This window comes from Pelophylax lessonae (genome assembly GCF_965119305.1).
Source record: "Pelophylax lessonae genome assembly, chromosome: 6".
NCBI lineage: Eukaryota > Metazoa > Chordata > Amphibia > Anura > Ranidae > Pelophylax > Pelophylax lessonae.
This window is the reverse complement of record NC_138773.1, coordinates 147,859,672-148,003,850: the sequence shown is the minus strand read 5'-3', so window position 1 is coordinate 148,003,850 and position 144,179 is coordinate 147,859,672.

Here is a 144,179-nt window from a genome sequence, read left to right as displayed (position 1 = left end):
AGCGACCCTCCACTGTATTAATTATCGGTCAATTTATCTAGGATTGATCCAAATCAATTTATAATTTTTCACTACCACTCAGCACTTTAGATCACCTAGATTTTTAATATACCATTTTTTTACAATTATATTATTTATTTTTACCACTTGTTGTATATTTGCACCTATTGCCCATTATATATTCTACGCATATGTGATATATGTTGAGAGTCCCTCGAATATATGACCACCTTACTTGCACTAGTGATATTTATATGAAAGCAGTGTAGTTTTTTCCTTAATTTAGGGTCATTTTATTTACACCTGGAACTTTATCTTTATGCCTATGATAAATAGGAAAGGACACCACATCTTTATTATACCGGTTTATTAGATACCATCCTGGGCAGCGCCATCACTTCTCCCCCCCCTTTGTTCACATACTCCATATCCCTTTTAGGGTTATATTTTGAAGTGGGCTGCAGCCAATTTCTCCATTTACATACATTTTTGCTTTTTCCCTGCTGTCCCCATTCCTTAACGCGGATACCCTTTCTTTTTCTTATTAATTCTTTTTATCTTGGGATTTTAAGCTGATTCTGGCTTTCAGTAAAATGGTTCAGTTGTGATGTATTCTTTATAGTAGATTAACTAAATAGAAACAAATTTTAATCAAAACAATCTGGACTTTTAAGGCATGGTCAACAATGTTGATCCATGCAACTGTATTTAAAACAGATATAGAAATTGAATATCTGTTGTCTGAGAGAAGTCACATGTCAAATCGGTCATATTGGTTGCCATCTTTTATGTAGACTGTCAATCATTTTAAAAGTCTTTGGTTATGATCATTTTATTATTCTGAGATAATGATTTTATTCTCATATTACCTTTGACAGGATTTGTGTTGGGGAGGGGTATTTAGGGGGTGGAAAAAGAATTGTGCTGGGTAGGGGGATTTGGGGGAGAGAATTTTTGCTATAAATGGGGAAAAGATTTACTCTGGGAGATCTGCGCTAGAAGAGTGATTGGGTTTGGGGATTTTTTGCTGGGAGAAGAAATTTAGGGGGGAGTGGTTGTGCTGGGAAGGGGGATTGGTGGGAAAGAGGATTTGTGCTGGGGGTATCTGGAGAGGGGGTATTAGGTGGGAGAGGATTTGTACTTTAAATGGGGGATTGTGCTGGGGAGGGAGGATTTATTCTGAGAGGGGGATTCTTTTTTTTGGAAGGGAGGGAGTGGGGATTTTTGCTAAAAGGGTCAAGTTGGGGGGGGAATTATTTTGTACTCTCCTTACCGCTACACTCCCGTCCCCTGCATTCTGTACAATACATACACCTGTCCCCTGCATTCTGTACATAACATTCTCCTTGACCCTGTTCTCTGTGTGTCATGTATTCCTAAACCTAGCACTGACTACAGCTTTCTGTGTGTTACATATTGTATTAGACACCCTGGACCCCTGCAGTCGGCGTTATGCATCCTTAACCAAACACTAACTGCAGCACCCTGTGCATTGCACATCGCCAACCCCTTGCCTTACACACTCCTGCACTATATACACAATACGGTACATTATATACTTCTCACCAAAGTCTTCATTATCTCAACAGTTACTGGTTGCTATGCAGTCCCTGACTATTTTAAAGAAGGTCTTCTTTAAAGGTAGGCTCAGATAAGTGTAAGCTCTTATTGTCTGCAAAACCATATGCAATGGAAGCTTTGCATTCTTTTTTTTGTGATGATTGTGCTGGGGTTTATAAGTATTCGTGAGATTCTTGCTTGTAGCATAGCAGTAGAAGCATTTTATGGGTACAAGGAAACCCGGCTTTTGTTTAACCACACTCTTAAAGCGGAGTTCCACCCAAAAGTGGAACTTACGCTGATCTTTTTTTTGACAGGTACCCCTCCCCACTTCCGGGAGACAGCGCTGCGGCGCCATCCCTTGGAAGTTTAGCCCCCCTCCTCCTTCCTCTGCCGCCGGGGCAATTACAAAGCGCGGCGCGCTTTACGCATGTGCAGTAGGGAACTGGCAGTGAAGCTGAAAGGCTTCACTTCCGGTTTCCCTCATGACAAATAGCGGTGGCAGCACCTGACAGCCATTCCCAAAAATCATCTGGGGTGCCGACATCGCGGGTTTCCTGGACAGGTAAGTGTCTATATATTAAAAGTCAGCAGCTACAGTATTTGTAGCTGCTGATTTTCATTTTTTTCCCCCTAAACAGAACTCTACTTAACTAGGTGCACCACAGGTCACTTGCACAGGCCCACAAAAATCCTTGCACAGGCCCTCCCTGCTTGTAAGCCTATAATATGCATGAATATTTGAAATAAAGGAAATTCAACAAAGACTGAAATTGCATATCCCATTTTTTTTTTTATTTAAGTCGGGGTGAAAATGAAGTAGTACCACATCGGATGTAATCCTGTGAAAGGAACATTTAGAGCCGATTCACACTGGGGCGACTCAAAGCCTCCCTGACTTTGAGCCCCCCGTGCAGCACGACTTCATCGTGGCTTGCAAACAACTTCTATAATAGAAGTCAATGCAAGCCGCTCTGATGTCGCCCCGAAGTAGTGCAGGAACCTTTTTCCAAGTCAGAGCGACTTGAGTCGCTCTGATTAGAACAGTTCCATTGCACAGAATTGAGCACGACTTGTCAGGCGACCAAGTCGCCTGACAAGTCATGGCAGTGTGAACCGACTCTAATTGCATGTCAGAGGTATCCCACCTGACACACACAAGTCAAAAAAATTAAAAGGAACAGATAAGATCTCAATGGGGAAAAACATCATGCTGGATATCTATACAGATATGGATATCTATACGGATATAGACTGGGTAATGTGTTAGGAATGAAAGGATGCCACATCTTTTGATTTCGGGGTGTCTGATGAAAATCGTCAACTTGCAGAAGGCTGAATTCAAAGTGAAAAAATGATGCAGTAGACTAGTCCATTTTGCTGAAATTTCATTGCAGCAACTCAATGGTACACAGTAGTTTGTATGGCCCCCACGTGCTTGTATGCAAGCCTTACAAGGTCGAGGCATGCTCCTTTTGAGATGACATATGGGGTGCCTAGGGTATTTCCTCCCAGATCTGGACCAGGGCCTCACTGAGCTCCTGAACGGACTGAGGTGCGACCTGGCGGCGTGGGATGGACCGAAACCTAATGTCCCAGAAGTGTTCTATTGGATTTAGGTCAGGCGAGTGTGGGGGCCATTCAATGGTATCAATTCCTTCATTCTCCTGCAAGAACTGGGTGCAGGGGGAAATAGCTACTACCCATACAGTGCCTCTCTGATGCAGGCAGAATCCCCCCTAGGGCCCCACAACACCTACAGGGAAGGGCGCCCTTAGCCTAATGGCAGCTACAGTTGCCGACGACCCAGATCATACCCACAGCGTCACCTCTCTAGAAGTAGGGGCCTGGCTTGGCCGCATGGCCTAGTAAGCCACGGCCCATATTTATGGGCGCACGGCTGAGAGTGCGTGGACCGAGGAGACCTGGACCGATCACGGGAGCGCTTTCAACAGCAACACCCTCAATGGGGTGAGGGCAGATGTTTGCCACGGAGAGCGACGCCTTCAGCCGTCCCTTAATAGGGCTGCCTCAGAGCGTCCAGCCAGTAGGCCGCAAAGCCGCGGCCTCAATGCGGGTCTGACCGTGTGGAGCGCGGACCCATGGAAGTCTGTTAACCAGCCCCCTAGGCATAACATCAGAAAAAAGGTGAGCCCAAGGGAGACCCCCCCAGCACAAACAACCTTGAGGGTGAAGGGGGACAGTGCGCCCGCTAGATACCCAGGTCAGAGGGACACAGTGCATGTGGAAAAACCAGCCCACAACCCCATCGGGCGGGATGGGGGGTAGGTTTTGTAGGTCAACCCCTGAGGGAGCGACCACCACAGGGAATACCCAGAGCTGTGGTCCCAGCAGGGCACTAGGTCCTAACTGACTAGGCACTAAACTGAGAAGCTATAGCAGAGAGGAGGAGGGGGGGCGCCGAGTATACCTCCTGGGACTGTCTACAGGTATAATACAGTTCTTTTTCTGCCTAGCGTCCTACTCCTGTTGGGGGCAGTGTAACCCAACGGTCAAGAATCCAAAGGAGCTGTGGCCATCAATGAATGAAAGAGAAAATGGCACAAAAGTCCATCTAGTTAAACCAATGTAAAAAAATGAAAAATTTATACTTTTTTTTGGGGGGGGGGGGGGGTTACAATCATTTATACACAATCCCCTGCTACAGTTGATCCAGAGGAAGACAAAAAAAAAACAGCAAAGCATGATCCAATTTGCTCCAGCAGGGGAAAAATATTCCTTCCTGATCCTTAACCCTCAAAGAGGAAATCCGATGATCCCTAGATCAATTTTACCAACAGTACGTCACAAAAGTGAGTACACCACTCACATTTTTGTAAATATTTTATTATATCTTTTTATGTGACAACACTGAAGAAATGAAACTTTGCTACAAAGCTATGGATGAGGTAGAATCCCTATGGGTAGAACTTCAAAGGGAAGGCACTATGGGAAAAGCAATATTGGGCATATGCTATAGACCCCCCAACCAGAGGGAGGAAGGGGAGGCGGACCTCCTTTCACAGGTTGGATTGGCAGCAAGGTTGGGAAATGTCATTATAATGGGGGACTAATTATCCAGATATAGACTGGGCAGAAGGAACCACACATTCATCCAAGGCTCAGCAGTTCCTAAAGGTTTTGCAGGACAAATTTCATGGGTCAGATGGTGAATGCACTGACAAGAAAATGCAGTACTAGACCTACTGATTACCAACAATACAGACCTGCTCACGGATATAGAAATACGGGCAACTTAGGAAATAGTGACCATAGGTCAATTAGTTTTAGTATTAAACATGGTAATAGGAAACACAAGGGTAATATAAAGGACACTGAATTTCAAAAAAGCCAATTTCCCAAAACTGCTCTCTGCTAGAAAATATCAAATGGGATAGAACCCTGGGAACAAAGAACATGGAGGAAAAATTGGATTGCTTCAAGAGCATACTAAACAAAACGGATTGGCCAGTGCATTCCAAAGGGGAATAAATTTAAAAGAGCAAAAGTAAACCCTGGGTGGCTAAACTCCAACATAAAAATGCATATTAATACTAAAGAAAAGGCCTTTGGCAGCATTCAAGCATTACAAATAGTGCAATAAGAAATGTAAAGGCGAAATCAAGGCGGCAAAAATAGAACACGAGAGAGACACAGCGGAAGAGAGTAAAAAAAAAAAAACCCCAAGAAATTCTTTAAGTATATAAACAGTAAGAAAGCGAGGCCAGAACACATTGGCCCCATAAAAGAGGATGAAGGGAAGCTGGCCATAGAGAAGGCGAAAGTGTTAAATAATTTCTGCTCTTCAGTCTTCACAAAATAAATCGGGGGGGCTACACTAACCCAGCTTGTAATGATACACCTCAGGAAGTACCGCCATGGCTAACAGAGGATAGACTTAGAACTAAACTAGAGAAAATTAACAAATAAAATAAATCTCCGGGACCAGATGGATTGCACCCGAGGGTACTTAAGGAACTCAGCCAGGTGATAGCCAGACCATTATTCTTGATCTTTAAGGATAGTAAGCCAGGTGATAGCCAGACCATTATTCTTGATCTTTAAGGATAGTCTATAGATGGGTATGGTGCCAGCTAATTGGAAAAAAGCCAACGTGGTACCAATATTTAAAAAAGGGCCGAGATATATCCCGGGTAACTATAGGCCGGTCAGCCTAACATCAGTAGTCTGCAAGATTTTGGAGGGAATGTTAAGGGACTATATACAAGACTTTAGTAATGAAAACTATTAGTAGTAATCAGCATGGAGGGTCTAGAGGAGGGGATATCCAGCACAATCTCGGTATTTGCGGATGATACTAAACTAAGCATGCCAATATCTTCTATGCAGGATGTGGAAACCTTACAAGCAGACCTGAACAAAATAATGGGGTGGGCAACTACATGGCAGATGAGGTTTAATGTTGAAAAATGTAAAGTAATGCACTTGGGTGTCAGAAACACGAAAGCAAGCTACTCACTAGGGGGGAACCTCTGGGTGAATCCAAGATGGAAAAGGACCTGGGGGTACTAGTGGACAACTGGCTTGGCAATGGCATGCAATGCCAAGCCGCTGCAAGCAAAGTCAACAAAATACTGGCATGTATAAAAAAGGGGATTCACTCCAGAAATAGATTATTCTCCCACTCTACAAGACTAGCCCGGCCACATCTGGAGTATTTCGTCCAGTTCTGGGCACCGGTCCTCAGAAAGGATGTGCTGGAACTGGAGAGAGCCCAGAGAAGGGTAACAATAATTAGGGGAATGGAGGACACCAGCTATGAGGAAAGACTACAAGCACTGAACTTATTCTCTCTGGAGAAGAGACGCTTGAGAGGGGATAGGATATCAATGTACAAATACTGTACTGGTGATGACCCCAGCATAAGGAACAAACTTTTCAGAGAAAAGTGAATACAATAAGACGCATGGCCACTCACTAAAACTAGAGGAAAAACGGTTTAACCTTAAAATACGCAAGGGGTTCTTTACTGTCAGAGCAGTAAGGATGTGGAATTCTCTTCCACAAGCAGTGGTATCAGCAGGGAGCATCCATAGTTTCAAAAAAATTTAGATGGGCACCTTAAAGACCACAACATAAAGGGGCATAAAATGTACGGTTAACAGCAAACACACACACACATCATAGGTTGAACTGGATGGACTGAGGTCTTTTTTAGCCTCACAAACTATGTAAAGTAGCGAGTGTACAGCTTGTATAACAGTGTAAATTTGCTGTCCCCTCAAAATACTGAAAACAGCCATTATTGTCTAAACTACAGGCAACAAAAGTGAGTATACCCCTAAGTGAAAATGTCCAAATTGGGCCCAATTAGCCATTTTCCCTCCCCGATTTCATGGGACTCGTTACTGTTACAAGGTCTCAGGTTTGAATGGGAGGCAGGTGTGTTAAATTTGGTATTATCGCTCACTCTCTCATACTGGTCACAGGAAGTTCAACATGGCACCTCAAGTCAAAGAACTGAGGATCTGAATAAAAAAATTGTTGCTCTACATAAAGATGGCCTAGGCTATAAAGAAGATTGCCAGGACCCTGAAACTGAGCTGCAGCACAGTGGTCAAGACCATACAGCGGTTTAACAGGACAGGTTCTACTCAGAATAGTGCACGTGCTCAGCGTCATATGCAGAGGTTGTCTTTGGGAAATAAGACATAGGAGTGCTGCCAGCATTGCTGCAGAGGTTGAAGGGGTGGGGTGTCAGCCTGTCAGTGCTCAGACCATATGCCACACACTGCATCAAAATTGGTCTGCATGGCTGTCGTCCTAGAAGGAAGCCTCTTCTAAAGATGATGCACAAGAAAACAGTTTGATGAAGACAAGCATACTTAGAACATGGATGGCTGGAGCCATGTCCTGTAGTCTGATGAGCCCAAGATAACCTTATTTGGTTCAGGTGTCATGTGTGTGTGTGTGGCGGCAACTAGGTGAGGAGTACAAAGACAAGTGTCTTGCCTACAGTCAAGCATGGTGGTGGGAGTGTCATGGTCTGGGGCTGCATGAGTGCTGCCGGTGTTCTATCAAATAATGGCGGCACTGGGGAGCTACAGTTCATTAAGGTAACCATGAATGCCAACATGTACTGTGACATACTGAAGCTGAGCATGATCCCCCTCCCTTCAGAGACTGGGCCGAAGGGCAGTATTCCAACAAAGACTTAAAACACACCTCCAAGACGACCACTGCCTGAGGGTAAAGGTGATGGACTGACCAAGGATGTCTACAGATATAAACCCTATTGAGCCTCTGTGGGGCATCCTGAAATGGAAGGTAGAGAAGCGCAAGGTCTCCAACATCCACCAGCTCCATGATGTCATGGAGGACTCCAGTGGCAACCTGTAAAGCTCTGGTGAACTTCCATGCCAAAAAGGGTTAAGGTAGTGCTTAAAAAAAATGGTAACCATCCAAAATATTGACAGTTTGTGCCAAATTTGGGCATTTTTACTTAGGTGTACTCACTTCCAGCGGTTTAGACATTAATGGCTGTGTGTTGAGTTATTCTGAAGGGGACGAAAAATTTACACCGTTATACAAGCTGTGAACCCACTACTTTACATTGTAGCAAAAGTGTAATTTCTTCAGTGTTGTCACATGAAGAGATAGAAAGATAGATAGATGGGGGGGGGGGGGGGAGAGAGAGGGTGAGAGGGGGGGGGGAGGAGGAGAGAGAGGGTGAGAGGGGGGGGGGGGAGGAGGAGAGAGAGGGTGAGGGGGGGGGGGAGGAGGAGAGAGAGGGTGAGAGGGGGGGGGGAGGAGGAGAGAGAGGGTGAGAGGGGGGGGGGAGGAGGAGAGAGAGGGTGAGAGGGGGGGGAGGAGGAGAGAGAGGGTGAGAGTGATGGGGGGGAGAGAGAGGGTGAGAGTGATGGGGGGGAGAGAGGGTGAGAGTGATGGGGGGGAGAGAGGGTGAGAGTGATGGGGGGGAGAGAGGGTGAGAGTGATGGGGGGGAGAGAGGGTGAGAGTGATGGGGGGGAGAGAGGGTGAGAGTGATGGGGGGGAGAGAGGGTGAGAGTGATGGGGGGGAGAGAGGGTGAGAGTGATGGGGGGGGAGAGAGGGTGAGAGTGATGGGGGGGGAGAGAGGGTGAGAGTGATGGGGGGGGTGAGAGTGATGGGGGGGGAGAGAGTGATGGGGGGGAGAGAGTGATGGGGGGGTGAGAGTGAGGGGGGGGGAGAGGGTGGGAGAGAGAGGGTGAGGGGTGGGAGAGAGAAGGTGAGGGGTGGGAGAGAGAAGGTGAGGGGTGGGAGAGAGAAGGTGAGGGGTGGGAGAGAGAAGGTGAGGGGTGGGAGAGAGAAGGTGAGGGGTGGGAGAGAGAAGGTGAGGGGTGGGAGAGAGAAGGTGAGGGGTGGGAGAGAGAAGGTGAGGGGTGGGAGAGGGAGAGAGAGGGTGAGGAAAGAGGGTGAGAGGAAAGAGGGCGAGGGGGGGGGGGAGAAAGAGGGCGAGGGGGGGGGGAGAAAGAGGGCGAGGGGGGGGGGAGAAAGAGGGCGAGGGGGGGGGAGAAAGAGGGCGAGGGGGGGAGAAAGAGGGCGAGGGGGGGGGGGGGAGAAAGAGGGCGAGGGGGGGGGGGAGAAAGAGGGCGAGGGGGGGGGAGAAAGAGGGCGAGGGGGGGGGAGAAAGAGGGCGAGGGGGGGGGAGAAAGAGGGCGAGGGGGGGGGAGAAAGAGGGCAAAGGGGGGGGGAGAAAGAGGGCAAAGGGGGGGGGGAGAAAGAGGGCAAAGGGGGGGGGAGAAAGAGGGCGAGGGGGGGGGGAGAAAGAGGGCGAGGGGGGGGGGAAGAGGGCGAGGGGGGGGGAAAGAGGGCGAGGGGGGGGGGGGAAAGAGGGCGAGGGGGGGGGGAAAGAGGGCGAGGGGGGGGGGGAAAGAGGGCGAGGGGGGGGGAAAGAGGGTGAGAATACACACACACACACACACACGGACACACGGACAGAATCCAGACCTTTTTTTTTAAAGCAATCTACTGAGCTGGACAGAACTAGCTCTTACTGTGAAGAAGCCTTTCCGTATTTGAAGATTAAAACTCCTTTCCTCCAGTCGTAGAGTGCCCCCTTGTCCTCTGTGATGACCTTATAGTGAACATCAAGTTCACTATATAGATTATGTATTAAGACAAGGAAATAATTTCAGAACTTTTTCTTAAACTATAGCCATTACCTCTACAACTCAATTGAAAAACAAACTGAATGTTTATTTTTCTTTGGGGGGGGGGGGGGTTTATTAAACCGAAACCAAAAACAAAATGTGGTTGCATAAGTGTACACACCCTCTTACAACTGGGGGAAGAAGCAATATTCTGAATTAGGAAATCGCATTCAAACTCATGTTAAATAGGAGTCAGTACACACCTCTGTCATGTATATTACTAGGGGCTAGCCATTACTGGTTGACCCAAACGTTGCCACATGAGGAGGTCAAATGCTCCCCTTGCAAAGTTTCATCCAGCCAGTAACAGCACTTTCTGTAGCAGGCCAACACTACTAAGCTCCGTTGAGCTGGCTATAAAGTCTCAGATCTCAACTATCAACTTAAAGCACATACACACTAGGGATCGACCGATTATCGGCAACACCGATATATTGGGGGCCGATATGCACTCTGATATATCGGAATCGGCCTCTGAAGCGGTCGATATTTTCGCGGCATCATGGCGCTGCACAAGTTCTGCCTTCTAAGACCGCCTCCCATGCCTTGGACACAGCAAACCAGCTACCCACCCCACAAGAGGGTTCTAGCCAGCCACCCACACTGCCAGGCGTCAGCCACCGACCCACACCAGGGTGCCAGCCAGCCACCCACACTGCCAGGCATCAGCCACCGACACACCAGGGTGCCAGCCAGCCACCCACACTGCCAGGCATCAGCCACCGACACACACCAGGGTGCCAGCCAGCCACCCACACTGCCAGGCATCAGCCACCGACACACACCAGGGTGCCAGCCAGCCACCAACACTGCCAGGCTTCAGCCACCGACCCACACCAGGGTGCCGGCCAGCCACCCACACTGCCAGGCGTCAGCCACCGACCCACACCAGGGTGCCAGCCACCCACAATGCCAGGTGTCAGCACCGATCCACACCAGGGTGCCAGCCAGCCACCCACACTGGCAGGCCTCAGTCACCTACCCAAAACAGGGTGCCAGCCAGCCTCCCACACTGCCAGGCGTCAGCCACCGACCCACAACAGGGTGCCAGCAAGCCACCCACAGAAGGGCAGGGTGCCAGGCCAGCAGCCAGCCATTGTTTTTACTTTTTTGTCTCTTACATATTGCAATGGAGATGGATGAGGACAGAAAAAGTAAAAGTGTGGTCTGGGACTATTTCTTGTCTCAACCATCTCCAGAAAAAGCATCAGTGTGCAACACATGCACAAGCAATATAAGCATGGGATCAGTAACTGCAAAAAACAAAAATATGTCAAATCTTTGGGCCCATCTAAGTGTTCATCATAATCAATTCTATCATGCAGCACAGAAAAAACAAAATGAATATCAATGCAATTTTGAAATACCTCATTCACTATCCCAGGCAACAATAACAGATATGTTTGTGAAAAAACAGAGGTCACTGTCTAGATTCAGATGGAAGATCCCAACTGCTGGACAGAGTAATCACAGATGATTGTCACTGACAACCAGCCATTTACAATGGTGTCTGACTCAGGATTTAAGTGGTTGATGTCCATACTTAAGCCACGCTACACACTGAAGAGTGAAAAGTATTATCGAACCGAAATGCTGCGAAAGATTCACCAAAAGGTCGTTGACAAAGTAAAGGCTATGCTGCAACCAGAGAATGCTGGCAACTAGCTCTCATTCATGACTGACTGCTGGTCGTCAGGACAAACAAAGTTACTAATGATTCTTACATGCCACTTCATTGACAGCGGATGGAAAAAAGGCAATTGGCGTTGAATACAAAAGTGATGCAAGGATCCCACACTGAGTACAGTAGAGAAATGTTTGTAGGCATGCTTGAAGACTGGAGAATCAACAAAGACAGAGTGATGCTTGTGCTACTTCGAGACAGTGGAGCAAACATACGGAAAGCAATGAGGCTTGCTGATATGTCAGACATCCATGTCATGGCACACAAAACACCCTCTAACTTTCAAATGATAGTCTGTCAAACCAAAGAGCTTTGATATATGTTTTGAGAAGCATGAAGAGATTAAAAAATGTTGTGCTTGCAAGTCTTTTGAATCCTCAATACAAGAACCATGCTTTCTCTTCTGATGATGTATTGGCTAAAGAAAACAATGGCTGACAGAAGATATTCAACAGGAGGTTCCTGCCAAAAAGACAAGTCCAGAACACCATTTTTATAATCTGAAAGAGCAGCATGCTGCAAAAACAGAAAAATGTCCAAAAATACAACGAACAGAAGAGAATCATCTTCATTGTTGTCAAATTGATCAGGACATTTTCAGTGTTTTATTGGAGCCTCATGCGGAGGATTCAATTTCTTCTGAATCTGCAATAATGAGCTTGGATGATGAAATTCATCTCTATTTGAAGGAACCAGTAATTGACAGAAGAAGTGATCCTCTTCAGTGGTGGAAAGGAAATGAGGCACGCTACAACAGACTTGCTTCACATGCTAGAAGATACCTTTCTCTCTGCTCTTCTGTCGTCCTCTCCTCCTAAACATGTTAATAAAGTGGCAGCATTATATGAACAAAACAGAAGCCGTTTAACAGGTGACCATGGACATGATGTTCCGCTTTCTGCAGTATAATATTGTTCTACTTAACTGGGAGTATTGAAAAGTGTAGTAGTAGCATCCACTCCAATCTACTGTCTAGCGGTTTCCTAGCTTTTTTTCTAGCAGTTTTGCACTGACTGCACTGCAGTAGCGATTTTAAATTATTGCAGTGAGTGCACTACTGCAGCAGTTTATTATGCATTAATGCACAAATGTGAAACTGATGTCCCTGCAAGTGCTCTTTTCCCTATCAGTTTTAATGCAGTTAAGGTGTAAAGAACAAGCCCTTAATGTTTAAAATGTTACTAAATAAAGATTAACATGTTCAGTAACAGATTTGTGTTGAAATTTGTGTGCATTTTGCAAAATTTTAAATGTATACAAATATCAGCAGATACCGATATGCGATCGCCAAAATATCGGTATCGGTAACGGAAAACAGTTATCGGTCGATCACTAATACACACCTTTTGAAACCACATGTGTATCATTAAACCGTCATTTTTCTTTTTTTTTTTTTCTTAAAAACAACAATGCAACGGCTTTGTGCAATGCTTTTGCACAGAGCAGCTCCGATCCTCCTCTGGGGTCCCCCGCCAGCACTCCAGGCCCCTCCTCTTCTGTGGGTGTCCCCACAGAAAGCCGCTTTCTATGGGGGCACCTGTGCATACTCGCTCTAGAGCCCTGCTGCTGCGTCCATTGACACAGACAGCAGGACTTGGCCCCCGCCTCCTGAGTCACAGCATTTAATTGACAGCACCAGGAGCCAATGGATCCAATCTGGCTCAGGTAAGAAAAAGAGAAGGGGGCAAGGGGCTAGCTGCAGCACAGAAGGTTTTTACCTTAAAAGTGTTACTAAACCCACAACAGTAAAATCAGTCTGTATATGTAGTAAAGCATGTTTGTTATACTCACTGTGGAACCTATTTACTAAGATAAATGCATTTCCATGTACTGAGGGATACGAGATATAGTGAATTCAGGGTCCTGGGTTTAGGAACACTTTAATGACAAATCATGGCTATAGTTATAGGAACATACCTATGCAAAATGTAAACTTTTGCTCCTGAAAGGTTTCCCCATTGTTCGGCCCCTTTCACACAGGCGCTGCGCCCGGACTCGGTTTTGCTCAGCGGGGATCGATCCTCCGATCCCCACTGAGCAGGCGGATGACAGCTCTGTGTCCGCTTACTTTGCGGAGATGGAGCTGTCAGAGCACCGCTCTCCTCTATGGGAGATTGGATGATAACAGACCGCCTGTCCATTTACATCCGATCCTCCAGAGTAATGGAAAATAGGGTTTTTATCCGTCCAGATGTTACGGACAGGATTGGATAACAGCGGAGAGGTCTCCGATGACATCCACTGCTCCATAGGGCTGCATGGAGCATCCGAATGCAGGTCAGCCTGAAAAACTGACAGGCAGGCCAGATCAGAAAGCCCATGTAAAAAGGGGCCTTAGCCCCTTCCATGCATACAAAAGAAATACATTGCAACATTGGTGCCAGCAATAGTTTTTACAATCCAATATAAGCTTTTAATGAAAAAACTGAATTTTTGTAAAATCGTACCTGTAAAATTCCAGGGTCCATCATGGCACTGCCGCACTGAGAACTTCGCGGCCAAAAGAAGAATCAGCTGATGCCAGAACGTCTACTTTGTAGAACTTGGAAAAAGTGTGCACCGACGACCAAGTCGCCGCCTTGCACACCTGGGCCACCGAGGCCCGATGCCAATAGGCCCAGGATGCACTCAAAGACCTGGTAGAGTGCGCCTTAACAGGGAAGGGCAGAACCCCTTCCTTCGAGTAAGCCTGCTCAATGGTCTGTCTGATCCATTTGGCAATAGTTGCTGCGGACGCAGCCATGCCCTTCCGAGATCCCTCAGGAAGGACAAAGAGGGAATCCGTCTTTCGAAAGGATTCCGTAGACAACAGTTAAACCCTGATCGCCCTGACAACGTCCAAGGAATGCAACGCAATCTCCTTTGGATGTTTTGGCTTCGTACAAAGCGAAGGCAGGACAATGTCCTCATTAAGGTGAAATTCAGAGATCACCTTGGGAAGGAAGGATGGGGGTGGTCTCAAAACCACCTTATCCTTGTGAATGATCAAGTAAGGGGAGCGGCAAGACAACGCCGCCAGCTCCGACACCCTGCGAGCCGAAGTGATCGCCACTAGAAAAGCAACCTTTTTTTCGACAGCAGAGGCAGCGATATCTCCCTGAGGTTTTCAAAGGAAGCACGCTGCAACGCGGACAGAACCAAGTTCAAGTCCCATGGAGGTAAAGGCTCCTTCCTGGGAGGAGCCAGATGTTGCACACCTTGAATGAAGGTGCGCACCAAGGAATGAGACGCCACAGGGCGTTGGAAAAGAACAGCCAGTGCAGACACCTGGCCCTTTATCGTGGCCAGCGCCAGGCGCTGATCCACTCCAGACTGGAGGAAAGCCAAAATTCGACACCGAGTAAGAATGAGGGGAGAACCCCCTGGACTCACACCAGGTGAAATAGGCTTTCCAGGTACGGTAATAGATCTTACCAGAGGAGGATTTCCTAGCCTTGATCAGGGTAGGGATAACCTCAGGGGATAGACCCTTGTCCTTCAAGACCTGGGTCTCAACAGCCAGGCCGTTAAAGCCAGCGACTGTGAAGCAGGATGGAAGATCGGACCTTGAGACAGGAGATCTTCCCGCAGAGGCAGACGCCACGGAGGCGCCACTGCCAGGTGAACAACGTCGGCGTACCAGGACCGGCGAGGCCAGTCAGGCGCCACCAGAATCACCATGTGTGGTACCGAGACCAATCTGCGGAGGAACCTGGATAGTAACTGAATCGGAGGAAAGGCGTACATCAGACGATACTGATGCCAAGGGGCCACCAACGCATCCGAGGCGTCCGCCAACGGATCGCGCGTACTCGCCACGAACCTTCCCACCTTTCGATTTAGCCGGGATGCGAACAGATCCACGTCTGGGGATCCCCACCTCGCACACAGCATCTGAAAGACCTCCGGGTGTAGGGACCATTCCCCCTGGTCCAGGGTCTGGCGGCTCAGATAGTCGGCCTGCCAATTTTCCACACCCGGAATGTGAACTGCCGAGATCGCCGGGACATGAGTCTCGGCCCAAGACAGAATATCGGTCACCTCCCGGGCCGCTCGAGCACTCCTGGTGCCCCCCTGGTGGTTGATGTAAGCCACCGCGGTAGCATTGTCCGTCTGTACGCGAACAGGCAGGCCCTGGAGACGGTCCGACCACTGGAAGAGACAGTTTTATCGCTCGTAGTTCCAGCACCTTTATCGGGAGGGAGGATTCCTCCTCCGACCAAGTGCCCTGGGCAGACAGGTTGCCCAGGACTCCACCCCAGCCCGACAGGCTGGCGTCCGTGGTAACCACTGTCCACACCAACGGGCGGAAGGACTTGCCCTCCGCCACCGACGGGGACAGGATCCACCACAGAAGAGCCAATCTGGTCTGGCGACTCAAGGAGACATCCAGATCCAAGGACTGAGGAAGTCTGTCCCACCTGGCCAGGATCTCCGTCTGGAGAGCCAGCGTGTGGAACTGGGCAAAGGGAATCGCCTCGAAGGCCGACACCATCAACCCCAGGCCCCGCATGCAGGTCCTGAGTGACGAGGACGGATTGTCCTTGAGGGACCCGAGTTCGTCCCGCAAAGTCCGGAGCTTGTCCTCCGGCAAGAATACCTTTGCCTGAGCAGAATCCAGAACCATTCCCAGATAGGGAAGGCGAAGTGACGGAGACAAAGCTGATTTTTGAACGTTGATGGTCCATCCGAACTCCTGGAGCGTCTGTACCGTAATGGACAGATCGCGCACAAGGTCCTGACTGGCACGCGATCTCAGAAGCAGATCGTCCAGGTACCCGAGGACCGCAATGCCCTGGGCCCGCAGCAGGCCCAGGACCGGTGCCAACACCTTTGTAAACACCTTGGGTGCCGAAGCGAGACCGAACGGTAACGCCACAAACTGGTAGTGGTCCTCTGCGATAGCGAACCGAAGGTACCGCTGATGACCCTCGAAAATGGGGATGTGCAGGTACGCATCCTTCAGATCTATCGAAGCCAGGAATTCTCCTGGACTCAAGGAGGCCACTACCGAACGGAGAGACTCCATTCGAAACTTCCGAACACGCACAAAGCGGTTCAGCGCTTTCAGGTCCAGAATAGGACGCACTTTGCCCTCCTTCCTGGGCACAGTGAACAGATTTGAATAAAACCCCCGAAACCTGTCCCGATGCGGCACCGGGACAATCACCCCCTGAGCAAGCAGGTCCTGCACCGCTTGATGCAAGTCCTGCAGACGCCCCCGAAGCAGATGGAGATTGGAGGGAAAGAATCTGTCCGCCGGCCTGGAAAGGAATTCGATCTTGTAACCTGATCGAATGATTTCCTGGACCCACCTGTCCGAAATCCGGAGCAGCCAAGGCTGGAGGAAACCGCGCAAACGTCCCCCCACCCCTGAAATGGGTGAGGGCGCCCCTTCAGGCAGAGGCCGAACCGGCATTGCTTCTGCTTACCCGCCCAGGGTTTCTTCTGGTTGCCCTGGGCCTTGCCCTTGGGTTGGTTCCAAAAGGCACGAAAGGACCCCTGATTGGATCTAGGCGCAGAACCCCGCTTGCCTCGGAAAGACTTGTTCTTCGGGTTCTGGGGCAGCATAGTGCTCTTGCCCCCCCCTGACACCAGCTCTTCAGCCATATCAGTCGCCGGTTAAGTACCGCGACACTCGAGAGGCGAGCCACAAAGGGGGCCTCATTTAAGGCTGCATCACACAAATACATGACTCCTTGGTGGATCTGATCCACCATTTCCAGTCGGGCAGGCGGCACATCAGACACGAGATTGCTTCTAAGCATCTTAGTCCAATCAGCCACTGCCTGAGCCACCAGAACGGACGCGAAAACTGTTTGGAGCAACGAACCCGCCACCGTATAGGAATGGCGGGCTAGAGACTCCAACCGCCGGTCCGTGGGATCCGGGAAAACCGGGGTATCCTCAGTAGGAACCAAGGTAGCCTTGTTCAGCACGGCCACAGTGTGATCTACCTGTGGAGGCACACACCATCGCGATTCCGTAGCCGGCGCAAAAGGATAAAGCAATTTGAACCGACTAGGTACCAGGAATGGACGTTTTAACGTGCGCCACATTTCATTAACAGTGTAATGAAATTGAGCTGGGCAGGGAAAAACCTGCGCAGACTTGCGGGTCCTGTGCGTCCCAAACGAGGACAACGCCCGGAGGACAGGGCTCATCCTCTAAATGCAAGGTTTCCTTAACAGAAACAATTAACTCATCCATGGTCGCCCGTTCTTCAGGTGACCCTGGGGAGGATGTATCAACACCCTCCATTTCAGCCTACCCCTCAGACCCCGGGGGGTCTAAGGATGAGCGGGACCCTGAAAAAGGGCATGCTCGCAGCAGCAGCAGCCATATCCCCATCTGAATCAGAAGAGAGAGACAACATGGGCCTCTTTCTCGCAGCCCGTTCAGACATCAGCATTTCCATATTTGCCACCAAAGTCGCAACTACAGCAGCCAGATCAGGTCGCAGCGGGGCCACAGGAGAACTGGGGCCCCCCACTAAAGCTGGAGGAAACTTGCTTTCCTGAGAATCCATTGCTCAAGTTATCAAAAAAACAAACTACAGTGCAAAAAACAGTGTACTGTCCCCTTAATAGCGCTGTGGAGTGCGCAGCCCACCGCTACTGTCACAGCTATGAAAGACCCCCAAAGGAGAAAAGAAACTGAGCCAGAAGCAATATACAGAGGGAGATTGAGAGAGATAACCTGCAGAGCCCGCAGAGCATTGCTACCAGTGTCCTTGCTGCTGGAGAGGGCTGGACTATAAGCCAGACCCCAGGGAAAATGGCTGCCCCATAGGGATGCATTGGAGGCTACACCAAAATGGCCGCCGACATGCGGCCGAACCGATCGTTCCACCGCCCACAAAATGGCGGCGGATGGCGCCAAAATGACAAGCATGATCGCCCCAGAGGAGCTATACATGTGTGCCCACAGTAAAGATGGCGGACCACGCAAAAATGCACCGCTGCGGTCGCCGCACAAACGTCTGCACCCCCAACATGCACCTAAGGTGACACAGGGACAGGGACCGCCAAGGCAACATACAGGTCTGCACAAACGAACCCCGCAGGGATCGCACAGGGAGTCACACAGGCACAGGCACAGGGAACATACAGCAACACAGACTGTCACCCCAAACAGAAGCCCCACACAGAAAAGTACTTACCTGTACCAGATGGCGTGGGGAGAACGGAAAACCTCTGTCCTCATCTGACAGGGACATGACACTGCAGCACCGCAGACGAGGCCTGTGAGGTAGCCACCTCACGGCTGCATCCCTGCAGCGAACAGGGATGGGTCGTACGTAAAGCCAGGGCGAACCATAGCTGAACGCTCGATGGAGGGCTGGGGGTCCATCTGACCCTTGTGCTCTGGAGAACCAGGGCGGCCAGTCCGAATCCCAGCACCGCATGATCCATCTTCATCCGAAGAGAAGACTAACACTAGAAGCTGACAAAATAAGCAGCTAGTAAAGTAAGCGAAAAACTGACATTTTCAAAAGAAAATCAAATAAAAGATTAGGAAGGCTGAGACTGAAGCCCCAGCACAAGGGAAGCCTGACTATTCCTGACGCTAGGCAAATTAAAACTGAGTTGGAAGTGGTGATGCAGGGGGGGTATTGACCGGATGGGACAGCCCCCCATGGGTGTGTATATGCTAATGCTTTTTGTCTTTGGACTAAGTCTATATGCCTAGCTATTCCTACGGATAGGAAGACAATACCCAACAGTGAGGACTTAGAGGAGGCAGCGACTGTCGGAGGACGTAAGAGAAATATCGTTTTAAAGTTCTGACTTCTGCTTGTCTGCTAGCCACCTCTTTCCAGAACTTTCTGGATTCAATGCATGTTTTGCAGCTTCTCCTTTGTTTACTTTCAACTTGTAAGGACTGCATACCCTATGGTACCCTGCTGCCTACAAGCAAGGATTCCTGTAACGACTCTGCCTCCTAAAACTCCTTCCCTCAGCATCTGGGTAGTTCAATAGAACATGGCAGAATAATGAACCCACATAACTTCCTGTAAAACCTGACATCAGCACACTGAGGAATTTCCTCGACCGACAGAACCGTGCATGCGCATCGCAAAATAAGACGAACACTTACGAAATTTACGTTTAACCACTTGTGGACCGGAAGTGCTTGCCCCCTTAATGACAAAGCCATTTTTGCAATTTGGCACTGCGTTATTTTAACAGGCAATCGCGCGGTCGTGCGACGCTGTACCTAAATAAAATTGATGTCCTTTTTTCCCCACAAGTACCGTATATACTCGAATATAAGCCGACTTTTTACAGCACTTTTTTTGCTGAAAAAGCACCCCCCTTGGCTTATACTCGAGTGAGAAAAAAAAAATTGAAAATGGGGGCAATGTCTGGAATGACCGGAATGAGTAAGAATCTCCCCCTGCCCCCCCGCATCCGCCGCCGTTTTGGAATAATATGCCCGAATAACATGCCCTTAGCTCGGCTCCTCTGTGGCAGAAGAACGGAGGAGATTGAGTCAGTGGATGAGCTTAGCCGGTCTGCACGGTGCACGTCCCATGGGGGGAGGAGCCAGTGCTGGCGGCCGTGCTGCTGAAGTGAGCTGCCCAGGCTGCAGTAGACACTGAAGGAACCCAAACCCCTGCATGACAAGCATGACCACTCCAGCATTTCAAGGTTTTTGAACTTTTAATATATTTTGTAATTTATTTTATATATTTTTATTAATTTAATATCTTTATGGGTGACCTGGGTTGGGGGGGGGGGGGGGGGAGTTTGGAGATGAAGGCCTAATGTGGGTTGAAGGCCTAATGTGGGTTGAGGGGGGGAGGGGGGTATGGAGGTGAAGGCCTAATGTGAGTTGAGGGTCGGTTGAGGGGGTTTGAGGGGGAGGGGGGGGGAGGTGAAGGCCTAATGTACTGTGTAATGTACTGTAATGTGCTGTAAACATTTAACCTACTGATGCTTCAGTGTAATTTTATTGGTATCCATTTTTATTTTCAAAATTTACCAGTAGCTTCTGTATTTCCCACCCTAGGCTTATACTCGAGTCAATACGTTTTACCACATTTTGTGGTAAAATTAGGGGCCTCGGCTTATATTCGGGTCGACTTATACTCGAGTATATACGGTAGCTTTCCTTTGGCGGTATTTGATCACCTGTATGAATTTTAATTTTTTTTTTTTTCGCGAAAAAAAGGGGCGACAATTCTGAAAATAAATACTAAATGGATACTCCAACTTAATAGAACTATGCACAATAGGCAGGAATAAATGCTGGTTAACGCTGAGTAACGCTAAATAAATTGAGTTGAGCTAGTCCCGGCTAGGCCGCTGGTTTCAGTTTGTCACAAGCTGTGACGCAGAACTGAAGGAATTTTCTGAGGTAACCTGTACTCTACTGCTGAACAACTTCAGGGCCCTCCCTGGCACCCCTTTTGTTCCTAATCTTCGGGGTTCACTACACGGCACCCCCTTTACTATACAGGGTTCATACACATTTTTACCAATAAAATTCCATGACTTTTCCATGACTTCACGTAAATATTCATGACCTAAAGTTTCATGAAGTGTCTATGTATACATGTTAAATAAGAAGAAAATCCATGTCACACCGAGCATATTTTTACTAAAATAAATGACAATCTTTGTAGTGTACAGTACCTCTACAGTTAGGGTTTCGTTTCTGGATACAGCGCGACTCAAAATGGTCCCTTGTTTTACAGTGGATGAGATGGAAGCACCACTGCCGCAGCTGGAAAGGGGGTCACTTCAGGCGCATACTCTGATGTATGGGGGACTCTGGTGACCAGAGACCACTTTCCACAGAGTGAATGCACTAAGGAAGGGAGGGGGGGTCCTGATATAAGGAGGAACCTTTATAACAGTGCCCCCTTACATCAGTGACCCCCCCCTCAGACTGGCTGGGCAGCACCGTCACTGACCTCCTCTTAGGTGCACAATGCTCTGGTTTTATCCTGTAGTCTCCTCTCCCCAGTCCACACATGTCTGACTTCTCCTGTGATCCCCATCCCGACAGCACTCCCACTTTTGACTCCTCTCCAGACCCCCTCAGAGACTGCAGACATGATAGAAGAGATGGTTAGAGGCTGTGGACATGGTACAGGAGGTGGCCAGAGGCTGTGGACATGGTACAGGAGATTTTCAAAGGCTGTGGACATGGTACAGGAGGTGGTTAGAGGCTACGGACATGATACAGGAGGTGGTCAAAGGCTGTGGACATGGTACAGGAGGTGGTCAAAGGCTGTGGACATGGTACAGGAGGTGGTCAAAGGCTGTGGACATGGTACAGGAGGTGGTCAAAGGCTGTGGACATGGTACAGGAGGTGGTTAGATGCTGCGGACATGGTACAGGAGGTGGTCAAAGGCTGCAGACATTGTACAGGAGATGGTCAAAGGCTGCGGACATGGTAGAAGAGATGGTCAGACACTGCGGACATGGTTGAGGGGATGGTCAGAGACTGCGGACATGGTGGAAGAGATGGTCAGAGACTGCGGACATGATAGAAGATAGAAGAGCACTAGGGGGGGCCAGAGAGCACAGGGGAAGCAGAGAGCACTGGAGGAGCTGAAGGGCATGGGGGGGGGGAATAGAGAGAATTAAGGGGGGGTTGGAAAGCATTGCAGGGGAGTTAGAAGGCGCAGGGGAGTGGAGAGCACTGGGGGGGGGCAGGCAGGGAAAACCAGGGGGATGGAGAGGACAGAGGGAAAGGGGAAACTGGAGAGCACTGGGGGGGAACAGGAAATCACTGAGGGGGGAACCAGGGAGCACAGGGGGATGGAGAGCACTGGGGGAGCCAGAATAAGAGCACGGAGGGGGCTAAAAGAGCACCGAAACCGAAAATGACTTTTTTCCCCCAAAATATTTTTAAAATAGTAGGCAAGGTTAATTACCCATGGTATTTGTATTATGCAGCATGAGGGGGGTTAATGTATTGCCACTGGTCACTGATGCATTAGTGACCGACCAGTGGCAGTTAATTAACCCCTTTCTGCTGCATTAGTGGCACCAGTGTCAGTGTTAATTAACACTGGTTGCACTGACACTGATACTGGTTGCACTAATGCAGCTCACTGATATTGAATTAATAGATACTGAATTAATAATTATAATTAATAATGAAAAGATACTGAATTAATAAAAGTTTGTAATCAACAGCATAAACAACCTGTCATCCCTGCACATTAACCATTGGAGCCAATAGCTCACCAATCCAATTATTACAGCACTGGATGGGTTAATTAATCTGGGATGTGTGTGTGTCTATGTGTGTGGGGGGAGGCTTAATTATTTCTGCAATCGTATTTTTCTTTTTAAGGGGAAAAAGATGGAGGGGTAATATTGATTTGGAGGTAACTTTTAATATGTCTATTAGGCTGCTGCTTGATAATAAAAGAGAGAGAATGAGAGAGAGAGAGAGAGAGAGAGAGAGAGAATACCTTCTGCAGCACGGGAGAGAAGCAGTCAGCTTCCACATTCCACAGCACAATCCACAGCACGGGAAAGAAGCAGTCAGCTTCCACATTCCACAGCACGGGAGAGAAGCAGTCAGCTTCCACATTCTACAGCACATTCCACAGCACGGGAGAGAAGCAGTCAGCTTCCACATTCCACAGCACATTCCACAGCACGGGAGAGAAGCAGTCAGCTTCCACATTCCACAGCACATTTCACAGCACATTCCACAGCACGGGAGAGAAGCAGTCAGCTTCTACATTCCACAGCACATTTCACAGCACATTCCACACCACGGGAATGAAGCAGTCAGCTTCTACATTCCACAGCACGGGAGAGAAGCAGTCAGCTTCTACATTCCACAGCATGGGAGAGAAGCAGTCAGCTTCTACATTCCACAGCACATCCCGGTGCACCACTAGTCCAATCCCATCCCCCTCCTATCCAGCACAGGAGACTCCTCAGGCACTCTCACTGACCTTCTTCCTGCCGCTGCCTTCTTTACACGGAGATGCGGGCGGGCGGCCTGACACCCCCCAGTGTCCCTGAGAGCGGGACAGTAAATGCATGATTTCTCAGTTTCAGGTTTCAGCGGATCAATCCGCCGCAGAGTTCCCAGCCTGTCACGGTCTATTCATTTTGAAGAGGCCAGTGATCAGGCTTCAGCTGTGCGCTGCGGCAGATTAATCCACCTAAACCCGAAACAGAGAAAATAGTCCACTTACTGTCCCCGCTCCCACAGAATACAGGGGGCTCAGAGACAAAATTAAATAGTTGCACAACACTTTTCCATGACTTTTCCAAAACTTAGCAAGTTTACTCATTTTCCAGGACTTTTCCAGGCCTGGAAAGTGTCATGTCAAAATCCCATGACTTTTCCAGGATTTTCATGACCGTATGAACCCTGACTATAACACTGAGTGAGCTGGCTCCTTGATCCCCTGACTTCTCTGGAGTGGTCCCCTCTTACTTAGGCAGATCCTTTAGTACACACGATACCGCTTTTCCCAAAGTCCTCTGCCCAACAGCTCCACTGGTAAGCACACTGGATCCTCTGCAGCCCAGCTCCACTCCTGGTCCCTAGGATGACTGCCCGGACCACCTTCCTCACTCTGCAGGAGGAGAGACAGCCGCCCACCGCCTCCTGGGACTTTGCTCCCACCAAAAGCCACCCTGCCTCATGCACTCCCCACTTTTATCACCAATCCCATCATGCACCTCTCCAGGTTTCAACCCACTGGGACAGTGGGTTGACATGCTTGTGCATCATTGGACCGGTTTCTTCCACTGTCCAACAGGCCTCTCCATTGGACACAGTGGGGACACTCCCTCAGACCAGATGAATACACACTGAGCACAGAGCAGGCCTAACTAAAGATCAGGCTCCCTTGATAAGCAGCAGAAGCATTAGATGCCTTTACCTAGCACCTGTCTAGGAGGGTGCTACAAAAAAAAAATTAGTGTTTCTCTCATTGACTAATCTACCACGTTGTCATTATTGGATTTTAAAAATTGTAAATTTGATGTGCAATAAACTTGTATCTTTTTTACAATTTGGCATGTGTCTCTTTAAAAGTCCCATGTGCCATTCCCTCGCCGTTTTTGTGTACACAAATTTGGGACCGAGACACCTACATCAGCGTTTTCTTCTTGGATCTGTCTCTGTGTGTAATTATATATATATATATATATATATATATATATATATATATATATATATATATATATATATATACACACATACATACACACACACATACATATATATATATATATATATATACACACATACACATACGTAGAATAGAATTATGGGGGGGGGCGTGGCTTGCGTCAGCATGGCTGGACATGTTTGAGAGGAGCTCAGTCGGCCGCTCACAGAATCAGCCATCATACTGCATATAAGCCGCTCTCTCTCACCAAAGTAACCCGCTGTGACACCCGCTCATTCTGGGAGCGTGTCCAGTCATCAGCCAAGCCGGATGCATAGCGGGAGAGCCCCCGGAGCCATCAACCTCAATCCTCTACCATGCACCGTATTGGAGCCCGACTAAGGCCTTTTCAGACCTCCACTAGCTACAGAGGGCCCTGCTGCTGCTATATTGGGCCATCGTTTTGGTGCACAAGTCCGGATCAAGGCGCCTGGGAGACCGCGGCCTACTCGGGCCTCCGCCGCTATTGGACCCTTCCGGCCTACTGCATCTGCCGCCTGGAGCCAGGTAGGAGACAGCCAGACCCCCACAGAGACGTCCCGTCCCGAGCACCTACCTGCCATCTGTCCGCAGCTCTGTCTTTGGGAGTCCTCTGGCTGCCTGGGCTTTTTCTCCACCCGCGGCCGGCTGCCATTTTGCCCGCACTAATGCCCACGCGGACGCAGATCGCCCTCTCCAGTATCCATCCAGGGAGAGACCACCGGCCCTGCCTTGTCTCCAGCCTGCCCGGGACTTAGTAAAGGTGATCCAGGTTAGAGGCAGAGTTGCAGGGAATGAACTAACACCGTGGCCTGTGTGTCCCCCAGGTGTCATTCTAGGCAGGACCTGTGACCCCATATGCAACTCCTCTACACTATACCCTTATAAGCGAGATACATGCAACTTCAGCAGAACCCACCTTTGCTTTGTGAACTGCCTGGTTTTCCACACAGACTGTCTCAATCACTTCTGCATTTACTGTGCTGCCTGCAGATCGTTGCACCTGCCCACAAACACTGCAGCCCACTGTTGGTGCTCCAATTTTCAATAAGTGCACACTCTGCTCATACTAACACTCTTTGCCTGGTGAACAACTATCTACTCTGTGTGCTTTGCTATTCCTGTTTAATTTTCCATATACCTGGACTATGTGCATTATGCTATGATGTGACATCCTTTCAGATAAACCCACCGGATTTCTTGTAACGTAATATGCATGGGGAGAATATAGACAAATGGACTTTATTGGCACTAACACTCGGACACTAATGTCATAAAATGGAATATTTTAATTTTGAAATAATTAAAAAACATGTATATACAATGTATGTGTCACCACAAGTGTAGAACATAGAGACAAACAAAAATCAAGTATAAAACACGCAATTCAAAAGGCACATATATTCCAAATTGCCGAAGCCTCTATCACCGCCTTGTGGACAAAGATTACCATACTTTAACTTGTATAGATTAAAGATGCTAGAATGACCCTCTGGCTATTTCTAATGTAGAAAATTAAAGCTCTTTAAGCGAATCCAGCGGCGGTGAGAATGAAGAGGCTCGGTATTGAATACTGTATTCCAGTCACGGACAAACTCTACATGTTTCGCGCTGTTGGCGCTTCTTCAGGAGTTTAAATAGGGGCTGAAACAGTTCTACAACGATATATAAAAAAGAAGCATTTAGGATTTATACATATCAGGGTATATATATATATGTACATGCGTGTATACCTTCCTGAGACACATGGAAGGAGAACAGAACATAAAAAATATCAATATCACATCAACATTATCAATAGCATAACCCATCTAATTGAGTTTAGCCACGTTTTTTTGTTATCTTACCAAAGTAGCAGTGTTAATAACACAGTGTATAGAGACACTGTTCTCTATTGCAAGGATGCCGATGCCTATGGTCATGGAGCAGACACGAGGGCGAAGATCCAAAATTACGTGCCAGAAGACCATAGGCGTCGGCATCCTTGCAATAGAGAACAGTGTCTCTATACACTGTGTTATTAACACTGCTACTTTGGTAAGATAACAAAAAAACGTGGCTAAACTCAATTAGATGGGTTATGCTATTGATAATGTTGATGTGATATTGATATTTTTTATGTTCTGTTCTCCTTCCATGTGTCTCAGGAAGGTATACACGCATGTACATATATATATACCCTGATATGTATAAATCCTAAATGCTTCTTTTTTATATATCTATGTAGAACTGTTTCAGCCCCTATTTAAACTCCTGAAGACGCGCCAACAGCGCGAAACATGTAGAGTTTGTCCGTGACTGGAATACAGTATTCAATACCGAGCCTCTTCATTCTCACCGCCGATGGATTCGCTTAAAGAGCTTTAATTTTCTACATTAGAAATAGCCAGAGGGTCATTCTAGCATCTTTAATCTATACAAGTTAAAGTATGGTAATCTTTGTCCACAAGGCGGTGATAGAGGCTTCGGCAATTTGGAATATATGTGCCTTTTGAATTGCGTGTTTTATACTTGATTTTTGTTTATGTCTCTAGGTTCTACACTTGTGGTGACACATACATTGTATATACATGTTTTTTAATTATTTCAAAATAAAATATTCCGTTTTATGACATTAGTGTCCGAGTGTTAGTGCCAATAAAGTCCATTTGTCTATATTCTCCCCATGCATATTTTGATTAGGACGTGGCACATGCTATTTCTAAGTGTCCACAGTGTCATCCTGTGCTGACATCTTTTCTCTCTCTTTTGACAATATTCTTGTAACGTAAACAGGATCACAGTATTCCTATATTGTAATTTCTACCCCTGCAGCCATGAGTAAGGATCGCTCCTCTAAATCCGCGGAATGCCTGAAGGAATTTGCCTGCATGGAGAAGCAGGATGGCCGTGGCCCTCCTTTGACACGGAGCAGCAGCGTGGTGGCGGGAGAGCCTGTGAAACCCAGAGGCTCCATGGCTGAGAAACCGGGTAAGCTTACCCTAGAGCAGGTGAACTCAGCTTCTAGAGGCCATTACTGCCTGAAATACTTCTGACAGGCAAGATGGAGGAGATTATGGTGGACATTGGCCTCATGCGCCATGACATGCAGAGGGTACAGGAGCAGGTGACAGACTGAATGGAGAATCTCCTCCATTGAAGATGACTTTTCCCCTTTCCCTGCTCGGGTGTCTGCTGCAGAAAGAAACAAATACCCAGGAGACTTTGAGGCCTGGTTTAAAGCTACTTTTCCTGATACCCAGTTTTTGTCTGCCTTTGCGGTTGAGCGGGTGCACCAGGTCCCTGCCAAGCCACCTATACCTGCAGCTGCCCCCCCCCCCCCCGGCCTTTACTGGCTTGCTTATTGAACTGTAGAGACCGTGACCTGATCCTTTCACAAAGCCTGCCAGAAAGGGCAGCTGCGATCTGAAAATGCCAACATCTCCATCTTCCCTGACTTCTCCATTGAACTGCAGAAGCACAGAGCCACATTCACTGAGATCACGAGGAAGTTGAGGGAGAACAGGACCATATACTCGATGTCCTACCCAGCTCGCCTGCGAGTGATTGATGGCGGTCGTGTCCTTTTCTTCAACACCCCAGATGCTGCCCAAGAGTGGTTCAACATGAAGGGAAGACCGCCATGATTTCCTGCTCCTGCCCTAGAAGTCCACCTGTGATTGAAGTGCCTACTGTTCCCAACCCGATGTGCCTGGAGTGTTTGCCTTCTCTCCCCCCCCTTTTTTTTTGGGGGGGGGGGCTTTTTCATTTGGTTTGTTAAGCAGCTAATGTGTCCGAGTACTACTGTTAGACTTTGCTGCTCTCTGCTGGTAAACTTTTGGAACTTAATCTGTGCTTTGCATTAGCCTTTGGTTAAATGGAGAACTTCGTATCCTCTTTTGTGCCTGCAGAAAAACGCACTATCCACAATTGTTCTCCACTCTCCTGGTCACACTTCGGAACTCCTCCAGTGATTCTACACATCTTTTTATGGCCTGAGGGCGTACTAACTGAAAGGAAGAATTTTCTTTTCTTCCCCCCCCCCCTTTGTTTTGCTGCGGATTCCATTTGCCTGTTTTTTTATTTCACCCCTCCCCCCCCTTTTTTTATTTATTTTTTCCTCCTATTTTTATGATATAGGTCGTTGGCTCCACGTTTCAGTCACGGGCTGGTGCTGTCACTGTATATTTCTGTTTATGAGAGCTCTGAGCCGGCCGGCTCCACGAATTGCCCTCACATATGCTGTGGCATTGTGTGGGCAATGCCCCATTGAAACCGTTCCCTTTATTATTGTCAGTTTACATTTCTCAGCATACTTTGCTTTGTAGCCCGGAGTTCCGGGTCCTTTTTATTAACTTTCTCTTACAGGTACATCTACATTTCCATGACTATGCTGATCCACACGGTACTATTACTGCTTGGTTTTGCCTCTCCTGTCACTCCTATGGTACCCTATATGGTATGATAGCTAGTGCTACTAACTTTTTACCACTGTTTTTAAATCCAACACACACTACAGGGAAGAAAGGGGAGGGGGAAAGAAAAAAAAAAAAAAAAAAAAAAAAAAAAAAAAAAAAGCATTGGTTGCCACAGCCAGTTGTCCCAATTCCTGGTTTGAGCACCAGAAAAATATAATATATACACACACACACAGTTGTACTCCTAAGTTTACATACCCTGGCAGAATTTATGATTTCTTGGCCATTTTTCAGAGAATATGAATGATAAACACAAAAACTTCTTTCACTCATGGTTAGTGTTTGGCTGAAGCCATTTATTGTCAACTGTGTTTACTCTTTAAAATCATAATGACAACAGAAACTACCCAAACAACCCTGATCAAAAGTTTACATACCCCAGTTTTAATACCATGTAATGCCCCGTTTAACCTCAATGACAGCTTGAAGTCTTGTGGTATTAGTGGATGAGGCTCTTTATCTTCACAGATGGTAAAGCTGCCCATTCTTCCTGGCAAAAAGCTGCCAGTTCCTGTAAATTCTTGGGCTGTCTTGTATGAACTGCACGTTTGAGATCTCCCCAGAGTGGCTCAATGATATTGGGGTCAGGAGACAGATTGCCACTCCAGAATCTTCACTTTATTCTGCTATAGCCAATGAGGTCGACTTGGCCTTGTGTTTAGGATGATTGTCATGTTGGAATGTCCAAGTACGTCCCATGCGCTGCTTCAGGGCTGATGCCAAGATGAATGCAATATGTTATCAAAAAAATACTGGAGGAAAAAAATTGCATTCGATTCTGACCAAATTTCCTGTGCCTTTGTAGCTTACACATTCCCAAAACATCAGCGATCCACCTCAATGTTTCACAGTAGGAATGGTGTACCTTTCATCATAGGCCTTGTTGACTCCTCTCCAAATCTAGTATATGGTTGTGGCCAAAAAGCTAAATTTTGGTCTCCTCACTCCAAAATGACTGTGCTAAAAGGTTTGAGGCTTGCGTATTGCAAGCGGGATGCTTATTTGCATTTGCGTAGTAAAGGCTTTCTTCTGGCGACTTCGACCATGTAGCCCATCTTTAAGTGACTCATTGTGCATATTGACACAGCCACACTACATGTTTTCAGAGAGTCCTGTATTTTACCTGAAGTTATTTTTCTTTGCATCCGAAACAATTTTCCTGGCAGTTGTGGCTGAAATTTTAGTTTGTTTACCTGACTGTGCTCTGGTTTCAACAGGATTCCTAATTTTCCACTTCTTGATTAGGGTTTGAACACTGCTGACCGGCATTCTCAAATCCTTCGATATCTTTTTATACAGTTGAATTACCTTTTCCCACAGATCCTTTGCTTTCCCCATGACTCAATCCAGAAATGTCGGTGCATCACTGGATGAAAGATGCAAGGGTCTGTCAGGAGTCCAGAAACTCATTGACCTGTTATATGCACACACTAATTACAAGCAAACAGATCACAGATGACAGTTACCTTTAATAGCCATACAAACCCCTTTGTCAATTTGCGTGCCTGTTTATCAGGCCAAAATCACCAGGGTATGTAAACTTTTGATCAGGGTCATTTGGGTAGTTTCGGTTATCATTATGATTTAACCACTTTACGACCAGTGACGTAGACCTACGTCAGCTGGCTTTGCGTGGTTATACCGGGATGATGCCTCTAGGTAGAGGCATCATCGCGGTACCATTTTTTTTAGAGCCGGCGGTCAGCTTTCCAGCGGTAACGACCGATCGTTACCCCGGCAAGCGGGAGGGGACCACCCCCCCCCCCCCCCCGTGGCTCTACCCGTTCTCCTGTCCCACCGGGAGACCCGAGCACCCAGTCGGCACGTCCACCGGCTGGATGGAATCCGATCAAAGCCGGAAGCAGCTGCGATCGGGTCTTCAATGACGTAACCCGGAGACGGCATCCATGACGTCATGTCCAGGTTACTCTGCAAAAAGTGAATGTATTCAAAAATGCAGATTTTGGCGTTTTGAATACATGGAAGTGTGGTGGAGGGGGGGGGGGGGTCGAGGGTCTTTTAGACCCTGGATCCCTCCATAAAGAGGACCTGTCACTGCATCTTGCTGTCACAAGGGATGTTTACATTGCTTGTGACAAGCAATAAAAGTGATCAGATTTTTTTTTTAAAAAACAATAAATAAATAATAAAATAAATAAATTATAAATAAAAAATATAAAATAAAATAGGGGAAAAAAAACCGTCACCGTTAGCTCACGCATGAAAGAAAACGTATATTATGGAAGTCGCGCCGCACGTGAGATATCGCCGGGATCGCCAGAGCGTGAGCAATAATTAAAAAAAAAGAGCTACACTAACTCTAAACTGGTAACCGTTAAGAAATTTTAAAGCGTCACCTATGGAGATTTTTATTGACCGTAGTTTGTCGCCATTCTGAACCGTAACATGTTGGGTATCCACCTACTCGGCGTGACATCTTTCACAATATACAAATAAAATTGACTAACTTAGTTTTTTAAATGCAGTGAAATGTGATTTTTCGTAATTTTTCCCAAAAAATTGGCATTTGAAGACTGCTGCGCAAATAACGTGTGACAAAAAATATTGCAATGACCGCCATTTTATTCTCCAGAGTCTTTGCTAGAAAATAATTATATATATATATATATATATATATAGTTTGGGGGTTTTAAGTAGTTTTCTAGCCAAAAATACTGATTAACTTGTAAACAAAAAGTGTCAAAAATAGGCCTGGACTAAAGTGGTTAAAAAAATGTTAATTTGTTAAAAAGTTATTTTTGAGGGGACAGCAAATTTACACTGTACACTCACTACTTTATATCGTAGCAGCGTCATTTCTTCAGTGTTGTCACAAAAGATAATATATTTACAGAAATGAGGGGTGTACTCACTTTTGTGATACTGTATATTAATTCAGTGGAAGACAAAAAGTAAATAAAATGTATTTTAAAATACACAGATGTTTCAATTTCTTGCAATGAATATGAATTCATTGTTCTAGGTCACTGTTTGCTGTCTGAATCCAAGACTCAGACAAATCATGCAGGCTGACTGCACGCATGCGCAGTTATAGTGGTTGGCAGAGTAGCTGTTGAACAACAAAACTTTCCTAAGGTTTCGTGTTATTTTGCAGTGCGCATGCGCCGTCGGTCGAGGAATTTGACAGGGAAATTCCTCAGTGCACCGACGTCCTGTATGATGCAGTGTGCATGCACAGTGCACGTGGTTTTACAGGAAATGACATGTGTTGCTTATTCTGCCAGGTTAAACATCGGAAACACCGGATCTGAATTCTGTGATACAGCAGTGTATCTTGAGTATGTGTCACTATGCACTGCTGTGTGTGTTAAACAAGAGTAGAATAGAAATAATGCAACTATAATAATTTATTTTTTTTATAAATCAGCACACGAGATCATATTTACATGAATGATGCGTTTCCCGTGTGCCAATTAATGCGCTCTTCCTTGATATCCTCCATCCTCTGGCTTTCCTGGATACCTCTCCAGCTGTGATCTTAAAAAGGAGTTGTAAAGTCTCAAGGTTTTTCACCTTAATCCATTCTAGGTTCTAGGCATTAAGGTGAAAAACCTTGGTTGCAGCTGTCCCCAGACCCCCCATTCTTACCTGAACCTTCCAGTGATGAGCAGGAACCCAGCAGCTCCAGTTGCTGTGTTGGATCCTCATTGGATAGATTGATAGCAGCGGGAACTATTGGCTCCCGCTGCTGTCAATCAAATTCATTGACACAGGAGAGCAGAGGGGCAGGCCGAGTCCTGCTCTGTGTCAATGGACGAAAACAGCGGGACTCGTGAGCGTACCTGCATAGGTGACCCCATGGAAAGCGATTCTCCATGGGGGCACCCGATGAAGAGGAGGAAATAGGAGCGCCGCCAGGGGACCCCAGAAAAGGAGGATCGAGGCTGCTCTGTGCAAAACCCTTGCACAAAGCAGGTCATTTTTTAAATTTAAAAAACAAACCTTTACAAACCACTTTAAAGAGATTGTAAAGTCACATAATTACTTTTATCACCTGTTTTTGCAAGATCTAAGTGCAGGGTGTGTGTTTCTATTATAATCCTAAATACATTTTTTCACAGCTTCTCTGTGCAGTCACATGCTCTCCCTCTGCTCCCGTGATCGAAGAACAGCTGTGGGGGGGGCTGAAGTTTCCTAGTGATGTCAGCCAGCAGAGGTAGATCATGTAACCACAGAGGAGGAGTTGTGCAAAAATGCGCTTAGGATTATAATATTTGTGAATATCTTGCTAAAACAGAGAAGATACATAGCAGTGTATTATGTAATGGATTGGAATCAACAGGATCAACCAGGTATTTTAGATAAAACAAAGGGACAAAAACGACAATGCAACAGCACTATGCTACTGATCATGCTTTAAAAAAGGAAAAGCTTTTTTTTTTGGGTAACAACCACTTTAAGACTAGCTGATCCACCTCTCACAGGCCCTCAAAAATGTGACAACTGTGCCCCAACTTCATTCATAGAAGCAGCGCCATCAGTTCCCACAAAGAAAAGTGCTCTATGAATGGAAAAAAAAATTTTTTTGTAAGAACTTACCGTAAAATGATTTTCTCTGAGTCCTGACAGACGCAGCTCTCCATAGTTTCTTCACCAATGGGTAATGCGTCATCTACAGGAGTAGACTAGGCAGTGAAACTTTTCACCCGACACGCCTATAGGGGCTGTCCCTCATGACATTACCCCAGACACTAATGCTCACTACTCAGTTTCGTAGCAAGCAGGGAAGGAAAAAAAAACACAATCAACCCCAAAATAGAGGGGTGAGAGCTGCGTCTGTCAGAGGACTCCGAAAATAATTTTACAGTAAGTGCTTACAAAAATTCTATTTTCTCTTACAGCTCTCCATAGTTTCTTCACCAATGGGACATACCATAGCAGTGTAGGCATGAGGGGGGTGGGAAGAACGCAACCAACAACTGTTAACGTTTCAGCAAGGCTAGAGAAAACATAACCAGCAGGGCAACAGAAGCTCAACCCCAACAGGAGCTTACCCAAAAACAAATTCACCCCTGAAAGAAAACCGTAAATCTATTTAGCAAACAGCAGCCTGCAAAACCTTGCAGCCAAAAAGGAAGTATCCGTGGATGCCATCAAATCACTCTTGTAGAATTTTGTAAAAAGGTTGCACGGACGACCAGGTCGCCACCTTACACACCTGAGCCACCGAAGCCTGATAGCGAAAAGCCCAAGAGGAAATCCGCGCTCTAGTAGAATGCGCCCTCACAGGGAAAGGAGAAACCTGACCCTTCAATGAATAGGCCTGAATAATAGTCTGTCTGATCCACTTTAATATGGTTGCAGCAGACGCAACCGAACCCTTACGAGATCCCTCAGGAAGGACAAACAGGGAATCGGACGCCTGAAAGGATTCCGAGGCCGACAGGTAAACCCTGATCGCCCGAACCACATCCAGCGAATGAAAGGCAAATTCTCTGGGATGCTTAGGCTTTGCACAGAGGTGGCAAGACGACAACACCTTCGGGAAGACAGCATTGGTTAGGTCGAAGAACAACCATGTCGCTATGAACAACCAGATAAGGCGAACGGCAAGACAGAGCCGCCAACTCCCAAAACCCTGTGAGCAGAGGTGATAGCCACCAAAAAGGCAACCTTCTGAGACAATCAAGGCAGAGAAAATGCCCTGACAATTTCAAAGGGAAGTAAGTCTTTGACGAACGTACAAAACCAAAAATTCAGATCCCACAGAGGCAAAGTGGATCTCCTTGGCGGAGCCAAAAGACGCACCCCTAGAATAAAGGTGTGAATCAAGGCATTAGTTGCCAAGGGACGTTGGAAGTAAATGGCAAAGGCAGACACCTGACCTGTAAATCGCGCCAAGAGCCAAACGTTTCTCTACTTCCTTCTGCAAGAAGGCTAGGACCCTCGCGACAGAGAAGGAGCGAGGATGCAATCCATGCGACTCACACCAGGCAATATACATCTTCCAAGTACGATGATAGACTTCCTGTAAGACACAAACCGATCCACCTCCGTAGTTCCCCATCGGGCAGACAGGAGGTAAAAAAACCTCAGGATGCAGAGACCTTTCCCCCTGATCCAAAACCCGACGACTCCGGTATTCCACCTGCCAGTTCTCCACTCCTGGAATGTGAACTGCGGAGAGGGCCGGAACAAGTCCACCCCCAGTCCGACAGGCTGGCATCCGTGGCGACCACCGTCTACAACAGCGGCAGAAAAAAACTGCCCTGGCTCAAGAGCGGGCAACAGAAGCCACCAGGAGAGCTCCGACCGTGATTGAGGGCAGAGACAAGTCAACCTGTCCAAAGAATGTGGGAACGTGGCCCACTTGACAAGAATCTCTATCCGCAGAGGCCTTGGTGGTCCAGAGGGAATGGGACCACCGCAAAGGTTGACCCCAAACAGCCCCATGGTTGTTCTGCGACCTAACCAATGCTGTCTTCCCTAAGGTGTTGTCGTCTTGCCACCTCTGTGCGAAGCCTAAGCATCCCAGAGAATTTGCCTTGCATTCGCTGGATGTGGTTCGGGCGATCAGTATTTACCCGTCGGCCTCGGAATCCTTTCAGGCGTCCGATTCCCTGTTTGTCCTTCCTGAGGGATCTCGTAAGGGTTCGGTTGCATCTGCTGCAACCATATTAAAGTGGATCAGACAGACTACTACTCAGGCCTATTCATTGAAGGGTATGGATATACATCCGCAGGGAGGAGAGACCGCTGTCCCATCAGCAACCTAATCTCGCCCTGCAAGATCAGAAGAACGTCCTCTGGGAGCAAGACCCTCGTCTGAGGGGAGTCCAGGATCATGCCCAGGTAGTCCAGACACACTGACGGAGTCAGCGCCGACTTCTGGAAGTCGATGGTCCAACCGAACTCCTGAAGCGTCTGGACCGTGAATGCCAAGTCGCTGGACAGGGTGACATGAGAGCTCGCCCTCAACAGGAGATCGTCCAAATATCAGAGGATCACAATCCCCTTTTTGCGTAGCAAAGCCAGCACCAGGGCCAAAACCTTGGTGAAGACCCTGAGTTTCTGTCCTGCTCAACCACTCCCTGGGATCCTTCAACTGATCCGGAGAGAGATTTCATGTTCCTCCCCAGCATAACTTTAGATTTATCCTTGACTCCTTCGTTTATTGGGCCTCTTTCCATACCCAATTATAGAATACTGTGGGGAGAATTTTCCTTTGCAGTTGGCAGAATTTGTTGTCACAATGGCCTACGCTGGTTGCTGGTATCACCCGAGGGAATTTGTTTCAGGTCCCTTCATTCTTATTTATGTATAGGGTAACGATGTAGTGCATTTCCGGTCTGTAGATTCAATCTTTTGGTTTGATTCTGTCGCAAACGTTCTTGTTTTTAGCTCCTGTTTTGAAAACCTAGGCATTCACCTTGCAGCCAAACAACTCCAAATTTGTCCACAGGATTGGTGACGTCGTCTGCCACAGGGGTCTTGAGGGAGATAACCGTATTTGAGACCTTATGGTCTGTGTCAAGCAGGCGATGGCTGCGGTGGGGCGCTCGTCAGTGTACCACTGACTTGCGCATGGCGGCTTTAACCTTGCCAGCAATTGATGTTTCTTTAGGGGCTATGACTGTGGCTGGCATTGTTTGCAAAAGTAACCACTTTCCAAATGTACCAAAGCTCAATAAAGCTGTGGCCTTGCCCTATTTCCAACTTAATCTGCTTCCGTGTCTTTTTGAGGGGCAAAGGCATTGAGTTTATTGGTCATAAATGAGCCTACGCTTCTCAGCAGTCTAGGAAGTTTACAGTGGGATGTCCTGTTTTCAGCGCATTGGTATCTCTGCTGAAAGCGCACTAGTGGCTGCTTTCCATCGTTACTGGCCTGAACGAGCACTAAATAAGTATATCCTTATTGCAAAATGTCCAGCTGCTTGTGTTTGATAAATGGTCTGTGAAAATGTGTCCTTTATATTTGCTCAGAAGCAAAAGTATACACCTTACACTTTGGCACATTGAATTAATTCAGCTTCATGCAAAAACAGTATTACAGTACTTACAACAGTTCACCACCTCCACTACAGCTTTTTTAAAGTGTGTCCAGTGTAGCTGACAGGACTTGTACAGACTTGTATTCTGGGGTTGTGTTGCATTCCATTTAGAATGAGATTTGAGAATGTTTGTGAGCTTTTTTTTTGACATGTTACAAATGTGGTGGTGTTTTTTTCTTCCATTAGTCATCTCAGTTTCTGCAGGCATCTTCTGTGCACATGGTCATGTAGCCCACAGGTCATGTCAAAATGGGGGAAAAAAAAAAATTGTGTTGTAAATGTGTTTGGCAGTGATCTGAGAGGGCTAAGATATTACATGTTGGTATGTATGTATGTATATATGCATGTATGTATGCATGCACGTATGAGTGCTGGTGGCTGCTCCCTCCCTTAAAATCTTCTATTCTCGACCCCTGGATACCACCGCAGCCATTATTTGAGGGGATGTTAGGGGACCACATACAAGACTTTAGTAATGAAAACGGTATTAGTATTAACCAGCATGGATTCATGAAAAATCGTTCCTGCCAAACCAATCTATTAACCTTCTATGATGAAGTGAGCTGCCACCTAGATAAAGGTAAGCCTGTGGATGTGGTGTATCTGGACTTCGCAAAGGCCTTTGACACCGTTCCCCACAAACGCTTACTGTTCAAACTAAGGAGGGTAGGTATGGACCATAAGGTGAGTACCTGGATAGAGAACTGGCTCCAGGGGAGGTTGCAAAGGGTGGTGATTAATGGGTAGTACCCAAATTGGGCGGGTATGGAAAGTGGGGTCCCCCAGGGTTCTGTCCTGGGGGCCAATCCCCTTTAATTTATTCATAAATGATCTAGAGGAGGGGATATCGAGTAGAATCTCAGTATTTGCGGATGATATTAAACTAAGCATGCCAATATCTTCTGGGCAGGATGTGGAAACCTTACAAGCGGACCTGAACAAAATAATGGGGTGGGCAACTACATGGCAGATGAGGTTTAATGTTGAAAAATGTAAAGTAATGCACTTGGGTGCCAGAAACCAAGCTACTCATTAGGGGGGGGACCTCTGGGTGAGTCTAGGATGGAAAAGGACCTGGGGGTAGACAACAGGCTTGGCAGTAACATGCAATGCCAAGCCGCTGCAAGCAAAGCCAACAGAATACTGGGATGTATAAAAAAAGGGGATTCACTTTAGAAAATAAAGAGATTCTCCCACTCTACAAGACACTGGTCCGGCCACATCTGGAGTATGCTGTCCAGTTCTGGGCACCGGTCCTCAGGAAGGATGTGCTGGAACTGGAGAAAGTCAGGAGAAGGGCAACAAAAATAATTAGAGGAATGGAGGACATCAGCTATGAGGAAAGACTACAAGCACTGAACCTATTCTCTCTGGAGAAGAGACGATTGAGGGGGGGATATGATATCAATGTACAAATACTGTACTGGCAACCCTAGCATATGGAAAAACCTATTCAGAGAAAGGGAATACAATAAGACACGTGGCCACTCACTAAAACTAGAGGAAAGGCGGATTAACCTTAAAATAGGGGGGGGGTTCTTCACTGTAAAGAGCAGTAAGGATGTGGAATTCTCTTCCGCAAGCAGTCGTATCAGCAGGGAGCATTGATAGTTTCAAAAAAACGATTAGATGGGCACCTTAAAGACCACAACATACAGGGGTATACAATGTACGGTTAACAGAAACACACACACACACACACACACACACACACACACATCATAGGTTGAACTGGATGGACTGATGTCTTTTTTCAACCTCACTATGTATGCCAGGTGAGAAGCTCGTAACCCATGCAGCACTGGAAAACATGTCTGCCCTTTTCACCTTTGCGATTCATTCATAGAAGCTCAACCATCAGTTCCCTCAAAAAAATGCTCCTGAAATGGAGGACCGATGGATGAATAAATGGTTCACCTCTCTTCTCATACGTCCTGACAGTTGCAGCTCTCCATAGTTTCTTCACCAATGGGTAATGCACCATCTACAGGAGTAGACTAGGCAGTGAAACTTTGTAAAGACTTTTCACCTGAACAGAGGTACGCACCAGAGATGTAGCCAAGGGTCATTGGAAAAAAACCGCCAAGGCCGAGACCTGGCCTGGCCCTTGATAGTACTCAAGCTCAACTTCTGTTCCAACCACAGGAAGGAAGGGTCAAGATCTAAGCCACTGAAAAAGAGCACAGAATCCCAAGGGATTCACAACATGCAATGTACTCTTCCATGTACGATAAAAGATCTAGCAGGAAGTAGATTTCCTAACTTTTAACAGTGTAGGAATCACTGATTCAAACATCCCCTATCCTTCAGCACCTTTCTTGCAACAGATAAGCTGTCAAACCCAGCGACTAAAGCAGGCTTGACAATTGGCCCTTGGGACAGCAGATCCTCCCTGATCGAAAGCCTCCAAGGAAACGTTGGCAGGTCGGCATACTAGGCCGGCGTGGCCAGTTCAGGGCCACTAAAAAGACCACAATTCCTTCTGCCTCGATCCTGGAGACATCTTGGCAGAAGCTTGAGAGAATAGAAGGAATAAAATCAGATGAAACCGACTCCACAAGGCCACCAGCACGTCTGGCGTCCACCGTAGGATCCCGTGACCAAGCCACGAACATATGTACCTTAATGTTGAGCCAAGACGCCAACAGATCCACCTCGGGGATGCCCCACCGGAGACACCACTAATTAAACACTTGCGGACGAAGAGACCATTCCCCCTGGTCGAACGCCTGCCGACTGAGGTAATCCTCCTGCCAATGTTCCACTCCGGGAAGTGAATGGCAGGGAGGGCTGGAATTAAAATGTTCTGCCCACCTGAGAATGCCGGCTACCTCCAGAGCGGGCCAGGACACTTCCATGCCCTCTTGGGGATCGACATAAGCCACGGCCGTGGGATTGTCTGATTGAATGAGCACTGGACAGCCTTGTAGACAATCCCTCTAATGTTCCAGGCACAGCCTGATCGCAGGTAACTCAGTATTTTATCCAGAGTCCAGACCCCCTGAGCAGAATTTCTGCTGCAGAGGATGCCTCCTCACCTCAACAGTCTGGCATCCGTGGTGACCACTGTCCAAAACAAGGGTAGGAAGGATTTTGCCCTGGAGAAGCGCCGGGATACGAAGCCACCAAATCAGGGACTTTCGTACCTCGGCTCAGCTGGATTTGGTTGTCCAGAGACTGCAGATTCTCGACCCATGTGATGAAAATCTCCCGCTGTAGGGACCCCGTATGGAACTGCACAAGCCGGACTGCCTCGAAGGTTGACACCTTTTAGGCCCAGTACCCGCATACTAGTCCAGAAGGATGTCCATCTGCTGGTCAGCAGGAGACAAACTGCAACCTGCAGTGAGGTTTGTCCAGAGGAAGAAATACTCTGGCTAAGGTAGAGTCCTGAATCAGCCCTAGATAGTCTAGTTTTGTAGCAGGGACCCAGGCTGACTTCTGAAGATTTAGAATCCAGTCGAACTCCTTCAGAGTTTATATGGTTATCTCTAGGTTTTCCACCAAAGCAGCAGAAGACTCTGCTCGCAGAAGGAGATTGTATAAATAGCCCAGGACCGCGATCCCCTGCTGGCGTAACAATGCCAGTACCGGGGTCAACGCTGTAGTGAAAACCCGGGGAGCGGAGGCAAGACCAAATGGTAGTGTCCCAAACTGATAATGTTCCTCTCCCACTGCAAAGCAGGGGAAGCATTGTTGGCACATATTGGAATGTATACCCCAAAATATATAACCGCACTGGTGTAATGAAGAGCTGCAGCTTCCAGTGTGATATCACCAAATACAAATATAAAACAAGCTGCCCCAAGTGAAAAAAACCATGATATGTAATCAAAGTGAAAAAAAGGAATTACAAATTTACTATAATGTTGAGTAATAATAGTGATTAAACAAACAAAAAAAATAGGATAGTCTCTCATAGTCCAAATATTCCCAGAGTATCTGAAGAATGCGAATCCATCACCAAATGTGCTGTATCCACCACCAGTGATATAATCTGCTTTCCAGAAACAGATACACAAGCCTGTATATATACAATCTCTCTGCTCTCTCGACCCTCTGATGTCACTTGAAAGCAGTCAGATGAATCCAGGAAAATGCCTCCAGTCAAGTCAGAGTTTCAAATTGTCCCAGACTAAGATACCAGTGCGAGCTCTCAACAGCCACCATACATCATTCACCATGTAAAAAGACATGAATGGCTCCATAGTGTAAAACCGCAAATATGTTCAATAAAAGTTGAGATACACTTACAAAAATGCAGAGTATAAGCGCATGTAAAAACCGAGCCGCCGGCCTGTCGGCTCTACCACCTGTCCTTTCCTCGCTTGCGTGCGCTCGCTGGCTAGACTGGGGTGACCACTGGATCTAGATTATCCAGCCCATCGCCCAGTCCGGCAGTTGATTGTAGATCTCACAGGAAAATCCAGAAGGAAAAAAAAAAATTTCCCATCAAAAATAATAAAAATTTTCACCAGGACCAAAGATCCCAGCAAGGAACTAGGTCCTTACTCCTGACTAGGCAGGAAAAAAAAACCTTGAGTGGCTATAGAGAGGGAGGATACCCCCTGATACTGCCCATGGGCCCAGCCAGAATTTTTTTCTGCCTAGTGTCCTACTCCTGTACGGGGCAGTATAATCCATTGGTTAAGAATACCAGAAGCTGTGTCCGTCAATGAACGAAAGAGAAAAAAAAAATGACTCATCTACCTAATAATCCCATCCCATGGGGAGTAATGGCTGCGCCAATGAGGAAAGATTATGTTCGAAAATTCAGGAGGTAGGACCAGGAAAGGAAAAAATGTGGTAGACCCGTATAAAAATGGAATGTGCCGAGGTTGAAAGGATCTGTTTGAGATCAAAACAAAGAATTCTGTGATCACCACATCCTCTGCTGGGTTACCACCAACTGAGCATTTGTCCTTGGCAACAAGTCCGCTTTATTTTATTTTTTTGTGAGATGTCCTCCCAGCTGAAAAGTCTAAACCAAAAACACAGCAGAGAGCAGTACCCACTGTTGAACCAGCCACAACTTTATCCTGCAGGTAGGAGAAGAGAGCCAGGTGCCTGTTCTGCAAGGAGGAAAGGGAGAAATCGCCAGCTGAAGACACCCATTCTTCCCAAATTTGCCATCAGGTTACCCAAGAGTTCTGGCAAGGGAGGTAAAAATAGTACTCGGTAGTTTGTATGGTCCCCAAGTGCTTGTGTGCATGCCTGACAATGTCAGGGCCTGCTGCAAATGAGATGGATGGTGTCCTGGGGTATTTCCTTCCAGATATGGACCAGGGCATCCCTGTGCTCCTGAACAGACTAAGCTGCAACCTGGCAGCCTCGGATGAACCTAAACATAATGTCCCAGCGGTGGTTTATTTGATTTAGGTCAGGCGAGTGTGGTATCAATTCCATCATCCTCCAGGAACTGGCTGTATACCCTCGCCACATGAGGCTTGTATTGTTGTGCACCAGGAGGAACCCAAGACACCAGTGTAGGGTTCAAAATAGGTCCAAGGATTTTATCCGGATACCCAATGGCAGTCAGGTTGCAATTGTCTAGACTGTAGAGGTCTGTGCATCCCTCCATTGATATGGCTCCCCACCAAACCGGTCATGCTGTAGGAGGTTACAGGCAGCCAACGTTCTCCACGGCTTCTACAGACCCTTTCACATGTGCTCAGGGTGAACCTGCTCTCATCTGTGAAAAGCACAGGGCGCCAGTGACAGACCTGCCAATTCGGGTGTTTAAGGGCACACACCAAATCGAGCTTCACGGTGCCGGACAGTGAGCACGGGGTCCACCAGAGGACGTCAGGCCATTAGGCCACCCTCATGAAGTCGGCTTCTGATTGTATGGTCGGACACACACCAGTGGCCTGCTGGAGGTAATATTGTAGGGCTCTGGCAGTGCTCAGTCTGTCTCTTTGCACAAATTAGCAGATACCAGTCCTGCTGATGGGTTAAAGACCTTCTATGGCCCTGTCAAGCTCTCCTAGAATCTCCTCCATGCTCTTGAGACTGTGCTGGGAGACAAAGCAAACCTTTTCGCAATGGCATATATTGATGTAAAACAATAAGCGCAGCACTAATTAGGAGTATTACTTGTGATTTAAAAAAAAAAAAAAAACTAAAGTTAAACTCTTATGAAAAGTGTTGTACGAAATAAGTGTTACAGATAACACAATTGGGTATCATTGATAGCGAATAACTCAGTATACATATTGAATACACAATACATTCGTGACAAAACAAATTCCCTAAAAAAAAAAAAAAAAAAAAAAAAAAAAAAAAAAGCGATACTGAACACCACAAATCAAAATAAGTGCCATGTCAACACACAAAGTTTGAAAAATAATTGTGCAGTCTATAAAATTAGAAAGTCCAAATAAGTGTGTGAAACATCTCTAATGCTTGATCACAACGGATACAGAATAATTCCAAGACCCATTGCCAAAAATCACCGTCGTGAAGAATTTCACCACCACCAACAAAAGGGGGCTTACCAGAACAAGTGGACCAAATTGGCATATGCCTAATGGATCTATAGCAGCCACGATGTATAATGTACACCTAATCTTGGGGGCGGAGAGAATGGTCTCTCCCACCACACCTTGATCGATCCAAAGGGAAGCTTGACCGCCACTCAAGTGAACGGCTCAGTAGAGGGGGGGGGGGGGGGGTCACCTGCATCACAGATAAGCCTAGAGCCTCTCTCTTCTTGTAATAGATATAACATCCAAAGAGGGAAAAGAAGAAACCTCCACATTGGTTTTACACACTATGTGGAGGTTTCTTCTTTTCCCTCTTTGGTTTTGTGGAGGTTTCTTCTTTTCGCTCTTTGGTTTTACACTATGTGGAGGTTTCTTCTTTTCCCTCTTTGGTTTTGTGGAGGTTTCTTCTTTTCCCTCTTTGGATGTTCTATCTATTGAGCGTTACACTGAGTCATTCGAGAGTGGAGGTCGGTCAACCTGGTCTTTGATCAGGGCTCGAGTCCTGCAGAATGGCGTTCCTGTACTTTTTCCACAGCAGGAACGCCGTTCCATTAGCAGCCGAATCCTGCAGGACTGACCTTTGAAGTATGCCAGCTGAGGCAGAGTGGGGGGGGGGGGGGCACCGAAGCTCAAGTGGCACTGCCCGGTTGCTGCTTCCATGGGCATGGCACACTGATGCCCAGGATCAGCCTTGCTGTGGGTGCGCTGCAAGAGGAGGCTGTCTGTGCCAACCGGGGCGGTCCGCCCCGGCCGCCACACATAGGGGGGTGGGGGTGTCATCTTAGCATGCCTGTCTTCTCCTCCCTCGGTCCTCCTACTCCTCCAGCGGATGCCTTCTGAAGTCCAGCCTTCTGAACCGACTCCAGTGATAGGCGGAACACTGATCCAATGCCGGCAAATTATTAGATTATAGCAGCCAGTCTAGGAGGCAGGACTTTGTTACAGCAGCCGCTGGAGGACTGAGGGAGGGGGGGGGGGGGGGGAAGACAAGCGCGCCGGGATATGCAAATCCAAGATCCAGGACACAGCGGGAGATCGCCGCTGTGTGTAATCCATCCAGCCACTAATGAGACTGCATTTCATGGGCAGCTGGTCAAGCTTCATTTCATGGGCACTGAGGAGTGAGTGGTCTGGGCTGCACTTTGCACAATCAATACAGGCAGCCTGAGGAGAGGGGCCCCCGGGCCAGCACAATTAGCATTCCTGGCCTCACTCCTCCGCACAGACAAACAAGTGTGCAGACACCTTGGGGCAGGAGGGGCCCCACATAGTGGAGCCTGCAAAGCGACATAGTGCAGGAGGGGCCTCCAGTCATTGCTACGCGTGTTAGAAATTCCCTGTGAGGAAACCACTATCACATATTGTGGAGGTTTTTTTTTTTGTTAGTATAGCATACAGGTTGAATTTTGTTGTTACACCTGTGCTATATTTGTTTAATGCATGTGAATTGGAGGTGTTCTCGCAAGTTGACACTTTACAATAAATGTTGCACTTTATTTGCTAAAAAGAGGAGTACGAGATAGACATACATACATACATCTTTATTTTTGAAGGGGGGGGGATCTTAGGCGAGTTACCACACTTTTTCCCCAGGACTTGACCCCTGCTTTTGATCGATCAAGGAGAGTTGTGTGGCGAGTGGTGGTAGAGACACCCTCCCATAAAGGGGTTTATACTTGCCGACATGCTCATGACAGCCTCCTGCGAATGCTCTGATCAGTGTCCTCCGGATGCTGTGCTGATCACAGATCGGGGTTAAGAGCCAATTAGCGGCTCTTTACCACGTGATCAGCTGTGTCCAGTTACAGCCAATCACGGATGTAGATGATAGAAGCCGGTTATCGGTTAACCAGCTTCTCTAAAAAGAGACATGTACACTGATAATCAGGGCCACCTCATCAGCACACATCAGTGGAGAAAAAAAAAAAAAACACAAACTGGAGCCCAACCTGAACAATACAACCCCAAAGAGCAGCCTGTAAAATCTTGAAGCCAAAATAAGCATCGGAAGGATGTCAAAACATTCACTTTGTAGAATTCTGTGAAACGTGTGCACTGATGATCAATTGGCCCCCTTGCAAACCTGCGCCTGACAGAAGGCACCAAGTAGAATGTGCCATTACATGGAAAGGAGGATCCTGACCCTTGATAGAATAGGCCTGAGTCACTGTCTGATCCATCTGGAAATGGTCGCAGAAGTGGACAGCCCATTTCTTGGGCCGTCTGATCACAAACGGCGAGTCTGACCTCCAAAAAGACTCAGTGGCTGCCAGATCCTCCCGAATTGTCCAAACCACATCCAGGGCATGCAAGGCAAATTCCTTGGGATGAGCAGGTCTGTGACACAGGGAAGGCAACAATCTCTTCATTCAAATTGAAGTCAGAGACAAAAACTTAGATAGGAATGATGGGTGTGGACGAAAAACAACCTTATATTTGTGGACCAAGTAGGGGGTAGGACAAGAGAACGCCACCAGTTCGATACCCTACGAGCAGAGGTAATAGCCACCAAAAACACCACCTTCTGTGACTGCGTAAGCAGGGGAATCTTTCCGATATTTTCGAAGGGAGGTTTCTGGAGAACTGAAAGCAAGAAATTCAAATCCCATGGCGGTAAAGGAGACCGCACCGGCAAACCCCTTGAATGAAAGTACACACCAAGAATGCATGGCCAAGGTTCACTGAAAAAAGACCGCCAAGGCAGACACTTGGTCCTTGGTACTCAAGGCCAACTTCTGCTCAACACCTCATTGAAGGAAGGGGAAAATCCAAGCCACCGAAAAGGAACAAGGGTGAACACCAAGCGACTTGCACCACAAGATGTCCGCATTCCATGTACGACAGTAAGTCTTTCTAAAAGTAGACTTCCTAGCCTTCGGCATAGTCAGAATGACAAACCCAGGCAAACCTATCTTTCAGCACCTGGCTTTCAACAGCCAGGCCACCAAAGCCAACGATTGTAAAGCAGGATGGAAGATCAGCCCGAGAGGGACGTCGGCGACCAAACACACTAGGTCAGCGTACCAAGACAGGCAAGGCCAGTCTGGGGGCCACCAGAATGACTGGAATTTATTCAGCCTCAAACCTGCGAGGAAGTCATGGAAGAAGCTTGAGAGGAGGGAAAGCATAAAAGATACTGGCCCCATGGGGTCACCAGAGCGTCTGTGGCGTCCGCCAGAGGATCTCAACACCTTGCCACAAACCTCGGTACCTGCCTGTTGAAATCAGAGACACTAACAGGTCCACCTCGGGGGTGCCCCACCGCAAACATTAGGTGAAACTCACCCTAATGAAGCGACCACTCCCCTTGGTCAAACACCTGCCGACTGAGATAGTCCGCCTGCCAATTTTCCATACCTGGAATATGCACGGCGAAGAGGGCTGGAACACCGGATAATGCCGGCTACCTTCAGAGCAGTCAACAATTTATTCCTCCATGGTGATTGACATAGGCCACCGCTGTGGCATTGTCCGACTGGAGCCGTATCGGGAGCCCATCCATCCAGTGAGTCAGGCACAGCCTGATTGCCCGAAGTTCCAAGACATTGATCGGTAGTCTGGATTCTTTAAGCATCCAACCTTGAGCGGAGCTCAGCCTTAGGTTGCCTCCACACCCAGACAGACTGGCATTCCTCATGACCACTGTCCATTACAAAAGGGAGAAAAGACTTGCCAGCTAAAGAGTCCTAGCGAAGCCACCAGACAAGGGAACCCCTGGTTTTCGGGTTTAGCGGAATCGGCTGGTACAGAAATTTTGGGCACTTGGGACCTCCATGAAGGTAGACACAATCAGGCCCAGCACTCCCCCTGGCCAGTCAGGATAGATCTTGCCTCCCTGGGGGCGCTCTAGCAGTGCTCACCGTGTGGGGGGGGGGGTGTAGGGCTCCTACCAAGTCTGAAGGAGATCCTCCTGCCGCACAGCAACAGATGAATCGCGGCATGCAACTTCTGGAGTTGTCCAGAGGAAGAAACACTCTGGCCAAAGAGGAATCCAGCGTCAGACCCAGATAATCTAATTTCATGGATGGGATCAGGGCAGAATTCTGGTAGTTTAGCAGCCAGCTGAAGGTCTGGATAGTGAACTCCACATCGTCCATTAATGCAGATGAGGCCCCAGCTCGCAAGAGGCCAACACAGCAATCCCCCACTGACGTAGCAACACCCGAACCGGGGCCAACACTTTTGTGAAGACCAGAGGGCAGAGGCGAGACCAAAGGGTAAATGCCAAAGAACGATAATGCTTCTCTTTCACATTAGAGCAGAGGAAACGCTGGTGTCGGGCACATATTGGAATGTGCAAGTAAACATCTTTATTATCAACAAGAGGCTAGGAAATCCCGCTGATGTAGGGTATCCACCACTGTGCAAATGGACTCCATTCTGAATTTCTGTACCTGCACAAAACATTTCAGGGCCTTGAGGTCTAAAATCAGACGGAACCTTGCCCTCCTCCTTTGGGACCATAAACCGGTTTGGATAAAACACACAATCACTTAATGGACCCGTTCTTAAATGGTTTCTGGGCCTGTGGATCTCCTTGGTGATGACCCCCCACCCCAGGTATGGGTGAGGGCACACCTTCATGCTAAAGGGGCCTTGTTCATGGGTCTAGAGAATAGTGCTCGTGGCTTGTCAGACCAAGGCCGCTTGGAACCTTCCGAGGAGGGCTTGAAAGGTTTTGAACCCTTGTCAGTGGACCGAGGGACCAAAAAAAAAAAACCCAAACACCTGTGTGCGGAGAAAGGCTGGTCACATCTGCGATGAGGCCCTTTCCCCTTCCAAGGCTGCAGAAGAAAAATGCTCTCCCCTAGAGACTCTTAATGATGACATTCAATGTAGCCCCAAACAGGTGATCGACTTGAAAAGGGCAAGTCAGTAAGTCAGGGTTTTTTTTTTTTTAGTTTGTTTTGTTTGAGGTTTGGTCCGCAGATGCATTAAGATAAAAAGCCTTCTGTGTGTAGCAGCTTCCCCAGCACCCCCCATATACACACCTTAACCCCATCTGTCAAGTGATGTCCACAAGTCCCTCGGCCATCTGGGACTCATCCTCCTGTTTGGCTCCCGCTGCCATCAAAGTCAGTCATCCAATCAGGAGAAAGAGGGGGCAAGGGCAGCTCAGTGTGAATGGACACACTGAGCTGCAGCTCGGCTCAGGTGCTCCCATAGCAAGCTGCTTGCAATGAGGGGCTAGGAGCAGCAAAGAGACCCGAGAAGAGGAGGATCAGGCTGTCCTGTGCAAAACCACTTCACAGGGCAGGAAAGTAACCTTAGCCACTGCAGCACCACAGGGGTACCCGAGACAATGCACCCTGTAACCTGCTAGCAGAGAGAGGGTGGGACCCCACCAGGACTCACCATCCCACCGGAGGAGCGCTGAGATAGCCAGAATCCCCGTACGGCATCCAGGGGGAAAAGAAAACCCAGGAGCCAACAACAGAGGAAAGGGAGGGCCCCCCATAGCCATATTTGCCATCCCAGAGGATCCACTGTCATGGTCGCCACTCCCATGCACGCCCGACCAACCAAAACTGCCTCCTGTTCTATACAAACATTGCCGCCAGGAGAGAAACACACAGGCCCTAAAGTTATGGTACTGACCTTGGCAAAAAGGCCGCCACACGCGCTGCTCACAAGGCTCCCAGGGACAAGGAAGAAAAACCCTGGGGCCTAGGCCACACAGCAGCGGGAGGGGAGGACCCAGGCCGCAACACCACTACACTGGCAGCACCCAACCCATCAGGGAAGTCAGTCCCACCAACAGCATGTTCGCCCAGCCCCCCCCACCGGTACAGTGCTGCACACACTAGTCCACCAGAAGGAATGCTTCGATGGAGGCCAGGACCCAGTCGTATGCCAACTCGCAGGCCAGCCCCTGTCCAGTGGGGCTGTCGTGGCAGACCCAGCGTGGAGCTTTGTTCTACATGTGCTAGCTGGCCAGACTGGATCTAGCTATCCGGCCCATCGCCCTGATGTTGAATGTAGATCTCACAGAAAAAAAAAAAAAAAGCCATTTAAAAAGAAAAAAATTGCTAGAACCAAGGAGCCCGGCAGGGTGCTAGGTACTTACTCCTTAAAAAAACTGAAGGCCTATAGCAGAGGGGTGATGTATACCAGCTAGGACTGCCCATAGGCATAGCCAAGTGTTTTTTCTGCCTAGTGTCCTACTCCTGTAGGAGGAGATAAAACCCTATGCTTCTGAATATGGAGCGCTGTGTCTGTCAATGAATGAAAGAGAAAACTACCCGTTTCCAAAATTTTATACCAAACTATTAAAACTGTTTTTTTCTTCAAAATGTTCAGTCCTTTGGTTTTTCTTCTTTTTTTGCTAAATAAAACGAGTAGCGATTATAAATCGCACCAAAAGAAAGCCATTTGTGAAAAGAGAAAAAAAAAAATCCATACCAGACCCTTATCCAAGCATGCAGCTCCGCAGGTCACGAGGCAAGCCAGCCCCAACCCACAGCTTTGGGGCACTTAGTCAAGCCAGGGGCATGCATAACAAAAAGGGACAGACGTCAGCAGGTGATGACGCCCCTCTTAACGGGTCAGTGGTGGAGGCGGGCATCGGAATTGACCATGATTTACTTTCGGGGCATGGTCTCTTTTTTTATTACTTCATCTTACTATACACCCCATACTCATTCACATTGGGGGCCTCCTTGTTAAAAAGGGGGCTTCCAGATAAGTCCCTTGCCCGCAAACCCCCACAACCACTGGCCATGGGTGTGTGTGTGTGTGTGTGTGTGTGTGTGTGTGTGTGTGTGTGTGTGTGTGTGTGTGTGTGTGTGTGTGTGTGTGTGTGTGTGTGGGGGGGGGGGGGGGGGGGGGGAGAGATGAAGAGGTCCTTGTCCCCAACAGCATAAGGACAAGGCTGTTGCCACCACCCCCCATGTGGCCTGATATGGTTCAGGTGGAGGAGGTGCTCGCTTAACCCCCCCCCCCCCCCCCGGCATGCTTTTATATGTGGGTCTGGTGTGGATTTTGGGGTTGTAAGATTCCCCCAAAATCCATACCAGACCCGAAGTACCTGGTATGGTTTTGTTTTTATTTTCCCATTTCTTTGCTGGCAATTTTTTACATTCAGCTGTCAGTAGGGAACCATGTTGACGACTCAACAGTTAAGGACTCACTATGCCTGCTCCTTAATAACCAACTATTCAAGCTTTGTTATGGAGAAAAAAAAAAAAGAAAAAAAAACACAAAGGCGCAAAGAGCACTTATGTTTTGGTGTAGGTCTACTGAAGTCTATTACGTGCAAAACACAATCTACAGCAGGAAAACGAGTCTCTGACCTTTTCCAAAAAAACACAGTGGCTAAAAAAATGCTTAGATGTGAATGTATAATATAGGAAACCATGGTAAATTGACTGTGGAGCGTTTTTTAAAACCGCACAGGTGTGAACCTAGCCTTAGACATGTCATGCAAACCGATGTCTACATTAGAAAAAAATGTTCCCTCACCTCCTGCTTTACAGATAGTTCCAAAATGTATTTCTCATCACTTAGGCTTGCTGACAATGGCCAAAAGGCTAACAGAGGGTGAATATATACATCGTGGACACAAACCGCAATGTAAACCTTACAGGTGTTCTAACCCTTACCTTTATTTGGTATAGACATTTCTGCAGGAACTGATGCAGATGTGACAAGTTTGGAGTTCACTATAAAGCACTGAAAATAGGATTGTGCAAAAATACAAAAATGAACAGTTATGACTGGGTAATAATAAAGCTAGTTTTTTTAACATTCAGTTTAAAGTTGGCCATGATTCCTGTTTATTTATTTTACAGGGAGTGATTCCCTACATGGTAAAACTAATCCTAGCATCTATACAGCCCTTAGGTTACTTTTACAGGGAAGGGGGTCCCACCCTTTCCTGCCGTTTTACCGGGCTCTCCCGTTCGATCAGGGAGCCCAGTAAAGATGGGACCAGTGACCAACTTCCCTGGACACAGGGAGAGAACGGATGTTCCACTCCGTGACATCAGAAACTGGAAGAGACGAGGATTTGATCACTTCTTGCTTCCTTGTTTACAAGCCATTTCCGGCTTGGGTTGCTTTTCGGCTCGCAAGATTGGTTTGATCTGCTGCTTTGGAGGCCAGAAAAGAGATCTGGAGTCTATCATAAAGGGATGTGGGTCATCCCTTAAGCCAGCAATAAACATGAAAAAAAACAAAAAAAAAAAAAACACAGAGTTAGACTTACCGGTAACTCTGTTTCTAGGAGTCGTCCAGGACAGCACAGGAGATATAGGCTCCACCTCCGGAGATAGGAAACACAAAGGATCAGGTGAATAAAGAGGCGGACACCCACCATCTTCCCCAGTCTTTATCCGAGAACTCCCCGGACATGGCATCTGCAACAAGACAAAAAACACTCGCCCATGGTTATAACAGCATATAGGGAGGGAATCCCTGCTGTCCTGGACGACTCCTAGAAACCGAGTTACAGGTAAGTCCAACTCTGGTTTTTCTCCAGTCTGTCCAGGACAGCACAGGAGAGATCAACGAGAACTTACCAGATTAAGGGTGGGACTAGCGCCTGAAGGACCTTCCTTCCAAACTCTTGGTCCTGCGCAGAGAGAAGGCCCAGTCTGTAGTGCTTGATAATGTCGAGAAGCTAGACCAGGTGGCTGCTTTGCAAATTTGTTCTGGTGTCGCCTCTGCTCGCTCCGCCCAAGAGGCAGATAACGCCCTCGTGGAGTGAGCCAACAGAGAAAAAAAGGACACTCTTTGTATAAACTTTTATAGGTTTCCACTATCATCTGTTTAATCCACCTGGCAATAGTGTTCTTTGAAGCTTGCTGCCCCTTATTTTTCCCCTGAATGCACTACAAATAAAGCATTGGCTTTTCTAAAGCTCTTAGACAACTCTAGATAGCGTAACACAGGTCCTGACATCTAGAAGATTAAACTCTGCCTCATTTGGATTGGTAGGGGAGGAACAGAAGGATGAGAAATACCATTTCTTGGGCCCTTAGGAACCTGGAAGTCCCTTTAGGTAGGAATCCTGGATCTGTATGTACCACAAACTTGTCTTCAAAAATTTGAAGAAAAGGTTCCTTAACTGAAAGCGCCTGTAACTCACTAATGCGCCTGGCTGTAGAAATTGCCACCAGAAAGGCTGTTTTAAAGGGTAATATACTTAAAACGACAGGTCTAGTCCTGCGAAAGTTTTATCCAACCCTGCAGTATTGACAAGTCCCATTTAGGAAGAACCTTAAATGGAACTGGTCTCATTCTGGATAATCCCTTGAAGAACCTCATCACTAAAAAGGTTCTAAAGCCAGGGACTTCTCCAGAAACACTGATAATGCCGCTACTTGCACCTTTAAGGTGCCAACAGCCAGTCCCTTGTCTGCCCCTTCCTGCAGAAATTCAAGGGTGGCTGGAACACCAACCTCCCGGTTACCGGTATTTAGCCAAGAACAAAAAATTTTCCAATACTTAAAATAAATTGCCTGGATGACCTTTCTACTAGAAAGAATTGTGTGGATCACATTATCCGAAAGTCCTTTTGACTTCAAAAGACCTTCTTCAGATACCAGGCTGCCAACTTCATTCTCTGAATTTTTGGCAGTTGAATCGGCCCCTGGGATAGCAAGTCTTCCCTCTCTGGGAACATGAGAGGAGGGTCTACAGCTAGACACCACAGGGATGAAAACCAAGGCCTGTTTGGCCAAAAACGGGACTACCAGGATTAAGGTGGTATCCTTCTGGATGAATTTCTTTAGAACAAGAGGAATCAGCTTGAATGGGGGAAAGGCATAACTCAGCTGACACATCCACTCCTGAGCCAGGGCATCCACCCCTATGGCTCCTCCGCCTTTCTCCAAGAAAAAGTACCTTGGGACATTGTTGTTCGTTCTGTTGGCAAACGAATCTATGTCTGTAAGGCCCCATCTCTGGGTCACTAACTGGAAGACTTCCCTGTTTAGGGACTACTGATTCCAACACTCGATGGCGACTTAAAACATCTGCCATCTCATTGTCCACTCTCCTTAGGTGGACTGCGAAAATAGAGCTCAGGTTCGCCTCCGCCCACGAAAAAAAAGATTGGCTGTCAGCTGCATCAAGGACGGGCACCGTGTCCCTCCTTGTTCGTTGACATAAGTGACCGCCACCACATTGTCCGAGAGGACTTTTATATGGTGACCGTTCAGGTCCTTGGAAGAGACCTTTAGGGCTTCCCAGATTGCCGGCAGCTCTCTCCAATTTTCTGATTTCAGAGATTCCATCCTGGACCATGCTCCTTGGGCCATCCTTAAACCCCAGGTACTGGCGTCTGTAGTTATCCGGACAGATATTGGGAAGGACCAATGAAGGCCCACCCAGAGGTTCTCCTCTTTCCTCCACCAGAGCGATTGTTTGGCTTTTGGAGATAAGTGGATGGTCTTGTCTCCCATCCCAAACTCTCAAGATGTTGGCCTGGAGACACCGAAAGTGGGCCCTTGCCCAAGGAACGGATGGGATCGTTGCCGCCAGGAACCCTAGGCCTGACATGGCTGTCCTGATGGACAGTGACAGGTTTGTAGGGCGACCGCTGTCGCTTTTACTTTTTCCCCCCTTTTCTGGAGTGAGGAAAACTTTTTGCTCTATCGAATTAATCCTGTACTCCCAGATAGCACAGATCTTGTGTTGGGATCAGGTTGGATTTGTCCTGGTTGATTAACCAACCCAGGTCCTCCAAAAATAGAGTAGCTACCCGTAAGTCTTCCTGCAACTGGGTAAAGGAGTGGACAAAAAATAAAAGGTCGTCCAGATACGGAATGACCGAGATGGAAGGCCTTTTCCTCACACACATACTTCCCTGCCATGGGCCCCCCTCTCTGTTTGCCGGCACTCTGGGACCCTTCAGCTCCCGGGTCAGACATGATGCACCGCTGCCATATAGGAGTCCACTTTTGCCATTTGAGCCTTTCTGATCGGTGAGTATACAGTACAGCTCTTATCATTTTTGTCTGAATCTTTCATATTTTAATTTATCCTTACTGCACCCTGTAACAACATTGTCTCTTTGTAGTGACATCTTGAATATATTGATCTCTGAAGGAGGGAGATTCCTCCCGAAACGAGTCAGTTCACAAATATATACTCTACTGCGATGTCATCATATTGCATAATTTCTGTTATTAATTAAGAGGCTACACCAAGTTGTCAACCTAAAGTGTTAATACATCTTATTGCATCAATCATGTTACATGTCATGTGTACTTCAAGCCACTGAGCTATTATATGTGCCATTGAGCATATGTTGTCATTTTTATACATTATGTAATCAATTTTTATTCATACATTGTGCATGATATTCATTTCCAGCCACTGAGCACGTACCTCATACAAAGTCCCGCGGGCCAATTTCTTTGTGTTGATATATATAAATTTTGGGATGGAGGAGTGCTCTGGAGGAAACCAGACCATTACCCTTTTTGATTCTCCTACAATATGTCCAGATGTTAGTTCAGCAGCAAGCAGTGGTACCGGTTCCGGACTCGGAAAGACTTAGGCTTTTATGCCCCAGTCTTTTTGGTACACAAAAAGTCTAGAGGATGGAGGCCGGTTCGAGATCTGAAGCGGTTGAACAGGTTTATCCGCCTCGAACGGTTCAAGAGGGAATCTCAACACGGTCATCCTAATGGTGCAACCAAACGACTGAATGAGCTCTATAGGTCTTCAGGATGCGTATCTGCATATACCGATACATTGCGACTTCCAGTCGTTCCTAAGGTTCAAGATAGGGGAACTTCACCTGCAGTTCCGCCGTTTGCCTTTCAGCATATCCACAGCCCCCAGAACCTTCACCAAAGTATTGGTGGCAATCCTAGCACATCTCCGCGGCTTTCAACAGGGGTTTCTATCCCAGTGGAGGAGGAGGTCCCTTTCCCAGGAAGTATTGATCACAATATCGATGAAGTCCAGTTTGTGGTTGGATTGACGAAGCCGCCCAACCTTCTAAACCACTGCCATCTTGGCCCCATCTCATGGATCACGCTTACATCCAATGCAAGTCGGTTGGGCTGGGGTGCACACTTCAGAGACCAGTTGATTCAAGGGAGATGGCAGTTCGAATCGGAGGACGTAGTATCAAACATTCTGGAGCTGAGGGCAGCCTGGGAAGCTAGATCGCACTTGGCACCTCATCTCGTGGGCAACTCCCTCTTATTACGCATGGACAACAGAGCGGCGGTGGCCTACGTTCAGAACCAAGGGGGAACCCACAGCAGGTCATGGTCACGCGAAGTGGCCCCGATCTTAGCATGGGCCGAGGAGAACCTAGTAAACCTTTGGGCGGTCTATCTGCCAGCCCTCCAGAATCATCTGGCGGATCACCTGTCCAGGGAATTCATCAGCAACAACGAATGGTCCCTGGACAATTCTGTGTTTCGGTGGATCTGTCAACGCTGGGGCAATCCTCAGTGGGACCTTTTTGTATCCCCACAGAATACCAAAACACCTCGTTTCTTCACAAGATGCCCTGCCCAGAAGTCAGCGGGAGTAGATGTCTTGGTGCAGCCATGGTCCTTCCAAGTCGGGTATGCGTTCCCTCCTACCCCACTGATTCTCAGATTCCTCCAGCGCCTAACAGGGAGGAAGTGACCATCCTGAAGAGGCCTTGGTTCACGCTGCTGACCCAGCTGTCTCTTTGCAACCCTCTAGTCCCTCCGAAGTTCCCCGGTCTCCTTTCTCAGGGGGACTACACCCACCCGCATCCAGAAATCCTGGATCTGAGGGCTTGGAAGTTGAGTAGAAGAGGTTGGAGGAATTCGGATGCTCTCCTGATGTAAACCAAACGTTGCTCCAGGCCAGGAAATCGACCACTAATAGCTCCTACTACAGAATATGGCAGAAGTTTTCGGAATTTGCCAAACCGAACAAATTTAACCCAATGAAGCCAGGTGTGCAGGACATTCTACTGTTTCTACAGAAAGGTCTGGATTTAGGTATAGGGCTCAATCCCCTTAAAAGGCAATTTTCAGCCTTATCAGCCCTGACAGACATCAGATGGGCCTTACATCCTCTGATAGAGTGGTTTCTGAAGGCAGTAATGAGGTTGAGACCACCTAGAAAAACATTGTACCCGAAGTGGGATTTGCCTTTGGTGCTGGATACTCTAGCAGCACCTCCATATGCTCCTACTGAGGACTGTACTCTGGAAGATATTACTCCTAAAACGTTTTTTCTCATAGCCTTCACTTCAGGCCGTAGGGTTTCGGAAATCCAAGCCTCGGGGGCTCACGACCAATCCATCAATTCATACCTAAGATGCCAACCGCTTTCCACTGTATTTAGGAATGGGTTCTCCCAGCCTTTGAAGAAGATCCAGCTACATCAAAATTGCATGAACTGGATGTTGCAAGAAATCTAGGTCGGTACATCGATTTAACGCAGCCTTTCCGTAAGGATCAACACCTATTTATCATTCCAAACGGAGGTAGGAAAGGCTTGGCAGCTTCAAAAAGAACTATCGCAAGCTGGATTGTATGTCTGATTCAAAGGGCTTATCAGGCTTGCGGTCTTCCAGTGCCTAAAGCAATCAATGCTCACTCGACGCGGGGGATAGCCTCTTCTTGGGCAGCTCTAGCACAGGTCTCTCCGGAAACAATTTTTCATGCAGCCAGTTGGTCCTCATTTAATACCTTCATGATCCATTATAGCCTGGACCCAGCTGCTCTAACTTCCCGGGATTTTTGGAAGAAAGCGTTGCAATTGGCGGTCTTGTGAATCTGAATAAACTGTATTTCTATGCAGTATCCCTCCCTATGAGCGAGTTATTTACCATATGTATGCTGCCATGGAGGCACCAGGAAAAACGGAAAATTGAATACTCACCTTTCCGTAATTTTCCTTTCCTGGTGCCTATCCATGGCAGCATACGCCCTCCCTTTACGTAATCTGCATTTTTGAGTCTATAAAAGTCAGAACTGCCCCCCCTCACGCCATTCTTGTAACTAGAGTTAAAGAGGTCCTGTGGGTGGGTTGAGGGCAGAGCAACCAACCGTATGTATGTATGCATGCATGCATGTATGCTGCCATGGATAGGCACCAGGAAAGGAAAATTACGGAAAGGTGAGTATTCAATTTTCCGTTATAATTTGTTGCTTTTTCATGGGTGTGCGCAATTTTAGAGAGGAATAGGTTTGGTATTTATTTAGGCAGCATAACTTCTATTTTACAAAAAAAAAATGGATATATTGCGCTTGTGTCACTAAAACGCATTAAAGCATAGTTTCTCCTACTGAAAAACTGGCATGTGACAAATATATTGCACACACCCACCATTTTATTCTATAGGGCCTCTGCTTATAAAATTTTTTATATTATATATATATATATATATATATATATATATATATATATATATATATATATATATATATATATATATATATATATAAATAAAATTTTCAAATATTCTAGCGGAAAAAAAATCCAGAATGTTTACGTCAGAATTGGCTTGGGAAGCTAGTGATTAAACATACATGGTACATGTTTGGCCCCTTTAAATGGAATTGCAAGTACATGTGTTTTTCGCTGGGTTTCCTGCATGAAGGAAAAAAAAAAAACCACACCTGCTTCTGGCAGCATCACAGCTTGCCATTGGGGGGGGGGGGGGGGCTACTACTACTTTGATGAATCAAGAAACTTTTTTTAGGTCTCTCCACATTCCTGGCTAGTTTGACTCTCCTGATCAATTACTACCGATTCCTTTTCCCAGCCTTTGTAAAGGAGTCTCCATGTACACAGGTCAGTGCATGCGTTAAGTACAATAAACCGTTTCGATGCATATTTAAATTTAAAGACAAGGAATCAACAGTACTGCATTCCAAGATGAAAGTGCTTCCTGATCAGAAGCAACTTTATGCAAAGCATAATTCAACAAAGTTGGAAGCATGATCTGTCTTGTCAAGATAATAGTACTCATGCAATACATACACAGGGAATAATGGCAGGATTCAACTCATCACCACATCCAAATATTTCTAAACTTGTCTTTACAGGAAAACATAGCAAACAACGATCTTACCTATCCAGTGTATCAGAAAGTGTCTGGCTTCAATGATCGTAGTTTATCCAAGAAAGAATTCATCATTCATTAAAATTTACCACTTCTGAGAATACTACAGGCAGCTAAAGCTGTGAAAAGCCTAAAAAGGTTGGCCAAACTTCATCACACCAAGTGTCACTAAGGGCATACTCACACTAGGTAGGGACTGCCTTGTACTGTACTCAAGTATTATCCTGCTTTCCCAGCCTGCACACTTACGTTGTCACTCTTGCCAGTCAGACTACAGTGATCCCTACATTGATGCTCCATGAAGAGTGTTAGCAAATTGTATAGACGCATACTGTGCCCAAGCCCACCTATTTAAGCAGGCAAGAGCAACGTTACACTTGACCCTGAACATTTACGGTACAGAGCAATCACATCAGTCAACTTAACTGGACTTTAGGGGTGAAACATGCTCAGTCACGGTACAAATCACCCAGTGGCATTGGCAGTATGTCCTCAAACAAAACTGTACACCTGCCAATGTCGCCCATCATGTCAGCAGTTATTCCAAATTCTATGTGCAACAATCAAAGACCAGAATGAGGTTTATTTTAATGTGTGCATTTGAATTTACTGCAAGTTTCAAAACTTTTTTTGAATTTCTACAATGCCTTTCTGCAGGGGCAGATTCTCAAATCAAACCAGAAGTACAATTGTAAGCACACAAACTTTAATGTACCCTCCCCCCCACCCTATAATGATCTGCTCTCAATGAAATGGTAACTTAAATACACTCATTCTTACTTGTACAGACGGTCCAAAATCGGCTTCAGGAGTAGACAGTGCGATTGGTCTGCTGTCTAAGGATAATAGACATCCGTATCATCAACATTGATTCATCAAGAACCACGTTTGATGGTTAGACCACTCAGTTATTTTCGTTAAGTCAAAAATCCAGTTTTTCCTAACGTAAAATCCTTTTCTCTCAAGTTCGACGGACGCAGTTATCTTTGATCCATATCAATAGGGTTATACTGCCCCCTACAGGAGGACACTAGGCAGAAAACAAAAGTTCTGGCTACGCCTATGGGAAGTCCCAGAAGGGTACACCCTCTCTTCCTGCATAGGATGTCAGTTTTTGTATCAAAGCAATGTCAGTAACACCAAACCAACTTAAATAAGAGGGGCGGGTACTGCGTCCGTCAATGAACTTGAGAAAGGATTTTACGGCAAGTCAAAAATCCAGTTTTCTCCATTGTTCATTGACGGACACAGTTCTCTCTGATCCATATCAGTAGGGAAGTCCCAAAGCAGTGCCATAAAATGAGGGGTGGGAACAGCAGAAAACAAAAAGTCCAAGGCTAACCAGGCAACATAGGACTCGGAGGAGGGAGGAGGGAGGCCCACCTGAAACAAACAGTAAAACACCCTCGAGAAAGGCCAAAAGCCTGCCAGAGAGCAGCCAGCAAAGAAAAAAAACTTGCGGCCAAAAGAGGCATCTGCAGATGCCAGCACATCCACCTTATAAAAATTTGGCAAAGGCGTGAACAGACTACCAGGTAGATGTCTTGCAACCTGGAGCACAGATGCCTACAAGGCGAAAAGCCCAGGAAGCACTAGGCACCCGAGCAGAACATGCCGAAACAGGGAAAGGTAGGACCTGACCCTTAATTGAATAAACTTGCACCACCGCCTGTCTGATAAATCCGGGAATAGACGCAGCAGACGCAGGCAGTCCCGTTCACAGACCATCCGCAAGTACAGAGCGCGAGCCTGACTTACGATAAGACTCAGTCGCCAGGTACAAGCGCCCAAACTCTAAACAGTAAGCAATGCACATTCCTTAGGATGTGAGGGCTCAGGACACAAGATGGGAATACAATGTCCCCATGGAAGTGAACACTAGAAACCACCTTCAGGAGAGAAGGACGGACCTGGACGAAGTACCACTTGGCCCCATGACCAACATATAGGGAGAATGACAGGACAATGTCAGTGCTAATACCTGCGCGCAGAGTGACAGCAACCAAGGAGGCCACCTTCTGTAATAAGGTAAACAAGGGATACATACTCACAAACAGAGGTTATTAAAGAACCGACTGCACCAAAAAAGGTTCCCAGTTGGTGACTGAGGTCACACCGGAAATACCAAGTGTCGCACCCCCTGGAAAAAGTCACACACCAGGGCACAGGCGGCCAACGGCCTTTGGAAGAAATTTGCCAAAGCCAAAACCTGACCCTTGACAGTACTTAAGACCAACGTTTGATCAACTCCCCACTGAAGGAAGCCAAGATCCAGGCCACCGAGTAAGAGCGAGGGGGAGCCCACGCAATATACGACCGTCTCGTATGATGAACAAAAATCACCCAAGAAGTCGCTTCACACGCTTCAAGCAGGTTGGGATTCACTGAAGCAACCAAACCCCCGTCCTTCAGCACCTGGCTTTCAACAGCCAAGTCGGCAAAGTCAACGACCGTAAAGTCAGATGGGAGATGGGCCCTGGAGACAACTCCTCCCCGAGAGGAATTCTCCAAGGAGCGTCTGCGGCCAGCCTGACCAGGCCGGCGTACCAAGCTCGGCAAGGCTAGTCCGGAGCCACAAGAAAGACTGAAATCCCTTGCGCCTCAATCCGGCGAAAAATACTTGGCAGCAACCTGGGAGGAGGAAAGGCAGACCGCAGCCGATACTGACCTTGGCCCATCCGTGAACACACACACGACCATGCCGGCAGCAGTCGTGCATAGGTGATCATGCTAAACTCCACAGCATCGTTCAAGTTGAACTTAGCGAATGATCTTGCCCATGACAGAACCCATGGTGCCACCATTGCACCCGCCAGAGGGTCCCAGGAGTGGACCACAAACCTCAGCACTATCCTATAGATGCAACGCCGAAGGCACAACTGCTGAAACACCTCCGGATGAAGTGACCTGCATCCAAGGCCTGTGGACTAAGGTAATCCGCCCACCAAAGTTTCCAGACCTGGAAAGGGAACAGCGGAAGAGCTTGAACTAGGTGCACTGCCCAACGAAGAATTGACACTTCCAAGGCCGCAAGGACACCCTTGGTGCCCCCTTGGTGAATGACATAAGCCACGGTCGTGGCGCAGTCGATTGAACGTGCTCGATCCAGTGAACCAGGCAAAGCCGGATCGCTCTCAGCCCCAGGACATTGAACTGTAACCTGGATCCTCCAGGGACCATACTCCTGAAGCAGAAAACCTGCTGAGGACTCCTCCCCACCCGGACAGGCTTGCATCTGCTGTGATAATTGTTCAGGAAAAAAGGGGAGGAAGGATTCCAGATCAAGACTCTGGACAGTCAGCTCAGCAGGACCTGAAAGTCCAAGAGAGTTGGGATTCTAGTCCCATTCGAGAATCGCCTTCTGGGGGATCCCCGAGAGGGATCGAGCAAAAGGGACCGTCTCAAAAGACTGCACCATCAGTCCCAGAACCCGCATGCAGGTCCGAAGTGACGACCATGTGCGGGACAGTAACTGTTGAACTGCAGACTGAAGTTCCAAGAGTTTTTCCCCCGGAGGGAAAACACACCCTGACTGAGTCCAAACTCAGGCCCAGATAGTCAGTCTCATGGAAGGGACCAGGGATGACTTCTGAAGTTTCAGAACCTACCTGAACTCCTTCAGAGTTCTCATGGTGACTTCCACATTAGTTTGTCAGCCACGTAGGGGACTCCACTGATGTGTATGGAGGCCAGGAATCCCCCTGATGCAGGGAAGCCACCATTATGCGAACCGATACCACCTTGAACGTCTGATCCGCACAGAACCATCAAAGGGCCAGAAGGTCCAGCTTGTTGAACCAGAGCCTGAACTGCCCCACAGAGCGCCTGCAAGCGATCCGGGGACAGGCGTACACTGGAACAGAAAAACTTACTGGGGAAAAACGGATCGAAACCCGATCTTGCAACTGAACCGCATGACCCCCTGAAGCCTGCTGCCTAGGATCCGGACCAGCCGTAGGTCCATGAACCGGCAAGGACAAGCCCCCACCCCAGATGGGTGAGGACGCACCTTCGAGCCAAGTAGGCCTCGTCCACAGGTCTGGAAACAACAGATCTCTTGTCCAGACTAGGGTCGTTTGGAACCACTAGAGGAAGTCTTGGAAGGATTTCACCACAGCGACTGTCCGAGGGACAAAGAAACTGGTGAGCCGAAAGGGAGAACCTCGTCCACAAGAAAGACCATAGTCACTGGCCATATATATTTATTAGATCGAAAAGCCCCTTCAGTCAGTTCAGACTTGCCATCTGATCTAAGGAGCTAATGAATTACCAGTGAAAGAAGGTAAGAAACTGAGTGAAATCTCATATCCATCTCTCTGCTGTCCAATAATATGGACAAGCATTGACACTTGAAAAGATTCTCTTTTTTTGACTTGTATATTTTTTAATTTAATGCCTTTTTCTCTGTTTTTCCTGCAGGTGGTTTAGGAAAAAAGGTTTACAGAGGTCATACAAATTCTGACGCGTTTTCGGCCAAGGGCATCCTGCATTTTCGGGTTTGGCCCAGAATTTTCATTTCGGTGCATCCCTACTACAAACCCCAAGTGCCAATATTGGACCCACTATCCAACAACGCTCTTTAAAGTCACAAATAAAATATGCTCACTTTACCAAACAGTCACCGAATCACCAACTATACCTATATTTAGAGTATCCAGTGCAAGGGGAAGCAATCTAAGAATCTCCCACTACCCTGGAGCCTTTATGTGACTGCAATTTTTGCAGCACCAGTGCAAGTCCAGCTCTCATTCATACTTAATATAAAAGATTTCTGACCACTCCTATGTTCCTTCCATCATACATAACTCCTGTATATATACTATTCCAGGCCGCACTCACTTTGGTTCCTGCTGCGATTCTATAAGGACACAGGGAAGCTTACATGAAAAAAGGCAGACTTATGTATGTATAATTAATGTACTACTGTCACTTTCTGTGACCCAACACTGGATATATAGTCAATAACTGATTTGTTATTGTTACAATTACAGACTGGGTGACAAATCTTTGAAAAAGGCTGAAAAATAGCCAAAAAAACTTCAGAATTTGGATGACCTCTGAACACTTTTTTCCTAAACCACCTGCAGGAAAAACAGAACATCCATATTAATGTCACCATACTCACACCTGTCACAGATTCATTTGAATCTCCTTTCTACCTTTTTCACCTTTGGGCCTTTAACCCAAACACCTATCAACACAATTTATGTGTTCTTGATTTGTGTATATTCAATGTAAAATAAAATGTATCTGTTTTTATATATCAACTGGTGTACATGATCACTTGCCCTTAAAGTCCCACCCCTTTTGGCCTGAGGCACCATAATATATCCTTTTTTCTATTTTCTTTCATCTAGAACGTATTGGATCTTTAGGATATATACTTCATGATTTTTGCATATTTATTTCTCAATAGACAGACATACCCTGTGCTACTTCCCCCGAAAAAGATTTACTTTCCAAAACATGTTGTGTTAACTGGTACCGCCAAAGCTATCCTCATGGCTTTACCCTCTTCTGCCTAGAAGCATATCTGGTTCATCCATGTTCTAGCACAGAGGCCTGACCCCATGTGATAGAGATATATATATCTGCATTTTATCCATTATGTTTTGTCTGACTGTCTTTTAGCTATGTATAAACTTTATTACTTTTACAAAAATTGTTTTGAGTGTTGGCTGTAATTGAAACCCCACGGATTTGGGACCACCATTTTCCTGTTGTATAACAGAGAAAGGAGGAACCTGACCCTTGATTAAATAGGCCTGCACCACCGTCTGTCTTCTCCATCTGGAAATGGCTGCAGCAGACGCGGCCAACCCTTTCCAAGGTCCATCAGTGATATGCCAAAAAATAACGCCCAAGTGGGAGGGCAAAACGCGTCGACGTGTTTCCGGTACGGCACTTTGGCTACGTCATTTCCGGTTCACTTCCTGGTTTGCAGTGGAACACACGCCGATGACGGAGTTCCCGGAAGCATTTACAGCTGTTTCCCACTTTTAATATTACGTTTGTGCGTATATTTTTTTTGTCTAATATTAAACTTTTAAAAACGGGTTTTACCATTTCTGTTATCTTTTTGGCATTATTTCATTGGAGCCATTCAGGACCACCATATCATAAGGATATCCATATAGCCCCCTTTTTATACCAAGGAGAAGATCTGGTGCACAAACTATCTACTCATACACAGGCTCTCTTGACCCTTGTTAGGGTCCATTCATTCTGGTGAGTAGGGTTCCTGGAGGGGCACAAGTCACCTGGCACAAAGAGCACAAATGATTCTATGTTTGCAGTTGCACTGGAGCACCTTTTTGCAAGCGCTGTGTTATTTTGTTTTAATACGTTTTCTGAGTTTACTTGGTGAGCAGCAGCTGCAACATTTGATTCATACTTCATTTTAGCGCGGGTTTAACATCTTCTCATTTCAAACAATCAAGCCATTAAAGACAGCGACTAAAGCAGGATGGAAGATCGGACCTGGAGACAATAGGTCCTCTAAGAGGTAGTCTCCAAGGGACATCGGAGACCAGCCGTACTAGATTCGCGTACCAAGACCCGCGAGGCCAGTCTGGGGCCACTAGGATGACCGAAATTCCTTCTGCCTCCATCCTTCGCAAAAGTTTTAGAGGGGGGGGGGGGGGTGCGAGAGAAAGGCAGTAGCCAGCATTAAGGTTCTGCCCACCTTAGAAAGCTGGCTACGTCCCAAGCTGCTAGGACACTGGGTTCCCTTGGTGATTGACATGCCAGGGCTGTGGTACTGTCAGACTGAATTGTTCCAGGCACCCCTGAAGACAAACCAAACCATTCAATGGGCCAGACAAAGTCTGATCACCCAAAGTTCCAGTGGATCGATCGGTAGTCTGGACTCCTCCAGAGCCCAAAATCCCTGAGCACAATTCGTGCTCAAGACACCTCCCCACCTGGACAGGCTGGCATCCGTGGTGATCACCGTCCAGTACAGGGAGAAGGAAGACTTTTCCCTGTCGAAAAGTCAGAGAGCAAAGCCACCAAATCAGGGACACTCGTACTCCGGCTCAACAGAATCAGATTGTCTAGAGACTGTGGATTCTTGTCCCAAGAGGTCACATGTGGAACTGTGCAAACAGAACCGCCTCGAAGATAGGACACAAATCAGGCCCTGCACCCGCATCCAAGTCCTGAGAGACTACTGACTGCTGGACAACAGAAGACGAATTGTATCCTGCAGCTTCTAGAGCTTGTCCAGCGGAAGAAACACCCTGGATGAGGCAGAGTCCAGGGTCAGACCCAGATAGTCCAACTTGGTGGACGGAACCAGAGCAGACTTTTGGAAATTCAATGTCCAACTGAACTCCTGCAGGGTCCACACAGTGATGTCCAGGTTGTCCTTTAGAGCAGTCGGAGACTCTGCTTGCAGAAGACGATCGTCCAGGTACCCAAGTACCGCAATCACCCAATGTTGCAACAATGCCAACACCGAGGCTAACACTTTCATGAATACCTGAGGAGAGACCAAAGGGTAAAACGTCATGAATTGATAATGCTCTTCGCCGTCGGCAAAGTGGAGGAAGTGCTGATGCCCGATATATCAGGATATGGAGGAAAGCGTCCTGGATATCGCTAGAGGCCAGAAGATCCCCTTGATGAAGGGATGCCACTACCTTACAAATAAACTCCATCCGGAATATCTGTACCTGCACAAAGCAGTTCAGGGCTTGGAGGTCCAGGATAGGGCACACTTTGCCTTCCTTCCAGGGAACTGAACCAGTTTGAATAAAAACCTTCCTGAGTTTGGAACTGGTACAATCACCCCTTGCAGTAGCAAATATTGTACCACCCCGAACCACGAAAGTGGTCTGGGGACAAACAGGTTGGAAGGAAAAAACCTTTGGTGGATCAGACCGAAATTCGATCTTGTAACCGGACCGAATCAGCTCGTGGACCCACCTGTCTTGAATCAGGTAGGTCCACGGGTTCGGAAAGAAGCAAAGACATCCCCCCACCCCAAATACGGGTGTGGGTGCCTCTACAGGCAAGAGAGGGCTTGTCTGCAGGCCTGGAAGGACCTGCTCTTGGCTTACCAGGCAAGGGCCTTTTGGAACCTCCGGAGGCGGACCTAGAGAGCTTGGATCCTTTGTCCTGAGAAGCAAAAAAAAAAAAAAAAAGGACCACATCTGCGATGAGACTCCTTGCCCCTGGAAACCTGTAGGAGGAGAGTACACTTCCCTCCTGTAAAACCCTAATGATTTCATCCAGAGAAGACCCAAACAGGCGACTCGATAAGGCTTTCTTGGAAGCTTGGTCCGCAGACCAGCATTTCAGCCATATAATCCAAATCTGGTCCCAAAGAGAAGTTTGCCTGTGAAGGGGATATCACACAACTTGTTCTTGGAGCAGACCTCCCCTGTCCACTCTGGGCCATAGGACCCTCCTGGCAGAGTTAATCAGTGCAGCTGCCCTTGCCAGGGTAGGAATGGTTTTTAGCAACTGTTCTCTGGGGAATATCCCCTTCTAAGAGTGCATTTGGAGCAGTGCATTTGGATGCAATTGTTGGGTTAAGATTTGATGCTCCGCTTTCCGTGCTCCCTCTAGCAGGGATTCTGCTTAATTATCCAAGGGGCCTTTTAAGGCACCAGAATCTTGGAAAGAAAGATCCAACTTGTTTGCTATTCTTGCTAGTGAGACATTTGGCCCAGTTTGAGTGTCGTCTTCCGCAAACAGGTACCTGCGTTTTTTTGCTGATGGGTATGAATATGCTCTCAGGGTTCTTCCCATTCTCCCTTTATGATGCATTTTAGAGATTGATGTACAGGGAACATCCTGGGTTTCTTTGGTTGCAGTCCCTTGTACATTGTCATGTAAAGAAAATTCTGTTTCTCTTCCGTCCTCTGGCAGTTGCAGCCCGTTCAGATGTTCTTCACTATTGGGTAATGGCGCCCTCTGCAGGAGCAGGCTAGGTAGTGAAAACTTGGGAAAAAAAAAAAAAAAAGTTAAAGACAGCCCATCTCAACATCACCCTCAGCCATTCAGTGTCGCTTTTCAGTTTCTTGCTGCCTAGCTTTAGGAGTAGGACTAGGTTCCCTGCTGGGATTCCTGTCTCAGCCTGGATAAACTAGTTCCATAGTGTCCCAGCCTGACCAGCGAGCGTGCGCAGGTTATTGGTTCGCCCAGGCCTCGCCATAACGGTGCCCTGACGGATGGGGACAAGCCTGCAGAGAGATTTTTTTTCGCCGGGACAACTCAACTCTGGAACTCCCTGTGTTGCAGCATCCCCCTCGGCTGACGGCACCCCCACTCAGGGTGGGAGGTGGTCCGTATCGGAGCGTAGCCTGCGGTCCGTGGTATGGTGAGGGATGCTACACCCCCCCCCCTGTCCCTGGGACAGTAATAAGGGGGGGGGGGGGGTTTATGTGGGCCAACTCCATGGGGATGTCAGAACATGCGGTCTCTGTAGTGTCCCCTCCAGCGGGTCTGGAAGGTCCCCGTCTCCCTGCCCCTTTGGGGGGAGCTCTGCCGCACACGCTGCATGGGGGGGGGTGGGGAATTTTTACCTTGTCCTGGGGGCTTCCTGGTTGATTTCCACGGTGCCCGGGGGGCGGCTTCTTGGGGACCCCCTGGTTGGGGTTCTCAAGGGTCTCACAGGGGGTATGAGTACCCTCCTGCCCCGAGCCGCACAGGGTTAATCACCCCGCAGCGGGCTGGGCCCTTCAAGGCACAGGACGAAGGAAAATCCTTCAAAGCCTCTGGCAGTGACTAGTGGTCCTGGTCTGGTGAGCCCACAACCGGTCAGTCCGGGGCTGCGGCCCAGTCTTCTGCCGGGACAGCCTCACCGGTTTCCGAAGGTGGGGGGACGTCTGTCTTGTTCAGGAACCCGGGCAGTCCCAAATTCAGGACGGGGGGGGGGGGGGTGGGGAAATTGGTATACAAACTGATTTGTTCAGGGTACAAGATCAAGTTTCTATCTCGCCCCATTAACTTAAGGCTGCATATCTGCACATTCCCGTCTACGAGGGTCATGAACGGTTTCTCCGTTTCGAGGTGGCAAAGGACCATTTTGAATTTGTGGCATTACCCTTTGGTAAGCACTAAGGTTTTGGCCCCGGTGCTGGCTTTGCTGCGCAAAAGGGGAATTGCGGTCCTCGGTTATCTGGACGACCTCCTGTTGAAGGCGAGCTCGTGTGCCACCGTCAAGAGATCCGACGGTCACGGTTCAGACGCTCCAGGAGTTCGGGTGGACCATGAATTTCCAGACGTTGGCACTGACCCCCGACAGTCCGCCTGAGTTACCTGGGCTTAGTCTTGGACTCCGCTCAGACAAAAAAAAAAGTGTTTCTCCCAGAGAACAAACTTCGGACTTTACAGGGCGAGATCAGGTCCCTCAAGGACAACATTGCAGGTCCGTAGTGAAGATGTATTCAGCTTTCGAGGCGATCCTGTTTGCACAGTTTCACACAAGGACTCCGCAGAGATTCTTGCCAGACAGCGCAAGGATCCACGGTCCTTGGACAGGACGATATGTTTGAGCAGTCTCACGAGGTCGAATCTTTCGTGGTGGCTTCCGTCACCTGCTCCGAGCCAGGGAAAGCCTTTTCTGCCCCTGTTGTGGACGGTGATCACCACGGATGCCAGCCTGATGGGCTGGGGTGGTGTACTGGACAACCTGTGTGCCCAAGGGACGTGGTCAACGGAGGAATCCTCCTTGCCGATAAATGTGCTGGAGCTCAGGGCGATCAAACCGTCTGCTCCATTAGGTGACTTGGTTGCACGGACGCCCGGTTCAAACCGACAATGCCACGGCTGTGGCTTGCATCAATCACCAAGGGGGCACCAGGAGTGCCCGGGCGGCCAAGGAAGTGGCCGAGATTCTGACTTAGCTGTAACGTGTGCCTCAGCCTATCTCTGCCATTTCACATACTGGGAGTGGAGCACTGGCAGGCAGTCTCAGTCCTTTATCAGGGAGAATGGTCCCTGCATCTGGAGGCGTTTCGTCCCGTGTGCCCAGTGGGGGACTCCAGACGTTGATCTATTTGCGTCTCGTCTCAACAAAATGGTGGGAAGCTTATTGGCCATAGCCAGGGCCCGAGATCCTCTGGTGGACGCGTTGGTGGTGCCCTGGCACCGGTATCGGCTAATTTACGCCTTCCCTCCAATACAAAATGATGTCCAGGTTCCTCCGTAGGTTGGCATTGGAACAGGTGCAGGTAATTCTGGTAGCTCCAGACTGGCCTCGTTCTTGGTACGTGGACCTCATGCAGATGGTCGTAGAGCCTCCCTGTCGGCTACCTCTGAGTGAAGATCTGCTGTCTCGAGGGCCGATCTTCCATCCTGCCTTACGGTCTCTGGCTTTAACGGCGTGGCTGTTGAAAGCCAGTGGTCTCTCGGATGCGGTCACTCCTATCTTGCCGAGAGCTTGGAAGGCTACCTCCAGGAAGATTTACCATCGTACCTGGAATGTGTATTTTACCTGGTGTGAGTCACGAGTGTTTCATCCTCACTCCTTTTCGGTGGCGAGGGTTTCGGCCTCCCTGCAGGAAGGTGTGGAACAGCGTTTGACGCTGAGCACGAGCAAAAGGTCAGTGTCGGCCTAAGCCATTTTCTTCCAGCGTCCCTTAGCGACTTGCTCCCCGATTCGCACCTTTATTAAAGGGGGTGCGTCATCTGGCTCTGCCGCGGAGTGCTCCTTTGCCTCCGTGGGACCTGAATTTGGGCTTGTTCGTTTCGCAATGGCCTCCCTTTTGAGATCAGAGAAATCTCTCTGCCTGCGTTGTCCCAGAAAGTAGCTTTTCTGGTGGCAATCACCTCTGCTCGCAGAGTGTCTGATCTTGCGGCTCTGTCTTGCCATTCCTGGTTGTTCATAGGGATAAAGTGGTCCTAGGACCAACTCAGTCTTTTCTCCCTAAAGGTGGTGTCAGATTTCCACCTCAACGAGCATATTGTGTTGCCTTCGCTTTGTGCGAAGCCCAAGCATCCCAAGATGTAAGCCTTGCATTCACTGGATGTGGTCCGGGCGATCAGGGTTTACCTGTCAGCCACGGAGTCTTTTAGGACATCTGATTCTTTGGTTGTCCTTCCTGAGGGACCTCAGAAGGGTCCCGCTGCGTCCACTGCAACCATTTCCAAATGGATCAGACAGAATATTGTTCAGGCCTATTCACTGAAGGGTCAGGTGCCTCCTTTCCCTGTTGGTTCAGTTTTCTCTGGCCTTGTTGACACATTGCTGTTCTTTGGTAGCCTCTTTTCCCACACCTCACACCTGCATTGCTTTGGGACATCTCAATAGTGAAGCACATCTGAACGGACTGTCAGAGGACGCAAGAGAAAATTTATTTTTTTGTAAGAACTTGCAGTAAAATTCTTTTCTCTGAGTCTTCTGACAGTTGCAGCCCCCACTCTATTTTGGGGTTCGTGGTCTTCCTATACTGCTTGCTACAAAGCTGAAGAGCAGCACTGAATGGCTGAGGGCAATGTTGAGAGGGCCAGCCCCCTTAAGATGTGTCTATAACTTTTGTCAAGTTTTCACTACCTAGCCTGCTCCGGCAGAGGGCGCCATTACCCAATAGTGAAGAACATCTGAATGGGCTGCGACCGTCAGAGGACTCTGACAAAAATAATTTTAAGGGTAGTGGCAGGGTTGCTCAGCGCCGCTACTTTGTCAGGTTTTTAATCGCTGTGGGCAAGGGGTTAAAAGGTGTCCCACATTTATTTTTTGAAAGTTGACATAAGCACTTTAAAAAGCACCCCTGTGACTATTGCTACCAGCTTGCCGATACATTTTTTGGCATAAGAGTTTCATCCAATCTGACGCCAAATTGTGATCGTATGCCTTACTACTGGTCTTGGCTTCTCTCTCTTTTGGGGCTTTTGTCTAAGAAAAAAGGACCCAGCATGCAGAAGGCGTAACCTGCTGCATACCACTACAATGCCAAGGGCGAATAGTGGTAAGAACAGAATTGTCCTGTGCATGCTCTAGTTTACCTCTGAACTGTCCTTTCTCGCTGGATCTACAGGGCAGGGTGATGAAGCTTCCAGCATGATTAGCCCACAGAGCTTCCCCCAGGTACTCTTTTTAAGGGTTCCCTGCCCGACCCTCAGCTGCCCTGATAGAGGCATTAATGGACACATACCTCTCAATGAGTCTTGAAGAGATGTTGTATCCAGGTTGCTGACTGCGCCGGAAGTGCTTCATTGCTGTGCCTTATTTTGCTGTCCCCCTCCGCGTCCTAGTGCCCACAACAAAGATGGCCCAAGATGGAAGTGTATCACCGAAAGGACCGCCCACCGGAAACCGGAAGTGACATGCTCGGCGTCCCGAGTCAACGGCATCTTGTTACACCCCTGCCAACACCAGTGGGGTGAGGAGAGGGGAGAGTGGATGGCGGCCCCCAGGGAGATGCTGCACCCCAGAGGGGGACTCAGGGATGCCTTCTCGACTAGGGGGGGGGGGGTCTTATCCCCCAATGGGAGCGAAATCTCAGGCAGATGGGATCTCTGTAGGTCCCTGTAGGCCCTGGCCTGAGTTGCCTGACCCCCCTCAGAGGCAGCTGAAGACAACCGGCCAGCAAGTCCCCTGCAACTAGCACAGGGACTGTTGGGTCCAGAGGAAACAAGAACTGAGGCAGGCAGGCATGTGCAAACTTTTTATAATGGTGGACATTGCATTTCTTGTTTACAGGTGGGAGAAGCCTCTCTCAGATGCTGCACTGGAACACAACTTGAGAAAACCGGGATAATTTAGTTCACCTATAGTCCATCCAAAATTTGTAGTGTTATTGTAGTCCCACCCCTTTAGCACCTGATCTGTTTAAAATACATGTACAGGCTATTGGGATTTGGAGCACAGTTGTATATTTTCTCATCATATAGCTTGTTATTTGTATTTACCACTGCATACAGAATATTTAAGAATAAATGGTCTTTTTTTTAAACTTTACTACATAATAAACTAAATTATACACCACACTGCGTTTTTATTTTATCCGATCAAAATAATAATGGGACAACTAATTGATGAAAATAATAGTTGCAGCCCTACTAAACACATAGTTTACTGTTTTTTTTTGCAATATAAAACAGATAGTATTTAGAGTTCAGCATGTAGAGCTGCATATTCTTGGGATTTTAAGGTTTAGGGTGGAAGGAAGAAAAAAAAAAAAAAAAAAAAAAAAAAAAAAACACCCTTACAAGTTCAACTGGGAAAACATTTGACAGGATATTTTGTTATATCTGATTATATTAAGCCCATTTAAAGCGGAAATCTCTGCCCCCCATTCACTAAAAAACTGTTTTGTACGGTGATATAATCTTACATTTATTAAGCCAGAGCTCGACTAACCCCAGGCACCAGGTCGCATTGGCAACCAGAATTAGCGGCCTGGCACCTAGATTAGCCTGCTGCAGGTGTCTTGTCGCTAGTCATGCCAAGTCTCCTGCAAGGTGCGGGAGTCTCCCGCATGCGGGCTGCAGCTCCCTGACACCCGCAAATGGCACGCTTGCATGTGGGAGACTCCCGCACCTCGCAGGAGACTTAGGATGTCTGGCGAAAAAATGGTGTCTGTAAGCTCTGACAAAAATGGAGCCAATGCTTCCATTAATAACTTGCCGCGACTAGGCCTGTGTGTATGGCAGCCAGTCCGGTCCAACATAAGCCAGTCATTCGGCATGCGCAAAAAAAAAAAAAAAAAAAAAAACAACACTTGCTCCCTACTTTAGCTGGCTCCTAGATTTCAAGCAAATTTGTCAAGACCTGTATTAAACAAGTTTTTAACTTAGGACTGGTTTTCTAGCTGAAAGGGGCACAAGTTATGTTTCACAAGCCTCACAGCTGCATTAAGGGACATGTTTCAGGAAGCAGGTCCAGAATTTTAGATAGAGTTCCAGAAGTATAGGGAGAAGGATTAATCCGGCCTTTGTAAAAAATGGGCACCATGAGAAGAATAGGGAAAAAGGAAAACGATATGCAAAAAATAAAAAGCCTGCAATTAATTTGTTTGTAGATTGGCATTACTAATCAGGTCTAAAACTGGCTTGGTTGTATTTTTATGAGAAGGGCAAAGTTCCACTTTAAAAGTACCTGGTGTAACCTTTTGTAATTCAAGCAGAGGGCAGTTGATTGACAGCCGGGTGTTAAAAACGGAATTTTTGTAAAATCTTACCTGTAAAATTCCTTTCTCTGAGTCCTCCGACAGTCGCCGCTTCTTCATATTCGTCACATATGGGGTATTAGACTTTGCTCCGAAGGAGTAGCTAGGCAACAGAATATGTTAACAACAAAGCTTTAACATATCCCACCCTCAAGGGGTGGTCCCCTCAGTCAATACCCTCCTACTTCCTGCAACCATATCTCAGTTTTAGTGGAATAGCAGTAGAGTATACATTCAAACCCCAAAAGAGGGGCGGGGGCGGCGACTGTCGGAGGACTCAGAGAAAGGAATTTTACAGGTAAGATTTTACAAAAATTCCGTTTTCTCTTACGTCCTCCGACAGTCGCCGCCTCTTCATATTCGTCACATATGGGGACGTCCCAAAGCAGTGCAAACATGAGGGGTGGGAAACGCATCCGCGCCGAAAGGCAACGCAGTCTCCACGTCAAAGAAAGGAACCTTACCAAAGGAAGGAAACCAGCTGGGCAACAGCAAAAATAAGTGCTCAACAGGAGCAACAACCCAGGAAAAGACAAAAAACCAGGGGATACAAAAAACTATCCCAACAGCCAGGAGTCCCCAACAAGGGACCCTATGGAACAGCCGCACTAAGAACCTCGCGGCCAAAGGAAGCATCCGCCGATGCCTGAACATCTACTTTGTAGAATTTTGTGAAAGTGTGCACGGTCGACCAAGTCGCCGCCTTACACACCTGGGCTACAGAAGCCCCATGACGGCAGGCCCAAGACGTACTCAGAGATCTAGTAGAGTGCGCCTTCACAGGCACAGGGGGAACCTTCCCCTGCAAGGCATAGGCCTGTTCAATGGTCTGCCTGATCCATTTGGCGATGGTAGAGGCCGAAGCCGCCATGCCCTTCCGAGGACCCTCTGGAAGAACAAACAAGGAGTCCGTCTTACGAAAAGACTCAGTCGATTTAAGGTAAACCCTTATCGCCCGAACAACATCCAGAGAGTGCAATCTCACCTCCTTTGGATGTTTAGGCTTCGTGCACAACGAAGGCAAAACAATATCCTCGTTAAGATGGAATTCCGAAACTCGTTTCGGCAGAAAAGAAGGATTAGGTCGCAAGACCACCTTATCCAAATGAACAACCAGGTACGGAGACTTGCAGGACAAAGCCGCCAGTTCCGACACTCTGCGAGCCGAAGTGATCGCCACCAAAAAGGCGACCTGTTTGGACAACATAGACAACGAGATCTCCCTGATCTGTTCAAAAGGAGCACGTTGTAACACAGATAGGACTAGATTCAAGTCCCAAGGGGGCAAAGGATCCCTCCTAGGAGGAACCAGAGGCCGCACACCCTGAATAAAAGTGCCAACCAAGGAGTTGGAAACCACGGGACGTTGAAACAGAACGGCCAGCGCAGACACCTGACCCTTTATCGTAGCCAGCGCCAAACGCTGATCGACACCCGTCTGAAGGAAAGATAGCACACGGGAAACCGAGTACGTGCGGGGTGAAAACCCCCTGGACTCACACCAGGCAAAATAGGCCTTCCAAGTACGGTAATAAACCTTTCCCGAGGAAGACTTCCTCGCGTTGATCAAGGTATGAATGACCTCTGGAGAGAGACCCTTCTCCTTCAGGACCTCGGTCTCAACAGCCAGGCCGTCAAAGCCAGCGACTGTAAAGCAGGATGGTAAATCGGTCCTTGAGACAGTAGATCGTCTCGAAGAGGCAGACGCCAGGGGGCGTCGACCGCCAGAGTCACGAGGTCTGCGTACCAGGACCGGCGAGGCCAGTCCAGTGCCACAAGAATCACCGTGCTGCGTTCCGAGTGTAACCTGCGAAGGAACCTGGACAGCAACTGAATCGGTGGAAACGCGTACATCAGCCTGTACTGATGCCACGGGGCCACTAACGCGTCCGACGCGTCTGCCCGCGGGTCGCGCGTCCTTGCCACGAACCCTTTTCACCTTGTAGTTGAGGCGAGACGCGAACAGGTCCACATCTGGAAGACCCCACTTCGCGCACAACATCTGGAAGACAGCCGGATGGAGAGACCATTCCCCCTGATCCAGGGTCTGGCGACTCAGATAGTCCGCCTGCCAGTTCTCCACTCCCGGAATGTGAACCGCCGTTATCGCCGGGACATGAGTCTCGGCCCAAGACAGAATATCGGCCACTCCTCGAGCCGCTCGGGCACTCCTGGTGCCCCCTTGGTGGTTGATGTAGGCCACCGCCGTGGCATTGTCCGTCTGCACCCGAACCGGGCAGCCCTGCAGCCGGTCCGTCCAGCGATGAAGACAGAGCCTTATCGCACGCAATTCCAGAATGTTGATCGGGAGGGAAGACTCCCCCTCCGACCAGATCCCCTGGGCGGACAGAACGCCCAGAACACCACCCCAGCCCGACAGGCTGGCATCCGTGGTGATTATCGTCCACGAGATCGGACGAAACGACTTGCCCCCGGACACCAACGGGGACTGGAGCCACCACAGAAGGTTTTCCCTGGTACGATGACTCAACGAGATCCGAAGATCCAGAGATTGAGGTCGCCCGTCCCACTTGGACAGGATCTCCGCCTGGAGACCCCGCGTGTGAAACTGCGCGAAAGGAATCGCCTCGAAGGCCGAGACCATCAATCCCAGACATCTCATACACGTCCGCAGAGACGAGTGTGGAACGTCCCTGAGGGACCTGACTTCCTCCTGAAGAGTCCTGAGTTTGTCTTCCGGCAGGAAGACCTTCGCCTGCACCGAGTCCAGTATCATTCCCAGATAGGGAAGACGAACCGACGGACTCAGAGTCGACTTTGGAACATTTATCATCCAACCAAACTCCTGCAGAGTTTGCATTGTGACAGACAGGTCCTTCTCCAGACCCTGACTGGTCGCAGACCGAATCAGAATGTCGTCCAGATACCCCAGGACAGAAATGCCCTGGGCCCTCAATAATGCCAGAACCGGTGCAAGCACCTTGATGAAGACCCGCGGAGCCGAGGCGAGCCCAAAGGGCAACGCCACGAACTGGTAGTGATCCTCCGCAATGGCAAATCGAAGGTATCTCTGATGACCCTCGAATATGGGGATGTGAAGGTACGCATCCTTCAAATCGATGGAGGCCATGAATTCCCCCGGAACCAGGGCAGCCACCACCGAGCGCAGGGATTCCATGCGGAACTTGCGAACCCGCACAGAGCGGTTCAGAGCTTTCAAGTCCAGAATCGGACGAACCTTGCCCTCCTTCCTGGGCACGGTGAACAGATTGGAATAAAACCCCCGAAATCTGTCCCGATGAGGCACCGGAACCACCACTCCCTGAGCCCTCAGGTCCCGCACCGCCAGGTGCAGATCCCGCAGGCGCTCTGGAGACAGTTGTAGATTTGAGGGAAAAAATCTGCTCTCCGGCCGAGAGAGAAACTCGATCTTGTAACCAGATCGAACGATTTCCAGAACCCATCTGTCCCGCACACGGGCCAACCAGGGCTGAAGAAAACCGAGCAAGCGTCCCCCCACCCCAAAACTGGGTGAGGGCGCCCCTTCAGGCCGAACTGTTATGGGCCGCAGGTCCGGATTGGCCGGACTTCTGTTTCCCAGACCAGGGCTTCTTCTGAGAGCCTTGGCCTTTGAACGGTTTTCCCTTGTAGTGCGGCCGAAAGGCACGAAAGGACCCCTGAGGGGGCCGAAAATTCGCATGCTTCTTCCCAGAAGCCCCCTTAGCCTTGGGGAAATGGGGCAAGAGAGTGCTCTTACCCCCGGTGATCCCCTTAATCAACACATCCAGGGACTCCCCAAAAAGGCGAGACCCATCATAAGGCAGATTGGCTAAGGTTTTACGTGAAGATTGGTCCACCGACCAACATTTCAACCAAACCAGGCGGCGAGACAACACCGCCACGCTGTGCACACGTGCAGCCAACGGAATCAGGTCCAGGTCCGCATCACACAGATACATGACACCCTGGTGGATCTGATCCACCATATCCAGGGTCGCCGCCGAGGCCGAATCGGCCACTAGGACGCGCCTAAGCATCTGCGTCCAACTTGCGATCGCCTGGGCCGCCATGAGAGAAGCAAACAGAGCCTTAAGCATAGAACCCGTAACAGAATAAGTATGACGGGCAAGAGACTCCAGTCTCCTATCCGTGGCATCACGGAAAACAGGGGATCCCTCTGCAGGAATCGCAGTGGCTTTGTTCAAAACCGCAATTGCATGATCCACTGGCGGAGGCACACACCACCGTTCATCAGTGGCAGGCGAGAAAGGATAACGCAGCTTGAATTTACTTGGTACCGCAAAAGGCTTGCGCAGATCGCGCCATTGATCCTTAACAGCGCGCTGAAAATCAGCATTGCAGGGAAAAACCTGCGGCGTCCTGCGTTTTCTCTGCGTCCCATAAGCCGCCAAGGCAGCGGGGGGACACACTTCGTCCTGCAAACGTAGCGTCTGCTTAATGGAAGCAATCAACTCATCCATGATTGCAAGCTCTTTAGGCGAGCCAGGGGGAGAATTATCAACCCCCTCAACTTCAGCCTCTACCTCAGACCCCACTAGATCAAGAGAGGAGCGGGACCCCGATAGGGGGGTCCCTGCCAGAACAGCCCCATCACCTTCACCCTCAGAATCGGAGGACAGAGCAACTCTGGGCCGTTTAGTAGATTGAGCAGCCACCAGCATTTGCACCTGGGCAGCAAGGCCAGCCACAATAGTGGCTAAATCCCCCCCTGGGGGGGAAACAGCGGTCCCCTGGCTTTCCACCAATACTGTGGGAAACTTGCCCTCCTGAGAATCCATTGCCCCTGCATGCCAGACAACCAAGGGTTAACTGCCCCCTTTCAGCAAGCGCGGCAAGCGCAGCCCACCGCACCACACTCAGGCACAATGAGACCCCCACAGGGAATAAACAGACTGAATACAGGCAATGGACAACAGGAATAGAAGGATAAAACCTGAGGAGACCCCGCTGCTGCCTCGATCGGTGTTCCAGGAAAGAGGAAGTGATGCTGCCAGGGCGCTCTATGTAAGCCTATGGAGGCTACAAGAAAATGGCCGCCGTGCATGTAAACCATGCGGCCGGAGCGGGCGCCGGTAAAATGGCGTCGTTTGGCGCCGAAATCGCCGCTCCACAGTGCATAAAAACACACACAATTTTATCCCATTATATGGATACATGTTAGATCGCCGCAGCGATCGCTGTATATGCCCCAACATGCCATTAAAAACATGCCCCACAGCACACAGCTTCCCACACTGCCCAGCCTGACACACACAGTGTCATACAGCTCCCCCCCCCCCCCCCCCTTGCAGCCCACAGCATGCAGCCGAGAGATAGGGAGACAAGCAGTGTGAATAAAGGCAGGTTACACAGTCCCAGACTGAGACCCCCCCCAGACAGACAGGTCCCCACATAGATACACTTACCTCACATGGCGTGGGGAACCCGCACAGGCGAACAAGCCACTGCACATGAGGCAGGGAGAGTCGCAATTCAAGACGCACACAATGGCGGTTAAGAAACCGCACAGCGTCCGGTGAGGTAGCCACCTCACCAATCATCCCTGCACCGAACAGGGATGGGTCGTTCACTGTGCCAGGAGCGTTACCTGGCTGAACGCTCGATGGCAGACTGGGAAGCCACTGACCCACGACCTGCGATCAGGGGGATCAGCCCGAGACCCAGTCCGCATGATCCTCTTCGTCCAAAGAACTAACTAATGCTGACAAAAATAACAGCTAAGTAAAAGGTAGAGAAAAAACTCAAACAAAATATTAAAAAGAAGAAAGAGTCTGGGACAAAAAGTCCCAGCACAGAGAGAGCCAGCCACTCCTGACAAGCTAGACATTAAAACAGATATGGTTGCAGGAAGTAGGAGGGTATTGACTGAGGGGACCACCCCTTGAGGGTGGGATATGTTAAAGCTTTGTTGTTAAACATATTCTGTTGCCTAGCTACTCCTTCGGAGCAAAGTCTAATACCCCATATGTGACGAATATGAAGAGGCGGCGACTGTCGGAGGACGTAAGAGAAACTAGTATTTGACATGCCAAAAAAAAAAAAAAAAAACACACGGACTCCAGAGAGAGATAATTTTGCCCCTGTACAAAATTAGTAAGACCTCATCTGGAATATGCAGTTCAGTATTGGGCACCAGTTCTTAAAAAGGATAATCGGGGAACTGGAGAAAGTGCAGAGAAGGGCAACCAGACTGATAAGAGGCATGGAGGACCTCAGCTATGAGAAAAGATTAGAGGAACTGAATTTATTCTCTTGAGAAGAGGAGATTAAGGGGGGATATGATCAACATGTATAAATACATAAGGGGTCCATATAGTGAACTTGGGTTTGAGTTGTTCACTTTAAGGTCAACACAGAGGACAAGGGGACACTCTTTAAGTCTAGAGGAAAACCGATTTAGTCTCCAAACACTTTCTTCACTGTTAGAGCTGTGAAAATGTGGAATAGACTCCCTCCAGAGGTGGTTCTGGCTAGCTCACTAGATTCTTTCCTAGGTGTACATAATATAAATATAAATGGGTATTAAATTATTTATTTTTGTAAAATTGGGGGGGGGGGGGGGGGGGGAAGATCAGGAAGGAATTTTATTCCCCTGCTGTAGCAAACTGGATCATGCTTTGCAGGGATTTATTTTCGCCTTCCTCTGGATCAACAACGGGTATAGGATTGTGTATATGGGATTGTATGGTTGGGTTTTCAATACTGTTTTTTTTGGTTGAACCAGATGGACTTGGGTCTTTTTTTCAACCTGACTATTGTAAGTCCCCGTTCACACTGGGGCGACCTGTGAGGCGACCTGGTCGCCTCACAGGTCGCCTTCCATAGGGAAGCTGCAGACCCGTTCTAATAGGAGCGACATAAGTCGCTCCGACTTAGAAAAAGGGTCCGGAGCTTCTTTGGGGGCGATCCGGAGCGACCGTCAGACTTCAATAATATGAAGTCTGTGCCGGCCGCTCCGAGGTCACGGCGCCCTGCTCGCACCGCGACCTCGGAGGTCGCCCCTGGAAGTCGGATCGCCCCTATGTGAACGGGGCCTCACTATGCAACACAGGCTATTTACTTTTAAAGATTGCAAAACAACTCTAGGCGGCTATCTTTGTTTGAAGCTATTTAACCACTTCCCCCTAGGACGACGTCATATGACGTCGTAAACTTTGCGGGGGTATACCGGGATGATGCCTCTAGCTAGAGGCATCATCCCGGTACCGTTGTTTGAAGCCGACGGTCGGCTTTCTGTCAGTACCGATCGATGCGGCTCGGGAGCCGCTCGATCGTTACCCGGGGGGGGGGGGGGGGGCGGGAGGGGACGTCCCCCCCCCCCTCCCGCGGCTTTTACCCGGGCTGCCGTCCCACCGGGAGCCCCGAGCACCCAGCCGGCGCGTCCGTCGGCTGGATGGAGTCCTGATGAATGCCGGAAACGGCATCGATCGGGTCTCCGATGACGTAACCCGGAGGCGGCGTCCATGACGTCACTTCCGGGTTAGTGTGCTGCAAAACGGCGCCAAATTTGAAAAACGGCTGTATGCAAAAACGCCGTTTGGCGTTTTGCATACAGGGAAGTGTAGTGGAGGGGTCTAGGGTCTTTTAGACCCTCGATCCCTCCATAAAGTGTACCTGTCACTGCATATTGCTGTCACAAGGGATGTTTACATTGCTTGTGACAGCAATAAAAGTGATCAGATTTTTTTTTTTTTTTTTTTTAAACTGTAATAAAGTTAAAAAAATAAATAAAATAATGGGAAAAAAAAAAATTTACCCGCCCCGATCACCGAAAAAAAAAAACGTATACGGAAGTCGAGCCACACATGTGAGGTATCACCGCGATCGCCAGAGCGTGAGCAATAATTTAAAAAAGAGCTAAACTCTAAACTGGTAACCGTTAAATAAATTTTAAGTGTCGCCTATTGAGATCTCTATTGACCGTAGTTTGTCGCCATCCCACAGGGGGGCGCAATTTTAAACCGTAACATTTTGGGTATTTACTCGGCATGACATCATCTTTCACAATATACAAAAAAAATGGGCTAACTTTACTGTTTAGTATTTTTTAAATGCAGTGAAATGTAATTTTTCCCAAAAAAATGGCGTTTTAAAGACAGCTGCGCAAATACCGCGTGAAAAAAAATATTGCAATGACCGCCATTTTATTCTCAAGAGTCTTTGCTAAAAAATATATATATAATGTTTGGGGGTTCTAAGTAGTTTTCTAGGAAAAAATACTGGTTTTAACTTGTAAACACAAAGTGTCCGAAATAGGCCTGGTATGGAAGTGGTTAAATAAAGACACAAGTGGTTAAATAAAGACACATGGTGTCACACTCCAATGAGAAATTTAAAAATGTGCAACTATCGCTTTAAGAGATGTAGATTTTCATAAATTTACTATAAAAATGATCGGACGACAAAATGAAATATGCCGTTATGGGGGCTCACATGCATGTATGAACTTATGCTGATGGTGCATTACACCAATACTACAATGCCCAAATCAACTTTTTTTACAACATGAATTATACGAGTTCAAAGCTAAAGAACAAGTAAAAAAAAAATATGCAATTTCAAAAAGTGTAAAATATATCATACAGTACATACATACGTTGCCAGCGGTTTACACTTTTACACAAGCTGTACACTCACTACTTTACTGTAGCAAAGTGTAATTTCTTCATGTTGTCACACGAAGATAATTATTATACAGGATTTATATAGCGCTAACAGTTTGCGCAGTGCTTTACAATGTGAGGGAAGACAATACAGTTCAAAACAGGAGGAAGTAGAAGGCCCTGCTCGTTAACAGCTTACAATCTAGAAGGGAGGGTCAAATGAAACAAAAAGGCAATAACCGTGGGGGATGGAGAAAATGGAGGTACATTTGTTAGGTGTTGGTAGGATAGGCTTCTCTGAAAAGGAGGGTTTTCAGAGATCGCCTAAAAGCTAAGGGTCCTTTCACACGGCCGCTCCGTGTGTCCGCAAATCATCCTATTTTTTTTGCGGATGATTTGCGGACATAATGTAAGTGAATGGCACTGCGGATGTCAGCGGAATACCATCCGCTGACATCCGATTTTCCTCCTTTCAGTTCTGTTCTGTTTTTTGGAATGGAACAGAACCCTATTTTTTCATCCGTGTAAAAAGCGGAAAGGAAGGAAAATCGGATGTCAGCGGTGTCATCCGCTAACATCCGCAATGCCATATACTTACATTATGTCCGCATATCATCCGCAAACGGATGGGATGATATGCGGGCACACGGAGCGGATGACACAAATGTCATCCGCTCCGTGAAAAAAAAAGTCCCGCCGCAGACTAAAGCAGCGGAGCGGCCGTGTGAAAGAAGCCTAATAGAGTAGGATTGGAGAGGCTCTGGAAAAAGCTCGGTTTTGGATGGATTGAGTTTGAGGAAGTGGTGAGACATCCAGACCGATATATTTGATAGTAAATTAGTGATACGTGAGGAGACTGAGGGAGAGAGCTGAGGGGTGGATAGATAGGTATGCGTATCATCAGTGTAGAGATGGTATTTGGAAGCCGTGTGAGGCTATCAACTGACCCAGAGAGGAGGTGTAGATTGAAAATAGGAGGGGTCCAAGAGCAGAGCTTTGGGGGACCCAGACAGAGAAGGGAAGAGGGGAGGAAGTAGAATTGTACATAATGCTAAAAGGTGCGGTTGGATAAATAGGAAGATAACCAGTGAAGAGTACAGTCACGGAGACCAAAAAGTTTTTTTGAGGAGGAGGGGATGGTCAACCATATCAAAGGCAGCAGAAAGGTCCAGAAGTAGGAGTACAGAATAGTGTCCATTGGTTTTGGCCGTTAGTAGATTGTTTGTCAGTTTTAGGAGAGCAGGTTCAGTGGAGTGTTGAGGCCGAAATCCAGACTGAAGGGGATCAAGGAGGCTATTCTCGGCAAGGTGGTCGCACAGTCGGTTGTAGACTAGACGTTTGAGGAGTTTGGATGAAAAGGGGAGCAAGGAAATAGGGCATAGGTTGTTCAGATCGTTTGGGTCCAGTGAGGGCTTTTTAAGTATGGGGCTGACTAGTGCATGTTTTATGGAGTTGGGGAAGATGCCAGAAGAGAGGGAGAGATTGAAGATGTGGGTTAGAGAGCGTAGAATAGGGCCAGAAGGTGAACGTAGCATTTGCGAGGGAACAGGATCCAGAGGGCAGGTGGTTAAGTGGACGTTAGCAAGTAGTTTAGCAACCTCATCTGTAGTGGCGGGGTTGAATGAGGGAAGTAATGATCGCACCTGTGAAGCCAGGTTTCGGTGATGGCGAGTAGATTAAATGAGTTAGCGATGAAAAGGTCATGGAGAGAGGCGAGTTTATTACAGACAGAGCGGGCGTTCCAAAGGGCACAAGAGAAAGGGGAGTCTGGTCTTGGGAAGAAGAGAGATGGGAACTAGAGATTGTGCTGACTGACTGCAGCCAGAGGGTGCAGGGTAAGTGGTGTGTTGAGCACAGGTAAAATGATGGAGGCCCAGGGTTTGGGGATATGTCTCCAGAAGCTAGGAGAAACAGAAAGGGGAGGGTGGTAATATGAGAGTGAGTGTGATTTATATGAAGGGACACGCCTCAGTGTCCTGGAGGATTTGTGTGCATGTGGATTTAGAAATAGCAGGAGATGGTGAGTGCAGTAATAAGGTGAGGACAGAAGTGAGGGTGATGTATGTAAGCTGTGGGGTGGAGAAGAGGGGTGAAGCAGAAAGAGTTTAAGGATAGAGGACACTGCTGTCAGAAGGAGTGGTAGAGAGTGCATTTTACAAGGAGAGAGCTGAAGGGGTAAAAAAGATCACCTGCAGTCTATGTGGTGTATATCTCAGCCTTTCCTGTGTTCAGTCCCTTTGTGCATTCTCTGAAGTGCAGATTCAGAAGTGCTTCCCACTTATAGAAAAAACACCCCACTTTGAGAAAAGAGCCCCCAAAGCAAACGTGCCCTCCTAGCACACGTGCATTCCCAAAGAAATGGTTTCTTATATAGGGCTCTTTCACACTCCGTCCGCTGGACGGAGTCCGTTTTTCTCAGCGGGGGATCGAGCCGCCGATCCCCCGCTGAGCAGCAGGAGGACAGCTGTGTCTCCGCGCTGTGTGCGGAGACACAGCTGACAGTTCGCCATGCATCTCTATGGGGTAAATCGGATGTCAACGGACCGTCAGTCTGTTCTCACCCGATCCGCTAGGGTTTCCATCCGTCCAGATTTGACGGATCGGATGTCAGCGAACATGTCTCCGCGGACATCCGATGCCCCATAGGAATGCATGGGGGGGGACCGTTCAGATCCGCCAAAAAAAAAAAAAAAAAACACGGACAGGCGGATCTGAACGGTCCACCTGTGTGAAAGGGGCCATACTGTTAAGAGATGGGGGAGGGTTCTTTACAATTAACTAATCAAGAGTTGATAAAGGAAGAAGGCTGGCTACACTGACCAGGAATTTCACTTCAAACTGATTTATATGGGACACCTAATAGAGATGACTCCAAAAGGCTAGAGGCCATAAAAAGGAGGTTATAAGTTAAAGGTAAGAGAAAACATAGCAAAGAACAGTCTACAGATTCTTAAAATAAACACAACATATTTAACAGAACATGGAAAAACTGAATTTTTGTAAAATCTTACCTGTAAAATTCCTTTCTCTGAGTCCTCCGACAGTCGCCGCCTCTTCATATTCGTCACATATGGGGTATTAGACTTTGCTCCGAAGGAGTAGCTAGGCAACAGAATATGTTAACATTAAAGCTTTTAACATATCCCACCCTCAAGGGGTGGTCCCCTCAGTCAATACCCTCCTACTTCCTGCACCCATATCTCAGTTTCAGTGGAATAGCAGTAGAGTATACAACCAAACCCCAAAAGAGGGGCGGGGGCGGCGACTGTCGGAGGACTCAGAGAAAGGAATTTTACAGGTAAGATTTTACAAAAATTCAGTTTTCTCTTACGTCCTCCGACAGTCGCCGCCTCTTCATATTCGTCACATATGGGGACGTCCCAAAGCAGTGCAAACATGAGGGGTGGGAAACGCATCCGCGCCGAAAGGCAACGCAGTCTCCGCATCAAAGAAAGGAACCTTACCAAAGGAAGGAAACCAGCTGGGCTACAGGAAAGAATAATTGCTCAACAGGAGCAACAACCCAGGAAAAGACAAATAACCAGGGGATAAAAAAAACTTATCCCAACAGCCAGAGGTCCCCAACAAGGGACCCTAGGGGATTGCCGCACTAAGAACCTTGCGGCCAAAGGAAGCATCCGCCGATGCCTGAACATCTACTTTGTAGAATTTTGTGAAAGTGTGCACGGTCGACCAGGTCGCCGCCTTACACACCTGGGCTACAGAAGCCCCATGACGACAGGCCCAAGACGTACTCAGAAATCTAGTAGAGTGCGCCTTCACAGGCACAGGGGGAACCTTCCCCTGCAAAGCATATGCCTGTTCAATGGTCTGCCTGATCCATTTGGCGATGGTAGAGGCAGACGCCGCCATGCCCTTCCGAGGACCCTCTGGAAGAACAAACAAGGAGTCCGTCTTTCGAAAAGACTCAGTCGACTTAAGGTAAACCCTTATCGCCCGAACAACATCCAAAGAATGTAGTCTCACCACCTTTGGATGTTTAGGCTTCGCGCACAGCGAAGGCAAGACAATATCTTCATTAAGATGGAATTCCGAAACTCGCTTCGGAAGAAAAGAAGGATTAGGTCACAAGACCACCTTATCCAAATGAACAACCAGATACGGAGACTTGCAGGACAAAGCCGCCAGCTCCGACACTCTGCGAGCCGAAGTGATCGCAACCAAAAAGGCGAACTTTTTGGACAACATAGACAACGAGATCTCCCTGATCTGTTCAAAAGGAGCACGTTGTAACACAGATAGAACGAGATTCAAGTCCCAAGGGGGCAGAGGATCCCTCCTAGGAGGAACCAGATGCCGCACTCCCTGAACAAAAGTGCCAACCAAGGAGTTGGAAGCCACGGGACGTTGAAACAGAACGGCCAGCGCAGACACCTGACCCTTTATCGTAGCCAGCGCCAAACGCTGATCGACACCCGTTTGAAGGAAGGACAGCACTCGGGAAACCGAGTACGTGCGGGGTGAAAACCCCCTGGACTCACACCAGGCAAAATAGGCCTTCCAAGTACGGTAATAAACCTTCCCCGAGGAAGACTTCCTCGCGTTGATCAAGGTATGAACGACCTCCGGGGAGAGACCCTTCTCCTTCAGGACCTCGGTCTCAACAGCCAGGCCATCAAAGCCAGCGACTGTAAAGCAGGATGGAATATCGGGCCCTGAGACAGGAGATCGTCTCGAAGAGGCAGACGCCACGGGGCGTCGACCGCCAGATTCACGAGGTCTGCGTACCAGGACCGGCGAGGCCAGTCCGGTGCCACAAGAATCACCATGCTGCGTTCCGAGTGTAACCTGCGAAGGAACCTGGACAGCAACTGAATCGGTGGAAACGCGTACATCAGCTTGTACTGATGCCACGGGGCCACTAACTCGTCCGACGAGTCTGCCCGAGGGTCGCGCGTCCTTGCCACGAACCTCCTCACTTTTTTGACGAGACGCGAACAGGTCCACATCTGGAAGACCCCACTTCGCGCACAACATCTGGAAGACAGCCGGGTGGAGAGACCATTCCCCCTGATCCAGGGTCTGGCGACTCAGATAGTCCGCCTGCCAGTTCTCCACCCCTGGAATGTGAACCGCCGTTATCGCCGGGACATGAGTCTTGGCCCAAGACAGAATGTCGGCCACTTCTCGAGCCGCTCGGGCACTCCTGGTGCCCCCTTGGTGGTTGATGTAGGCCACCGCCGTGGCATTGTCCGTCTGCACCCGAACCGGGCAGCCCTGCAGCAGGCCCGTCCAGCGATGAAGACAGATTTATCGCACCCAATTCCAGAATGTTGATCGGAAGGGAGGACTCCCCCGCCGACCAAGTCCCCTGGGCGGACAGAACGCCCAGAACACCACCCCAGCCCGACAGGCTGGCATCCGTGGTGATTACCGTCCACGAGACAGGACGAAAAGACTTGCCCCCCGACACCATCGGGGACTGGAGCCACCACAGAAGGTCTCTTCTGGTGCGATGACTCAACGAGATTAGAAGATCCAGAGATTGAGGTCGCCCGTCCCACATGGACAGGATCTCCGCTTGGAGACCCCGCGTGTGAAACTGGGCGAAGGGAATCGCCTCGAAGGCCGAGAACATCAATCCCAGACATCTCATGCACGTCCGCAGAGCGAGTGCGGAACGTCCCTGAGGGACCTGACTTCCTCCTGAAGAGTTCTGAGTTTGTCTTCCGGCAGGAAGACCTTCGCCTGCACCGAGTCCAGAATCATTCCCAGGTAGGGAAGACGAACCGACGGACTCAGTGTCGACTTTGGAAAATTTATCGTCCAAGCAAACTCCTGCAGAGTTTGCATCGTGACAGACAGGTCCTTCTCCAGACCCTGGCTGGTCGTAGACCGAACCAGAATGTCGTCCAGATACCCCAGGACAGAAACGCCCTGGGCCCTCAATGCCAGAACCGGTGCAAGCACCTTGGTGAAGACCCGCGGAGCCGAGGCGAGACCAAAAGGCAACGCCACGAACTGGTAGTGATCCTCCGCAATGGCGAATCGAAGGTACCTCTGGTGACCCTCGAAAATGGGGATGTGAAGATACGCATCCTTCAAAATCGATGGGAGGCCATGAATTCCCCCGGAACCAGGGCAGCCACCACCGACCGCAGGGATTCCATGCGGAACTTGCGACCCCGCACAGAGCGGTTCAGAGCCTTCAAGTCCAGAATTGGACGAACCTTGCCCGCCTTTCTGGGCACGTTGAACAGATTGGAATAAAACCCCCGAAATCAGTCCCGATGAGGCACCGGAACCACCACTCCCTGAGCCCTCAGGTCCCGCACCGCCAGGTGCAGGTCCCGCAAACGCTCTGGAGACAGTTGAAGATTTGAGGGAAAAAATCTGCCCTCCGGCCGAGAAACTCGATCTTGTAACCAGATCGAACGATCTCCTGAACCCATCTGTCCCGCACGCGGGCCAACCAGGGTTGAAGAAAACCGAGCAAGCGTCCCCCCACCCCAAAACTGAGTGAGGGCGCCCCTTCAGGCCGCACTGTTATGGGCTGCGGATCCGGATTGACCGGACTTCTGTTTCCCAGACCAGGGCTTCTTCTGAGAGCCTTGACCTTTGAACGGTTTGCCCTTGTAGTGCGACCGAAAGGCACGAAAGGACCCCTGAGGGGGCCGAAAATTAGCATGCTTCTTCCCAGAAGCCCCCTCAGCCTTGGGGAAATGGGGCAAGAGAGTGCTCTTACCTCCGGTGATCCCCTTAATCAACACATCCAGGGACTCCCCAAAAAGGCGAGACCCATCATAAGGCAGATTGGCTAAGGTCTTACGCGAAGATTGGTCCACCGACCAACATTTCAACCAAACCAGACGGTGAGACAACACCGCCATGCTGTGCACACGTGCAGCCAACGGGACTAGGTCCAAGTCCGCATCACACAGATACATGACACCCTGGTGGATTTGATCCACCATATCCAGGGTTGCCGGCGAGGCCGAATCGGCCACTAGGACGCGCCTAAGCATCTGCGTCCAACTTGCGACAGCCTGGGCCGCCATGAGAGAGGCAAACAGAGCCTTAAGCATAGAACCCGTAACAGAATAAGTATGACGGGCAAGAAACTCCAACCTCCTATCCGTGGCATCACGGAACACAGGGGAATCCTCTGCAGGAATCGCAGTGGATTTGTTTAAAACCGCAATTGCGTGATCCACTGGGGGTGGCACACACCACCTTTCATCAGTGGAAGGCGAGAAAGGATAACGCAGCTTGAACCTACTAGGTACAGCAAAAGGTTTGCTTAGATTGCGCCATTGTTCTTTAACAGCGCGCTGAAAATCATCATTGCAGGGAAAAACCTGCGGCGTCCTGCGTTTTCTCTGCGTCCCATAAGCCGCCAAGGCAGGGGGGGGGGGACACACTTCATCCTGCAAACGCAGCGTTTGTTTTATGGAAGCAATCAATTCATCCATGATTGCAAGCTCTTCAGGCGAGCCAGGGGGAGAATTATCAACCCCTTCAACTTCAGCCTCCACCTCGGACCCCACTAGATCCAGGGAGGAGCGGGACCCCGATAAGGAGGCCCCCGCCATAACAGCCCCATCACCTTCACCCTCAGAATCAGAGGAAAGAGAAACTCTGGGTCTCTTGGTAGATTGAGCAGCCACCAGCATCTGCACCTGAGCAGCAAGGCCAGCCACAATAGTGGCTAAATCCCCCCCTGGGGGGGAAACAGCAGTCCCCTGGCTTTCCACCAAGGCGGTAGGAAATTTGCCCTCCTGAGAATCCATTGCCCCAATTACAAATGCCGGATAATAAAGGGTTAACTGCCCCTTTAACAAGCACGGCGAGCGCAGCCCACCGCACTACACACAAGCACAATGAGACCCCCACAGGGACAATAAAACTGACACAGGCAATGGATAAGAAGGATATAACCTGAGGAGACCCTCGCCGCTGCCGCCTCGATCGGTGTATCCTGAAGAGGAAGTGATGCGGCCAGGGCGCTCTATTAAAGCCTATGGGAGGCTACAAGAAAATGGCCGCCATGCATGTAGAACATGCGGCCGGAGCGAGTGTAGGCAAAATGGCGCCGTTTGGCGCCGAAACCGCCGCTCCACAGTACAGTAATGCACACATGTTATCCATGTATAAAAAAACATGTTAGATCGCCGCAGCGATCGCTGTATAGTGCCCAAACATGCCACAAAACATGCCCCACAGCACACAGCTTCTCACACTGACAAGGCTGACACACATAGTGTCACACAGCTGCCCCCCCCCCCCCTTGCAGCCCACAGCATGCAGCCGAGTGATAGGGAGACAAACAGTGAGAACAGAGGCAGGTTACACAGTCCCAGACTGACACCCCCCCAGACAGACAGGTCCCCACATAGATACACTTACCTCACAATGGCGTGGGCGACCCGCACAGGCGAACAAGCCGCTGCACATGAGGCAGGGAGAGTCGCATACAAGACGCACAGAATGGGGGTTAAGAAACCGCACAGCGTCCAGTGAGGTAGCCACCTCACCAATCATCCCTGCACCGAACAGGGATGGGTCGTTCACTGCGCCAGGAGCGTTACCTGGCTGAACGCTCGATGGTAGGCTGGGAAGCCACTGACCCACGACCTGCGACCAGGGGGATCAGCCCGAGACCCAGCCCGCATGATCCTCTTCATCCGAAGAACTAACTAATGCTGACAAAAAGAACAGCTAAGTAAAAGGTAGAGAGAAAACTCAAACAAAAATGCAGTTCTGGGCGCTGGACAGCGGATTTAAAAAAAAAAAAAAAAATATAAACACACACACACCCCACACTGGCTCCTAACTTGAGCTGACTTCCTAGATTCTAAGCCCTGTCCAAGCATGATAGATTTTAATGCATTCTACAAGCTGGCTATACACAGACTGAATTTTAGCCAATTTATGAAAAGTAATGGGGCGCCTGCCTTTACACACAAACTTAACCACTTCCCGCCTGCCCCATTACAAAATGACGGCGGGAATATGGTTCAGTTATCCTGACCCGATGTCATGACGGCGGGCAAGAAAATCAGGCGATTGGGCATGTAGCGTGTCCCTCGGACACAGCGCATACCCGATCAGGGTGAACAGCCAATAAAATTGGCTGTTTACCACGCGATTGGCTGTGTCCAATCACAGCCGGTCACAATCAAAACACAGGAGCCGTTACTACTGATCTGAGCTCTTCTCACACACACCGATCGTGTGAGAAGATCAGTGATCAGTGAGTGACATTTCTTCATTTTTACAGTGCACTACACAGTCACCCCCCCCCCCCAATAAAGAGAACCTGTTACCTAGTGTCACAACCCATCTGTCACATCTGGATCTGTCAGCACATCCAACAGCCTGCCAGTACATCTAAAAGGCTTTCCCACAGCAGAGGAGGCATGTGAAATGCTAACCATGTCGGATGATGAGAGCAACGGGGAGCTTGCATCATCTGATGCTGGTTTGGAATACGGGCCAGTAGAGAATAGCGGATCGGACCTTGAATCTGAGGAGGAAACAGTCCCTCCCTAAAGGATAAGCCCAGAACACCTTCCTACAACCAGCAGTACCAACACCGCCGCAGCTAGACCCCAAGAAGAGGAGCCCAGTACCAGCACTGGAATAACCAGTTCAACCCAAAGAATCTGGGCCCAAACCCACCTTCCCAATGCCCTGGTAAACCCCAAACTTTCACCGCACAGCCAGGTGTGCAGCCCAACACTTCAAAATTTTCCCTATTAGATTTTTTTTTATTTGTTTTTTCCCCAAGATTTGCTGCAGTACATGGTGGACCAAACAAACCTTTATGCAGAGCAATTTATTGCCTCCAACCCCAATTCTTTCTATGCCCGTATGTTCAATTGGCGTCGTCTTACACTGGACGAAAGTATTATTGGGCCTTACACTCAATATGGGGCTTACAAAGAAAAATGAAGTCCATGCTTACTGGTCCTGCCACCCCATGCCTCTTTTCTTCTGTCATGTCCAGATCACGGTATGACATGATTATGCGTTTCCTCCATTTCAATGACAGTTCACAGTGCCCTCCCCGAGATCATCCCAAAGACGACAAACTATATAAAAATTACACACCCTAATAAATTATTTTTTAAAACAATTTGCGGAAGTGTATGTCCCAGACAAAAACATCTGTGTGGATGAATCCCTTATCCATTTTACTGGCCGGCTGCACTTCAAGCAATACATCCCAAGTTAAGAGAGCCAGGTATGGGTTGAAAATGAACAAACCTTGCGAGAGAGCCACTGGGTATGTATATGCCTTCAGTGTGTATGAAGGCAAAGACTCCCAGCTCCAGCCGCCTGAATGCCCAACATACATTGGAACCAGTGGGAAAATTGTCTGGGACCCGGCATACCCCCTATTCAAAAAAGGATGCCATCTTTATGTAGCCCAGGGGTGGGGTACCTCCGGCCCACGGGCCGCATGCGGCCCGCACGATCCTTCTGTCCGGCCCCCCATGCCGCTGTGTCAGAAGGAGCCGATGGCTCCGTTCTGACACTGAATTCTCCGAAAAGGCTGGACCCGAAGCGCAGAGCAGCGCGCCTCGAGCCCACCCATTTGTGTGACAAGAGCGAATGAAAATTCGCTACTGTCTCACAGATCCGCCTCCTCCTCGGCCAATGTCATTGGCCGAGGAGGAGGCGGGAGGCGGGAGGCGGGCTCGAAGAGAGGAAGCCGCCCGCCGCTAGAACAGGTAAGTCAAGTGCACTGGGGCTTGGCACGCTGTTCACTCTGCATTGTTTTCAGTCACTCCGCATTGAAAGGGGGGCACGCTGTGGTCACTCCGCATTGAAAGGGGGGCACGCTGTGGTCACTCCGCATTGAAAGGGGGGCACGCTGTGGTCACTCCGCATTGAAAGGGGGGCACGCTGTGGTCACTCCGCATTGAAAGGGGGGCACGCTATACCTTGATTATTGAAGGCCCTTTTCACACTTTTGTGACCTCAAAGTCACGCAATTTTTTACAGCGTTTTTTGCCGCAAAGCAATGCCTATTACATTTATGCATACATTTTGTACAGCCCCCGAATGATGATGTTACAAAAATCCAAATGGCCCTTGGTAGAAAAAAGGTTCCCCACCCCTGATGTAGACAATTACTACACCAGCTTGCCCCATTTTCGTCACCTGTACCTTGAAAAAAAACCCTGGCCTGTGGTACCAGCAGAAAAAAATAGTAAGGGATTCCCACAAACTGGTACAATAAAGTCTACAACAGGGGGAATGCGCATTCAGGAGGAATGAGGAAGTGTTGGCCATGAAGTGGAGGGACAAGAAAGATTGTCCACCATCCACAATGACACCTTGGTGGAGATTACCAGAAGACGTGGCCCCATTACAAAGCCTGAATGTGTCCACAAATATAATCTGTTCATTGGGGGGGGGGGGGGGGGGGGGTGAATTTAAATGACCAGATGATGCAACCCTACTTATCAACCCGAAAGTCCCGTTACTGGTATAAAAATGTCGCATTTCACCCGTTTCATATGGCCATGCACAATTTGTTCGTCTGCCATCAAAAATCACCAGGAAACCAACACATCACCTACCTCAATTACATTGAAGACATCATCACTGCTCCAATATACCAACAAGGACCGGCCCCAGCAAGCATTCGCTCCAATTGTGTGAGTAGACTTCACGAGCTACATTTTCCCTATAACATTCCCCCGCAGAATCAGGAAGAAGGTGCCAAAAGAGATGTGTGTGCAGCAGAAATGGAATTAGAAGAGACACTAGTTTTCATTGTCCCTCCCATCCTGGCCTATGCATCGGAGATTGCTTCAAAATTTACCATAAAGCTGTAAGATTTTAGATCCCCTTATTTTTAAGACTGCCATTTCCCATTGTGAAATACCTGTCCATATCATTTGCCTGCTACCATGTTTCTACCTTCCACGTTACCTGACCCTGGCCTGTTTACCGACAATGCATTTGCCTGCAGTTTTAAAAACCACATTTCTGAAATCCACGTGCACCGACCTCAGCCTGTTTACCGATTATGCCTTTGCCTGCCGTTTTAAACCAAGTTTCTGACTTCCAAGTGCACCGACCTTGGCCTGCTAATCGACCACGCTTTTTGTCTGCCACTTGGACTGATCTTTTTCCCCTTCTACTTCAGTACACAGGGGTTTCACACATATGTGAGGGGCTTCAGAATAGAGTTCGGAGTATAGAAAAACCGTTTTTGGTTTTCTGTGTTCCCAGAACAGGGTCTGGAGTCCGGAGGCTTCAAAGAGATTTGGGTGGGAGAAGCCTCTACCCGTTCCCATTCTTTCCTGACAGAGGCCTTAAGCTTGATGCTCCTTCCTGCTGCCTGGATCAATATTTTGGCTGTGCTGAACATATAGCTGCATATAATGACCCAGGACTTTATAGACCACATCTCTGCCTGCTACCTGGACCAATGCTTTGGCTGTGCTGACACTATCCCTGCTTGCTGCCTGTAATGACTATGGACAGTATTTTTGCCTGCTGCCTGTAATGAATATGGACAGTATTTCTGCCTGCTGCCTGTTCGATTGCTTTTGCGGTCACTGACCACATCCCTGCCTTCTACCTGGATGCTCTCCTCTGTGGACCACTACTAAAACCATAGGTAATCTTTGGTTTACCCTTTGCTCAGCAGAATATATTTTGGGGTGTAATTGGTATGTACATGCTATGTGTTAGAAATATGAATTGCCTTCAAAAATGTAATAGGTTGTCAGGAAATTAGATGTAAAATGCATGCTGCTAGAACGTCTGAAGGTGTCTACTTGGATGTTGGGTCTCGGTTTATGGCCAGGCAGTTTAAAAGTCTCAGGCAGTTTAAAAGTATGGTATGGCCATACTCAGGAGGAGTGGCAGAATGTATTTTGGGGTGTAATTTTTGCTATGTACATGTTATGTGTTAAAAATATCCTATAAAATTGACAACTTATGTGTTAAAAAAAAAAAAAAAAAAAAAACACAGCACCAGGTTCATTTTTTCCCACATTTTCCAAAAACTTGTGAAAAAAAAAAAAAAAAAAAAAAAAAAAAAAATATATGACATGTTTAAAAGACTCGTACTGCCTCATAAAATATACATTGGGGTGTTTGCTTTAAAAAAATGGGGTCATTTTGTGGACGTTTCCATTGTCCTGGCCAGCCAGGGTCTTCAAAAGTATGATAGGTAGTCAGAAAGTTATATGTGTATTTTTGATCCTAGAACGCTTGAAGGTGCTACTTGGGTGTTGAGTCTCTATGTGGCCAGGCTGTGTAAAAGTCTCACACGTGGTATCACCATTAGGGATGTAACGATATCAAAATCTCACGGTACAATACAATTTCGATATTGACCTCACGGTACGATATTTATTGCGATATAGTGGGTGGGGATGAGGATGATGGAGTGGCATGCCGCATTGTGAAAATGGATGAGGATGATTCTGAGTGGAGATGAGAGTTACATTGTGGAGAGCCTCTTCACTATGCAACTCTCATCCCAACTCAGAATCATCCTCATCCATTTTCACAATGCTACTCCATCATCTTCATCCCCACCCAGGCCAGATTCATTCATACCTTTCCACATTGTATCCTCATTCCCGTCCAAAAATTCCTGGAGAGGGATAGATTCTGGGCAGGAATTGGAATACATTGTGCAAAGGGAAGGAAGAATCTGGCCTGGATGAGGATGATGGAGTTTCATTGTGAAAAATGGCTGGGGATAATTCTGGGTGGGGATCTTTTCTCCACCCAGAATCAACCCCAGCCATTTTCACAATGCAAATCCATTATGGCAGCTTGTCTGGTGTCCGTGTCCCATTAGAGGAGTCCAATCAAAAGTACAGGCAGCACAGCAGCAGCACCTTGCTGCACACCCATAACTCTGTCAGTGACTTCCCTCCACACTGCTATCTCGATTCTACTTCATGCACCTGCAAGGCTGGGGCCACTTCCCCCATTGAGCAACTGACTACACCCCCATGCCCGAGTGCTGCCCAATCAGATAATACTTAACTATCTTTGAAAAGCAGGCTCTGCCTCAGCAGGGAACTAAATGGAGCGGAGCAAGTGTCCAGGTTTTACTTGTGGGGAGCAGTGTTGTAACTTGTAGGCGAGCTGGACTGGTGAAAGATGCTTTCATCTCACTTGCAGGGGCCACACGGGGGAAAGCTGGTGACATGCATCACTATCACGGCGGCTCTCTCTCACAAACCCTGCCAATACAACACCAAAACAGCAACCCCCCCCGGCACCATGAGAGAGAGAGAGCGCGCGGGGGGGGGGGGGTAAGCTCAGGCCCCTTACACATTTACCATTACTCACCGGCGGTCCGGTGTCACTGGTTTGCCGTGGTGCCTGCCTGGAAGCATGGCTCTGCTCCGCCGAGTCCGCCGCTCTCCTGCGCTGGCTCCGCCTCCGCCCCACAAGCCCACCCACACTGATCCAAACCAACTGGCAGCCGCTCGCCTCGGCTCGGCCAGTAAGCACTAAGCACTGCAGCATAGAGGTGAGTGACAGACAGGAGCCGACGAGACACAGACGGCGGCCAGACCGTGCACCCACCACGACGATATCGGGCCATGTAAACCACCGCGATACCGGCAATAACGTTACATCCCTAATCGCCATACTCAGTAGGAGTGACAGAATGTATTTTGGGGTGTCATCTTTGCTGTGTACATGCTATGTGTTAGGAATAGTTTATAAATTGACAGCTTTGTGGGGAAACAAACACACACACACACACACACACACACACACACACACACACACACACACACACACACACACACACACACACACACACACACACACACACACACACACACACCAAAAAAATTCTCATTTTCCCCAAGAATTGTGGGAAAAAATTACAACTTCAAACACTCACCCATGCCTCTTACTAAATACCTTGGACTGGCTACTTTCCAAAAAGGGGTCATTTGTACTGTTCTGACATTTTAGGGCCTCAAGAAAGGAGATAGGCCGTTAGTACATCAGGTGTGATCAATTTTCAGGAATTGGTACCATAGCTTCTAGACCATGGGTGTCCCAACCTTTTGGCTTCTCTGGGCCACATTTAGTATAGAGAAGAGGTCTTGGGCCGCACGCATATAAAATATATACTATAGTTAAAGTATATAAGTAATAAAAACGCAGCCGCGCCCTTCCCGTGCTGCCGCGCCCACCCCCCCCCCAGCACTAATTTAACAACTAGTGGATGATCCCCTCCAAGGCTGCCTCTGTGGCCCTGCCCCCAACTCGACTTCCTTCCTCCCCAGCAAAAAAAATAAAAAATGTCAGGGGGCAGTGGGCCGCATTGCCTGAGGTTCTGGGCCGCATGCGGCCCCTGGGCCACCAGGTTGGACATGCCAGTTCTAGACTCAATAACTTTCACACAGACTAAATGTACACTAATTTGGGTTATTTTTTACCAGAGATAAGTATAAATTTTGGCCAAAATGTATGAAGAAAAATTTAGCAAAAAAACTGAATTTTTGTAAAATCTTACCGTAAAATTCCTTTCTCTGAGTCCTCCGACAGTGGCCGCCCACTCATACAGTCTTCACCAATGGGGTATTGACTTCCTCTCCTTAGGAGTAGCTAGGTATTGACTTCCTCTCCTTAGGAGTAGCTAGGCAAAAGACTTGTTAAAACAAAAGCATTACCATAGACACACCCATGGGGGCTGTCCCACTGGTCCAATACCCCTCCTGCAATAGCCATCCCAACTCAGTTTGGTATCAAAGCAGTGAAAATGTATAAACCCCAAAAGAGGGGCGGGGGCGGCGACTGTCGGAGGACTCAGAGAAAGGAATTTTACGGTAAGATTTTACAAGAATTCCGTTTTCTCTTAAGTCCTCCGACAGTCGCCGCCCACTCACTCATACAGTCTTCACCAATGGGGATGTCCAAAGCAGTGTAGACATGAGGGGTGGGAAACGCAACCATCAGAAAAGGTAACGCAGTACCCATATCAGAGAAAGGAACCTTACAAGAGCAGCAAGGGAACCTTCTGGGTAACAAAAAAGGCTCAACAGGAGCAACAACCCAGGAAAGCAAATAACCAAGGGGTAAACAACCCCAACAGCCAGGGACCCGCAATAAAATCTGGGTCCCCTACTGGACTGCCGCACAGAGAACTTTGCGGCCAAAGGAGGCATCAGCTGATGCCAGAACATCAATTTTGTAGAATTTGGAGAAGGTGTGCACTGGCGACCAAGATCGCAGCCTTGCACACCTGGGCCACTGAGGCCTGATGCTGGAAAGCCCAGGACGCACTTACCGACCTAGTAGAGTGCGCCTTGACAGGGAAGGGTGGTACCCTTTCCCTCAACGAATAGGCCTGAACAATTGTCTGTCTGATCCATTTTGCAATGGTGGCCGCAGACGCAGCCATACCCTTCCGAGGTCCCTCAGGAAGGACAAAGAGGGAATCCAATTTCCGAAAGGATTCAGTTGACGACAGGTAAACCCTGACAACATCCAAAGAATGCAAAGCAATCTCCTTAGGATTCGCACAGAGCGAAGGTAAGACAATGTCCGGCATTGAGGTGAAAATCCGAAACCACCGTTGGAAGAAAGGACTGGTTTGGTCGCAAGACCACCTTATCCCTATGAACCACCAGGTAAGGGGAGCAGCAGGACAAGGCCGCCAACTCCGACACTCTGCGAGCAGAAGTGATCGCCACCAGAAAGGCAACCTTTTTAGAAAGCAGAGATAAGGAAATTTCCCTGATGTTTTCAAACGGGGAATGTTGTAACACGGACAGAACCAAGTTCAAGTCCCATGGAGGCAGAGGCTCCCTTCTAGGAGGGGCCAAGTGACACACACCTTGAATGAAGGTGCGAACCAAAGAATTAGACGCCACAGGGCGCTGAAAAAGAATAGACAGTGCAGAAACCTGGCCCTTAATCGTAGCCAACGCAAGGCACTGGTCTACACCCGATTGGAGGAAAGCCAACACTCTCGCCACCGAGTATGAACGAGGAGAGAAGCCCCTGGACTCACACCAGGCAAAAAACTTTCCAAGTTCGGTAATAAATCTTACCAGACGAGGCTTTTCTAGCCTTAAGGTAGGAATGACCTGAGGAGAGACCCCTGTCTCTCAGGATCTGGCTTTCAACAGCCATGCCGTTAAAGCAGGATGGAAGATCGGTCCCTGAGACAGAAGATCTTCCCACATTGGAAGCCGCCACGGAGGCTCGACGGCCAGGTGAACGATGTCCGCGTACCAGGACCGACGTGGCCAGTCCGGCGCCACCAGAATCACCAGTGTTTGTTCCGAGGCCAACCTGCGAAGGAACCTGGACAACAACTGAATCGGAGGAAAGGCATAGATCAGACGATACTGATGCCAACAGCGCATCCGAGGCGTCTGCCAGAGGATTGCGCATTCTTGCCACGAACCTTTCTACCTTGTGATTCAGCTGAGACGCGAACAGATCCACATCCGGGGATCCCCACTTCGCACACAGCCTCTGAAACACCTCCGGCTGCAGGGACCATTCCCCCTGGTCCAGGGTCTTGCGGCTCAGATAAACGGCCTGCCAATTCTCCACACCCGGAATGTGAGCTGCCGGGACATGAGTCTCGGCCCAAGACAGAATATTGGTCACTTCCTGGGCCGCCCGGGCACTCCTGGTGCCCCCTTGGTGGTTTATGTATGCCACCGCAGTGGCATTGTCCGTCTGGACCCGCACAGGACAGCCCTGAAGACGAGCCAACCAATGGAGCAGGCACAGCCTGATTGCTCTCAATTCCAAAATGTTGATCGGAAGGGAGGATTCCTCCTCCAACCAAGTGCCCTAGGCAGACAGGTTGCCCAGGACGCCACCCCAACCTGATAGGCTGGCATCCGTGGTAATCACCGTCCATAGTAACGGCCGGAAGGATTTTCCTTCCGACACAGCCAGGGACTGAAGCCACCACAAGAGATCCGTTCTGGTTTGGCGGCTCAGACACTCACGTCCAAGGACTGAGGTAGTCTGTCCCACCTGGCCATGATCTCCGCTTGGAGAGACCGCGTGTGAAACTGAGCAAAAACGGTATCGCCTCGAAGGCCAATACCATCAACCCCAGAGACCGCATACAGGTCCTGAGTGACGGGGATTCGTTGTCCATGACCTCGGATTGCAGAGTCCGGAGTTTGTCCTCCGGTAAGAACACCTTTGATTGAGCAGAGTGCAGAACCATTCCCAAATACGGGAGACGAACCGAAGGAGACAAGGTCGACTTCTGAACTTTGATCATCCAACCGAACTCCTGGAGCGTCTGGACAGATCGCGCAGCAGGCTCTGACTGGTACTCGATCTTAACAGATCGTCCAGATATCCCAAGACCGTAATGCCCTGTGCCCACAGCAGGCCCAGAAAAGGCGCCAAGACACAAGACACTTGGAGGCGAAGCGAGACCAAAAAGGTAACGCCACGAACTGATAGTATTCCTTTGCGATAGCGAATCGGAGGTACCTCTGATGACCCTTGAATACGGGGATGTGTAGATACGCATCCTTCAGGTCGATAGAGGCCAGGAATTCTCCCGGGCTCAGAGAGGCCACCACTAAGCGGAGCGATTCCATGTGGAATTTTCAAAACGCGCACGAAGCGGTTCAGAGCTTTCAAGTCCAGAATCGGACGCACTTCGCCCTCCTTTCTGGGCACAGAACAAATTTGAGTAAAACCCTCCGAAAACTGTCCCGATGAGGCACCGGGACAATTACCCCCTGAGCAAGGAGATCCTGCACCGCTTGATGCAGGTCTTGTAACCACCCTGGGGTCAAATGAAGATTTGAGGGAAAGAATCGGTCCGCCGGCCGTGAAAGAAATTCGATCTTGTACCCTGATCGAACGATTTCCTGAACCCACCAGTCCTGAACCTGGAGCAGCCAAGGTTGGAGGAAACAGCGTAAACGTCCCCCCACCCCTGAAATGGGTGTGGGCGTCCCTTCAGGCAGAGGCGGACTGAGCCGCCGCACCAGCTTGGCCGGATTTTTGTTTGCCGGCCCAGGGCTTTCTCTGGCCACCCTGGCCCTTGAAGGGTTTCCCCTTGTACTGGGACTTAAAACACAAAAGGAACCCTGATTAGGTTTAAAGGCAGGGCCCCGCTTGCCGTGGAAAAACTTGCCCTTAGGATTCTGGGGCAGCAGAGTGCTCTTGCCCCCAGTGACTCCCTTAACCAATTCATCCAGGGATTCCACAAAAAGGCGAGACCCCGCATAGGGAATGTCAGCCACCGCCTTCCTAGATTTTTGGTCAGCCGACCAGCTCTTCAACCATATCAGCCGACGGTTAAGCACCGCGACACTGGACAGGCGCGCAGCCAAAGGGGCCTCATTCAAGGCCGCATCGCACAAATACTTTGATACCTTGATAAATCTGGTCCACCATCTCCACGGTAGTGGGTGGGGCAGAATCAGCCACGAGTGTGCGTCTGAGCACCTTGGTCCAGTCCGCCACAGCCTGAGTCGCCATGGCAGAGGCGAAAATAGAAAATTTTAAAGATTGAGACCGCACGCAAGGTGATAAGATGAAAGCAAATGAACTCCTTTATTCTTCATAAATGAAGCAGAAAGATTGTGCACAGACAGACGCGTCTGTTTGTGCACTGTCTGTCTGCTTCATTTATGAAGAATAAAGGAGTTCATTTGCTTTCATCTTATCACCTTGAATGCGGTCTCAATATTTGGAATTTTCTGTGTTTGGATGACGGATCCGACCTGCACCAGGCTCTGAACTTGCACCTGAGCGGCTTTTTTCTTTGTTTGTTCCTCATCAGAGGCGAAAATAGGCCTGAGCATGGAACCCGCCACCACATAGGTGTGGCGGGCAAGCGATTCCAGCCTCCTATTCTTAGGATCCCTAAATACCGGAGAATCCTCGACAGGAACAAGTGTAGCCTTGTTCAATCTGGCTACAGTGTGATCCACTTGAGGAGCCACACACCAGCGTGCAACTGTAGTAGACGCAAAAGGGTAGAGAAGTTGAAACCTCCTAGGCACCGTGAAGGTGTGTTTTAAAATTGCGCCATTGTTCATTCACAGTGTGATGAAACTCAGCGGGGCAGGGAAAAACCTGCGCCGTCTTACGGGTCCTGTGTGTACCAAAAGATGACAATGCCCGGAGGATTGGGCTCATCCTCTAAATGTTGCAAATGTATATATTCAGTCGAATATATTCCTCGCGCCTAGGAGTGCCTGATCAGATAGGCAATGTGGCTACTTTATAAAATAAATAAATGTATTGGATGAGCAGCTGCTATAAAGTGCAAAGTGAATGTGTAGGAAATCCCAAACTAGATGAGATGATATAGCGCTTGCTGGTGTGTGCAGGGAGCTATAGGAGTAGGTATGCAATATAATATTTTCTAAAAATCTCAAAAAAAAAAAAAAAAAACACCTTTAAAAAAGGGCTGTACCCGAGAAACATAGATATAAAGGATAATAAGATTAAATAGTTAATGTGCCAAAATCAAGTCCAACAATTTACAGTAACAATAAAGTGCTGAGTGAAATTCTAAATACAGTAAAACCTTGGATTGCGAGCATAATTCGTTCCGGAAACATGCTTGTAATCCAAAGCACTCTTATATCAAAGCAAATTTCCCCATAAGAAATAATGGAAACTTAGATGATTTGTTCCACAACCATTTATTCATTAAACCTTCAGTTTATAGTCCATATAAAAAGATTATAGCAATGTGATAAGTTGTGTAACCATAAAATGTCCATCCACAAACAGCCGCTTCCACAAGGGGATTAGAAGCAAAATCCAGCAGGAGCTACAGAGTATCAAAGAGAAGAGAGGCGCCTCAAAGTGTAGTAATATGGTTACATTTAATGAAGGTACAATATTTAGCAACTCACATGATTGATGAATAAAACAGGCACATCTAAGTATGCAGGCATCCGGGGTAAAGCTGTCCACATAGACTATCTTCTGCACCGCCGGCTGCCAGTCTGTAATCCTGACCGGGAAGACCACCCTGGAGTAAAGCGATCTGAAAGCGAGGGGCAGCATGGAAGGGATGACGTAGATGGCGGTGTGGAGGATGGTCTATGTAAACAGCTTTACCCCTGATGCCTGCATCCTTAGATGTGCCTATTCCAATCATCAACCATGTGAGTTGCTAAATGTTGTACCTTCATTAAATTTAACCATATTGCTACACTTAAGAGGTGCCTCTTTTCTCTTTTATACTCAGCTGTGACTTGGGGCTACTTGTATATCAAGACATCGCTTGTATATCAAGTCAAAATTTATTTGAAAATTTTGCTGGTCTTGCAAAGCGCTCTTAAACCAAGTTACTCTCAAACCAAGGTTTTACTATAGTTCATAGGCGACTCAGTGATGGGTATTCCAAAAAAGGAAAAAAGTGCAGGTGCTTGGTGCTGGATCCTCCAATGCACCAGGATATCCAATCATGCAGGTATTAAGGGTAAGATGTAAACTCACCAGATAAGGTGGGTCTCAACTTCCTTACAGCAAAGAGACCAGTAATGCTTTGGTGACCCTCCAGGTCAGAATGATGGTAACTGCTGGGCTCCTATCCCTCTCCACGCTACAGACATTCAATAGAGGGTTCTGTACAGCGTTTTTTTATCTTTTACCAGCTTTGTCAGCTTTTTTTATTTAATAAACTCAATTTAATGGTACTGCACCATTCAGAGCCTGTCCTTTTTGTTCCCTGAATTGCATCTGGAGAAACCGTGAGGAACCCGCTCACCCCACTTGGGGGATTCCGGTCGAGAGGGATAGGAGCCCAGCAGTTACCATCATTCTGATCTGGAGGGTCACCAAAGCATTACTGGTCTCTTTGCCGTAAGATAGTTGAGACCCACCTTATCTGGTGAGTTTACATCTTACCCTTAATACCTGCATGATTGGATATCCTGGTCCATTGGAGGATCCAGCACCAAGCACCTGCACTTTTTTCCTTTTTGACACTTTTTTGGAATACCCATCACTGAGTCACCTATGAACTATTTTGAATTTCACTCAGCACTTTATTGTTACTGTGAATTGTTGGACTTTATTTTGGCACATTAACTATTTAATCTTATTATCCTTTATGATATCCATGTTTTAAGGGTACAGCCCTTTTTAAAGTTGTAGAGATTTTTAGAAAATATTATATTGCATACCTACTCCTATAGCTCCCTGCACACACCAGCAAGCGCTATATCATCTCATCTAGTTTGGGATTTCCTACTCATCCTCTAAATGTAGCGTTTCTTTAATGGCAGAAATCAGCGCATCCATAGCCGCACGTTCCTCCGGCGTCCCGGGGGGGGAATAATCCACCCCTGTAACCTCCGCCTCCCCCTCAGACTCTTGCAGGTCCTGAGAAGAGCGAGACCCTGAAAGGGGCACGCTACCCACAGCAACCATGTCACATTCAGAATCAGAAGAAAATAAATCCTAGGCCTTTTTCTAGCAGCACGTTCAGACATCAGCACATCCATTTTGGACAACAAAGTCTCCACAACAGCAGCCAAATTAGTCAGAGTAGAGGATTCAGAAGAACTTGAATCCCCTACTAAGGCTGGAGGGAATTTGCTGTCCTGGGATGCCATTGCAAACAAGTTTTTTTTTTTTTTGTGAGGTACTGGCCCTTTAAGAGCACTGCGGACCCCGCAGCACACCGCAACATGCACTGTGGAACACAGACCCCCCACAGAGACAAACCGAGCCAGGAAGATTGCACAATGGAGGAAAAGAAAGGACAGCAGGACAGAGCCCTCAGAAATGTATTACCAGCTCCTAGGGTTGCTCCTGAGAAAAAAGGAAGTGATGTCACCGCAGAGACTGAACAGAGGCTGCAGGCCAAGGAAACATGGATGCCTATGCAAAGTAAATGGGAGGCTTTGGCAAAATGGCCGCAGACATGTGCTCGGAACGACCGTTGCCACACACACAAGATGACGTCGTAAGGCGCCAAAATACACTACACACAATGCTAGACAAGTGCCCACAGTGAAGCCAGACATGCTGCCCACACCTAAAATGGCGGACCGGCGGTTTTTAACCCCGCAGCGGTCGCCACACTAGTCTGTACCTCCAAGCACCTTAGTGACACAGGAGAGGATCCCCCAAATCCCACACAGTGCAGGCTGTGAGAGGAAAAACCCCCGCAAGGACCAGGATCAGGGAGCCCAAAAACGCACAGACATAGGGGACACCACAAACACAGAGGACTGCCGACCCCAGACAGAGGCCCCACACAGAGTGTACTTACCTGTACCCAATGGCGTGGGGTGCCTCCTAATACACGGAAAACCACCCACCCTCAGATGGCAGGGGAGTGCCGCCAGCCAAAAACGCAGGACACCAGGAGTGCACGGACGAACCGTGCATGTGTCCGGTGAGGTAGCCACCTCACAAGGCTGCATCCCTGGGGACAGGGATGGGTCGTTTGAGGCCAGGGCGAACACAGCCTATTAAACGCTCGATGGCAGGCTGGGATTCCATCTTATCCTCTGTCCTGGATAACCAGGACGACCAGTCCGATTCCCAGTTCCGCAAACTCCATCTTCATCCGAAGATCCGACTAACTAAAAGCTGACAAAATAAACAGCTAGCAATGCAAAGAAAAAAAAATGACATTTTTAGAAATTAAAAGCATAAAATAGAAGGCTGAGACCGTAGCCCCAGGACAGGGAAGCCTGACTACTCCTGAACTAGGCAGAAGACAAACTTGAGTTGGGAAGGCTATTGCAGGAGGGGTATTGGACCAGTGGGACAGCCCCCATGGGTGTGTCTATGGTAATGCTTTTGTTTTAACAAGTCTTTTGCCTAGCTACTCCTAAGGAGAGGAAGTCAATACCCCATTGGTGAAGACTGTATGAGTGGGCGGCGATTGTCGGAGGACGTAAGAGATTTTTACCAGAGATAAGTAGCAGTATAAATTTTGGCCAAAACGTATGAAGAAAAAAATTTAGCAAAATTTTTTTTATTGGAAACTTAAAAAAAAAGTTTTTTTTCAAACTTTTGCTATTTTTTTGCTTATATACCAAAAACTAAAAACCCAGTTGTGATCAAATACCACCAAAAGAAAGCTTTATTTGTGTGAAAAAAATGTTTGGTTACAGTGTAGCATGACTGAGCAATTGTCAAAGTGTGAGAGCGCTGAAAGCTGAAAATTGGTCTGGGCAGGAAGGGGGATGTAACTGCCCTGTATTGAAGTGGTTAATGGCATTGCAGTCTTAAATATTGAGATGGCCCACCCTTTGCAGCTATAACAGCTTTAGCTCTTCTGGGAAGGCTGTCCATAAGGTTTAGAGTTAGGAGTATGTCTTTGGGAATAGATAGAGGTTTGTAAAGGTGTTGGTAAATTGCACTACCACTGCATAAAAAAAAACTGTGTGTGTGTGAGAACCTCAGTCAACAACAATGATGATATCAAATGATGAACCAAGTAACTTCAAATTGAAGAAAGTGCACTGTGCTGAAGTGTTGGGTCATACCCCAATGGCATTAGCATGAAAGCCACATATATTTATTATGCAAAGTGCACTGTGCCGAGGTATTTCAAAAGGCAGTGAAAATTAGTGATATTAACATAAAGGTGCACTGTGCTGTGGTAATAAAGTGCCAGCGTGCTGGGTGATATACCAAGATACTGCCTTAGAATCTGCTTTGAGCAGATAATGAAATAAGTGATAAATAAAATAAAATGCACTGAGCTGTAATAATAAAGTGCCAGCGTGCTGGATGTATTTCCAGATGCTATCTGATAACCTTTTTTACAGGTCACGCAAAAACAGTGGGTGTACTGTAAACCCTTAAGGTGCTAAGTGCCAAGTGAAAAAGTCTGAGTTATTACCTGATAACTCCCTTTCCAGAAATCCTCCAGGACGGTCACATGAGAGAGATAGGCTCCTCCTCCTACAGGAAACACAAGCACAGATATGTTTAAAATGGCCGCCCACCGGCTGCCCCTCAGTTGTATAAAGATGAACTGGACAGCATAGGCTTTTAGCCTCCAATAATCTATATCACAGTTACCCAATAGGGTGGGGGTCCACCGTCCTGGAGGATTCCTGGAAAGGGAGTTATCAGGTAATAACTCAGACTTTCCCAAGTCATCCTCCAGGACGGTCACATGAGACCCCAACGATGTATACCTAGGGTGGGACTACCGCTTGCAGGACCTTTCAACCAAATCTTAGACCTTAGTTTTGGAGACCAGAACCACCCTGTGGTGACCTACAACCGTAGAGTCCCTGGACCAGGAGGCTGTTCTGCCGATTTGACAGATGGAAGCCCCAGTCTTTGCTGCCCAAGCAGTAAGAAGTGCCTTGACATATGAATGAAAGGTTTGACATTGGGCCGATAAGGCAGCTCCTATGGCCAATTTGATCCATATGGCTACAGAGTTCTACAAGGCTGCTTTGCCTATGTGAGTGGTAAAAAACAAAAAATGTTGGATGCACTACCGAATGGTTTAGTAGCCTCCAGATAATGCAGGGCATCCTTCCAGAGTTCTAGTATGGCAAAAAATCCTACCTCCTGGTTTGAGGGATTTTTTTCGGAAGGGAGCACTACTAACAGAGCGGCGAGAGCCAATGCGACCTTTGTAGCCAGCCGATGGTCTGTTTTGAGTACCGATATATCGGGACGAGACTGATGGGTTTGAAGAAACTGTTTAACTACTGATTATCATATGCCGGCCTGGAACTTGAGGGTACTCCCAGCGAGCCCCGCTTCTGCGCCATCCAGGAGGAAATCTAAAGTGCCTAGGCTTCCCGGATTTCTATTTTTGGGCTGCATTATTAAGTACTTACTTTTGCATAATTTGTTGTAAATTTTCCTGGTGAGCTTCCTACTTTACAGTAGGATAACAGCTATCCGGCAGAGAGACGACTCTAGCTTGATAGTACCCGCTGTTTCGGATCCATGCTGCTAGTTTCAAAGTGCAGATGTGGGAGTGATGGGATCCTGATAGAATTTAGAAGGTTGCCCCGGTTCAGAATGAACTAGAAGGCTGTTGTTCCGGAAGCGGCAGAAGGAACCAGGGGTCATCTTCTGCTATTTTTTCCAGGTGCGTAGCCATGCCTGGGTTGGTGGAAATGTGTGGGCGAAGCTGAATTGCCGCCGGAGCCCGAGGGGGGTCTATCACTAGAGAATCCTCTTATCTGTAGAAGTAGTAATCTGCCACCTTATTGAGTCCGCCGTGCCCAATTAGTCGACTTCGAGAAGACCCCCACTCCCAGTGAGTGCCTTGAAGACTCCAAGGTTCAGATGCCATTCTGCCGGGTCAGCGATTTAGAAGGTCCGCCAGTCCAATGGCCTTCCTTTTTGTGGACGGCTGACAGGGACCTGGCGCATCTCTGCCCCTGACAATAAGTCGTGGTCTACTCCTGAGATATTATGATCGTGACCCCCCCCCCCCCCGCCCTTGATGGTTGGTGTACACCCTCATCGTGACTTCGTCATAAGGTGACTTGACTGAGGTCCCAGGGTGCCCATGTGAGGTTTAAGCATCACTTTTTTCGGTAAGTCTCCTATGGCTTCACTAGCCTTTAGAAGCTTAATCTGCAAGCTGTGGCCCTTTCACTGGTAAGAGCCAGCGCAGGGGTTCGAACCTATGCTTTTCCGGAAGTCTCCCTTGGCTACACTAGCTGTCAGAGTGCTTAGCCTGCCAGCTATGTCTGTTACCTCTGATATTACTTGGATATGCAGAGCAAGTTGGGTTTCCCATGTCGCTGCGAGTTCTCTTACTGAAGTAATGTGGCCGTGGGCCTTGTATCAGTGGAGACTTCTGCTGATCAGGTGGATTGCGGGCTACCTCTGGAGCGGATATTTTTCCGTCTCACGGGTTTGCCTGTGGAGTTGGGCCCCTTGGACTGTAGAAAACTGAGGCCGACATGAGATCAGGTGGGATCAAAATGTGCCATCTTGTTGCCCCGACCCTGGCAAAAGTATCCTTAGGGCCACTGTGTCGATGGTGTAGCCTCAAATCCCAACCACTGTGATGGGGGTTCTGTGACCTTTCGTTTTTTGCTTTTCCAGTCTAAGAAGTTAAGAAATATTTGTTAGGGGGTCCGTCCGACCACAGATGAGGACATCATTCCATTAAGGAAATCCCCCTTTCATTCTAAGCTCCTGGCTCATTTCTACCTCGATTTTGGTGAAAACTGCATGGGGCTGCATAAACCCCAAAAGGGGAGAGGCTGATGTAGGAATCGGCAGCTCTGCCTTTCTGCGCGTATAGTAAATTTGGGGTCTGCCAAATGGCTGGGATGAACCAGAGCAGGAAAATAGGCCTACTTCAGGCCTAGGGTTAGCAGTAAAGCTGTCTCAGGAAACAGGCGTCTCACTGGCAAGATGTACTACATCTACATTTTCTGTACTGAATCCAGTAATTGAGGCTTTTTAGGTTATGGATTAGGCAGAGTTTGCCCGAGGGTTTTTGCTCTTATACGCTAAGAAAGAAGGCGCTCTTTGATCACCCTACCAACCAGTAAAGTCGTGACTGCTACCATGGCTTTTAGACAAAGAGGTTCGAGAAGGGGTGAGAGGTTGGATGGCGAATTTGCCATAAGTTCAATTCTGTCCATAGCTGGAGAAAATGTCAGTCTGCCCTGCCCTTCTGGAGAGCTGGCCTCCGCTGGGATAGGTTCTTGAAAGTTCCAGGATTGGGGGGGAAGAGGAGGTCTACCCCCGAGATCCGATGAGATAAGGAGCGTTCAGGGTGATGTGGCGTAAACTACGATATCCTCTGTTAAATAGAGAAAACCTCATGGTAGTTTGTTAATCTTATCTCCTTTTCAAGTGAGTTTCTCCCCTGGTGCCTCCAAAACCCCTTCGGCTTCTCTTTTTTTGGACGGGAAGTCCCTGGCCTTGACCGTTGGTCTTGCTAGCACTGTGGTTGAGTACTGGACCAAACAGGTTTCTCTCAAAAGGAGATGTTGCACCACTAGCCCATGTCGAGTCTGGAGCCCGAAAGCCCAGGGAGACTTCTTACGTCAAGTACATAACATGATGACCCTGTGAAGCTCTTGCAAAGTCACCTCATGTACAGCTATTTAATTATCTCATCTTTGTCTGGGTTTGAACTCATGGTTGCGCAGTGCATAGCAAACCACTACACCCACTACGCCCCTCAGGTCCACCGCTCGGGACCCGGAAGTCGGCAGTATGTACATGTATACATACACGTACATATATATTACATACACGTGCCCACACCTCTACCTACAGCAACTGGTGTCCAGCAACTGGTGTTCCCAGGTGGATTCCCATCCAGGTCCGATCCTGCTCAGCCCGTGAGCAGATGTGGTCGTAGGTGAATAGTGTTTCTAAATTTCACAATGCCATACACCCAACGTGGGGCTTTCCACTGAAGAAAAAATTGAACCGAAGTTCAGAGGGTGGGACTTTAAATGAGGCTCTACCTAAATAGGGCTAGATGCCTCCATCCCTGATCATAAGATTATGAGGGGAATAACGTAAAAAATCAATAAAGAGAATACATCAGGCAGTGGGCTTGTACAAAGATAATAAGGTAAAAGCATAGTAGTGTAGCAGTAATTATTATGCATCGGTACAATAGAGCCCATTACCTACAAAAGGGTACTAAACTAGGGGGAACGATAAAAAAAAGGGGGGGGGGGAACATGGGACTTTATATGAAGTGTGTGGACATGCGGTTGGTGATAAAAGGGATGATCCCGGGGATGATGCTTCCTCCGGGAGGCGGCGGTTTCCTTCCCATGCCAAGCGTGGACGTGACGCTGGGAGCTTCACCATGGCCGATCGGGATAACTTTGGTGACTGCTAATATGATACCGCCCCCCAGTCAATATCTTGGCTACACTTTTCCATGAATGTCCTCTTGATGTGCCCCATGTTGGTTGCTGGGTGGGCTCCCACAGCTCCCGGTGTGGATGTGTTGCCTTCTGGACCCATGCTTCATGATCTTCTTCCATTTCTGCATACTGATCCTACTATTGTGTACATATACTCTATGATGCCCTTGCTCTTGATAAAGTGGATATGCCCACGAAACGCGTCGAGCTCATTACCGATGCATCTACCTTACCATTATTCGGACTTTACAATTGTATACCCATAGCTACCTTGGACTTCATGTACAATTTTATCACATCATGTGTTCCCATTATTACGCCCTGTACTGTACCATGATCTGGAATATTATATGTATGTACTATGCAATTGATGCAATGTTATACAAGTTTATATGTATTAATAAACCTGCTTTGTTCTTTTATCAGTGATCTAACCCTTTTATCACCAACCGCATGCCCACACACTTCATATAAAGTCCCAAGTTCCCCCCTTTTTTTATCGTTCCCCTAGTTTAGTACCCTTTTGTAGGTAATGGGCTCTATTGTACCGATTCATAATTACTGCTACACTACTATGCTTTTACCTTATTATCTTTGTACAAGCCCACTGCCTGATGTATTCTTTTTATTGATTTTTTTACGTTATTCCCCTCATATTCTTTCCACTGAAGAAACAGCTCTGGGTGGAAAAGATCCTAAGGGTGAGCCTGTGTCCCGAGGACAGGTGCCCTTAAGCGATGGTCCAGCTCCCGCTTGTACATGCCCTCCCAGTGTCTTCTGTGGTCAGGAGAAAAGGGAATTATAGCTGCTAGCGGATATGGTGCTTAAGCCTACAGCACCTGGTATTCCCAGCGAAAGAAAGATCTACTTGCCTACCTACCTTGTGACCCAGCTGGTGCTTGATCACTCAGGTAGGGGTGAGAATACATGAGGATGGGGGGGAAAGACAACAGATCTATGCAATATCCCTACATCGGGATGCTGCTCTACACTTCCAGCTGAGTGGCTCAATAGTGTAGCTGTCCCATGAGCCCAGGGAACCTGGCTTTACACACGCAGCTAGCCATGCCCAACTAAAAATACCATTATTGATGTATACGCTGTCCGTCTGCACAATACTGGCTTGGGCAAGTAGAAAAAGCCAAAACAAAGTAAAAAGTGTCAGGAAAGCAAGGGCTGCCTGAAAAAGGACTAGTCCCCTTACCAGAACCCCCCCCCCCCCTCCTCTCCAACTTACTGTACCAGGCTGGCCTGCTCCAACAGCCTCTGGTAGGTGGCTAGGTCCTCCGCCACAGGGACCGTCTGGGGGGGGGGGGGGGGGGGAGGTAGCACGCCATTGCTGAGCAAGGGAACCAGCGCTTTTCTGTCCAATGAGGAAAGGTCAGCCCAGGGGACAGTTGCCCAGTGGCGGTCGCAGGGGGTGGTGAACCGGGGCTGCTGTGTCTGCTCTGGCCCCGCCGCCGCCAAGATTGGAAGCCCACTGAGGGCGGGCGGGAGGCGCCGTGGCCCAACTGGTTCCATGTATTGGGGGGATAGACCAGGAGCAACGCTAACTGCCATCTCCCGCACATTCCCAAGCTCAAGATGGCCGCCGCCCTACTTACGGCCGCGGCGCCATCTTGAGAGCGTCACTTCCGCCGCGCCACTGCGCGGCTGGTTGGCGTGCTGCACACGGAAGTCCCCAGTCCTATGGGGCCCGGTGTGCGAGCCTTAACGGGAGGGGTGGCGGGCAGCATCACCAGGACCTCTGGCTGGCTGAAAAATAGAAACCGCTCCTCTTAGGCTCTTCACTAACCTAGTCTGGCCTCAGCAGAGGTAAGTGAAATAATCATTGCTTGATGAGGTACAAGCCCTCCCCCTGCCACCATCAAAAACATGATCAAAAACAAAACATGAGGTAAACCGAGATCAAGTCTAGCTGAGGGGGGGGGGGGGTGTCCTGAAGTACAGGTCTCACCCCAGGAAATCCCACCTTCCTTACCCCAAAAAACCTGGAGCTGGTGGCCTCACCAGTAGTTTCCAGGTCTAGGAAGGGGGTGCCCAGGGACGCCTGCCTTGGACAGGGAAGAAAAATAACAAAACAAGGGATGAATGTCATCTTCAGCTCATGCCTGTAGGACAGGAAACACAAGAACTGAGGGGCAGCAGGTGGGCGGCCATTTTAAACATATCTGTGCTTGCGTTTCCTGTAGGAGGAGGAGCCCATCTCTCTCATGTGACCGTCCTGGAGGATGACTTGGGAAAGTGCAAATAAAGGTGCTGGTAATTGCTTTTATTTTCCCTGATCCCAGGGAGTAGATGTGCTAGTAAGCCCAAGGGAAATGACAGTATTAGAACAGTAGTGCCACATAAATAGTTTCACACTGCGGTGTTCGTGCTAGTTTGTGCAAATGCTAATACCCGTGGCCCCCCACTGGGTAAAGCACTTAGCGCACGGGCTCCCCTGCTTGAAAGGGCACAGGGCTGGTGGGTGCTGGCCTAGCGAAGGTCTCCCCCTGGATGTCCGCAGATGTTGTCCCACTGAGACCCTTGATCAAAGTCTTCGTGGGTACTGTGGCTTTTAACACACAAAAAGAGAAACTTCCATTGCGTAGTATATTCAAGTATTGGGAGAAAAGAAGCATAAACTCACAGTTGAGGAAGTTCACTTTCAGTTGCAGTGTCCGGCATTTTATTTTATTTATTATCACTTATTTCATTATCTGCTCCAAGCAGGATTCTAAGGCAGTATCTTGATATATCACCCAGCACACTGGCACTTTATTACCACAGCACAGTGCACCTTTTATGTTAATATCACTCATTTTCACTGAGTTTTGAAATACCTCAGCACAGTGCACTTTGCATAATAAAATATATGTGGCTTTCATGCTAATGCCATTGGGCTATGACCCAACACTTCAGCACAGTGCACTTTGCATAATAAAATATATGTGGCTTTCATGCTAATGCCATTGGGCTATGACCCAACACTTCAGCACAGTGCACTTTGCATAATAAAATATATGTGGCTTTCATGCTAATGCCATTGGGCTATGACCCAACACTTCAGCACAGTGCACTTTCAATTTGAAGTTACTTGGTTCATCATTTAAATTACTATCATTATGGTTGACTGAGGTTCTTACACACAGTTTTTTTTTTTATGCAGTGGTAGCGCCATTTACCAACACCTTTACAAACCTCTATCTTTATTTTACCTCAGCGGTAGGTTGGTGGCAGCTAAAAACCACAATTTTTTTTAATAAGGCACTCCATAACCCCTTTTCTATGTCTTTGGGAAGGTTTGACCATTCTTCTAGAAGAGCATTTGTGAGGTCAGGCACTGATGTTGGATAGAAGGCCTGGCTCACAGTATGCGCTCGAATTCATTCCAAAAGGTGTTCTATCGGGTTGAGAATAGGACTCTGTGCAGGTCAGTCAAGTTCCTTCACCCCAAACTCACTCATCCAGGTCTTTATGCAGGAAGGGCAATCCCAAACTGTTCCCCACAAGGTTGGGAGCATGAAATTGTCCAAAATGTGTTGGTATTATAAGACCTTAGGGCTCTTTCACACACCGAGTCCGTTGGAAGGACTGTTTTTCTCAGCGGGGGAATTGATCCGCCGATCTACCGCTGAACAGGAGGATGACAGCTGTGTCTCCGCGCTGTATGCGAAGACACAGCTGTCAGTTCCCCATGCATCTCTATGGGGGAAATTGGATGGGAACGGACCGTCCAGATCCAATCCAGATTTGACAGATCGGATGTCAGCGGACATGTCTCCGCTGACATCCGATGCCCCATAGGGATGCATGGGGGGACCGTTCAGATCCACCAAAAAAACGGACAGGAGGATCTGAACGGTCCGCTTGTGTGAAAGCGGCCTTAAGGAGTTCTCTTCACTAGCCCATCCCCTGAAAAACAACCTCACACCATAATCCCCCATCCACCAGATGATTTGGATCAGTGCACAAAGCAAGGTCCATAAAGACATGGATGAGAAAGTTTAGGATATAGGAACTTGACTGGCCTGCACTGAGTCCTGACCTCAACCCGATCGGATGCCAGGGAGGTGTCACCGGACACATGTCCGCTGACATCAGCCTCTCCATAAATAGGATAATGGGTGGCCCTATCAGGTCCGCCTGAAAAACAGACAGGTAGACCTGATTGTGTGAAGGGGGCCTAAAAAAGGAGGATACTTTACAACAGGAGATGAATGGAGACAAAAAAAAAAAAGGACACACCACAACCAAGAATCACCCAAGTTTGATTGAGTGATTCTCCCTGTGAGGGTTTTCTCCAACACGCAAAAAGCATGCTGGCAGGTTGTCTCCGGTCTAAAATGGCCCTGGTAGGTGTATGTATAAAGCGGGCAAGGACAGATTTGAAGGTTAGAATACACACCCCCCCCCCCCCCCCCCCAATGCATTTAGGCATCTGGACTTGAAGACGACTTGAAGTTCAACCCGAGCACCAGAATGGGGATTTAAGTGACTTTGAACATAGCATGATCATTGGCAGTGGCGGCTGGTGCTCAAATTGTTTTTTGGGGGGGGGGGGGGGCGCAAACAGAAAAATGTAATAGGCATTGCTTCGCGGCAAAAAAATTGCATGACTTTGAGGTCACACAAGTGTGAAAGGGGCCCTCCGTAATCAAGCTACAAAAATATGTAGCAGAAAACAAATTGGCCTAAAATGTTAAAACATTTTTGATTTTCAAATTATTTTTTTTTGGGGGAATGTCATATAGCAGAAAGTGAAAAATAGTTTTTTTTTCCAAAATTGTCGCTCTTTTATTGTTTATAGTGCAGAAAAAAAAAAAAAAAAAAAAAAAAAATTGCACAGGTGATCAAATACCGCTAAAATAAAGCTCTATTTGTGGGGGGGAAAAAAAAAGGACGTACATTTAATTTGGGTACAGCATCGCACAACCATGCAATTGTCCGTTAAAGTAACGCTGTGCCAAATCGCAAAATAGGGCCTGGTCATTAAGGGGGCAAATCCTTCCGGGGCTAAAGTGGTTAAAGTGTATTTAAACACTAAATACATTTTTCTTATTTGATCCTCTAAAAATACAATTAAAAGCATTTTATTTTGTTGGGCAAAAAAAAAAAAAAAAATTAACTGTTCATGCAGCCAGGAATCTTGTGAGCTGATTGATAACTTTATGACCTTTCTGGACTGTTATCAGTTAGCATTGTTCCCCGTTATCCCCATGAACTACAAAACACCTCCCCCCGTTAAGAGAAGGAGGCCTTACCTCAACTCACAAATTTTAATCACACAATTTTCTTTTCTAAATGAGGTCCTATTAATTGGATGCATTTAAAATGTATGTGATTTTACTAGGGATGCACCGAAATTACGGCCACCGAAATTTTCGGCCGAAAATGGGTTAAACATGCCGAAATTAATGGCCGCCGTGAGGAAGGAGGAGGGCGCAGCGCTGGTTTTAAAAGTCCCGCCTCTGGCCGGCCGCCTGCCTCCCTGTGATGTCCCTACTACTATGACCTGTATGAATGAACTGACCTGACACCGGGCGGGAGGGCGGGCGAGCGGCCGCTTATAGCTATAACTATGTGAGCACTTCACTTCTCTGTCATGCGGGTATCTCCTCTGACAGAGAAGTGAAGCACTCACATAGTTATAGCCATTAGCGGCCGCTCGCCCGCCGTGTCAGTTCATTCATGGACAGATCGTAGTAGTGACATCACAGCCAGACGGCCAGAGGCGCATCTTTTGAATGAAGGACACTGGAGGAGCAGAGTGTCTGACAGTAAGGACGCTGAGGCAGTGGGGGGAGACGCTGAGGGGAGCTTACCATTGGTATTTGTATTATGCAGCATGAGGGGGTTATTGTATTGCCACTGCTGGTCACTGATGCATTAGTGACCGACCAGTGGCAGTTAATTAACCCCTTTGTGCTGCATTAGTGCAACCAGTAGCAGTGCAACCAGTGTTAATTAACACCGATACTGGTTGCACTAATGCAGCACAAAGGGGTTAATTAACTGCCACTGGTCGGTCACTAATACATCAGTGGCAATACATTAACCCCCTCATGCTGCATAATACAAATACCATTGGTAATAAATTAACGTCTTGCCAACCCGTCACAGTACATATACTGTGACAGGGTGGCAGCGACAGGTGTACACCGCTGCCTGTTTTTGGCGTATGCCCCTCTATCCAATTTAAAATTATTTGGGGGAAAAAAGTAATTTTCGGTTTTCGGCCAAGGGCATCCTGCATTTTCGGTTTCGGACCAGAATTATCATTTCAGTGCATCCCTAGATTTTACCTTTTACATCAGACTTCTTACTTTTTGCAGGCATTTAAAGAGAATGTAAAAAGGTAAAATCATACATTTTAAACTTATCCAATTAATAGGGCCTCATTTACAAAAGAAAATGGTTTGATCTGTGAGTTTAGGTAAGGCCTGGGGGTGGAATAAAACTTGGTGCTCAGTTAGATGGTGAAAAAAATTCTGATGCTCAGTTGGGGGTTGCTCCTTTTCTTCATAACAGGGGGAGGTGTTTTGTAGTTCATGGGGATTACAATGCTAACTGATAACAGTCCAGAAATCTCATAGTCCTGTAATGGCCCATACTGAAGGATTGAGCAGGAGTGTTAACACACTCCTGCTCAATCCTTCCAGTCTGGGCCATTACATGATCCATTCCCTCCCTTCCCTGGCAAGCTGGTGATGGGGGGTTGCCAAGTTCCACTCACCTTTTGTTTGCAGAACTGGATTGACTGGGCGGAGGGCTCCCTCCCGCGCTCTCTTGCTGTCCTGGCTGGCTAGTAGCGCTGTCCTGTCCAATCGGTCTGTCCGACCTGTCCTCACAGAGCCGTCCTGTGTAGCACCGTAGCAGTCTAGCTAGCAGCAGTCAGAGTCAAAGGTGATGAGAGAGAGACTATCACTGAAACAAAGACATCTGGGCTCTGGGCAGTGCTGGGGCAAGGTCATCCAGTGCCCAGGGCGAACATGGCAAGATGTGCCCCCCTCCTGTAGATAGGGCTAATAATGGTGTAAGGTTTTTTTATGCATAGAATTTTGGGGACATCCACTGAAATAGTACTAACATCCAACTTTTGAAGTTGAAATGAGGAAGATTTCAGCGAGAAAGTGGCATGTGGCGTGCATAGTGTGCTGCAGCGATTAATGGGTGTGGTTTAATTAGGATGGCTGGGAAGGTGCAAGCCGATACCCCCTGGGTGCCTCAATGGCCATACCCTTTAGCTGCAGAGGGAGTGCCTGGGGATGTACACATGCTGCAGGTGTGATGGTTTGCTTCACTGCTGCAGCATAAATGGTACTCCTTATTGAACTTGACCCATTGAAGTGAATGGTGCCCCACAACAGTGTTCAATGCACATGATTGCAGCATGCTTGTGCAGGGTTGGAGGGGTTAAAATCAGACAGTAAGGAGGCGACACAACGGCTCCTTACCATCTGTCAAATGCTCTCTGAAGAGCAATCTAAATGCTGATTACTTATCAGAGACCAAAACATGTGTGAGCAAGCCCTTTTATTATTTTTTTTTTTTCAGATAAAATTTTTTTTTTTTTTTTTTTTTTTTTTAAACTGCCTTGTTGGGGGGCTTTGATGAAATATCAGGGCTCTAAACAGACCCTAGATGTTTCATGTTTGATGCATGTGTTAGCAGATGTGTGGGGTGCCATTACCAATTAATGGTACGGTCACATGTCTGCCAATGGACGGTGTCTTTGTGTGTGTCAGGAAAGCCACAATTTTGTGGCTGGCATGGAAAGCTGTGAATAGCTTTATAGAGGGCTCACACCGGTGCACTGCGATTTGGCCACAGTGTGATTATGTGTGTGCACTTTACCTGGGTTCTAGGTGCGCTTCTATTGAATTCTATTACACAGTGCATTCTCTGAAACCGCATCAAAGATGCAGCATGCAGGACTTTGATGCGCTTTCACGAAAACGCACTTTGTAATAGAAATTCAATAGAAGCACACCTAGAACCCAGGTCAAGTGCACACACAATCACACTGTGGCCAAATCACAGTGCACCGGTTTTTAGGGATAGAAGAGGGAAGAGGAGGGGGAGGGAGGAGGAGGTGGGGGTCTGGGTAGTAAGAATGTGTTAAAAGACAAAGTGAATGACTGTAAGGAAAGTGCTTAGGCTGCATTTTAGTGACAGGACAGTTAGTAAGGGACAAACTGGGATGGAAAGGGTGTCAGTCAAAGGCTGGGTGGAATGGCCAGAGCTGAGAGCAGAAGCTGCAGGACTGCAATGTAGATTTATGGAGAGGACAGCTGATAGAAGAAGGTGAAGAGTTAAATTGAACAGGAGAACATCAATCATTGCTTACTCACCATTGTGCAGACTGCTGGAAGTGAGAGGAGAGTGACCAACTAGAAAGACTGAAGTGACCTGGCCAGCCGATAGGGGGGGAGAGGAGCTTGAAAGGAGAGGAGAGATAAGGCAGAATTGAAGTTGCTGGAACAGAGGAGGGGGGGGGGGATTGATTCCTTGTGCAATAACATAAGGGAGCATGACACAGTCACTCCTGTTAGCAGCAGAAGCTCCCAGTGCACCCCCCTCATCACAGATATGGACGCTGCCCAGGCTCTGGGGTAAGGCTCAGTCAGAGTGACGCTGGCCCAAGCACCACCCCTACGACAGACGTCCTGATTGGTCCAGCCTGGACCCGTCACAGGACACAATCGTGAGTGGGAGTATTCGGGGCGCATCTCTCTGCGCCCCGACACTCCAAAAAGCTGCCAATCACCGCAAAAGAGAAGAGGCACATGATGCCAAAGTCCCCACCCCTCCTATAGCCAGCAATGAGTCCGGCGCCCGGCTGACATCTTAAAAAGGTACGCTTTTTTTAATGCTGAATTTTACTGTGACTAGCCTTGGGGTAGGGGGGTGGCGCCCCTGCGCCCCCTATTGACCAGCCGCCACCAGATGAGTTGGACTGAGAATTTAAAAAACTGCTGATCTAATGGGATTTTCATGCACAATCATCTCTAGGGTTTACAGAGAATGGTTCGAAAAAGAGAAGATATCCAGTGAGCAGATGAAAATGCCTTGCTGTCAGAGGAGAATGGGCAGACTGGTGCGAGATGATAGAAAGGCAACAGTAACTCAAATAACCCCTCTTTACAACAAAGGTATGCAGAATACCATCTCTAAATGCACAACACATCGACCCTTGAGGCAGATTGGCTACAGCAGCAGAAGACCACACCGGTTGCCACTCCTGTCAGCTAAAAACAGGAAACTGAGGCTACAATTCACACAGGCTCACCAAAATTGGACAATAGAAGATTGGAAAAATGTACCCTGGTCTGAGGAGTCCTAATTTTAGCTGGGACATTCAGATAGCTGGGAAATTCAGATGTTAGGTTTGTGAAAACTAATAAAATGCATCGCCAAGCTCTACGTGTGTGGCCACCGGAAAGAAGACGAGCTTTAGGCCTCATGCACACTGGACGTTATCAAAAATAAAGCTGTAGGAGTTTTTCAGCATCTTTTTTTTTTTTTTTTGGGCAAAATTATACTCCCACAAAAACGTATGGCTCAAAAAAGTTGATAAATGACGAATAGCTGTGTTTTTTTGGGGTTTTTCTTTGCGCGTTAAGGCTTTTATCAGAGTTAGAGCAGCTGAAAAACGCCTTTTAAAACCCACTAGTTCTTGGTTTTTCCAGCCAGAAAACTGCTGATAGCCTATGTGTGCGTGGACTGAGGAGTTAACTGGCTGTGGAAAAAAAGTCGGATGGCAAAAACAGCAGCTGTAAAAACTTCCAGTGTGCATGAGGCCTAATTGTTAAGGGCACTTTTCACACCTATGCTTTATGGTAAAAAATTATGAAAATTCTCCATACATTAGTGTTGCAATTTCAATAGCCCGATAAACTGAAGAAACATCTGCATTTCAGTGCACTACGGTGCATTGATAAAAAAAAAAGGGGGGGGGGGTTTGAAGGGCATTGGCAGCCCATTCAAATGGATCTCTAATTATTTCTGTGAATCAACTAAATTCCAGCTATGAACAATTGTGGGAAATTGAATTTCAAGCTGTGTATGGCAGCTTCAGTCAAATCCTGCTCAAATCAAGTTTAGAGCCTTTGCCGCACCTGTCAGCAACACCTTGCTTGAGAAAAGTTGATTGTTCAATAGACTTGTCAAATGGAACCAAGTAGAAAAAAAAAAAAAAAGTTGGCCAAACAGTGTTTGCATCCCATCAAATGCATCCACTATTCAAGTGTTCTTGTAACAGCCTGCAGGTTGAACTAAATCTATGTGTGTTTCTTTCCATCCCCCCATGCTGCTGGATGGCTTCTGGGAAAAGGGAGCCCCATGAACGAATCTCTGATGTCTCACCATGCCTGCGTTCATTAAGAATTATGCAAATGATTCCTAAATTTTATGTAATAAATGGTTCAGAAATGGCTATACTTCCACTTTCCTTTATGTATTTAAAAAAAAAAAAAAAAAAAACACCTATGTAGAGAACAGCTACCACTAACAATAACGTGATACAAAGATTGATCCCACAAAGACTGCATTTGCAGAATAAACTAAAATTCACATGGATGCTGTACAACATCCTTGTGTTTACAATACATTACAAAATAGTGATATGCGTTTTGTCTGAGATGGGCAATGCAGCACAACATATAGACCTGCATCCAACCAGAACATGCCAAAAAGTTAACATATTAGTTTTACATAAATAGATTCAGGATTAGCAAAAAAACAACACAAAAACAGAACACACACCAAACCAGCATACACACAGCCACACCCCTAGGATAGGGCTGGAGCGAACATTCAAACAGATACTGGGAAATGTCAATAATTGTCAGTTTATAAAGCACAAAGAATACATATATAATGGGGTGTGACCAATCACATCCTACACTTTGGAAAACAGGCTTATTAAATTACACAATACAAAAGGAACAAAGCCCTAAAATGTAAAGTATAGTATCCAAATATATGAGCAGTCAGCCCAGTATCCAATGAATTCTCATTAAGTCTAAAGCCTGGTACACACTACTAGTTTTTTTTGTTTGCTTGGTCAACCCAGCGGGTCGAACGAAAAAAAAAACACAACCCTGTCAGCTCCAGTCAGAGCCCCTGTACTAACGATCAAACATTAGTACAGTGAGCTTTCCCACTGAGCTGTTGTGTTCTGACAGGGGGATGACCCCTGATGGTTTTTCTGTTTTTGCCAGTGCATTACACACTGGCCGAATGTCAGACAGTTTTTTTATTGAATCGGGCAGCATTCGGTCCGTGTGTACACCCTTAAAGCTGCTCATACACTATACAATCACATTGTACAATCTCCTTTAGGGCTTATTTGCACTAGGTGCATTTTGACTGCAGTTGGCAAGTGAGAGAGCTACACTGCCACATTGTGGTACCACAACCATACTCCACCACAGTGAGGCTAATAGAACTGAATGGACTGTCACTTTACTGCCATGTAATGCACACTTTCCAGTGCATCAGCAGCACAGCCTTCTCAAAGCACATCAGCGGCTGCAATCTAAATCAAGCTGTGGCTGTTAACGAGCCATTAGATGTGTCAAAACCTAAAATGTCATAAACCTAATCAATTCAAGCGGTATACAATCAGGCAGGCCCTTGAACTACATGGTTGATGGTAGATCCTAAAGGGGATCTAAGGTTCCTCCACTGTCACAAACTGCGAGCAGGCAGGCTCTTTAATGCAGAAGAGACCTACTTTGTCTCTTCTGCAATAAAATACATCTACCTGCATGCTCGCTGTCTTCAGCATGAGCAGCTCAGCTTACATCTGTCAGTGGTCTATGTATGCTAGGATGACTGACTCCTGCGCATGTTTAGGAGTGATGTCATCCCACACAGGCCAATGAAGATGGCTGAAGACCAACATCCAGCAGACACCATCAGGGGACGTTGACAGAAAGGTAAAATTTAGCTTCACTTTAAGCTTACCGTACACATTTTAAATCGGACTTGACATTCTTTGTACAATTGACTTTTAAATTTACTAAACCCATGTAATATAAGGACCTAGCTAAACCATCCAAACAGATTGCCATGTGTGTGGCGACCTTTCCAGCTAAAAACTATGTAGTGCAAGGGTCTGCTTCACTCGATAGTTTAGCCATACCTCCTTAATTTCCTGAAATGAGAGATATATATATATATTTATTTATTTATTTTTTTTTTAAATTGGGTTTTAAAATAATAAAGTGCAGTAATATAGAGGCTGAAGACAGTTTAGAGCAGCCTAACACTTGTAGTAAAATAGTACATTTCTATTGAGATGTACACATCAAACCAAAAAGGAAGGACAAATGAGGCTGCACAAGCGACAGAGGGGGTTTCAGTCTCAAAACAGGGGCGCATTCCTCCAAATGAGGAACACTTGAGAGCCATGGATCAGGTAGGTCCTCATATTACATTAGGAGTATGCTGACCCTAAAAAGATTATACTATGTGGTGAAATCAAAGCAGTATTAAACCCAAAAATGTAATATCTTGCACCTTTCCAATCATTACATGCAGTGGCTGCATTTGTTTTCTTTTCTTAGGCTTTCCTTATGCTGTTTTCACCTGGTGATCTGACCAGTAACACACCACCTGTATTATGTCCCCAGTCTGGGTGAAGGAGACACCTTTAAATGGTAGCATCATCAGTTTGATGAATAAACAAACTGAAGCCGGGGCTAACATCTTAAAAAAAAAAAAAAAAAAAAAAAAAGGAGTTAAACAGGTTTTTGATTTTCTTTTTGGACACCTAAACAAACATTGATCATCTCAACCTTCTAATGCAGGACAGCTTGTTCTGTTGAAAAAAAAAATAGACTTACTGGCAGGATCAAATAAAAAGAAAATACAGAACACAACAGTGACAAATCTAAAAACTAGTTTGCTGCAGGGCTGGGACAAGGGGCAGGCGAAAGGGGGCAGCTGCCCTGGGCACTGTGTTAGCATGTGAGGGGGCACCACAAAAAGATGAGATGGGGGGGGGGATTTATGTTGGAAGATGTAATTTGGAGGCAGCAAGTATTGTTCTAGGAGAGGAAATTTGTGGGGGGGAGACAAGGTTTGTGCTAGATGGGGGCAATATATTGTTCCTGGGAGGGGGAAATTTGAAGTGGGGGAGAGATGTGTACCAGGAAGGCACATTTTAGGGGTAGAGGATTTGTGCCAGCAGGGGTACATCTTTTTTTTGTGGGGACCCAACTTGTACGTGGAGAGGGGGAATTCTGCAGATTAGTGCCAAGTGCTTTGGGGGGGGGGGGGGGGGTCAGTTTGGCATGTTCACCCTGGGCTCTAGATGAACTTGTTCTGGGAACTGGTTAGCTGCAATATACCATTTTGAAAAGGAGATTGTACAGTGTATATAGCAGTGATGGCGAACCTTTTTGAGCCCAAGTGCCCAAACTTTATCACAAAACCAACTTATTTTTTTCAAAGTGCCAACCCTGTAATTAAACTGCAGCCACCCAGCCACCCCAGAGATGACCGCACACTCCAAGAGGGATTGTAGTCAATTCAGCACTCACCTGGCTCTGGTGTCCAGTGTCAGTGCGCCTGGCAGCAGCTTCTCTTTTTGTTGGTGCCTTTGATCACCCTCCTCACTCTTGATGGTGTCCTCTCAGCACCATCCTCTTGCTCCTCTCTGGCTGGTTCAACTCCAGGCCACACTGTTGTGGCCTGGGCACTCTTTCATTTCTGAACCACCTCGCGTGCCAACAGAGAGGGCCATGTGTGCCAGCTGTGGCACGCATGCCATAGGTTCGCCATCACTGGTATATAGTATGTGTACAGTGTATATAGTATGGAACTGTAGCTTGCTGCACTGTATAGTAAGTCTAAAAGAGTTAAAAGGCGGAATCTGACTCCACGCTTAATTTGCAGTGACCAAAAACCATCCTTAAGCACATTCTTGATGAGGGAGGGAGCCCTCCACCCTGGAGGCATCTCAGGAGATAGGGGATAGTTTGCACTTCAGCAGACTGCAGCTTTCTAGTTAGTTAGCACTGATAAAGGAGCCTTACCTTACCGAGGAGAACGAGACTCCTCCAGGAGGTGTTTAAATATTCCACACTACTCAGACAAATAAACTTCCTAGAACAGCAACAGGGGGGGGGGGGAGAATACGAAATGTAGCACAAATGAGAAAACGATACAATGCGTACGTAGCAGCAGTCACTTCCATTACAGGATGAACGCCAAAAACACATGGCTGAACTTTCCCTACAAATACAGACTTAAATTCCCAGGAGACGCTCATTGTGAGGTAAACATCCCGGGGTTTGCTGTGTGCCCCCGACCTTAGTTCGGAATACAGGCTGTACTGTACGCTATCTACTGAGGCTCGACTCACCTGAACAGCTCAGCACGATACGATACGTCCTGGGTGATGAGGCAGCTGTTGGAACCGATGAATTTAAGACTTGTTTTGAACCTCTCCCTCACACCACACCAGTTCCCGCCCCTTCTTCCCTTGCCTGGATTATGAGGTCACACGTAAGAAGGGTGTGGACTGACTAAAATATAGATTCCACTCTGTAGAAAGCAAGAGGAAAAAAAAAAAAAAAAGTTTGAAAGGGAATCTTTTTTTTCCCACACCACTGGAGATTTCAAATTCAAAAAATGCCACTAGACCTATGTTGTTCATAATGATTATTTAGAGCAAACACCACCGACTAAGAAAGCACAGTCTGCAGTCAGGGGGTTTAGGCATTTCTTTAGTCACACACAGCAAAATATAGTTCAGGTTGGACGACTCTGAACCGGAATTTTAGGTAACATGGTGTGTAGCTGTCCAGAATATGGTATGTTAATTGCTTGAAACAAACATTGCAGCCAAAACTATTAGACTCCATTCACACTAGCGCAACTTGTCAGGCGACTTGGTCACCTGACAAGTCGCGGTCGGTCACCCGCGATTGAATAGTACAGGACCCGTTCTAATAGTCGCTCCGACTTAGAAAAAGGGTCCTGTACTACTTTGGGGCGACCTGAAGGCGACTTGCATTGACTTCAATTATATGAAGTCCGTGCAAGTCGCGCTGAGGTCGCGGTGCACGCTGTGCATCGCGACTTCACAGGTCGCCCCACCAAGTCGCGTCGCCGCAGTCTGAACGGGGTCTTAACTGTTGGCGCTATATAAATCCTGTATAATAATAATAATAAATAATGTCTTTCGTTCATTGACAGACACAGCTCTCCATATTCACAACCACAGGGTTATATCACTCTCTACAGGAGTAGGACACTAGGCAGAATAAAGACTTGGCTACGCCTATGGGCAGTCCTAGCTGGTATACATCCCCTCTCTGCTATAGGCCTTCAGTTTTTTTCAGCCTAGTCAGGAGTAAGGACCTAGCACACTGGTCTGGTTTGGTTCTGGCAATTTTTTCTTTTTAAATGGCATTTTTCTCTCCTGGTCTTTTCCTGTGAGATCTACAATAAACTGCTGGGCTGGACAATGGGCTGTATAGCTAGATCTAGTGGTCCCCCCAGTCTGACCTGCAAGCTCCACGCTGTATTGGCCGTGGAAGGCACAGTGTACGGCGGCTGGCCTGCGAGTTAAAAGCCTCACAAGATCACATACAACCGGGTCTTTGCCCGAGCTGCAGCATTCTTCCTGGCCGAAAGCCCCCCCCCCCCATTTTAATGGTGAGGGGTTCTGTCTGGAGTGGTGTCCACCTGTTTCCATGGTATGGTGGTTAAGATGTCCTCCCTCTCCCCCTTGATGCGGTGTGGGGTGGGCGCAGGCATCCCTCCTGGGACAGCCGGACCTGCGGGTTTGCCTCCTTCCCCCCAGACCCTCCTCTGTGTTGTGTGGTCTCTGTGGGCCATCTAAGTTCCCCCCCTCTCCACACACCCCCCCCCCCTCCGGGATAGTGCGGTGAGTCTGTAGGTGAATGTGGGCTTGTGTGCTAAACTGTACCGGCGTGGGGGGGAGGGATGGGCATGCAAGCCGGAATGGACTTTCCTGCTAGGGTGGGCACTAATAGTATTTGTGGTCCTGCAGGCCTGGGTCCCCCCTTCCACTGTAGATTGTCTGTTGGGGTCTCTTCTAGGTCCCTGGGTGCCATGTGTGGTGAGCATTTTGCTGTGGTTGTCGCCGTTGCTTTGAAGCCTGTGTTGTTTTCTATCCCTGTAGCTGTTTTGGAGTAGTCCAGCTGCCATTTTTTGGTTGGTCCGGCATGCACAGGAGTGGCAGACATGACAGTTGTGCCTCTGGGTGGCAAATATGGCTGTGGGGGCTCCTCCCTTTCCCCTGGTGTTGACTCCTGGATTTCCTTTTCCACTGGACATAATAGTACCTAGGTGGAGGTGGCCTTTGGGTGACGGGCTAGCAGAAAGCACCCCCCCGCCCTCCCCTGCCTCATCTGTCTCGTCAGATTCTGAATCTGGCTCTGCCGCCGCAGACATTGTCTACCCTGCGGGGCTTGTAGCCACGCTCCCTGATCTATCAAATAGTGAGGTTGATTCCTTCACAGCTGTAGTGGCGTACGAGAAGTCGCTGGTTGTCACACTGATTACATCCCTGCAGGAGACTCTAAAGATGGTGGATGCGGCTGAGGTGGCCGTCCTTTGGAACACACAAGCTGTCTCGCACGGCAAAAGTATTTCTTATTCCTCCTATTTTGACAAGTTTGTCTACAAAGGTTGGGAGCGTCCTAAACGTCCCTTTGTGGTTCCTAAACGCTTTGCAGTGAGGTAACTCTTTAAAGAGTCACTCCTCAAAAAGTTGACTGTCCCACCAGTGGTGGACCCCACTGTCTCCAGGTTAAACAAGACAACCATGATTCCGGTAGAGGAATTTCCGGCCTTTAAGTATCCAGCTGACAGAAAGGCAGAGTCTGTGGCCTGCATTATGCTCACTATTGTTGGTTCGGCGCTAAGACCAGTCCTGGCCCTTGCCCTGATGTCGCAAATACAAACTGAGTGGGCTAAACATTTGCGCCTTGATCTGGGGGTTGAGAAGATTCCCCCTGCCTTTGTTGAGTTGGCAGACCAGTTGCTCCAGGGAGGGCAATTTGTCTGCAATGCATCTCTGGACACAGCTTCCTTGATTTCTAAGCTATCTGTTTCGGCAGTGGGCATGTGTTGTGGCTTAAGTGTTGGTCTGCGGACCTAACCTCTAAAAAAGATCTGACTGATTTGCCCTTTCAAGATAATCGCCTGTTTGGGACTACCCTGGATGACATAAGAGTCTCACCTCACGGGAGGGAAGAGCACCTTTCTTCCGCAGTCTGGGAAGGGAAAGGAGCCTTGTTGCAGGCGCAGCCCTTTTTTCTTAGCACACAAAAAAAAATTTTGTCCCTCATAATCTGCTGACAAGGGTTCAAAACCTTTAAAGCCCTTCTCAGGAGGTTCCAAGCGGCCCTGGTCTGGTAAGCTGAGAGCGGGATTCTCTAGAACCGCGGATAAGGCCCCTTCAGCATAAAGACATACCCTCACCCGTACTTGGAGTGGGGGGACGTCTTTGTTGGTTTCAAGGTTTTTTATTCAAACCTGTTTACGGTCCTAAACAAAGAGGGCAAGGTTTGTCTGATTTTGGACCTCAAGACCCTGAACTGCTTTGTGCAGGTACAGAACTTCAGAATGTAGTCCATGCGCACGGTTGTGGGATATCTACATCAGAGGGATTTCCTATCCTCTATCAATATCAAAGATGCTTACTTGCACGTTCCAATATGTGCCCGACACCAGTGTTTTCTCAGATTTGCTGTGGGAGAGGAGCATTATCAGTTTGTGGCGTTACCCTTTGGTCTCGCCTTCACTTGTCCGGTCTTCACAAAGGTGTTGGCCCCCATTTCTGGCATTGCTATGTGAGCAGGGGAATGCTGTGCTGGGCTACTTTGACGACCTCCACTTGTAAGCCGAGTCCTCATCTGCGTTGATAAACGACGTGGAGATCACTATACAGACTGTGAAGGAGTTTGGTTGGCTTCTAAACTACCAGTAGTCTGCCCTGATTCCATCCAGAAAATTGCATTATCTGGGTCTGACTCTGGATTCAGCTTTGGCCAGAGTGTTTCTTCCTCTGGACAAACTCCAGAAGTTGCATGCTGTGATTCACCTGTTGTTCTCCCGCAAGTAGTCTTCTCTCCGGATTTACATGTGGGTGCTGGGCCTGATGGTGTCCACCTTCGTGGCGGTTCTGTTTGCACAGTTGGTATTGTTGGTGTGGAGTTTTTTAGAGTGTGATTCCTGCGCTATCTTGGAGAGAGTTATCTACTCACCCTAATGCTGCATATACATTAACTGATACCAGATAAACAGTTTAAATAATGAATATATAAGGGGTTGTATTGCGCTTCAGGGTGTGCATAAACAGAAACTTATCAGTGCTTTATTCACTTCTCTTCTGGTCACATGTAGTATTATATCTAAATAATGTTCATCAACCATCCAATAAATAAATCTACTTCTTCTGTTTCTTATTCACAGTTAATCAATAAATAAATAGGCAATATTGTGTATCTAAAAGTGCTGGTGTGACCGTTCACAAAAATATTAATAAAGGTGAAGAGGAATTACAGTATTGTGTTTAAAATTATATATGGTTACAAAGTGCTCCTGTGCATCAAAGTAAAGTGCAATAATATATATATCTGTACTTCTATTAAATCGATATGGAGTGCTTGTGTTCCAGTTTAACCACTTGCCGACCACTCACATTGAGGGTACTGCGGCAAAGTGGCTCGTTATCGTCCAGCGACATAGACCTATGTTGCTGGACAACGCCACCTCTCGGCAGCGCGCGTGCGCCGCCGGAGGCTCGCTCCCGCTGTATTCAGACACAGCGGGAGTCGGGCCAGGGGAGGAGAGGCGGTGATCACCACCACTCTTCCTCAATCATCGGGGATCGAGTGTGGAGATCCGCCCACTTGTGTAAACAAAGTGGGCGGATCTCCTATGTGACAGACAGTCACAGATTACAGGACTCAGCATAGCTGAACCTGCGATCTGTGTCTGTGTCACACAATCCCCTCCCCCCACACACGTCAGTAAGCATGAGGCATACATTTAACCCCTTGATCACCAATAAAGTTAACCCCTTCCCTGCCAGTGTCATTATTACAGTAACAGTGCATATTTCTAGCACTGATTACTGTAGTAATGTCACTGGTACCCCCAAAAGTGTCAAAAATGTCAGTTAGGGGTCCGATCTGTCCGCCGCAATGTCACAGTCCTGCAAAAAAATCGCAGATCGCCGCCATTACTAGTAAAAAAAAAAATTTAAATTTCAAATCTTTCCCGTAGTTAGTAAACGCGATAACTTTTGCACAAACCAATCAAAATACGCTTATTGTGATTTTTTTATACCAAAAATATGTAGCAGAAAACAAATTGGCCTAAAATGTTAAAAAATTTTGATTTTTACATTTTTTGGGGGGAATGTTATATATCAGAATGTAAAAAATATTGTTTTTTTTTTTTCAAAATTGTCGCTCTTTTTTTCAAAAATTAAAAATCGCACAGGTGATCAAATACCACCAAAAGACAGCTCTGTTTGTGGGGAAAAAAAAGACATAAATTTAATTTGGGTACAGCGTTGCATGACCGCGCAATTGTCTGTTAAAGTAACGCAGTGCCGAATCGCAAAATATAGCCTGGTCAGGAAGGGGGTAAAATCTTCCGGTCTTAAAGCGGTTAAAAATACGCTCATTGAGGATTTTTTTGTCAAAGACATGTAGCTAAATACATTTTGGCCTAAATATATGACAAACATTGAATAGATTGTATATTTTTTAACTGTCAAAGTAGAAAATGTCAATTTTTTCGCAAAATTTTTGCACTTTTTTTATTAATATCGCAAAAAAATTAAAAGCGCAGAGGTGATCAAATACCACCAAAAGAAAGCTCTGTTTGTGGGAAAAAAAGGACGTACAGGGTTGCATGACCGCGCAATTGTCAGTTAAAGTCGCGCAGTGCCGAGTTGCAAAAAGTGGCCTGGACATAAAGCAGGAAAATCCTCCGGTGGTAAAGTGGTTAACCACTTAAGCTCCAGGCCTATTTCTGACACTTTTTGTTTACAAGTTAAAATTAGTATTTTTTCCTAGAAAACTACTTAGAACCCCCAAACATTATATATATTTTTTTAGCAAAGACTCTGGAGAATAAAATGGCGGTCATTGCAATATTTTTTGTCACGCGGTATTTGCGCATCGGTCTTTAAAACCCAATTTTTTGGGAAAAATTACGAAAAATCACATTTAACTGCATTTAAAAAAAAAAAAACTAAACAGTAAAGTTAGCCCATTTTTTTTTATATATTGTGAAAGATGATGTCACGCCGAGTAAATAGATACCCAACATGTTGCGGTTTAAAATTGCACACACCCGTGGGATGGCGACAAACTACGGTCAATAGAAATCTCAATAGGCGACGCTTTAACATTTTTTAATGGTTACCAGTTTAGAGTTAGAGTGTAGCTCTTTTTTTAATTATTGCTCACTCTCTGGCGATCGCGGCTATACCTCACATGTGTGGTTTGAACAGTGATTTCATTCACGGCTCGACTTCCAAATGCGTTTTCTTTCGTGCGCGAACTAACGGCGACGGAGGCGGCTAAAATAATTTTTTTTCTATTTATTTATTTTTTTTAACTTTAGCACAGGTTTTTTAAAAAAAATAAAAATCTGATCACTTTTATTGCTGTCACAAGCAATGTAAACATCCCTTGTGACAGTAATATGCAGTGACAGGTACTCTTTATGGAGGGATCGAGGGTCTAAAAGACCTTAGACCCCCTCCACTACACTTCCATGCATTCGAAACGCCACAAATGGCATTTTTGAATACACTCGTTTTTTGAATTTGCCGCCTTTAGCAGCAGAGTAACCCAGACGTGACGTCATGGACGCCGCCTCCGGGTTAGGTCATCGGAGACCCCCATCCGGCTTAGATCGGGACTCCATCCAGCCGGCAGACGTCCCGGCTATGTGCTCGGGTCTCCCGGTGGGACAGGAGACCCGGGCAAAGCCACGGAAGGCGGCGGGGGGGGGGCGTCCCTTCCCGCTCGCGGGGTAACGACCGCTAGAGGCATCACCCCGGTATAACACCACAAAGTCTGCCGACGTACCCATACGTCACTTTGCGGTAAGTGGTTAACATAGATCACTAAAGTGCTTTTTTCTTTCAAAGTGAACAAGTGCGTTAATAAATAAATAATTGTGTTCAGTGTTAAAGTGCTAGCATATAAATATTATGAGAACAATTAATTCCTTAACGTGTCAGAATAATAAATGATCATCAATATATAAGTGTCCAGTTCATGATTGTGCACAAAATAAAATGCAATACAGGTGATCCGTGGTGATTAATATCTTCCTCCACCTTTACTCTCCGTGTCTCGAATCTCTTCAGTGGTTTCACTTCTAAGTGTACTAAATGCTCACTTCAATGAGGTCATTAATACGCCTGTTTCACTTGACCCACAGTGAAAGTGATTTCTTTTGTCCCAGCGTCGTTCAAATCCTTTTAGGGTGGTCTCTGTTTCTCCTGATTTTTAGCTGGTCCTCTCTCCTGGGTATATGTGTACCTCTTATGGGGCCTTTCCTAGGGTCCTTTCCGGGTTCGTCTCCTTCGCTACCTCCAATATTCCTTAGGGCTCATGCAAATAATGGGGCCATCATGGTGCAGTAAACCAAAACTTTTATTTAAAAAAATTATAGCAAACTTACACTTAAAATAACAGATTTCTGTGTCCTGAATCGCGTTGCGTCACGATACCACGTGACTTCCTCAGGGAATTCATGATGTGGAGTTGTTGGAGGCTGGAGGAATCCAGGCTACTGATCAATATCTTGGAACTTTGGTTGATCAGGCTGTGCCTGGATCACTGGACGGATCGGCTCCGGGGGCTCCCTGTATCGGACAATGCCACGGCGGTGGCTTTTGTCAATCACCAAGGCGGAACAAAAAGTGTGTTGGTGGCTCTGGAAGTAGACGGATATCTTTCGTGGGCAGAACGCTTTGTTCTGGCCCTCTCCGCCGTACACATTCCAGGTGTGGAAAATTGGTGGGCGAACTATCTCAGTTGGCAGGTGTTGGACCACAGGGAGTGGTCCCTTCATCTGGACGTGTTTCATCTGATATGTCTGCGGTGGGGCACCCCAGAGGTGAACCTGTTGGCATCTCAGCTCAACAGAAAGGTACCAAGGTTTGTGGCTAGGTCACAGGATCCTCTGGTGGATGTCACGGACGCTCTGGTGGCCCCGTGGGACCAGTATCGCCTGATCTACGCCTTCCCTCCTCTCAAACTTATGTGGCTTCTGCGCAGGATCGAGACAAAAGGGATTCCAGTCATTCTGGTGGCCCCGGACTGGCTTCACAGGTCTTGGTACACTGACCTGGTATGCTTGGTCGCTGACGTCCCTTGGAGGTTGCCTCTCAGGGAAGGATATAGGTCTGCCTGGGTCAGTGATTCTGACACTGCTGAAGGCTAGGAAGTCTATCGCTAGGAAGATTTAACATTGTATGTGGAAAGTGTAAATTTCGTGGTGTGAGCTGATCGGTGTTTACCCTTGTTCCTTTTCGATGGCTTGGATTTTGACCTTCCTTCAAGGAAACAGAAGTTGGCGTTGAGTACCATCTTGGCATCGTACTCCTTGGTGTGTACTTTCATTCAAGGGGTTTGACACCTGACTACACTGGTGCCGTCTCCTCTACTGCCATGGCATTTGAACTTCAGTTCTCTAAAAGCCTCCCTTTGAAAATATTCAGGAGATTACCCGGCTTAAGCTGTCTTAGAAGGTGGCTTTTTTGGTGGCCAGCGCCTCTGCTCGCAGGGTGTCGGAACTGGTGGCATTATCTTGTCATACCCCCTATCTTTGTCCACGCCCGTGATTCCTACTTAAGGTGGTCTCTGACTTCCATTTGACTGAAGACATTGTGCTGTCTTCTTTGTGTAAATATCTCCTAAACATGCACCGTTTAGGAGATATTTACTATAAATGCAGCAGATAACGTCATTGGCGCAGGCGCTCTGAAGGAACAGCCACGCATGCCATTCCTTCAGAATTCTGTTCTGTAAAGGACGGCTCCCCCACGCATGCGCGGGAGTAACCTTATCGCTGCCCGGGCCAATCACAAAGCCAGAGTCTGTGGACCCGGAATGTAGACGGGTGAAGATGGAAGCAACCTCCAGCGATGACATTGCATCACTGAAATGTTTAATTTTCAGGTGAGTTTCACATAATGTGCTAGTATGTGATGCATACTAGCACATTATGCCTTTACCTTGCAGGTTTGAAAAAACAAACACCAAAAATGACAGACATCTTTCCCTTAGTTAGTAAACGCAATAACTTTTGCGCAAACCAATCAAAATACGCTTATTGCGATTTTTTTTTTACCAAAAATATGTAGCAGAAAACAAATTGGCCTAAAATGATAAAAAATTTAGATTTTTACATTTTTTTGGGGGGGAATTTCATATAAAAAAATGTGAAAAATATTGTTATTTTTTCAAAATTGTTTCTCTTTTTTTGTTTTTAGCGCAAAAAGTAAAAATCGCACAGGTGATCAAATACCACCAAAAGAAAGCTCTGTTTGTGGGGAAAAAAGGATGTACATTTTCTTTGGGTAAGGTGTTGCATGACCGCGCAATTGTCAGTTAAAGTCGCACAGTGCCGAATTCGCAAAAAGTGGCCTGGACGTAAGACAGCAAAATCCTCCGGTGGTAAAGTGGTTAATGGCAGCAATAGGTCTCAAAAAAGCTGGGACAGGGCAATGTTTACCACAGTGTAGCATCCGCTCTTCTTTTACCAGCACACTGCTTTCTATGGGGGCACTTGTGTGGGCTCGCTCTTCCTCCCTGCTGAGCAGTGGCGTAGCGTGGGGGGTGCAGCCGGTCATCTCGCACTGGGCGCAACATTTAGGGGGGCGCAAAATGATTCCCTTGCCATCCCGAGGGTCTGTGCTGCAGCTTGTTGCCTCCCCCAGACCCCTACACCTCCGGTGAGGCATTAGGGCATTCCTCTCAGTGGCACCCTATTCCAGCTCCCCCTGCCCCAGGGCTCCTTTGGTCCAGTCTATCCCTCTGGCGCGGGCTGTGAAACAGCGGAGGGGGAGGGGCAGTGCTCGGAGCAGTTATGGCCATGAGAGAGGTGCAGTGGCTGCTAGCTGACCTCCCGGTGGCAGGGATACCAACGAGTGGCTGGATGGTGGGGGCTCCTACAATACTGCCCGCCCGCTGCTGGGGAGAGCTGTGATAAAATAGACGATGAGGCAGTAGAGAGGTAAGGAGAATGATGGATCCACCATCTGCATCATACTGTGTGTGGAGGATGGGGGGTGAGTAGTGCAGGAAGTAGGTGTGTAAGGTATGTCAGTGTATGGGTCAGGTAGGTTAGTATATGGGTCAGGTAGGTCAGTGTATGGGTCAGGTAGGTCAGTGTATGGGTAAGGTAGGTCAGTGTATGGGTCAGGTAGGTCAGTGTATGGGTAAGGTATGTCAGTGTATGGGTCAGGTAGGTCAGTGTATGGGTCAGGTAGGTCAGTGTATGGGTCAGGTAGGTCAGTGTATGGGGCAGGTAGGTTAGTGTATGGGGCAGGTAGGTTAGTGTATGGGTAAGGTATGTCAGTGTATGGGTCAGGTAGGTCAGTGTATGGGTCAGGTAGGTCAGTGTATGGGTCAGGTAGGTCAGTGTATGTGTAAGGTATGTCAGTGTATGTGTCAGGTAGGTTAGTGTATGGGTCAGGTAGGTTAGTGTATGTGTCAGGTAGGTTAGTGTATGTGTCAGGTAGGTTAGTGTATGGGTCAGGTAGGCTAGTGTATGGGTCAGGTAGGTTAGTGTATGGGTCAGGTAGGTTAGTGTATGGGGCAGGTAGGTTAGTGTATGGGTCAGTGTAGGGGTCAGGTAGGTTAGTGTAGGTGCCAGGTAGGTTAGTGTAGGGGTCAGGTAGGTTAGTGTAGGGGTCATGTAGGTTAGTGTAGTGGTCATTTTAGGCATCAGGTAGGTTGGTGTAGGGGTCAGGTAGGTCAGTGTAGGTAGGTCAGTGTAGGTGGTCAGGTAGGTTAGTGTATGGGGCAGGTAGGTTAGTGTATGGGTCAGGTAGGTTAGTGTATGGGTCAGGTAGGTTAGTGTATGGGGCAGGTAGGTTAGTGTATGGGTAAGGTATGTCAGTGTATGAGTCAGGTAGGTCAGTGTATGAGTCAGGTAGGTCAGTGTATGGGTAAGGTATGTCAGTGTATGTGTCAGGTAGGTTAGTGTATGGGTCAGGTAGGTTAGTGTATGTGTCAGGTAGGTTAGTGTATGTGTCAGGTAGGTTAGTGTATGGGGCAGGTAGGTTTGTGTTTGGGTCAGGTAGGTTAGTGTATGGGGCAGGTAGGTTAGTGTATGGGTCAGGTAGGTTAGTTTATGGGGCAGGTAGGTTAGTGTATGGGGCAGGTAGGTTAGTGTATGGGGCAGATAGGTTAGTGTATGGGTCAGTGTAGGGGTCAAGTAGGTTAGTGTAGGTGCCAGGTAGGTTAGTGTAGGGGTCAGGTAGGTTAGTTTAGGGGTCAGGTAGGTTAGTGTAGTGGTCATTTTAGGCATCAGGTAGGTTGGTGTAGGGGTCAGGTAGGTCAGTGTAGGTAGGTCAGTGTAGGGGGTCAGTGTAGGGCGTCAGGTAGGTTAGTGTAGGAGTCAGTGTAGGTAAGTCAGCGTAGATAGGTCGGTGTAGGGATCAGGTAGGTTAGTGTATGTGTCAGGTAGGTTAGTGTATGTGTCAGGTAGGTTAGTGTATGGGTCAGGTAGGCTAGTGTATGGGTCAGGTAGGTTAGTGTATGGGTCAGGTAGGTTAGTGTATGGGGCAGGTAGGTTAGTGTATGGGTCAGTGTAGGGGTCAGGTAGGTTAGTGTAGGTGCCAGGTAGGTTAGTGTAGGGGTCAGGTAGGTTAGTGTAGGGGTCATGTAGGTTAGTGTAGTGGTCATTTTAGGCATCAGGTAGGTTGGTGTAGGGGTCAGGTAGGTCAGTGTAGGTAGGTCAGTGTAGGTGGTCAGGTAGGTTAGTGTATGGGGCAGGTAGGTTAGTGTATGGGTCAGGTAGGTTAGTGTATGGGTCAGGTAGGTTAGAGTATGGGGCAGGTAGGTTAGTGTATGGGGCAGGTAGATTAGTGTATGGGTAAGGTATGTCAGTGTATGAGTCAGGTAGGTCAGTGTATGAGTCAGGTAGGTCAGTGTATGGGTAAGGTATGTCAGTGTATGTGTCAGGTAGGTTAGTGTATGGGTCAGGTAGGTTAGTGTATGTGTCAGGTAGGTTAGTGTATGTGTCAGGTAGGTTAGTGTATGGGGCAGGTAGGTTTGTGTATGGGTCAGGTAGGTTAGTGTATGGGGCAGGTAGGTTAGTGTATGGGTCAGGTAGGTTAGTTTATGGGGCAGGTAGGTTAGTTTATGGGGCAGGTAGGTTAGTGTATGGGGCAGGTAGGTTAGTGTATGGGGCAGATAGGTTAGTGTATGGGTCAGTGTAGGGGTCAAGTAGGTTAGTGTAGGTGCCAGGTAGGTTAGTGTAGGGGTCAGGTAGGTTAGTTTAGGGGTCAGGTAGGTTAGTGTAGGGGTCAGGTAGGTTAGTGTAGTGGTCATTTTAGGCATCAGGTAGGTTGGTGTAGGGGTCAGGTAGGTCAGTGTAGGTAGGTCAGTGTAGGGGGTCAGTGTAGGGGGTCAGGTAGGTTAGTGTAGGAGTCAGTGTAGGTAAGTCAGCGTAGATAGGTCGGTGTAGGGATCAGGTAGGTTAGTGTAGGGGTCAGGTAAGTCAGTGTAATGGTCAGGTAGGTTAGTGTAGGGGTCAGGTAGGTTAGTTTAGGCTTCAGGTAGGTTAGTGTAGGGGTCAGGTAGGTTAGTGTATGTGTCAGGTAGGTTAGTGTATGTGTCAGGTAGGTTAGTGTATGGGGCAGGTAGGTTTGTGTATGGGTCAGGTAGGTTAGTGTATGGGGCAGGTAGGTTAGTGTATGGGTCAGGTAGGTTAGTTTATGGGGCAGGTAGGTTAGTTTATGGGGCAGGTAGGTTAGTGTATGGGGCAGGTAGGTTAGTGTATGGGGCAGATAGGTTAGTGTATGGGTCAGTGTAGGGGTCAAGTAGGTTAGTGTAGGTGCCAGGTAGGTTAGTGTAGGGGTCAGGTAGGTTAGTTTAGGGGTCAGGTAGGTTAGTGTAGGGGTCAGGTAGGTTAGTGTAGTGGTCATTTTAGGCATCAGGTAGGTTGGTGTAGGGGTCAGGTAGGTCAGTGTAGGTAGGTCAGTGTAGGGGGTCAGTGTAGGGGGTCAGGTAGGTTAGTGTAGGAGTCAGTGTAGGTAAGTCAGCGTAGATAGGTCGGTGTAGGGATCAGGTAGGTTAGTGTAGGGGTCAGGTAAGTCAGTGTAATGGTCAGGTAGGTTAGTGTAGGGGTCAGGTAGGTTAGTTTAGGGGTCAGGTAGGTTAGTGTAGGGGTCAGGTAGGTTAGTGTAGTGGTCATTTTAGGCATCAGGTAGGTTGGTGTAGGGGTCAGGTAGGTCAGTGTAGGTAGGTCAGTGTAGGGGATCAGTGTAGGGGGTCAGGTAGGTTAGTGTAGGAGTCAGTGTAGGTAAGTCAGCGTAGATAGGTCGGTGTAGGGATCAGGTAGGTTAGTGTAGGGGTCAGGTAAGTCAGTGTAATGGTCAGGTAGGTTTGTGTAGGGGGCCAGGTAGGTTAGTTTAGGGGTCAGGTAGGTCAGTGTAGGTAGGTCAGTGTATGGGTCAGGTAGGTTAGCGCAGGGGTCAGGAATGTCAGTGTAGGAATCAAGTAGGTCAGAACTACTATACTACTGGAAGGGAGTGCTAATCCCCGTGTTAGGGGGCGCAAATGCCTTACCTTGCCCCGGGTGCTGACAACCCACGCATTGCAAGCTGCTTGCTATGGGGGCACTTATGTGGGCTCGCTCCTGAGCCACGCTCTGTTTGTTCATTGACACACAGAGTTCGGCTCGGCCCCGCCCCCGTCTCACTGGCTGTAATCGTATCTGAGCCTATTAGAGAGAGAACCACTGCTCTCGCGTACAGTGCTGGATCGAGATCGGGTTCAAGTAAGTATAAGGGGGGCTGGGAGGAGGAACTGTCCTCAGAAGGTTTTTACCTTAATGCAGGGAATGTAGTAGAGCTCCACTCAAAAGAGTAAAGCCCCGAACACACGTACCGAATGTCGGCCGAACGATCGGCCGTCTTTTGTCCGGTGCTGTCCTGTCGGTTGAAAAGTGCTAAAGACTGCACACTAATTTTTTCGGCCAACAACAGCTGACTGCAGAAGTGATATCATGTGATGGTTAATTTTCCGTGTGTTTTTTCTTCTCTGAGCATGCCCAGTCTTGCTCATCTGCTGTTTGTCGGCCGAATTCTTTTTTTGTTTTCAAAAGATTTTTATTAGAAAGTCATGAAAAACAGTACAGATCATTTTCAACATATTGCCAGAAAAAAAGGAATATTTTAGTGATACACAATGGTTGCATCTCATAATAAAGATATTACAAATCAGGATCTGCTAATCAGAGATAACAAGGAAAATAGACATAATGACAATGGCACCGAAAGAGTTCAAACATTGGAGTCCCATACGGCCCATTTGGCCTGAAATACTGCCATCGAGTTATGTACAGAATGAAAAACCTTTTCTGACAGCTTAATACTTTCCATTCGGGATAGAACCTGAGACCATGTCAGAGTATCTGACCTCCAATTAAGAGCTACCATCCAATGAATGGAGCACATTAAAGTATGGATTAGTCTCCCTGTTGGGGTTGGAACATCAGGAAATTTCCTAATTAAATTAAACAAACTTTAGGTGAGAGGGAAAAACTAGATCCAACAATTTTTGAAATGAGCTTTTGAGCTTGATCCCAAATGGGACGCAGAACACAACAGTCCCAGAAGAGATGAAGCAGAGTACCCTCTTCAGCACAACCCCTAAAGCAAGAAGAGGGAACCGATTCGTAAAAAAAGTGCATTAAAGAGGGGGTTAAATACCATCTAGTAAACAGTTTAAGGGGGGATTCCCTGCAGGCGCTAGAACTGGAACATTTGCGTAGATTACTCCACATATTATTCCATTCTAGAGGTGAAAAAAACACAACTCAGGTCTCTTTCCCATTTAATCATATACCCCTGCTTCTCAGGAAGAGAGACACCAACTAAATGTGAGTACAATGAAGAGATAATACCCCTTCCTCTGGGAGAGGAGGAGCAAATGTTCTCAAATACAGTAAATGGTGGGTTCAGTGATATGGTGCCTTTTGAGCGAAAAAATTCAATTATAGTTAAATAATGGCCCAGTTCAGAGCTGGGAATATTGTGCAGTTGAGTACGTTGGTCAAAGGTGCAGAGTGTATTACAAACTGTGCTGGCTTTAAGAGAAACAAGGTTTCTAGATATCCAAGGTTCCAGTTCTGTTTCCTCTAGTGGAAAAGAGAGAGAGCCCAAATAGTTCATAAAGGAGGTCAGAGGTGAGGTTCGGGATACCATTTCTAAGGGGGTCTTCAGCTTAAACCATAGTTGAAGTAAATGACTAATAATTTTGTTGGGGAATGTTTTGTACCGAGGTGGTCTCGGGGTGTCCCAAAGTATGGCCTCCAACTTGCATGGGGCAGCAGAAGCCCGTTCAAAATCCAACCAAGGGACACAATCATCCCTGGAACACCACTGTGCCAACTGTTGGAATTTGGCTGAGAGGTAATAAAGCCAAAGGTCAGGGAGACCCAGACCACCTTATGATTGAGGGGCATGTAACACCTGTTTGTTATATCTAGATTTCTTTCCACACCAAACAAACTTTGAAATCTCTCTCTGAAATGACAAAATATGTGTCTTTGGAACATTGATGGGGAGGGCACGGAAAAGAAATAACAACTTAGGGACGGAGCACAATCATCTTCACCGCCAAGACTCTACCCAGAAGAGAGATATGGTAAGTAGACCAGGTTTTTAATATTAGTGTCAGTTTTTTGAACATATTAGGAAAATTCAGCAAGAACAGAGAATCATAGTGAGGGGTAATATGCACTCCCAAGTACTTGAATGATTTCGGGCACCAAGCAAATGAAAATCGTTCTCTGATGGAAATCTGCATCCAATTCGGGGGGGTTGATTGGCATGAGAGAACATTTGGAGAGATTAACTCCTAAACCTGAGACTGAGCTAAATTGTTGTAGTTCCACTAATAATTGGGGGAGAGATATATGAGGGTGAGACAAAAAAAGAAGGACATCATCAGCGTAAAGGCTAAGTTTGAACTCCTTTCCCTCCTTATAGTAGCCACTAATCTTGACATTGTTTCTAATAGAGATTGCTAAAGGTTCAATTGCCAGGGCAAACAAAAGAGGGGAGAGGGGGCACCCCTGTCTGGTGCCCCTTTTTAACTGAAAAAATTTGGAGTTGCATCCAGGAAGGCGGATCCTCATTTGTGGGGATTCATACAGGGCCCTAAAGCCATGAACGAATCCATCACCCAAGCCATATCTTGAAAGCAGGTGATCTAAAAAAGCCCAACTGACGCTGTCAAACGCCTTGTTGATGTCTAGACTGACTAGGCAGGTGGGAGATTTGCTAATATTGGCATCATGTATTATATTAGAGACTAGCCTAATATTGTCGGTAAGTTGCCTACCCGGGATGAAGCCTGTTTGATCAGGATTAATCAAATGGCAGATATACTTAGCCAATCTATAAGCAAGTAGGCGACCAAACAATTTCAAGTCATTGTTCATGACCGAGATGGGCCTAAAGTTTTGTGGGAGAGAATGGTCTTTATCGGGTTTGGGGATGAGTGACATATTAGCATATAGCATTTCTTCTGGGAAATTACCGCCTTGTAAAATATAGTTAAATAATTTGGTTAATTTAGGAGACAGGATTGAGGCAAAACCTTTATAATAAGAGGTGGAAAATCCATCTGGGCCAGGAGCTGTGGAAGATTTCAAGGATTTGATCAAGTGTAGGATCTCCTCCTCTGAACAGGGAGCTTCCAGCTCCTCCCTCTGAGAAGCAGAGAGGGAGGGAATCTGTAATTTCCCCACCCAAGAGTTAAACTCAGCCAGAGATACATCGGATGATACTGATAGCAGATCTTTATAAAAATTCGTAAAAATCTTCAATACTTCATCAGGATGAGAAACCATCTTTCCATCCTGCCTTCTAAGCTTATAGATATGGGTGGGTTTGGAATCTTGCGTAAGTTTTTTAGCGAACATCGTAGACATGGTGTTGCTATTAAGCATAAATTTTGCCTTGGACCACCTAAGGGCCTTTTCAGTATCACCAGATAAAATCTCGTCAAGAGCACGCCTCTTGGTGGAGATGAAATCCATCAAATCTGAGGAGGGAGTCTGATTATATAAATTGTATAACCTTTTTAACTCTCTAGTAAGGGATTTTATGTCGGTTAGTCTAGCTTTATTTTTGGCTGAAGCAAGGGCAATAATCTTACCCCTAATTACCGCTTTATGTGCTATCCAAGCTGTTAACGTGGGGGTATCATCATTTTCGTTTATACTAAAATATTCCTCCAAGGAGGATGCAATCTGAGAAGTAAATGTGGGGTCATTCAGCAAAGAATCATTAAGTCTCCAATTAAATGTTGAGCTCTTTAAACCGACCCCGCAAGACTCAAATGACACAATTTTATGGTCCGACCAAGGGCAGATGTGTATCCTAGCATCCGAGGAGTTAGCCAGCAAAACTGGCGTGCTAAAAATATAGTCCAGTCTGGCCGCACTTTCATGGGGGTGGGAGTAAAAAGTGAACTCTTTAATACCTTCATTGTGTGCTCTCCAGGCGTCAATCAATTGGAAGTCACAAAGAACCTTGGTTAGTGTCTTGGGGAAGGCCTTAGAAGAGGGTGTAACTCTACTTCCTTCAGAGAAGGGTGAGCGGACAGATTGAAGTCCCCACCAACAACCATATGGGGCGATGTATATCTACCTAGAATCTCAAAGAAGTGTTTAAAAAATGTAGCCTGAGCTTCATTAGGAGCGTAAAGAGAGGCAACTGTCAATGACTTACCCGCTATATTACCTTTGAGGATCAAGAATCTACTATCCGGATCAGTATATATAGAGGATACATCAAAAATAATGTTGTTACGGATGAAGATAGCTACTCCTCTCGCCTTGTTTTGAAAAGTAGAATAATGAAATTGCCTAAATGACTTGTCAAAAAATTGAGGATGTTTGTCTGTGGCAAAGTGCGTTTCCTGCAGGAGAATTATATCAGCACCTATTCTTTTGTAATGTCTAAATGCTTTATGTCTTTTATTTGGGGAATTATGTGAAATTATTTTAAGACCCATCATTAAAGAGGAGGAAAAATCTATATAACCTGATAATCAGTAGAAAAGATAGTGGAGACTGAGCCCAATTACTGAAACAAATCCTTAAGTGTGTTTGAAGCCGATATACAAGGCATATCTTAAATACAACATTTTGATGATAGCATGGCAAAAATATTCCCAAGACCGGAAGTGGAGCAACCTTCAAGTAAGAGATTGCAAACAGGTCTACTGACTGAGGAGTCAGTAAAAGGATTATAATGATCTGAATGGATGACCTTCTTTTTTTCAAAAAACAACATTTTTGTGGTATCAAAAAAAAAAACAATACCAACAGGAGTCCTAAAGACTCTAAGATGTAAAGAACATCTCAGGGAGACGGGCAACTCAAGTAAACCCATCAAAAATACAACAAAACACCGGACGATTAAGTCCAGACGCCATTCGTAGGGTCCAGTGCCCCGGGCCCATAGGAACCAGCGGCGAGACACCGAATTGCTCCTGCTGATGGCGCGGGCACCCACGAAAAGGCACATGGGGGACAAACCAGCGAGGGGGGGGGGAGAGAAAGGCACTTGTGAGTTATAAGCCTAGAAATCTAGAGATTTCAACCATCAGTATTATATAACAAAACATTAATGCGCTGAGGAGTATCATAGGCACAATGGAACCCATCATAAGATGATAGGTCTCGTATCAGCAATAAGTACCTATAATAGACCTCAGAGGCACCACAAGTGTTCCTGCTAATTCACATACATGCATGAAAGTGAGAAGAAAAAAATAAAAAGCCTCATATTTGGTATTTTATATGATCAAAAGGGACCATCTCTAAAGGGGTTTCGCCATCTGCGTTGATCCCTTCTTGTAGCTGGGGTAGACCACACAGGTGAGGGTCTTGGAGTAGTTTGCGGTTGGGCTTCAGGTGCAGCGTTCATCAGGCCCAATT